Genomic DNA, 144,179 nt, shown 5'->3' with positions numbered 1-144,179 from the left:
CCATTACAGACGACAATACGTCAACACACGGAAATTACCGAATGCCATTACAGACGACAATACGTCAACACACGGAAATTACCGCTATTACAGACGACAATACGTCAACACATGGAATTACGGGTACACTAACATAATCCTAAGCCTTTCACGATTACAGCGAATATGTATTGGTTAGATTTGTTATATTTTGATATTTAAGCCAATTGGAAGATGGAGAGCTGGTTCCGTATCTTTCAATGGCTAAATTTTGAATGATACTGTGTACTTGATTTGATTTTTTGTTGTATATGTATACTGTAATAACTAATAAGCCCTACAAACTTACCTTAGAATAACCATGACGTCTATACCACACAGAACATTCTCCATCTGACTCTTAAATAGGGAAAGGAATATTTTTTAAAGGTTCTGGCTTCAGCTTTTACATTATTGTACCATTATTCATGCAAATATCTTACACATTTCCATTCACTATATTTATTAAGCCGATCTGCTATGAAAATTAATGAAACTTTCTAATGACATTTTTAGCAAAGATACTATGGTATTGAATATTGAATAGGCAATCAAAACATTATCATTAATGATTTTTCTGAATGCCTAGCCTGTAATTGGCACATAAGCCGTGTCTTATATTACTTTTATATAATACAAAATTTAAAACTGAATTTTGGCATATTCATAAAGAATACTAGCGAAGGCATTAATCACTCTCAAGGTCATATACAAAGGCTCAGGTCATTGTATTACTTTTATGTTATACCTATTTTAATATCGAATTTTGGCATATTCAGAAAGAATGCTACCGAACGTTATTAATAACTCTCAATGTCATATACAAAGGCTCAGTTCATTGTATTACTTTTATGTTATACATATTTTAAAACCGAATTTTGGCATATTCATAAAGAATACTAGCGAACGCATTAATCACTCTCAAGGTCATCTACATCGGCGGAGGCAAGTTATATTCTTCTAGCTACATTATATTTGCGTTACATTTCATCAAATAGTTGAGGACAAATAGACATTTGTAGAAAATTGATTAAACACGCCATAAATCAAGGTATATTTTGATTACCTACCTTCTGAGGATGTATTTATTTAACAAAATAAGCATCATATATCTTAAGCTTTCTATGTTTTTGTATGAAAAGATTCAGTTTTGTTATAACAGAATTCCGCTTTAGCCGGTGCTAGTGGGGGAGTGAGGGGTGCTTGCACATTCCATTACATGTCACGGACAGACTCAAACCGGCTCTGTTATCATTTAGCTTTGTTGCATTCTATGGGATGTTAAATTTTATTAATTTATTTCTAAACAAGAGCTGGCATAAGATGGCTGCTAAATTAAAATTTTCGTACGATTTGGATAAATCTCTCAGTATGGATAATGTACATATATGACCCCTTAAAATGCCTGCTCAGCAGTTCGACTTAATATTATATTGCCAATATAATGAGAAAGCAGTTTGACCTCTGAGCTCATATTCTGCGTTCGTAATTATGTGTTGTCAATAATTGGAGTAATATAATTTTAATGTTTTGATTTTGTGTTTATCTTTTGTGATTCGACCTGAAGTTGTAAATGATATGATCAATTCGTCATTGATTTTGTAAATTCATAATTCAGACGTTTTAGCTCATACATGTCCGTGCATAAACAGCTTAGTATGATGCGGTCTCTTTACTCTTTTGTGCTATTAATCCGTTGAATAGTGAATACCCTGTCTTTAGATTTTAAGTCATAAATATGCTGTTGAGCGACTTTATTTATTTCTTAAACAGTGTTGCGATTATGTGGCTGCAAAAATAAGATAGGATTTCATAAAATATGGACGAATAATTTAAATAAATACCGCCTTAAAATGCATGCTCTGCAGTTATGCTGAATATCATATTGAAGTCTAAAATTCCAAAATGTCCGCACTCTGGGCGAATATTTTGCGTTCGTACTACTCTGAACATGTAATATTAGACGTAATATGATTTTAACGGTATTAAAGGCTTGCTGTTTTACTTTGTGTTTATTTTTTTATATATACATCTATATTAGTTTTATCACCGGAGCCTTGTAAAAGCGAATTGATTGATAAAACTGTTCAATTGCTGTGACATTCGAAGTATGCAAATGATCTAATTTTATTTTTCTTCCCAGACACGATCCGCCATCTGCTTTTTTACATTCTGCTTTGTCACAGTAGCCAATTTCCCATAGGACTTGTTTTGGTTATAACTTAAGTATGCAACCCAACAAAAGGCAGCCATAAAGGCTTGATAAAGTATGAAGTTCTGCGAGTCATATTATTGGCTGTAGCAAATTAATTTTTTCTCAAACACGACATATTTATGAAACCTCTGCTTGCTGTTTGTCACGTATTTCTCTCCTAGATATTCACTGGCCTGTTAATATTTGGACGAGATACTACATTGGCTGTGTATTTATGATTTAAAGCCGTTCAATGCACATTTGAAATGAACCAGTTTCATCGGCATTAGGAAGTCATTTGACATAGCTCCTGATTGCGATATCGTTTTCATTTCGTTACAGCGGTCTTGACTTTGTTTTTGTCAAAAGGTGTCGGTATATGTCCCTTTGAGGTTCATAATATAATTTTAAGTGCCGTTTGGCGGCTGTAAAATGTGTGTCCGTACTTGGATTCAGTGTGGTTATAATTTCTGATCCTTAGGGTCATGGAGTCATTAAAATCATATTGAAAATTTATATTTACAAAGTGTATTTAGCTGTTTCCAATCAAATGAGCTCGTTTTTTGTTTGTTTTTTGGTAACAAATTCGATGTTTCTTTTTTCCCTACTGTTTCAGTTTAACCTTAGATATTTAAATGGCATGTTCTACGTTGATGCCGCTGAATGTGACGGTAGAGGACATGCCATGCAGACAGGCAGAAACACTTGCTGCCAGCAGGATAAAGGTTAAAACTATTGCTTGAAAATTTCAGCTCAATCTATACAGTCTGAAAAGAACCTTAGCATCGTAACCGATTAATAATGTTTGATTAGGTCGTATATTCCTCTTCTGCGATATATTTTGTCATACAACGAGATAACTTCCAAGATGAAATTTGTTTGAAACTCTATTAACAATTATGTAAGTGGGGCGTTGTAATGGAAATACATGCTATCTTCAATCGATAGGTATGTTCATTATCAAATTGTTAAATAACTATACACCAAAGTATGGTATTCGTAAATAAAAAAAAATCCAACAGACAACTTCCTCTAATCTCAGATATCTAAAGTATACTATTTCAGCAAAACGGGTTTCAACATTTACAACTGATATTTTTGTGAATTAAATTATTAACATTTTAACAAGGCTTATGTTTAAATCCAAGGAATCCATTTGCAAGAATTAAAGGCAAGCATAATTAGATTGCAAAATAATGGAATAAAATCTAAAGTCTATTTTGACATTGATAAAATCTATTAGTACGAGACACACTTCACAGTTATCAAATGTCGTTGTCTCATAAACAGGTTTTGAACATTTGTTTGTAAGTTAACACTGATCACAGAATAAAATATGGCAAGAATTAACATAAATAATTCAAAGAAAACAATTTTCCCCCGCACTACGAAATAATATTTGTATTGTCTTTGAGAAATCAGCTTTCATTTTACCACTTGGACTTCTGGTAGAGTATTTGTTCTCTCAGTGTTCGAGCTACATACATGAAATACATCTGAAAATAAAGGGATAATAGAATACTACAAATGAAATAAAATTTCACTAGGATTTGTCTAATAAAGTAATAAGTTAATCCAAATTAACTGTTGTTACTCTCAATGTATATACGGTTATATTGGTGTAGGCGCTTTTTTCACTACGATACAAAATAAAATCTATAACAACAACTGAAGCCTCTAAGGCGGATTAATTGTATTTCGAAAAGTTTAATTAGGAACGACAATATTTGGTGTATGGGTCAAGCAACAGTTTAATCTCATTCAAATACGTATTTTCACACAATAATGTGTTATAATTTGACATTTCGGAGCAAAATGATTATCTTTTTCATGTATCTAGGTCACTCAACATGATATTATAATATAGAAGTGTACATTCCCTTAAGCATAGAACTGCTCCTCTCATCGTGTTGTGAAATCAAAACTTACCTGTGGGAGTAATATGCCAAGCAGTACTCCACCTATAGTCATCGCATGATCATTTATGAATGATCCTACAGCTTTCATACAACCTATTTTGTATATAGGATCATGCTTTGTGGATTCTTCTAACTGTCCAGTCTGCAAAAATTTACTTTTCAGTAATTATCAAATGAACAATTTAACCAATAAACCATTGTATTAAGACAGATAACCCGTAATGACAGTCGAGAAATAACATATTCTGCGTAGGCGATTTCGGCATTCTTTAGTTCTTATGGGAAGTTATGTGCGTGTTTAGCTACTTTACACCCGAAGAATTCCGAAATGCCTAACGACAATACGTCAACACACGACATGGAAATATTACCACCGAATGTCATTACCTTTAGCCTGAGCTCATTTTTACGAGAATGGCGAATATATTTTATATATGTTAGCTTTCCTAGATTTTAATATTTAAGCCGATTGGAAGATAGATCATAACAGTTCAGCATCTTTTCAATTACTCAATTGTGCATGATACTGTGTATTTCATTTGACTTTATACACATTTCATTGTTAACGGAATGGCTATCATGAAAAAAAATCTGAATTAAGAACTGTCAAACACTGCGTTTAACCTAACAAAATCCAAACAAATCTATTATCGTAATACAAATCTGAGCTTCACAAGCATTCTTTATAATGTTTACAACATGTATGGAAAACAATAACAATTATAACTTTTCCACATAGTGTTTCATTGATTTTTGTTGATTTGCGTACTTGAAGACTGTAATATCAAAACGGTTACGCACTACAAACTTACCTTAGACATGATCATAACGTCTCTCCCACACAGAACATTCTTCATCTGACCCTTAAATTATGAAAATAATATTTTGGAAAGGTTCTGGCTTCAGCTTTTACATTATTGTTACCTTAATTAATGCTATGTCTTGCACATTTCCATTCAATATAATGAAACTCTCTAATGATAAAGATAGCAAAAGTACTAAGTACTGACTAGGCAGTCAAAACAAGAAAAAAATAAGTGTTTTTTTTTCTGAATGCCCAGTATGTAAATTGCACATGAGCCGAAGTATATTATACCGAATTTAAAACCGAATTTTGGTATACTAGTATTCATAAAGAATACTAGCGAATGCATTAATCACTCTCCAGATCATATACAAAGGCTTAGGTCATTATACTGTTTTACGGACCGGTCTATGTCAAATGGAATAAATAAGAAAATAATGATAATGGGATATAAAATTCAGATACATTCATGGTCATTATTCTTCGTTATATTTCAATAAGTCGTCAATAAAAAAAACCCTAATCAATATGAGTTCGAGCCTCACTCGGGCGTTGAATTCTTCATGTGAAGAAGCCATCCGGCTGGGTTACGGAAGGTCAGTTGTTCTATCTAGGTATCGTAATGAAATATGCACGGAAGGGCACCTACGGTCTTCATTCACCATTAACGCTGGAAAGTCGCCATATGACCTATGATTGTGGCGGTGTAACGTTACACACAAAAAATCAATAAGAGCCTTTTCCAAAATCACTTGTTTACAGAAATGAATCCTATATGGCAATTGTAATAATTTTGTAAATGGAAAATACGACAGTCTTAGCAAATAGTAAGTAGTGAATGATATGGACTAGCTCTTAACATCGAATTCCTTAACTAATATGATTCGACATAAGCAATTTGGAACATCTTTAGCTAATTAGGCCACAAAGACAGGTATACCGAAATAAACAATACTTACCGGGCTGAGTTTGCAACAAGATGGGGGTACAGAGCATGCTTCTGGGTTCTGGGTGTGACTCACTGAGTCAGTGTAATTGCATTTAAAATATTCGTTTTCATTCCAGTCCAAGAATCCATTATCGGTGTCACTGAACCCACAGCATTCCAACTGCAATATAGTGTACATTATTTAAGACTTTTTTCTTTAATAATTTATTTTCGAGTTGAGATGCAAAAGAACAATTTTACGAAGGCGAAGCCCGAGAGGTACTAATACGCATCTGAACGACAATAAATAATTTATTTATCAAGAAAAAAGTCACTGTTTAAAAAGTTATTTCAATTCTAACAACGTATCAACATCCCTGTCGATATTCACCACACCTTTGCCTGCTTTATGTGGTTTTCATTTCCAGGATGCCGCTTTGATGTTTGACACAATAACTTAATAATTGTGACGTATAGTCAGTGATATATTGCATAATTACTCACAGTCTGAGCATTCTTTGTTTAAGAAATAACATAATAATCAGAAACAGTAATTTATTGTTGAATAAAATCATTGTTTGAAGTTTATAGGGCGCTGGCCAAGTGGTATTATTATACGCATCTGAACGAAAAACAATGGTTTTATACGTACAGTGATTTGTTGCACAATAATACACAATTTTCAGTCTTTTTTGTTTGATATGTACACCAATCGGGTTGTGTTAAAATTAATACCAAAAATAAATCGTGTCGTCTTAGAAGACTTCATTTAACTTTTAGATAAGTAAGTCTCATTAATCATTAGTAAATGTAGTTGATTGTCTTCCATTTCAAAGTTTTTTTGTAGTTAAAGATTGTGGGAACCACCGCATCGCATACTTAGCTTAGAAACAACCTCACCCAAAGTAAAATTGTTTGCATCTGGTATAATATCGAATCCTGCTTGTCAATTTTATTTGACAAAGACAACGGAACAAGTGAAACAACAACCCACAAATTGTACGTGCATTTTCCATCAGTATTTTCTTACTAGAACGGTATTACAGTATAAATATGACAGCTATGTTACGTTATGCAGAGTAACAATCAGAGGGCAGTTTCAAAGGTTGCATTCAGCGGAACACCTGAAAAGCAAATTGTTGCCCGAAACGGACACTAGCATTAGTCTGGAATATTCTCCATCTATTGAACACTGAAAACCTATATATAGTGAACTTTTCCTGTTTTGTTTAATTTCATTTTGGACAAGCTAATATTTCAAATTGTAACGTATAAATCAGTTTAATTTGCGCTCATCAATGATATACGTGCAAAGTGGTTCCACTTGTAAAAAGATGTATTTTTGGATTATTTTTTTCATCTGACAAAATACGTAATCAATTTATACTATATAGATATTTTAATTGTAAATGATTATCGTGAGAATTTAATTAATACATTATTTCCGAGGAAATTATTTGCCAAGAATGGTACTTTCAATTGTTCACTTTTAAACAAACCATTGATTCTATTGTTCACAATGCTTATTTAGAGATTTCTAAATTTGCTTTCAAATGTTTTTGAATGCGTTGTACTTTTGAACGGTATCTTTCTATTTGAACGTACTGTTTGTGTCATAACAGAACACTTAGCAATATCAATATTTCAAACAATGGATGAATGTACCAACCGCTCGAAGTTATAATTAAATTTATTATTTCTATGTATATTTGCATTTTGAAATAAGCATTTCAGGCAAATACAAGTTTTGATAAATTTTGCAATGAAAATTCAGAATTGCGGGACCTAGTTCATCATTGCACAAACAGTTCCTGTAAAGTTTATCATTCAGTTACACTGGTAACAAAGAGGTAAAATTGGTTGATTAAAGAATCACTATATGGTTCGATCAAATTGGCATTTATGATACTTAATCTGATCATTCTAACCCCGATTTTTTATTTTAAAAAGTCACTGTATGCTGAGAAGTTTTAGTGAATAGAAGGACATGTCCGCGCCCTGGAGTGATATGAAAATGTGCGCGTCAAGCAAGTTTTTACAGCAGGACATGAGAAATTATACGTTTGCGTAAAGAAAATATTCTAAATTGTAGATTTTCATGACGTTTCAAGCAAATGTCAATTTGAGAAAACCAACATAGTGCGTTTGCGACCAGCATGGATCCAGACCAGCCTGCACATTTGCCAGTCTGGTCAGGATCCATGCTGTTCGCTAACGGTTTCTCTAATTGCAATAGGCTTTGAAAGCGAACAGCATGGATCCTGACCAGACTGCGCGGATGCGCAGGCTGGTCTGGATCCATGCTGGTCGCAAACGCACTATGTTGGTTTTCTCATGGCGCTGCTCATTTATCTATTAATGATCAAACAAAATATATAAGCATTTAGAAGCATTTAGAATATTTTTTTGTTATTATTGCAAAGAACCCCTAATTTCAGATTGAAATCTGATATATTTGATGGAATTGTTTGAAATGTCAACATTTCTGTATTAGACTATATCTTTTCTTTAGATATAGAGTGAAATTACTAGTTTTACAAAGTTATAATATAAAGATTGCCGTAGATCAAGAACATTTGTTTAACGTTCAGGTATCCGTAAAAACTGAAACCTCACCTCCCATAAATTAAACATGCATAACAAAATCTGAATTTGCTCACACAATTATCGACACAACTACAGCAACAGCTATTTTGAAATACTGCTCTGCATTGACGCTGAAAGTTGTGCACGCTTACAGTTATTAGAGTGCCAATGTTGTCGAAATAAGATATTTAGGTGTATCAAGAGTTACCTCTGGCAACGTTTGCAAAAAACGAAAATTCCTACAAGACTTACGGATGACTGCATATTGTCAATTAGGTTCTTCATATCCTCGTCCTCTACGATGCCATATTTCTTGACGGCTTCCTTGAATGTTTTAGATGGGAACAATCCTAATTCCTCTTTTGCATTTGGTACAAAGTAGAAGACGAACACAAATACAACAAGTACTATTTCTCCAAGAAGAAACACGACTAGGATCCAGTTATACTGCAGAACAAATATAGAAAGTTGTTTTAAAATATGTTCCTGGATCGTCTACTAAAACCGTTGTCCTTTTTGTTATTAATTGAATAAGATTTGATTGTAGAATAAGATTAATTGACTGTCTTTGAATTTACTGCCCCAATGGTATATGTTAATGTGGAAATTCACTCTGTTAATATTATCGAATGTCTCAGCCTTTTCATCGGTTCTCTAACAGTAATATGTCGTCGAATTAAATTGTACCAGCGAAACAGGCAGTTCCTAAAAGTGGAATGTCAGAACTGGACCGAAATCGACCCAAATTATAGTCACGAACTATGGAATAAGCAGGGACAAAACGTGTTTTCGGATTTTAGAGTGCATTCCTTACAAAATATAACTAAGCAGTGTCTTTATGGCACATTACAATTATCTCCAAATTGCATCCGCATATTCTTTACGGCAAAAATAGTTCAAAACAAAATTGCATTTTTTAAAAATCTTGAAATACCATTTTGTACACCTTCTTATTACCGCAAACATTAAGCTAATGGCCAAATAACGTCCTTCATAGATAAATGCAGTTTCAGTTAAATATACCGTTAACCCGTTCTTCTGCTCTTAGAAATTGTTTTAGAAAATAAGAAGCCCGAGTTCGGCTGAAAAATATCAAAACTGAGACTAAAGTCCAACAGGGAAAGCCAATTCAAAGAACTCAGCCGCCCATATAGCACTTCATAAATGAGCCGCGCCATAGGAAAACCAATATAGTGGGTTTGCGACCAGCATGGATCCAGACCAGCCTGCGCATCCGCGCAGTCTGGTCAGGATCCATGCTGTTCGCTAACAGTTTCTCTAATTGCAGTAGAGCAACTGTTTGCGAACAGCATGGATCATGACCAGACTGCGCGGATGCGCAGGCTGGTCTGGATCCATGCTGGTCGCAAACCCACTATGTTTGTTTTCTCATGGCGCGGCTCATATATGAACATTTTTTTAAAATCTGCAGTGTAAAGTCTTTTAATTCTCTGATATTCATATTTACAGAGCCTGTGCATTTTTGGCCATTTAGTAAATGATTTTCGCCATTTAGGTATCTTACGACTTACGTTTATACATTCCTATTACTGTATATTTTTACTTTCATTTTTAGAAATACAAAGTAACAAAAGCTATAAAATATGAACAGGATTATTACACGAAGTTACAACACCTATAGATTATTTACAGGATTAACCATTGCATAACACTCTCTCCCAAATTGTAACAACACTGTTATTACATATTACATAACAGTAATGTTTTGTAATACATCAATTTAACTTCAGACAATCCGATATGCCTGACATGTATCTTAAAAGTAAGTGTCAATACATACTAAACGAAGGCACCATGTGTATTCCCTCAGCGCACCGAGCCACCCAAATAAGGTAACAACCACGGTTATAGAGCCAGCTGTACACATCAACGTTGAAGGATCAAAGAAAAAGTCAATGGCATCATGAACCTGTTTGTCCTTTATCACCAGGATATAAGCACCCAATGATGTAACCGCTAATCCCAATAGCTGGAAGAAAAATGCAATCTCTGAAAACCATACTGTGAGAGATACATTCTGCTATTAACATTGTGTAAACAATTAATTTTAAGGAGTTTTGCCACAATAAAGATTCTATATATTGCTTTATGCCTATTGTACATGTATAATCACGATGCTGCAGTTAGGATCGTATCTATCAACCTTCTTTTTGGATGTAGATTTACTAGGATAACACTAGTCATGACGATGCCTATAGTTATTAATGATGCTCGCCTACTAAACGGATGGCATTTTCCACCAAGTTTGGTATAGTATGTACATATCACAACGGATACTGGAAAATGATAAAGTGGGTGAAAATTAAAGTTAGATATTTGGTAAAAATGCAAGGGGAATGTAAAATTTCTGCATCATTTCAAAAGCGTGGCAACGGTTTACTACCTTCAGCACAATACTGTGAAATCATTAATATTCGTGGGGTTCTCATTTTCGTGGATTTCGTGGTTGAGTCAATCCATGAAATTTAACCCCAACAAAAAGTAAAGTTCCCATTCATTTTATGTTCAAAAGTTGAAATCCACGAATTCATATCCCCACAAAATTACCGTTTTGACCAAAACCACGAAATTTTATACCCACGAAATTAAATGATTTTACAGTATTTTTGGTTATTTTTAAGACTATCTTGCAAAAATCTTATGTCAATAAGTTTGTACCACTAGTCACTCTCAGAGTATTTACTTTTTATGAATGTTTTAGAGAAATTCATTTTAGTCTAAAATGTGCGGGTTAGTCCATTTAACATTTACGGTCAGCATGTGATCAAACTGTTTAAGTGACCTTTAAAGACAAAAGTTGTTATTATGAGTGGTAATAAGCAATGAACATAAGTTTATAGATGCTTAAACGTTCTTCTTTTCATATTTACAGTTTAATATGATTGGCATGTCACAGCTTGTTCCGTTTTGTTGCAAAAGCCCTAATATGTAAATCATTTTGAACAAAAGTGTTCTGCAATTTATTCAAGGAGAAGTTTTTAAGATAGATCAAAATATTCATAACCTGTGGCAAAACAAAAATCATTATTCATAGATTTTTCTTTCTTCACTGTAAAATGACCAGACATAGCGCTTTTATATTGTTCAAAAACATTCCATATAAAATATCTCAGGTACCTACAACAAACGCTAACAAAAATCGAATAAATATCACTTACCCATTTGATAAAGTTTTCAAAGAACAGGGTGTACTTCATACATAAACTAACAGCAGAACTTTCCCTCGCCATTTTAAAAACCTAGCTGTGTTCTAGAAACAACAAAGTTATTTTTTTACATTTCAAATATTTAAATATCCGGGATAAGAATAAGTGCCGATAAAAACCTGATCGTTTAAACGTCCGATATTGTATTTGAATCGCAAATAAAAGCATGTAAGTTTGGTGTTATCTTTTGTTTGTAAAACTGTCAAATGTAAAATGTTGACACTTTATCGCCTGGTCTGATAAGATAAAAATTCAATGCACATTTAAAGCTACTTATTTATAATATTTAAGGTCAATAGTCAATATTTAAATTTACTCAAATTTTCTCATTTTCTCATTATTTAATGTTTTATTCGGCTCTGTTGGATTTGATTGCGCAACGTGTGTGATTCGGCGTGGTAAAACACATTAGAGCTATATACACCACCCCAGATAATTTTATTTTTATAATGACGCAATTTAATTTTGCATTAATCGTAGCCACATGTAACTGTAAACTAACAATTTATTTACCAAGTAAGTGATATTAATGAAAAAATTCAAGGCACAGACATTTACACGTAGTGCACTATGTTCTTTTATCCATCAATTCGCGTGAAAATAGTCCAGGCACAGACATTTACACGTAGTGCAATATGTTCTTTTATCCATCATTTCGCGTGAAAATAGTCCAGGCACAGACATTTACACGTAGTGCACTATGTTCTTTTATCCATCAATTCGCGTGAAAATAGTCCAGGCACAGACATTTACACGTAGTGCAATATGTTCTTTTATCCATCAATTCGCGTGAAAAAAGTCCAGGCACAGACATTTTCAACCTAGTGCAGTACGTCTTTTTTCCGCCAGTTTGCATAAAATAGTTCGGGCACAGAGAGTTACCACCAAGTGCAATACGGCTTATTCTGTCAATTCACGCACAGACAATTTAGTACTAGGCTTATTCTGTCAATTCACGCACAGACAATTTAGTACTATGCCAGTTTGCATAAAATAGTTCGGGCACAGAGAGTTACCACCAAGTGCAATACGGCTTATTCTGTCAATTCACGCACAGACAATTTAGTACTATACGACTTTTTCAGTGAGTTCGCATGAAAGTAGTCTATGCATGGATAGTTACCACAGTTACCACCTAGTGCAATACTTTTATTTCTGTCATTTCGTATGGAAATTCTGAAATACAAAGCGTATATCTTTCAAAACGTTTACAGGTTTGTAAAAAAAAATCTATTAGAAGTAACAAAATAACATTGAACCAGAATTGTTCGTACGTTAGAATCATTCAGACTACTAAGCTAGGATAATTAAAGAAGTAAACAATATATTTGATAGCAAAGGTAATTTTGATAAATTTTAATAACATCATATATGTAAAAAGTTTTCAATTCAATTCATTTTACCCAAAGTACTTGAGCAAGCCGCTTTAAATGCATGACTACGCAGTAAAAAGGTTTTTAAGATGACAAAGCTTATACCTTTATCATTTATTAACAATGTACGGTATAAGACTAAATAAATATACATGTTTTCAAATAAATCTTATCATATAGATATACATTTATTACAGATTAAATTTATTTCAGTAAGTAAAACTTGACATATGGCTAATTAAAACAGTATATGATATAATTTTAAAAACGGTACAGTAAAAGCACAACAACCACGATAATCGAATCAGCATTCAAGCATTAAGGGAACTCAAAAAGAAGTAAACACTAATTTTGATATTAAACGTTGTGCTGAGAACATTACATAGAGTGATAATTTAGCATTCTTGAGCATAAAGTATAATACATGGTAATAGTTTATCAGAAAAGAACGTCACTTATCAGCCCTGAAAATAATAGGAATGTACGTACCAGTTATAATTGTCATACAAGAAGCATGAAAATCTACAAGTCTATCACATACTTTAGTACACCTTGGCTTACAAAACGTGATTTAAGTAAGGTAGATCGATGATCTAGTGGTAACACGCTTGACTGTCAATCCAGAGTTTCGGGGTTCGAATCCCAGTCCAGGCACTGGAAATTTCTGTGATGCTCTTGAGTGTCTCCCGCCTAACTTATACCCCAGTCACACATACGGCGCGGGTAGCTACGTCTAGCCACGGATAGAAACGTAGTAATCCGTATCGATCCGTACCTATGCCGTACCTTAACGTAGTTATCCGTATCAATCCGTACCAATCCGTACGGCTTAGGTACGGATCGATACGGATTACTACGTTGCTATCCGTGGCTAAACGTAGCAACCCGCGCCGTATGTGTGACTGTGGTATAAGAGGCTTGTACTGGTTCTTTCTAAGAAAGACGTATTTGTGTGTATCGGTGCTATACATCGGACACATTACAGAACTAGACAGTTAGCCGGACATGTCTGTGTATCTAAAAAGGATTTCTCTCTATCTGTTCTCGGGGCTTTATCTCACACTCTCCTTCTGGTCAGATCGCTCGTGTCTGTACTAGTAGAGGATGAATTTCGCGTCCTGTGTGGCTGCGTTTGCTATATGTAAAGCGCTTTTGAACGTGTTTATCTTGAAAAGAGCGCTATATTAATCTGATTATAATAATAATGATAATAATAATAATGATAACTTCAGAAAAGTTATAATATAAATGTTCGTACATCAAGACAATAACATGTTAAATAACCATTTAATCGAAGCATGAAAATGATAGTTATAACACATATATTTACATGAAAAAGAAACCCATGCACATTTCCGTTATAACACGGAACTCTGACGTCACGACGTCGTACTGTTTGGTTCCATACAAGTGCCGAGAAAGAGTACTGCTATATTTCATCTACTATAGTAGATAAAAGACGTTTCAGAATCGGACTGATATAATGGAATGGTGTTAAACTTAATTCGCACACACTCTTTAGGTATTGGGCATGAAAAATAACTCATTAGCTTTCTACGCGCTCCTAACTTATTCTACGGGACGTGTTACTTCCCGTATTTTAACTGTTAAAAGACAGTTACGCGTTGACGTGACGTCTTACCACTATATAAATGTTGGTGCTATACATGCGCCATGAAATCGTGCTTGCCATATTTCATTTACTTATGCACATATACAATAGAAGATATATTATAATCGAAATAATGTTTAGCAAAACCATGTTTTAAAATATCTCAGCAATTATGGGTCGCGTGTATAATTCACCTGGGCTACACCTACGTAGTAATAACAAGCAAAATATACAATTTCATTAGCCGAAAAAAAACATGTTGAAATTCTTCAAACTGTAATTGAAGTAAATACATATGAGTAAGGGATTTTATACTTGCAAAGTACAGAGTATATGAACGTATCTTTGACATGTTTGAATTTCGCTTTACATGTATTATACTCTTTATACTTTCAGCGTATATGATGCATTTTTGAAAAAAAAAGTTAGTTTTTACTTTGCTTTTTATGAGTTTAAATGGTATGGATGTTGTTTTTTTTTTTTTTTTTCAATTTAAAAACTATATATTTTATCATTAAATACCAAAAAACTAGATTATATTCTTTCGTGTCAAAACAAAGAATGTGAAGTGCGATTGGTTTTATGAAAAAAGTAAACAAGATCAAATATATACAGAGTGACTTCTGGTGTCCGTTACTTATTTTTTGACATGTTTTTTTTTCACAGAAGACATAAGATATGATTAAATATTTCAAATTTTAGTCACTCTAAGTTAACGCATCTGTTAGAATTATCAGCAGGATTCCATAATTAAACGCTCGCATTTATCTTTATATTAGATGATATATGCCCTTAAGTGGAATCATAATGTATGAAATATGTACCATTATAGCATAAGTTTGGAATTGTAGCTGTAGTAGGTATGCACAATGGCTTTTGTTATCAGCATTTGCATTCAATAAAATGTTACATAGTTAGATTTTCATGAACAGCAATATGAAAATGAGACGCTACAATTCATACAACATTGATCCCAGTAATGGTGTGGTCAAAGGCGCCTTTATTCCAATTTTACATTCGAATCCGGTGCCTAACGGCACTACAGTAAAAGAAAAACACAGTGTTTCATTATCACAGTATTTCGCACATGCAACTACGGTGTGCACTGTGGTAGTTCGGATAACATCCAGAATATTTCCAAATGTGACATCCTTTTCCGTCCTTGTGTAGCGGTAGCATCTGTCTGATACTTCATACAGCGGACTATATTCAGCAGCTGCAAAATAAAAAGATAAACACTTATTATAATTAGTCTGACAAATTGCACGATTCTAAATGTTAATTGAATGTTGGCGGGTGATATTAGGTTGTATTAATATTTAGAACAAAAAGTTTTGTCGAAACTAAAAACCAAATTGCAGAAAAGCCAAATAAGGCAATGTTTTCGTTAAGAAAAATAACTAGAGCACTAAATTTATCCTATGATTTGCAAATTGATTTATTTAATAAAGCTATTAAACCCATTTTGTTATACGGATGTGAAATATGGGGATTTTCCAATAATAATGATATGGAGAAGGTACAACTAACTAAAACTTATAGTTAACTTGTAACGGCAACACCATCACATATGGTGAACAAGGAGTTAAACCCCTCCAATTATATATTGATTCCAGAATGGTTAGTTATTAGAGTAAACTTACTGATTTTACAAGTTACAAACTATCCAATGATATGTATATAATCTTAAATGGACTCCAGGAACTTGGGAAATTAAGATCAAAGTGGCTGATGTATATCAAAAAATAAGGTAATGAAAAATGGATTTGGAAATATATGGGAAAATCAATCTGAAATGAACAGAAAATGGTTTCCTCTGGCTTTTAAACAAAAGATTCATGATCAATTACAGTTACAAGAATGGAATGATTTAATATAAAAAACAACTAGTAGTTATAACTACATTATTTAAAGGCAGATTTGAAATGAACAGGTATCTTTACTCCCTTCCTGATTATGTTTTGTAAAATTATAACAGCCTTTAGAACAAAATCATAGACTCCCTGTTGAAACAGAAAGATGGACAGGTGTCTCATTAGCTGAACGGAAATATAAATATTTTCTTTGTGGACTTAACGAACTTGGAGATGAATTTCATTATTTACCTTAATGTTATTTTTTTTTCTGTTTGTAAGAAAACAGTTTAAACAATACCATTAAAGAAATCCAAATGTCATAAAATTGTCACAGCTGTTGAACACTGAACAAAAATGTAAATTAATTAGCTATAGACTATGCAATTTTTGGATACTATTATGAAAACTGTAAGAAATAACCCTTAAGGTATTAGGCCCATAATAGGGTACCTCCTTTTTGAAGAGTATTCAATTCCTACCATAAACCTACTTTCACAGCAATTTTCAGGGGGGGCGTAGGTTCAAGCCCTACTGGGATCAATTTTTTTTCCTTATTTTCCTTTTTTTTTTAAGTAAGTTTTTACTTCTTTCAAGACTTGTTATTGATTTATTGTACAAAAAAATCATTTGATATGCGATTTCTTGCTGTTCAAAGTGAATTTACCTCTAAAACAGAGGGGGTAGAGTTAGATATCTTTAAAAATACTGAGTTACATGCGGTAAAAGTTCTCTATTTTGCCTTCGTTCTTTAGATTACATATTGTGGAAGAAATATAGGTAGGTTTTACTTCTGCCCCAAGTTTATTTTTGAATGAAGTGAGCAAAATTCAAAACAGACCCGCAGGATTCGACCATATTTTTTCAATATTGGAGTTGGAATTCTTGCTGATTAAATCCGTTTACTTGAGGCACCCTAGAAAAAATGATACTGAAAGTTTTTATTTTAAGTTTTTATGATTGTTTACCAATAGTTTGATGTTTTTTTCATAAAAAATAATGGAATAACGAATTCTCTGAAAACATTTTGGATAAAGGCCACCACTTTGAAATTTGTCTCTACTTGAGCTTTAGGAAATACCATAAATTACACAAAATTTATAAAAAACGGCACGGTAAAAGTTTTAAAAAAATTGCACTGTAAGAATATACCAAGCAAATGCCATTTTTTTTAGACATTACTATTAGGGGCCTAATACCTTAACAATGTCCAAATACAACTTTTTAATTTCATTAAATGTATGAAAAATTATAATGCTGTTTTACAGTTATACTTCTCGTCACTTAAACTTTAATCATTATTATGCTATGTTACTTTATTGTGTTAATACTTGGTCCATTTTTATGCTGTGTTCATTCACTGTGCTTGAATTATTCTTATGCTATGTTTGCTTACTATATTTATGCTAGAATCAGTGCTATGCTATGTTTGTTTATCATTTACTATGCTTGAATCACTATTATACAATGTTTGTCTACCACATTTATGCTAGAATCATTACTATGCTATGTTTGTCTATCACATTTATGCTAGAATCATTACTATGCTATGTTTGTGTATCACTCTTATCCCAGAATCATTATACATATGCTATATTTGAGGGCTGTTGAACATTTCATTGCGTCTCATGAACAGACTCACTCATACCGAGTATTCTATCATTTTACTTCGTTGTCTTCTGTAGAGGATATTCTTTTTACGTTTTATCATTTAACGTGCCGTGTAACGGCCGTAAATAGTCCCCCTGTACTTTTTACTCAATGTTTCTGGTCCTTTGAAAACATGGAGACATATTAATGTGCCTGGATAAAAGGATGCTGCTTACGTCGAGTAAAGGGCGTGGGGGATAATGAAAATTTCATTTACACTCATAAATAGACCCATTCAAACCGAGGACGTTATCTTTCCGCTATGAAATGAAAAGGATTTTGATTTTATGTTTAATTTACTGTGCTTGATTGTGAGATAATATATGGTGTAGAAGTTGACTGATGATAAATAGCAATGAAATTTACACGAACTAACGTTTTTGTAATACAATTTCATAATTCAAAGAAGTTTATCTCTTCACTTTTAATCAGTCAATTGTGTTTCATTATGCTGTATACTGTAAACAAATCCTCATAAAGGCGTATATACCCACACATGGAATTCCAAATGTCAGCGTTTAACTATAGACTTTGTTAAGACTTTATTTATTTTAGGCCTTTATAGAAACAGTTCATCGTAGCAAAAATGAAACTTCTCTTTTGAACTTCAATGCAAAATCATTATCAGACTTTATGAAAATCGAGAGTAAAAGAAGTTCAAAAGTTACAATGAAATACCTGAAAAAGGCACTGTAATGGGTGGTAGCGCTGATGTTGTTGTCAGTCGCTCCGTGGTCGTTGTAGTCGTTGGTTGTTCCGTGGTCGTTGTAGTCGTTGGCTGCTCCGTTGTCGTTGTAGTAGTTGGTTGCTCCGTGGTCGTTGTAGTCGTTGGCTGCTCCGTTGTCGTTGTAGTAGTTGGTTGCTCCATGGTCGTTGTAGTAGTTGGTTGCTCCGTGGTTGTTGTAGTAGTTGGTTGCTCCGTTGCCGTTGTGGTAGTCGGTTGCTCCGTGGTCGTTGTAGTCGTTGGCTCCGTTGTCGTTGTAGTAGTTTGTCTCTCCGTGGTCGTCGTGGAAGTTGTAGTTGTTGGCTGTGTTGCGCAATGATTATCATAAGTTGTACCGATGGCCTCTCTGCATGGAACAATTTGAAGGCAAGCTAGTCTGCCAGAAAATGGATTGGTTCCGTCAAAATCAGCACCTATACGTATAGTACCTGGAAAAATTGTTAGTTTGTCTTTCACAATAGTGCCGATAGCTTTATAATTTCCAGTAATATTAAGGTACAATGCTGGTCCATCTTTGTTTAAGTCTTTCTCATAACTAACGCTGTACCATTCCGAAGCAAGGATGGGTGTATCTTCGAACGCTACTGACCCAAAATCCGTGTAATGTATTTTAATAAATCCACTTGAAACAGTAATTTTCAGTTCTCTGATCTCGTCCGTTGTTGGCATTCCGTTATATGTATCGCTTCTGTAATGTAATATTGTTCCAGACTGGATGTTGTCGAAGTATGCATAAAAAATAATTGAGTAATCGCCATTAATGTTGGTTATACTAGCATGATTGGGCACATTTATTTCCACAAATGAGTCTGCCACCCCTGAAAAGTTCATAGCTGAATTCATTCCAATAGCTGTGTAGCCGGTGCTATATGAGACAGTTCCAAGAACTCCTGAATTGGCGTTTGTCATCACTTCTTCATACCCATTGCCTGTACCCAGCGGCCATACTAGAGTAGGTGGATCCGTGCAAGGCGGAGCAGTACATCCTGTTCACAAAAAATGTATCAACTCTTTCCACAATGTTCAAGATAATGACTAACATTTATTGTGCATTGTACATGGTATTAAGAAATGTAGAAGTAGTGTGAAAAGGCTTAGTGTAAAAAATGTTTATAGTTAATACAGCAATTAAATCAGTCTCAGTTAAACCGAGTCTGCTATTATGATGCCTGATTGCGTTCTTTTCACACATTTTATTAACTGTCATAACAGCAGTCATTAAGTGTTGTGTGGCGGCTGTAAAAGGTATCCTGTATTTGAACTCAGTGATATATTTTCTGGTCCTTTGGGATCATGGAGTACATTCATTTTACTCAAATAGAATTCAGATTAAGCCGATGCTAGAGGCGTGAGGAATATTGCATATTTGAGCCGTGTCATGACAAAACCAACATAGTGGCTTTGCGACCAGCACGGATCCAGACCAGCCTGCGCATCCGCGCAGTCTGGTCAGGATCCATGCTGTTCGCTAACAGTTTCTCTAATTGCAATAGGCTTTGAAAGCGAACAGCATGGATCCTGACCAGACTGCGCGGATGCGCAGGCTGGTCTGGATCCATGCTGGTCGCAAAGCCACTATGTTGGTTTTCTCATGGCACGGCTCATTTCATTTCCTCTCATGAACAGACTCAATAAAACCGAGTCTGCTATTGTTGCTAAGCTGCGTTCTATGCTTCCAAAGGATCTTTTCACAGATTTTATTAATCAAATTGAGCATATCTGAACGATTCGTATATCCATATATCACTCCAAATGTTGTTATTTGTTTGAATGAAAACTGAACGGAAGAGGTACTAAAATGTGCTATTGCCTCCTTAGTTCTTATGAAATGACTATATGTCCTATTGACCATATATCCGGGTGAATACGGATGTAACTTGAAAACGAGTCAATAGTCCATTTTTCCGTTGTCATGCCAACTAGTCCATTGCGAGACAATATGTAGATGGAGTATATTTAAGCGTCTCATTAAAAGTCATATACCAAATGATACGTATTCATATTAATTCAACTTATAGTTTTATCAACATTCACCTGGTGCACAAAACAGTAATAGAAATGAGCCGCGCCATGAGAAAACCAACATAGTGGCTTTGCGACCAGCATGGATCCAGACAAGCCTGCGCATCCGCGATCCATGCTGTTCGCTAATGGCTTCTCTAATTGCAATAGGCTTTGAAAGCGAACAGCATGGATCCTGACCAGACTGCGCGGGTGCGCAGGCTGGTCTGGATCCATGCTGGTCGCAGAGTCACTATGTTGGTTTTCTCATGGCTCGGCTCAAATGACATAACGTCCGCGCGCAAAAGCGCTGCATCTTCATCTAATGTCTATTCGTTGAAAGATATTTTTATACGGAAACAAACACATATTCTCAGTCAATTTCACCATGTGACAAACATTATATAGTTTCAAGAGAAATAACGTTACGTCTTTACAAAAGAAATAGGTTTTCATCTTTCATGAAACACATTCAAATTGAGCACATTATCACTACTGCGCCCTCCTGATCCATTCGCATCTCAACTCCAAACGAAGACTTTATTCAACGACAAATAGCTGTTTAGGATATATCATTTTTTCAAATATAATCTATTTGAGTTTGTATCAATTCCAAGAAGGCAAACAAGCAGGTGGAAAATGGACAATGGAAAATATAGGAGCAAAAATCCATAAAATAAATTATAAAAATACCTGTTACGGCGATCGAGAACAGAAGAAGCCGAATGCTCATCATCCTGAAACTCGGTCTGAAACATACAGTCTTATTTAAAAGTAGGCAATGTAGAATGCACCAATTTATCAACCGCTTATAAAATTACATATATTAACTACTTCTTCGAAAATAATCTGTTTCATTCATGGATATTTCGGTCAAATAATTAAAGAAAAATAAAATTCTTTTAATTTTAAAAGAAAAGAAAATGCCCATTATGAAAAAAACAACAACAGAAATTCATTATGAGAAATTGACAACATCAGAATTACTAAACGTGTCCTCGGGCTTTACAAGTATTTTTAACTGATCTATGTATGACATGTAAGTAACAGTCTAAAAGCAGTTGTAGAAAATATATTCCATATCATTTTTTTTGTACTTTTGTCGTACAAACACTGAGCAAAAATTGCATGGTTTGCCACGTATTTTCACGACTAAATATGCTAGTTAGGGGTTTTAAAGATGCATTTTAAAAAGAAACCTTTTGCTTTTATAATCTAACGCTATTTTTAAAGTACTTAAATTATGACTTTATTTCAAAAGTAACGAATTTAACTTTAACAATAGCGACAGGTCCGGTAAATATTCCATACATCGTCTTGTATACGAGTTTATTTCTCTGAAAAACACAAACACTAGTAGAAACGTAATAAATTGTTGATACAAAGTAAAATATTACTCAATACTGAATACAACTTATCATCCTTTATATTTACCTTAAAAAATGTATCACTTCAAAACTAGCTTTTACTGTTTGAATGTCTAGCAGCTACCTGAAGCTGACTGGCAACACAATCTAACAACCAATAAAGTTAAATAACATTGTTCCTAACAGCATGGAAAACAAGGAGTTTCCTGCCCTAAGTGAAAGCATACAAAGCACTAAAACAGATAACAAACGAACAAAAAGCGTAGCCGGATATAGTTTTAAAGGAAAGAAATCAGAATCCATTATGATTAAAGCGAAGATTGGTAAGGTATTATACACTGGCACAAAAAAAATCCTTGTAGGAGCATTTGTATATTTAAATACGCAAAACGGAGAACAGATTATATTGAAATAAATTTCCTTTGGTTATCAAAGGAAAAAATTAGGTTAACAGACGGTCTATTATTTTGTAAACGCGTTCGGTTACGCAATTTCTCAGTCATATAAACGACGATGTCTACATGTAGTAGCGAGCACAATGCCCAACGTTATACATGTAGTGCTGCCCCATTGAAATATCAAGCCCTAGGCAAGTGACATAATGCCCAACCCAATTACATTATACTTGCATCATGATTACTACTCCTAGTACTATTATCTTAATGCTGAGCGCCAAGTATCTTTCTTCACGTCTTTAGTATGACGCAGTCAGGAGGCGAACCCACGACCTCCCGCCCTCGAAGCGGGCGCTCTACCACTAGGCTACCGAGACGGTGGTCGACCATCATATAGAACTTCAAGTGATTAGGATCATGGATAAAGTTACACAAACTTCGCGTTTAGCCAACCGCATATCGTAGATCCTGAAATTTGCTATCATATGAATTATAGTGAATCATTATCATTTTGATGATGATGAGGCAGCGATTACTCAAGACCAGCACTAAAAATATTTTCCTCATACTATCTTCGTACGCATTATAGTGTGTATGTTTACACACTGTTAAGATACTCGGCCCTAAACGACAAACGGACATTTCCGTTCAGTTACATATTCCCTGTATCCGATTTCGGTACTGTGCGTTATAAACAGAAAGCCAGCTGCTCGTATGAACTACATTATCGGGAAAAGAATGCCTAACCCCTATATAAGAATATGTAATTCGGTGGGAAACTATCGAATTTCCAAGACCTTAATGCGTTTCTATACAACTGATAACAGATCAGAAAAGCCACTGTGCATGTCATACCCTACCCCTACACATGCTATACCCTACCTCTATACAGGCTTTACCCTACCCCTAGGTATACTATAAGAACCTTGGTTATGAACGGGAAAATATACTAGCCCATTTCAATCGCATATTTTTCATCTAAAACGTGCAGTGCGGTAAATGGGTACTATGTATATTGAACAAGTGGTAATATATCTTCCATCGTGCATTGGTCACATTGCCTTTATATTTCGTATCGTAGAGACACTCCACATAGTTTATGTTTTCATCAATCTTACAGAAAACAAAACTTTGATGAACTCCCCTTATGTAGTTGTAAATAGTATGTCCATTGCATTTAAGTGTTCGCCTTTCACCTATCGGCCTCAAAAAAGTACTTGTATACTTAAACGATTAAGACACGTACATCTGTAGGCTGTTCCAACAAGACCCCTAACATTTACCTATCGCACACAGAGTCCTGAAACTTTGTTGAAAAGAGTTCAATTGTTAAGCCACATCATGTAAAAACTGTTCATGTTTTTTTTCTATAATTATGTCAATTTTATGACAATAATGTTTTTTTCTCCGTGTGTAAAAATCGGGCATATTCACAATTTTTGGAGAAAAAAAAAAGAAATTCAAAATCTACATTTTTTAAAAGGATTTACACTTGGCGAAGTCCTGAGCAACGGAAGTAAAATTTCGCGCATGCGCACTCTACGTTGGACAAAAAGACATGCCTGCACAATATAAACTACGTTAAAGTTATGCCACATTTCAGTCTTTTCGATCAATATGAGTCTGTATAATAATAATAAATTACCACTGTAGGACAAAGGAAAATATATGTAAATCTTTGCACATCCACATCTGCCTTGCTCAAAATGAGAAACTTTAACTAATGAGAAGTTAAAGTATAGATTTTAAAAATTCAAAAAAATAAAATTTTACGACGGGGTTACAGATTTATTCCAACTGATGTACCCGTCCCCCATCCCCGCACTCACACCTATAAAGTCCCATACAGTCCCCCTTGCTAACTTTAACAAAAACGGACACAATCCCTCCTTTGAATTTATATCCAATTATACCCAATTTTTAAAAGGAAAACTAGCCTTATGTCTTAAGGATTCGATGGATATTTGACGTTTTGAAATTTGAACATCACCAAATCACAGAAGGAAAGAGGGTCCTCCATGGCCGAGTGGTTAAGGTCGCTGACTTCAAATCACTTGCCCCTCATCGATGTGGGTTCGAGCCTCACTCGGGGCGGTGAATTCTTCATGTGAGGAAGCCATCCAGCTGGCTTACGGAAGGTCGGTGGTTCTACCCAGGTGCCCGCTCGTGATGCAATAATGCACGAAGGAGCATATGGGGTCTTCCTCCACCATCAAAGCTGGAAAAGTCGCCATATGACCTAAAATGCGTCGGTGCGACGTTAACCTCGCCCCCCCCCCCCCCCCCCCAAAAAAAAAAAAAAAAACAGAAGGAAAGAGGTGTTTTACCAGAAAATTGCACAGCATTTAAAATAAGTACAATATTCTAAAAAACAATTGTCAATTTACTGTTGGATTGTTGAATTCCAGAAAAGGGACCACATCTAGGGGTCACTCTTCTGGACAGTGTAGCGCCTTTAAAGTCTCACCATTTGCAAAGAAATGTTTGATGCATTGGCAACAATGTACGAGTGCTCAAATTTCGAATGACTTGGTTAAACATCGTTTTCACACGTTTTGCAAATTGTTTATTTTATTTCTTTACAAATGGAATTCTTTTTCAAAGGGGGACAACTTCTTGAAAATATTTGATGTTCAGGACACTACCAAAATATAGTATAAGTATAGATCCACAATGAAATAAAAACAGAAACTGGCTTACATAAAACATGAAAATTGCACTTTAGAGGATTTATTTCTATCTATCTGTCATTATCTGACTAGCCCAGAAGTACTGCTTGATTACCTATTTAGTACTATTATATCTATAAATACTCAATGAAACGTGAAGGAAAGATAGAACTCAAGGCTAACATTAAACCCCGATTTTTGTGGGTATCATCAAAAGAGGCATTTTCTGATTTGAGTTGTATCTGTGGTAGTTCTATAGTAAGAACAGTCTTTCGTTAGGTTAAAAATTTCAAGTGGGTCAAAAAAGTCTTCAAGACAGTAACCGTCCAGGTAGTCTCGTTGTAGCAGCAACAAAAGAAAAACATTGTTGCCGTGATGGGTATGGTAGAAGAAATGGCCGATTTACTATTTCCAGTATAGCTCACACCAGATCTATAGGCATTTCAGTCGGCCTGTCCGTCATATTCTGACTGACCGTTTGAAATCAAAGAAGGTTTGAGCTAGATGGGTCCCCCATTTGTAGACATCGGACCATGCGTCCATGCGTTTAGACTGCGCCGAAAAACTGATAAAAACATAAAAATTGTGAACTTAAAGACAATTTCCGAGTTGCTCACTGGGATGGGATGGATGAAACTTTGATTCATCATTTTAAGCTCCAGCGATGCATATATAAAACATAACAAAAATATACGTATCTCATCATACACCACGTGTATTAATACATACTCCTTTCTTTCACACCGGACTGGCGTTTCCGGTGATTTTACCCATGCCGCCAAAACCCATCTGGCACCCCCCATTCCAGATGACTCTCGTGCTGTTAATGACAACTAGTGGTCCATGCACTGATAAAATATTGTTTATGTAAAAATACGAAAAAAGCAGGTACCTTGATAATTTCTCTTTGTTCCTTACAGTATATTTCTCGATTCAAAATACGTTAGATTACCATTAAAACTTAACGTTACGCTACAAAAGACAAAACTAAAGTGGAACTTTGTTATTGTGCGTAACGCAAAACATCATGACGACACTTCTGCTTACGGACGTTAATTTCCCGCGCTTTGTGTTCATTCTCCTCTATAAGAAAGAGTGCTAAAAGAAACTATGTCTACCTTTTGTAAAATAGGGTCTGCAAGAAAAAAGTCTGCCAGAATAAAATGCAAACATGTATACGATATGCAAGAAAAAATATCAGTCATGTGTTTACGAATCAGATGGAAATATCCGTCCCTCGGCCACCTGCGCATGGGCGGTAATTCGGCAAGCCTCATTACCGCCCAATGCGCAGGTGCCCTCGGGACGGATATTTCTATCCGATTCGTAAACATATGACAGATATTATTATTCTACTCCCCGTTAAGTTACAATGGAACCGGAAACGTCAATATTTTTTCCAAACACTGATGCCTGAATTACATATCGGGTGCGTGAAGTAATTTGTTGTGTGTCATTGCATTAATTCTTTTGTCAATCTTATTTGGGCTATTGAACAATTTCATAATGTTTACATTACATTTATACGTGTACATACGTATGTAACAAAAAGGTCAGCATCTTTACATCCTCATAAAGTCGCGCAATATTTCCGTTGCAGAAGTCGTGCATAACTAATAATAATAATATAAAACTACTAACCTATAATCATTAATCCGGGCTAGGCCTTTTGAAATTATTTCGAATTGTACTTTTTCGATATGCTTTAAATTATTTCTTAAATGAAAGAAAAAGCAATATAAGGGCAAATATTTGTGCAACTTATTTTACAGCAATTGCGTATTTGTTTTATAGAAATGGTTTTAGAATCTTTGTTATTTATTTATTCGCACCAGCATTTTTACTTGTTTCCAATTTAATGATAAGAACAGACGTTCCTATAAATGGTAAGAAGCATGTTATAGTCGTTCAGAAAGACTGACACTAATTGTGTTTGCTCATTAATTTTACAATTTAGTCATTGGCAGAGCTGAGTTTTTTACCATCTACAAATATAAGCTCTAGATATAAAAGAGACAGCAGCAGGAAATCGCCAACCAATGCCTGCCTGGAACCTAAGGTAATAGAAATTTCTTACAGTTTACTTTTTAACGCATTTACACATTTTTTAATTCGTAGAATTACACGGAAATGACAAAAATATTTAATAAGACATATGTTACTGTTTGAATACGCTTTAATTTGTAATTAACCTTTAGCATGCTAGATAAATTGTCATCTGCTGGAAATGTCGTCTGCTAAAATTGTAAAGTTCATTCAATTTGCTCCAGAATTGGAAGAAATATTGTCAGAGTAGCAAACAGCTTGGAACCTGATCAGACGCCGATTTAATCGGCGTCTGATCTGGTTCCAAGCTGTTTGCAAAGGCTGTTAAATTCGCCTGCAGCAGGCTAAGGGTTAAGACAGTGCGCGTGATTATAATGATAATTAAGATATCCTCTTTGGTAGGGGTTGGTGCTGAGTTGTAACATGCTTTTTCGATCTTATTTATGTCACGAAAATTTATTTGTTTCATTAGTGAAGCCTGATTATGTAAATTCAAACTCATAGCGTAACTGTCCTGTCGTACTGTGTAAAAAATAACAAAATCCTTCCGAGAGTATTTTAATTATTGTCTAGTTTTGCAAGGAAGTCAATTAAGAAATAATAAGTTCCCAAACGTGGTTTATCGTAGAATAACCCGAGTTTTGAGTTCTTATGCGTAAGAATATATCACGAAGGCCGTAGACCTGAGTGATATATTGTTTCGCATAAGAATGAAAAACTTGGGTTATTCTACGATAAATCACACTTGGGAACTTATTATTTCGATTCTAACACGACATACTAGTATCAACAGTGTTAGAAAAAATGGTAACTACATTTTACGACCGTGCTACGCACCTGGATCGGACGAAGTCATTGCACGCGAGTGGTTTATTGCAGAATAACCCGAGATAGATTTTGTATGTAGGTTATTTGCTGGTCATGTTAGAATTAGAAATGTAAGCTAGTTAAAGTTGTGTCTTGTACTTGTACAGTCCAGCTTCCCTTTGCACCCTGCACTCTTGTGTAGTGTGCATTTTGAATAAATTTCATTCAGTACTGTTAGCATCATGACACGGACAATCTAAGTGAAATTATTAAAGGTAAGCATGATAAAGTTATGGTCCTGGCACACTGCACTTTCTCCCGATGTCATCTACCATTTTGCAGAAGTTCGACAAATTCCACTGAGAATGTTGGAGTTATTCTCTGGGAAAAACGATACGAGTAAAATTTATAAAGGAACATAATCTTAAAAAGTAAGCATTGCAGAGTTATGATTCTTGTTCATTATATTTTAAATCCCATCAAAAACGTTTAGAGTGATGTCCCAAATAAGTTAATTAAATAAAGGCTGATAATTCAAAGTTAGTAAGGTGGTGATTAGTCATTCCTATAGGTCTGTAAGCAGAACAAAAAATGTTACATAATAAAAAAAAATACAATTAGGAATCAGGATCCAGTCACTACATTTAATTGCCATACTAACTATTATATTATTTGCTAGGAATAGTATCTACATATACTTGTAATAAAATTGTAGGAAGTGAACACAGTAATTGTTATCGTTGGTTTGAGATTTTTTATTCACCTGTGACATGTCTAATGTTTTAGTTCCGTTTATTATCAAAGGTAAGAAATAAAAGAAATTCCGTGAGTGAAATAACTGCTCGAGCGAGAGCATGCTACCTTGTGTGGTAAAACAACAATTTTGCATGTCCGATCAAAATAGTCTGAGTCTGTACAACAGACACGCACATACAGACAGTTGTTTCAAATATTTGTCATGAATATTGCAACAATGAAATACTAAACTATGAAACATGAAACTAAACGCTTTTATTCATTTATATTACAGGATGATGAAAGCTACATTGTTGATACTGTTGTTCTCAATAAATGGTAAATCTTACTACATAACTGAGCCGCGCCATGAGAAAACCAGCATAAAGCATTTGCGACCAGCATGGATTCAGACCAGCGCAGGATCCATGCTGTTCGCTAACGGTTTCTCTGATTGCAATAGGCTTTAAAAGCGAACAGCATGGATCCTGACCAGACTGCGCGCAGGCTGGTCTGAGTCCATGCTGGTCGCAAATGCACTTTGTTGGTTTTCTCATGGTGCGGCTCATATGTATTTAATAATAAGATACGTTTTAATCAGATAATGAGTTTTAATTGCTTCATTAATAAACAACCACATTGTAATCGATTACCTAACTGTTCTCACATTGTCGAAATTAAACGTTTATTTGCAAATTCATTGAATGTTACTGAATTAAGGTCCTTGACAAGAAAACATATGGTAAAAGGGTCGCCTTTTCTGTCCCCAATTATGCGTTATTAATAAATGGTAGACATTGCTTCTGTTTCTAAAAGGATATCAGGCAAAGAAAATATATGAATGCTCGCCAGATGATCCTGTATATGTTTGGCCACTTAGTTTTGGTACCGACATAACCGAAATCATGACAAATACATCAGACGGCGAGATTGGAACAATTACATATGAAATCGGTGCCATTGATCATGGAATAAAGTCTGCAATTGGGTTCACCGGCGAAACAAGTTCTTCTGTAACATTAGTCGTTCCAGAACATGATGTCTTTCTTGACGACTACACCATACTCTTTTATCTATATGTTACGGATACTTCAACGGGCACCCTACTACAATATAAAAGTGATTTGAACAGTCAACTAGACGATATTGAACAGTTCAAAGTTTCAATACTTAATGGTAACATTTTAGTAGATATCGTAGATTATGGGTCTGTTACTTTTCTAACAAATATCAGAGCTGGAGTTTGGAACAACATAATGCTCGGACGCGACTTTAGCAAGGACAGTATTAAACTGTATATGAACAGAACTGAGTTCGTAGAACTTACTGTCAATGATCAACTGTATGACAAACCGACAAATTCTCCAGGAACTTTATTTCTTGGCAGTGATATTTATGGCACAAACCGATTTACTGGTAGTATTTCTTGCCTCCAAATAATACCATGTAAAATTGCAATCGATTTGAAATATGACAGTTACTGTAGAACTGACAACATAACGAGATCGTCGAACACAGTCCCGACTTCGACAGAATCAACAAATCTCACCACTGGTTTCACATTTACAACGACTGCAACATCTTTTACTTCTATTCCGCCATCAACGCCAGGAAGCACCACTGCAACATCAGGTATATGTCGTTTTCTGTTTCATTTTACATTTGTCTTAAAGGAACAATCATCTTCGGTAAGTGTTTAGAAGTTAAGAAAGACGTTTAAAGACTCATTGTTATTAAAAAACCAAGTATTTTACATTTACAACGGCTGCAACAACAGTTACTTCTATTCTGCCATCGACGTCAGGAAGCACCATTGCAACCTCAGTCTATTCGTTGACAAGTAAGTAAATGTCGTTTTCGAATTCATTTTGTATTTGTCTTATAGCAACAATCATTTTAGGTAAGAGTTTAGAAATTAAAAAAGACGTTTAAAGACTCATTATTATTAAAAAAACAAAGTATTTTAATGTGTGCAAATTATTATAAAGTATGCACTCAGTAATGACATACATTTTGTTTCTGAAACAACCAGTCAGAAAATGATCTGAAAACCGTATTCAAATTCGGGATGAAGTTCCCTTATCTACAGACGACCTACATAAGCACTAAGGGAATATAGAAACGATATTTTTAGTAAAATGTATTTTACACTGACGAGAAAAAGAAACGCCTCAATCAAACTCACCGTATTTTTGTTAACCGTGTTTCAAAATTAGAAAAGAACAGTTTCATTCGCAAATCGGACTATTTAAAAAGGTTGAGGCTTATTAGACAGCATTTCATGGTCGCATTATGCTTCAAATCTCGATTTTCAAAAGGCTGGTCAGAGGAATTACACTGACACAATCCGTAACGCGTAGGCCACCTGAACTGGTAACCACAGCAGCAAGACGTCGTCCCATGGACCGTTGACGTTGACGTAATCGCCGTCAAAGGTAATCTTTGACGTGTTCAATCAGATTGCAGTTCAAGGCTAAACATCAATGTTGCTCGTCTGTAAAATGTTCCTTGTGACACGTGCAACGTGAGGACGCGCCTTGTCATGCTGAAAGACCAAGACTTGACTTTGACGGAATATAGGGACAATTACAGGAGGTAATATCTGGTCGATGTAACGTCTGGTTGTGAGATTATCTTGGCAAACGACGAGATGGGACTTAAAACTATAGTTGATGGCTGCCCAGACCATAACTCCACCCCACAGTAAGGATTGTGTTTCACAACCTATTTGTTAGCGAAGCATTCATGATGTCGTTTATAGACACGAATACGTCCGTCGTTGAAACGAGACTCATCACTAAAAGCTACGTCCGCTATGGTTGCGTGTCCATATTAGACGTTTGTGATAGTGACTTAGCGTAAGAACTAGGCCGCGGCAGGGCATGCAGCAGAGAATTTCCCGTTCACTAAGCCGATTTCTTATATCGACTTATAGACCGTCGTCGGTTACCTACCTGGTATCAGTCGTCACAAATCTGCCAGGCAAATTGCGTTCACGTATTTAACTGTCCTGTTGTACTGACGTTCACATGGTCTGTCCAAACGGGGGGCCTATTGACAAGCGTTCCTTTGTCTCGGACACGTCTACCTAGATGCAGCATTGTCGAACGAGAGACATCTAAATGAGCCCACCCGCTTAGCTCAATGGAATAGCACAGATCTACGGATCGCAGGGTCGTGAGTTCGAGCTCTAGGCGAGGCGTATGTTCTCCGTGACAATTTTATAAAAGACTTTGTGTCTGATACCTTTGTCCTCTAACTCTGATTCATGTGGGAAAGTAGGCAGTTACTTGCGGAGAGCAGGTTTGTAAGAACTGATTAATTGTCAGAAAGTCTCTGTGAATATGGTCGTATGTCGGCTAACACATGTACCTGTGTACAATTCGCTAATTAAAACCACATGGTTGACACATACGCGCTGCACGAGGAAATCATGAGCAGATACATGAATTTAAGAATGGGCTGAATAAAACCGTACGAGTTGCGTTTGGCTACGTTTGTAAGTCCGATTACATGTACATTTCTGACATTGCCCTAAACTATGTAACGAAAGTAACGCCAACTTTCGATGAGGCGTTCTTTTCTCTCGTCAGTATGGTTTGATACACACAATATAAATGAATGTACATATTTGTTTTCAAAAATGCACCAAAACGAATCGAATAATACATTACTATGTGTCCAACCTTATACCCCAGTCACACATACGGCGCGGAAAGCTACGTCTAGCCACGGATAAAAACGTAGTAATCCGTATCGACCCGTATTGAAACGTACCTGAGACGTACCTTAATCACTCCAGGAGAACTACGTTCCAACGTAAGTCAAGTCTCATCGATATCATGTGACATACCTCAACGATGAAGCTACGGTATCGCTTCGAATGACCTTGTTGATTCACTTATTATGTGTAATTAAGCATATATTTTACGTTTTCAAAACTGAAAAGATAAGTTTGATTTGTAGAAGATATATTAGCTATTTGCAGCATTTTGCAAGATACAACGAACTAGTTACAAATACACTTATGTAAGCTACATAAATGTTGCAAGGCCGCAACGATAACATACATTATGTGACAACGTCTCACATACAGTGTTGCAAAGTCTCAGCATCATAATTACCATTTGAACTTGTAGAAAATTACACTTATTAGAAAGTACGTACATGCGTACGCCGGTAATCAATACTGTATAGATAATCAGGATCGTAAAGCATTACTTCAACAACTTTCCACATAAATTAGCTATTTCGTAACAAATGTTTTCGACACCATGTGCAGACGTATTGCTCATTTTGTCCGCATATAATAATTATTATTACGCCGTGCAAATGTATTAGGAACCTGAGACGTCATAACTCGTAACCATACAAGGTGCAAGTGCCTTCAGGACGGATATTTCTGTCGAGTTCGTAAACACATAACTGATTTTTTTTTTGCATATCGTATAAAAATTAGCGTTTCATTCTGACAGATCATTTTTGTTGCATGCCGTATTTTACAAATAACAACGGAAATTTAAAAGCAATTAGAAACACTTCATTTGCAGTACTCATTCTTATGGCAGAGCATGCACCCACAGCACGGGAAATGAACGTCCGTAAGCCGAAGTGACGTCATTACATTCAAGTGAAGCACAATAACAAAGTTCCACTTTAGTTTTATCGTTTAAAGCGTTACGGTATGTTCTTTCCGTAAAATAACGTATTTCAGACCGACAAAAATACTACATGTAAATAGGACGATGAGAAGGTCTCAAGGTACATGATATTGTCTAAGTTCACATATACAATACCATATAATATCAAAGCAGCACAAGTTGTCATAACCAGCACGAGAGCCATCGCATGGGGTGCCAGATTTTTTGGGTTTTGGGTTTTGCAGGCATTGGTAAAGTCGACGGAAAGGCCAGTCCGGTGTATTTTTCCTTATTACGTTTCTAAAATTATTTCAATTGTGTTTCATTGGACTGCGATCGTGCAATATTTTTCCTTATTATATACGTTACTATAAATAGTAACAAAAAGCCGTTTAAAACGGTCATTACGGCTTCTGTTTATGTATCCATAATGGCGCAGTACGCCTCTGGCGCCATAACCATAACGGCCCCGGGTAACCAGAACGTCAGCGCGTTTTGATGTTGACGTCATGAAGCAACATTATTTATGGCGATTGAAAGGTCGCTGAATCAGATCGATTGTCAAATATTGATGGCATTGTTGATAAAAAAGCAAAACAAATAATTCTTTGAGGTGTTTGGAAAATATATAAAATGAAAATACCAAAATAAATATGAAGTGAACGTATATGATAAAAAGTCAATAAACGGCTGGCTGTGCCTTCTAGCCGCAATGGCAACCTAGTTTCATAATGGTCCTCGGAATAAAGCCCTTGGGCGATTATAACACTAGACGTGCCATTATGGCAAGAAAGCACAACCCAGTCGTATATTAACTTCGTAGCAATTCTTCATGAAATGATTTTCTTTTCAACCCTAAATTATGCTTTATGTAAGAAAGTACAACTATCAAGGCATTTGATTTTATACAACATTTAGCCTCTTATCCAAATGGTATAGAAATTGAAAAGCCCCAGTAAATGCTTGAACAAATGAAAAATGCACTTTAAACTTTTCTTACACGATTATAGGTACACGTGTGATAAACAGGTAATTAGATGGTAAAACGGTGTCTTTTAGTGATAATGGCCATAAAAGAAAATAATAGCCCTCGGGCTATTATCACCTTGGCAGGGCCATTATTACTCAAAGGCACCACTCTCCCATATATTAAACTGTACATATTGCGGACAAAGCTTTCATGTCGGAGAGTAATGTTTTCTAAACGTTTAAATGGAAAGAATCGCGTGATGTCCATGACGTCCACGCGCACGTTGCGACATCTATTTGACGTTTCAACTTGCGGAAAATATGAATGCGCGTCAGCTTGATTTGTTTATCAGATTTTCGGAGAAATTCTTCTCGTATTTCTCCTGTTTTTCGTACCAGAAAGAAAATTTAGACATAAAGTAATTACTTGATAGTAGGTATGTAATAAAAACGTTATCAACTGTGTATGTGGATATATGCACTCGTTCTTTCGCGGATAATATTGCTTCTAAAGTCGCGCAATATTACTGCTGCAGAACAAGTGCATTATATCCACATACAAAGTCAATAACCTATAAATATTGACGTTTTAGTTTTATTTCGGATGCGTTTCGTCAGTTGTGACGTCAGTTTCATGGATATCGTCATGTTTTAAAATCCTTTAACTAGGACATTTTCAGTTCCACTTGGGTTAAAGAACAATTTTTTTATCATTGATATAATGAATAATACACGTAGTAATTATAAAAAGATTTTTAGATTTGCATCGATAAATAAGCATTCATTCTTCATAAAGTCGCGCAATATTTCTCTATTTCCGCTGCAGAACGCGTGCATATACCTAGATACAAATCTAATAACCTACGATTACATGCTTACTTCAGGTTTCTTAGTTGCGTCCTGTGCTTCAAAAGAATCTTTTTACAGACTTAATAATAATTAAGGTGTGTGCATGCAATAGTATAAGTCAACTCCACGCTACCCCGTACATATTGCTAGTAAGATATCTTGGGGAAACCGTCAAATGATAATAAAAGAAACGGATAAAAAAATACTAGTACATATGTACATACTTTGAACAAAATCTGATTTTCAGTCACAGACTTGCTGGTACATTTCACTCGAATATAAATAATGTTTAGCTGCATGACTTCGATGAGTGTCAGTAACGCTTACCTATGTCGCGTTTAGAGTTAGTAACATCATCTGTTAGAATGAGGAACATCATATTAAATAAATATTGCCTGTTTATGATAAAGCAGTTGCAGTAATATATTTCTAAGATTATAACTGGCATTGCCTTTAATCGATCATTGACTGTCAGTAAGTATTGCTGTTGAAAAATGTAGTATATTTGTTTTATTCTGGAAAATAGCAAAATGCTTCTATTTTCTAAATAACAGACAACTGTTTTTAAAATTTAAATGTTTTGATAAATTTATTCGATTACTTTTAGAATCTGAATACATGTTCAAGTCAAGACATAAGTAAATATCATAAAAGTAATTGCTATATATGAAAATAATATAAGCCGTGTCATATTGAGCGTTACTGTAACCAGAAGTCGTTGAGATATGTCACATGATATCGTTGAGACATGACTTACGTTGGAACGTAGTTCTCCCGGAGTGTTAATGTAGTAAGCCGTATCAATTCGTACCAATTCGTACGGCTCAGGTACGGATCGATACGGGTTACTACGTTTCTATCCGTAGCTCGACGTAGCTATTTGCGCCGTATGTGTGACTGTGGTATAACATAATGTAACTTAATCATTATGTAAAAGCTTCAATCGATGATGCCTAAAGCATATCATTTAGAACTATAGAAGCGTTTTGACATCATTTGCTATTTTCATGCATAGAAACATTGTATTTCATAAACATGAAAATCAATATTAAGAATTACATTTACTGTTTGATTATAACTAATGTAGCTGTAATGTTTGAAATATGGTCTCCCCAAAAAACGTCAAGACAGCCATGATGATAAATAAAGAGCAAGCCAAATTGTGGGACCTCACTGTATTACTTCAGTTGTTCGTTTTGTTCTCATTGCGTGTGTGTGTGCACGCGTGTCGCTCGTGTTCAAGTCCGTGCATGCACTGCTGTTGATTGCGGTTTAGAGAGGCTGCGTTCTTGGAGCATGTCTTATCTTTGTGTGTGGGATTTTTTCCGGCCACAGGCCGGAATTTATTTCATCTTTGTTTCCTGCTTATATCTGGGGTAAATGTCATTTAACAGCTGATCAAAACTGTACATTTTGACTGGTGGATGAAAACTTCCACATCTTTCCGAATGGAATAGATGATATTTTCTTAAAGGCATTGCAGGTGTTCTGATCTTTATTGTTAGACAGTAAAATCCGTTGCAAAGCTCCTGTTGAAATAGCTTGTAAAACTATATACTTAGTACTTCTTGTTTTTCATTAAAAAGATATACTTTTATCTAAAAGCAATATGCTCAAATGGGGTTAATAATATGAATGAAAAACATATTAAGTACAAGACTTGTTTATAAAATGTTTATCTCTTATGTTTCATTTTCAGTTCAAAATTTCACTATAGAAGAACATTGCACACACTTCACTTTGATGAGCGAGAACGCCACATTCGGAAATCCTTTGGATGTCATCGCTTCCACAGTGGTTTCAGATATTGGTGCCTGTGCCCGGATCTGTAATATTTACAGCGCCTGTTTCTCGTTTTCAATTCTTCCGATTGCCGAAGGATATCAATGCAAAATCGGTCCACGTTTACCGAGTGTTTCAATTCTCGCAGAATCGAAGCTCTACAAGCGCAGCTAACTGATATAGTGATGGATGAAAATTTCTGGGCGTCCGGTATTTTGTACATACCTTTTCGAATAAAGACTATGCGATATGGCAATTATCCATGCACTTTACAATTAACCAAGCAAGGTTAGATTACTTTAGGGCTTAAATTAAGAGAGTATGCATTTGTAAAGGAACTCGTCTGTATCCTTACTGGAAAACGTGAAGTATGTTAAATCTTTATTTAAGTTTTTAACGTAGGTTTTGGCTTTCTCTTTGCTCTATCTCTTGAAAAGGCTTTGAGTACATTTATACATGGTTTATTAGCTGTGCATTTTACACATGATCATTTCTGTGTTTAACATACTGTACGTTTTATTATCAATACGATTTCAACGGTTTAGCTAGACTTGGACTACTTTATTACACTTTCCTGTATTTGGAACTTTTGGAAACTCCCAGTGGTGTATCTGACTGTTCCAAGGCAGTGCCTAACAACATTCATTTTTGTTTGTTTGTTTGTCTCATCTTCGTTATCTGTATTTAACTTTGATGTGTTTTGGTTTATATAGTTACACTGCAAACATAAAATAGTCACTGCTATAGTGTTTCGGTTTGGTACGGCTGCATTCTTAGAACGTGGCATTTCCTATTCAATACATGTCTTTACCATTTCTTAATGACATTTTTCTAAGTGTTTTGTTCAGTACAATAAAATGATTCAAAAGAAGTTAACATCCGTCCTAATCGCATCTTAAAAGACGAAAGAAATTGACTATGTAGCGGTTTTACAATAATAAAACAACAGTCACACTTCGTATGAATGCATTTTTATTGCATACTTTACTACCGTCAATGATGTGTTTTATTCCAATTGTATAACACCTCTCTAACGTAAATAATCATAATAATATTCGATCTAGTCATTATGAAGAACAAGAGTCACCTATTAACCATTATCATGCTGGACACGATTGATTTTTCCTTTGCGACCAGTGTAGATCATCCGCGTGTGCCATCCAGTAAAGTCGCAGCTGTTATTTATGGAGTCATATGAATGATTAATTAAACTTTATTTACACTAACCTATACACGTGGAGTATGACCGATATTATGAAAAAGGGTTTGTGCTCAATAAGTCAGTTTAACCTTCTCAGAAATATTGACCGTACCAAGGATGTGTCCATTTGTGTGCTGTATTGGTTTGTTTTAAAAACATTTTGTACCTGACTATGCCATTTGCCTTTTGTGTGAAATGTATAAACATACACTTCCGAGAGGATTTTATTTGACCGATTGCCTCTTCGAAACATGGCTATTCCTACTGGACAATTGCCACGGTTACAAATCATTTTCGTTTTCATTTACATGTATAATATACACTGGAAAAATGCTAAATACGGCCGATTCTCGCCTGTTCCGGTTACGGAAACCAGTTTGAACTGAGTACTCGATCGAAAAAAAATCGGCGAGTTCTCGAGTACCAAAATCGGTACTCGTTTCCATCCCTATTTCATAAAGCATTTAAGCTGTTGGTATACAAAGGTATGAAATCAATTGTCTGTAAAAATGTTTCTAATGTAAATATTTGCAGTTCTCTTCAAACAGTAACGACTGAAATGTTTGTTCGCTCGTGTGAATAAATAGAAACAAAAAATGACAGACAGTTGTACTTGATTCCGTGAAAAATGTATATGCTGCTTCTATTATTGTACTTGGAAAGCATTAAATTGATTAATAGCAACGTAGAGCACCTGGTGCATGCGTCGGCAAAATTTATTGCAAATTCAACACAGAAATATACAAATGCATGTGAATAAATATGTTCACTCACTTGTAAAATTACATTTTAATGGAAGTTTATGAGACCTCTTTGATTTTTTCGGCGACGCCGTCTTAATTCGTTTTCGTTACCTATGCCACGTGACTTCAGTTTGCAAATCAAACTACTTGATAACGCATTATAGATAATTTATCAATTTGAAAATGAAAGATTTATGCAACACTCTGCCTGATTGGACGAGAGTGTCAATTTCTTTCACCCTGTTGATTGTGCTACGCTGAGTGAAATGTAAACAAAGCGTTTATCCTAAACGACGCTGTCCACAGTTTTAAAGCTAACTTTGGCTCAGTATGTTTAGCAAAAATATTGATATATCTCAAAATGATAAGTAAGTTTAATAAATATGATAAAAACCTGTTCAAATACCAACATATATCAAATTAAAGAAAGAGCTGAATACGGTCTGCGTATCACATGAATAAGGGTGTGATAAGAGTCTTTTATGTAGAGAAGTGCTTTTTAAAAGATTTTCCTTGTTACAATTGTCGTCTGTATATGAGAAGGTTTCTTGCTTTTGTGACTTATTCAGATTGCATATTAAAATGAGTACTTGTTTGCTTTGATATATTTTTTTATGAATTATTTAACTGATTTATTATATATGAATATTTTTCTTTAGTATTGTATGCAAATATTGAACTCAGTTGAAATCTGTTTTATTATATATATGCTATATAATGACTGAATCTCATTTCACTGGAATGAAGGTGCACTGCATACAGTTTATCTATGTGACATGACTACGGTCAAACTTTGCTTATGAAACAGAAATATTGAAATAATTACAATTGTATGTTTTGCTTGACCTTCACTTTTTTATAGGTGTGACGTCATTGTCCAAAGATTCATGAATAGCGAATATGCATTTGTTAAAGCGGGATCAGTCGGCCTGTTTTAGAAATAAATAAAAATAATAAATAAAAAAATCCTTTAATTGATTTTTTCTCATGTATTCTAATCAAACTTGATTTTTAGCATCTTTATTAGGCCCGCAGCCAACTTTGTTCAGCTGGGACATTTAACCCCTTTTAGGGTCTGCTAGAGCTAAAACTAGAAATGCCTTTATACAGCGTCTCATGAACAGCTTGGTGGATCTTTGTCATACTTGGTCTTGGAGCATCATTATATGGTCCTCTTCCAAATTTATTTATATAGGAACTTGGGCCCTATTAGGGACCACTTTAGCTAAAAGTAGATATGCGTTTCTTCGCATTAACCACTAAAATGTAATGGATTTTTATCAAACTCGATGTGTAACAATATCGTAAGGTCTCCTGCTATTTTGTTACAAATGGGGATAGGGACCAATTTAGCTAAAAATATAAACACGTTTAATGACCTCTTCTCATGAACCGCTTCATGAATCTTCATCAAACTACTGCTGTAATTATTCGTCTAAGGATAAACGAAACCCTACGAAACCTTTGCGAAAAATTAAAAGAGAACCATTTAAATGGTTAAAGTGCGGTGTTTAGTTTTGCAATTTGAAAAATGTTAGATGAAAGATGAATGTTAGATTAAAAATTCATAAACTTCTTTCCTTATTACAATTCGCCGACAATCATTTTTAAAGATATTTCTTGTTTGAAGCTGATGTATAGTTTGAAAACTTATCATATCGTTCTGCGTTAATCCCCACACATCCAGTAGTACTGCGGAGCAAAGTAGAATAATATAGAACTATGTTGAGATAAACATTACATATTGCTTTCAAATAAATCCATATCGCTGTCAAAGACATATATCTATTGATGGAAAGAAGTTACTCATGAAATGACTGAATGCAACGGGCTTTGATGTTTACTAATGGATTTAGCTATGTCCTTAACGGAATTCATGGTATGCATTATGAATTGATAAATTAATCTAGTTTAAATTCTCAAATTCTTGTTTAAAAGAAATATCTCCCTTATACGTTAGAACTCCTACGGTAAGTGACTACCTGTCCAGTAAATGGACACGGGGTCCTGTAACCAGACATCTTACCAATCATTTGACTGTAGTACAGGTGCCCAAGACTTGTTTTTCATAGATAATCGTCATATGTACTGCTTCAATAAATGATAAATAACAAACTGCTCATTTGTATAGGAAACTGTAAGAACGTAGTATACCAGCCTTTATGACAAGAGGGATGATTTTAATTTAAGTATAATTGCAAATTTCCCCCATTTGGATGGAGATGTACCCAAGGCTACATCATTTGAGATATATATTTCTCAGATAATTCGGTTTGCCGTCGGTTTGTAGTCATGTTGATGATTTCAGTGAATGTGATATTATCAGGGGTTAGGACGTAAAAATTGTGTCTATTGGGTAAATATGGCGGATTTTGTTGACAAATCGTCACCCTAAGGTGGATATAGTTTTTCCTTTACTTTGGAAATATTGCATGCGTGCATTATGTGACCACGCTATTTATCTCCTCCCAACAATTTACCCTGAGTCTGTACCTTATTCCGTAAAAAAGTTATTGAACGCTTTATACGGAGATAAATAGTTCAAGTCCACTTCTACAACGATTTTTATTAAAACAATAGTACAAGTTCGACCAAATTTACGATAGCCAAGGCTTTAGAATTATAAATTCTTACACACTACTGCACAGCACAAGTGCAAGAACCTTTTATTGACGACTTTTTCTTGTTCAAGCTGATTTCAGTATCTTACGGGGAACTTTAAAACAATTGTGTATTAGATTTAATTTCGATGTGACAACTGTATGCACAGACACTTGGGGTTCGGACCCCCACATACACCATTCTCCTCCGCCCCTGGTTAAGTTTAACCAATATTTTTTAGCATTTTACCATGTATTGAGCATAGGTGACGATCATAATACGCATTTTGTAACATTTCAGCGTGTTTTTTAAAGAAAAGTATTTTACCATCAATGCTCTCAGTATTACAAGATATGAAACATCACAGGAACACTAGGGAAACAATAGCCAGTTAAACTTTTAAATGAACTCCTACCAATGATTCACTGTTATCTATCGTCAGATCTGTTACCATTCTGTCAAATGACACCGGTCCCGACAACAGTCATTTGTATTCCGACGAGAAATCAATAAATAATATAAAACAATCAATCTAAATTCTATGGAACACTTCCTTGCGAATTGATCCCTGCTTTGAACCTGCGCATATTGTTGCCGGGTACCAAAATTGATACCGTTTTGACTACATAATACCGGATTATCGCTTCAGCACGTGTTACACGAGGTTTGTTTACATAAAAAAGTGATGATCTGGTTAAAATAGCCGTAAGGGTATCAATTTTGGTACCCGGTTTATGACATGCGCTACGAAAAGCGAGGGTCCAGCGCAAGCAAGTGTTCCCATTGTTCGTGCGATGTTTCATATCTTGTTATATTGAGAGCATTGATGGTAAAAATACATTTTTTAAAAACACGCTGAAATGTTACAAAATGTGTTTTATGATCGTCACCTATGCTCAATACATGGCAAAATGCTAAAATATATTGGCTAAACCTAACCAGGGGCGGAGGAGAATGGGGTATGTGGAGGTCTGAACCTCAAGTGTCTGTGACTGTATGTGAAATAGAATGACCAGATTTGAACGAAATGGAGGAATTCTATTGGCAGAGCAACTTAGGCGAACTGTAAAACGTACGTTTTATTAAAAGAGGTTATAACCCGGCAGTTTTGAGATACACCGCATGTGTTTTTATACAGTTAGACGCTACGCTTACATCTTTGATTGTGTCTTGACAGAATAGGGAGAAGACTCTATGATAAGACAGTTTTCAAATCCTATCGGGACTGAACTGTTTTGATTTTTGACTTTTGACCTTTTCATCGGACCCTTAAGGATATTTCTCTTGATGCGCTATCTTCTGCAAAGAAACTGAGTACATGCGTTCTTGGTTCTTAAGGTTTGCTTTTAATATAAATTTACAAGGGTATTTTGTGTTATACATGCCATGCCTTCTGTTGTCATTGCGTGCGTTATGGATTTACCTGGCCGGAAATACTTTTATTTACTCTGTCCCGCGTACATTGTGGGGGTAAGAGTTCCCTGTTTGATATTTATCCTTGTTTTGCTTTGATAGTGCTGCCTAATGTGGGGTTACCTTGTATTTACAAGAACTGTATCCTCCCTCTCTTATATAATATGATCGTCTTAACAATGGGTGCTTAGGTGCTTCTACATGTATTGTCGAACTTTAATCAGATTTTGTCGCATGAAAGGCTAACACTTTTGATACTAATTTTAACAATGACTTGTAGATATTCGTGTTAAAGGGGTTAAGTGAGAGGCATGGCCTTTCCATAATTATTCAGATTAAGTGTGAACAGACTATTTTATATGGACTAGTATGTAGTTATAAAGTATAAATTAATACACTTACTTTATGCAGAGAACAAAATAGCAAAAATCATTGTGATCTAAGTGATCGAAATAACTTTGAGTGTTTGAATAACTTTTACTTTTTATTTTTATAGAAAATTAATTTGGTTCTATTTTAATCGCAGTAGTAATGTTTATCTGTTCACAAATTAATACACTATTTGTGTTCAGATAATAAATAAACTATTGATAATAATTGAAAATGAGCTATTAACAGTGTTTGTTTGGGTAATGCTGTAGACATTTTATTAAAGCCATATGTTACCTATTGCAAGGTCATTGCAAAGTAATTCACAACTACTAATGTAAATTCATGTTGCCCTGAACCTATCATTTCTAAAACCGGTATCCCAATTTATGACACTGTCATATTACATTTGCAGCAAACTTCCTGTAATAGTTTTTAGAAAAGCTATACAGTAGCTCTTACATGTTAAGAGTGCTCTAGTTGGTGTGATGAAAGGAAATTTCAGGTATCACCTCTAATCTCCATATTCGTGTTTTCTTTCATTGTAATAGGTATTTCATTGCAGCATGGACTTTTGCTTCGCCTTGTCACTCATAATTTATAAATACATAGTCATTAAATAGTTGATACTAGTTCGTAGTTCAGATGAATATATTTGAATACATACTTTTCTGCAGGTCAGATACCACCAATTCAAAAACGTGCAGGTAAGTGTATACCTGGGAATAAGGTAATGTCTGTCCGTTCTGACTGGTCAGTCATGTAAACAAAACCTAAGAAGTGATTTTTTTTTTTCAAAAAAAAAAAAAAAATTTTTTTACTCGATTTACAGTATTTTGTTATACATTTGACAAAATTTGATACATTTTATGTGTGTTGAAAAAAAGTTTTATCAGACGAATTTCTCCCGCCATGCCAACGATGTGAAGAGGAGGTAATTTCATTTACACGAAACTTATTTAAATAAAGTATCACTATCTATATGTCCAATATTTTGGTGGAACTAAGATAGTTCTTGGGAAAACGTGATTCGATATACACGTTTCGATTTGTGGAAGATCGTACACGCCAGAATGTTATAATGGAAGTCCATTGGAAAACACATGGTGGTCTCTAACCTTTAAAGGAATGGCCACATTTCACTATTTAAGAATTGAATGTATAAAGCAAAAAGATTTACTACCTAAATTTGCATTTGAAAATTATGTTTTTCATGTATAAAAAAATCAATATTTAACTAAATATTCATAAACATTATAGATTTATCTAAATACAACCATTACCATTTAGAAATGTAAATTTATGTGACTTGAATTCTTAATAGAAGACACATAAGCTTTCAAATACTAGTAAACATAACTTTTCAAATTATAGGAAAAAATCCACAGTATTACAATTCGCCGCAGACTATTATAAATAAAACAAATTAATCAAATGCATTCAAACGAAATTACGAACATGTCTACAATATACAATATTCAGTTACCACCTTGGTAGCCTAGTTGTAGAGCGCCCGCTTCGAGTGCGAAAGGCCGTCGGTTCGATCCCTGGCCGCTTCATACCAAAGACGTAAAAAATGGTACTAGAAGCTTCGGTCCTTGGCGCTCAGCCAGAGGATAGCACTAGGACTGTTCAGCCCGGTGTCAGTATAATGTGACGGGGTGGGGTAGCATGTCACGTTTCTACGGCGTGATATTCCAGTGAGGCACACTATGAAGTTGGGCATTGTGCCCACTGCTACAAGTAGACACCGTCGTTTATATAACTGAAAAAAATGTTCAAAAAGACGTTAAACCCGAACACACACATTCTACAATATTCATTCCTTACGTTCAGTTTTGTTTCTACTTAAATGAACAACAATAAAAATCAAGGTTATATCTTACTAGCATTTATACTATATCTATCTCTTAAATTAGTGAGGTATTTGTCTACATGTTAATCGAGCTTTGGCTAATATTACAATTGACTATTGTCAAAAACCCTTCATGCGCCATTTAGAATATCAGTTGTGTTTATATATCTACTGTTTATTTCAAGTGATACGTTAAAACTGTGTGGTGCAATCAGATTTGAAAGAAATCAGGTATTAAAATGTCACAATTAACTCCGGAGCAAGAGATTGAACTTAAAACAATATTTGATGATTTCGACGAAGACAACAGCGGGACTTTAAAAGTTGAGGAACTGCGCAAAGCTGCGCAATATTTTGGTCTGAATCCGTCAGAAGCGGAAGTGGATGAGAAATTATCTGAACATGACATAAATAAGGACGGTGCTCTTGATTTTGAAGAACTAAAAGCGTTAATTGCTGATATGTATAAAGACCCAGAGGTAAGCATTTCATCTGTTAATAATTAAAAGGCAAGAAAAGCCTGACAATTATAATTTTATATATTTAAAAGCCATATTCAAGCCTTTTATAACGCTAAAAAGTTTTTTAAAATGGACCATTATTATTGTAAAAGATATGGCAATTTGAAATTTCAGAAAATTGCTAAACATAGAGGCAGCCTATTTTAGTGTGTTTGTAATAGTAATGCCATATGTTTCTTGAGTGTAAGATGTAAAACTTGATAATCCCTTTCATTATAGCTTGAAAAAGTACAACAAAAACAAAAATGTTTTACAGAAATAAGTCAATACAGTTTAAATATGCATCTATAACTGTAAGAAATCCGCCATGTTGTTTTTTGTTGCCATGGAAAGCCATTTTGATCAAATATTACATAGCTGATAATTTTCTCATTTTTTCAACCGATTTTGATAATTATTTCATCTTTTTAAATGAAATAAAAATCCTATCAGACGGAATTAACATAAGAAGAACATTGCCTTTCCCTTTAATAGGTTATTACTGAGTGTATCTATGATCTGCAATGAGGATCATAGTGGACCCGTAATGACAATCGGCAATTTCCGTGCGATTACGTATTCTCCGTATGCGACTTCGGCATCCTTCGGTGACAGCAGAACGTTATTTTTAGTAACAACCGGAGAATGCCGAAATCACATTCAGGAAATACGTAATCAAACGAAAATACCGATTGTCACCAAAGTACCACTCCCTAAGACTGACTTTAGTATTCGTATATGTCTTATTAATTTAAATATGCTTGTCCTTTTAAACAATGTGTACGCTTTAAGTTTGTATTTTTGTTTCATTCTCACTATGAATTTCTTAATAAAGATATCTTATTTCATTCGCTCTTTAAGCAAATATGCACAGAGATGAGGGAGGCATGGAAAACGGTATTGCAAGACGTAGAATTGGAAGATGGTGAAAAACTAACAAAAGATCAATTATACAATATATTGAAGGTGACCAAACGTGGTTTTGTTCGTTTTTCTTTCGATCAAATATATATCCGGTTTTTCATTTTCAGTTTCAGAGATTTGTCAGTTGTTCAGCGAATTATAAGATAATTGAGGTTGATTTCAAACTTATGATATTCAGTCCGACATATGTACACAATTTCTATATTTCCGTAACTTATCATTTTCCGGTTTCCGTAGCCTGAATGTTTACCATGACGTGTTTAATTTTGTATTCATGTCAATTTCAGGACAGGGGAGATGATCCACTGACAATGGAAGATGTGAATGACATATTTGCAGATCTTGACAGAGACGGTGATACAGAAACAATTACCACGGAGGAACTTAATGCTCTCTTTAGTAGCTGAAGAGAATAAACTGACACTATTAATTTGAGCCGTGCCATGAGAAAGCCAGCAGAGTGGGTTTGCAACCAGCATGGATCCAGACCAACCTGCGCAGTCTAGTCAGGATCCATGCTGTTCGCTAACGTGTAGGCTTTAAAAGCGAACAGCGTGGATACTGACCAGACTGCGCGGATGCGCAGGCTGGTCTGGATCCATGCTGGTCGCAAATCCACTGTGTTGGTTTTCTCATGGCACGGCTCATCTATCAATTGCTAGATTATGCAAATAATGCATTGATATTCTAACAACACAAGAATTCATTTGGTCAGTGCTGTAATCGATGGTATTACATTGATGTGAATGATCTATGATATTTTGCTTCTCTTCTTTAAATCCAAAGGTCATATTTAAAAGCATGAACAAGTATTTCATATAGTGCATGCAAACATAGAATTAACAAGTTTACGTGTGCATTAGGTTTGAAATAGTACACACTGCACTACCACCAAAAACTGGCTGTTTTTATCAATCACTTGTGACATTTAATTATGAATGCAGTTATGTATGAAAACTTAATTTAAATATTTAGTAATGTTTATTACATTTAATAAGGTTTTTACACATTTTAAGTAAATTTCTACACAGATAAAATATTTTAATGAAAGATGGCCATTGACTATCTTTAAAGCGGATTAGTATGGAGATCAACTTTGATATATTAAATATCATAAAATCTTACGTATTATGTTTCATTTTTGTCATTTTACATATTGATATTTATATGTATCATGTTCATCTAAATTTATTTTTCCATTGTGTACATGTATAACGGAATGTTCGGACGTTTAATTAAAAAGAGATTTTAAGCCTGTTCAATCTGATTTGATCTCATATTAATTAGAGATAATAACTAAATAAAGTCTTACAAATACTGTAATTAAAACATAATAGATAAACATGTGATATGTGGAACAAAAAAAGAGTCAGTTACTTAAATGAACGATTGTATACTTACTTATTAATTTGGATATTCTCATTCCGAACAAAACGAGCGTGAGCTACAGTATCAAAAAACAAGACCAGGTGCATTTTAGCATTTGTAAACGCAGATATATGAGCCGCGCCATGAGAAAACCAACATAGTGGATTTGCGACCAGCATGGATCCAGACCAGCCTGCGCATCCGCGCAGTCTGGTCAGGATCCATGCTGTTCGCTAATGGTTTCGCTAATTACAATAGTCTTTGAAAGCGAACAGCATGGATCCGCAGACTGCGCAGTCTGGTCTGGATCCATGCTAGTCGCAAACCCACTATGTTGGTTTTCTCATGGCGCGGCTCATATGACGCTTAAAACATTGTTTAACATATCCTACCAGGGAGATGATCCGCTGACAATGGAAGATGAGGCTGATACGTTTACAGGTCTTGACAAAGACGGTGATAGAGAAACAGTTACAACAGAGATACTAACCACCCTCTTTAGTAGCGGAAGTGAATAAAATGACATTATAAGTCACTATCAGCGTGAATTACAGAAGAAGAAAAACAGCCCCATTTAGATTTTTGAAGTAATTTAAGGTGTCCCGTTTGGACCATCGCCGCATACTGTGAGTTCGAAACAACGAAACAACGATACTGCGATGTTGAAAAGTCGAAATAGCGAAACTACGATGGTGAAAATTCGAAATCACGATGATGAAAACACGAAACTAAGATGGTGAAAAGTCGAAGTTGTTTCGTACTTCACCTTCGTGCTTTCGACTTTTCAAGATTGCAGTTTTGTTGTTTCGACTCGTTTGGCATTGTCGTCCGTTTTGTCGCTCTTAGTTTCCCATGTCGTAGGTCGGCGCACGACACACGATGCGTCGAGCGACAATACGAAACGACGCTCGACACATGATACGACGTGTGACAATACGACATAAAATGATGTCGCAGGTTTTGTCGTGTTTTCGTGCATCGTATAGTATTGCCATGTGTCGTATCACACACGTAGTGCGTCGACCTGAAAGAGTTTTCAACACGACAATGCGGAACTACGCACGATGTCGTGTCGCCCTTCTTATCGTGTGTCGTGCGGCGTGTCGCATTGTTGTGCTTCGTGTTGGTGTTTACCGATTACGATGTTGAATATCATGGTACTCAGACAGACAGATACCTTAACATCTAGAACGTTCTTCAGTACATAAAACAAATACTCACTACTATAACAACCTTCAGTTGTTATTTATCTATGTGTGTTTTTATTATACAATAAGACCTGAAATTCTATTATTATAAACTTTTTAAAGCCTCAAGAAAGCTAGATCCTAATATCTGAAGTTGAAAGAACTGATAGACATTTCGATAGACATTTGGATAGACATTTGATAGAACTGAAAGACTTTGTCAATCTTCTTGAAATCAAGTTCCATTTGAAAAACAGCTTAGTTCAATAGTCACATTATCATTATGTGACAATTTAGTCACTTTTAGTTTGATGTTAGACTGATATATGTATGATTTCTTCAGATTTTCTCAATAATATTTTGAGATTTAACGCGGAATCTTTCACTTCCGGTTGTCTGTAATGCTAAGTTTTCCAGCAATTTTTACAGTATACTACAGTAAATCTGAAGTAATCATTATTTCAAGGTTTTTAAGTAAGGTTTTTACCATCATTTTGTCAATTTAACTTTTACTGTAACATATACTATAGGCTGTTTTCAGATCGATTCTGCTCAAAAGTTGAGTGAGCGCCATATTTTGAAATGTCTTTCGCTCACTTCATTCGTGAAAGACATATGTCTTTCACCCACTACCTGATAAAATAAGTAGTTCTACGAACCTTAACTTGCATGGATAAATTCCATATTATTCCAAAGCATCCATTTGTTTCATTATAGATAACTTTCAACTAGTTACATTTATGTATTCTATAATTTAAGATATTTCAACTGGGAGATGTCTTTCGAGATGGCGGCATTCTGACAGATTTGTCATGGATGCTGGCTGTAACGGCTCATTTCATTGGTCGACATTTTTAGACCGCGTTTTTTCATTGGTGTTAGACTTTTCTTGCCAGACTTTTTCTCTATAAATATAAGTGTGTCACTGGAAAAACCTTAACCTTCACTCCTAGGTAAAAAGTATATATTGAAACTAGACTACTCTTTGTAAACTGCTACGCGACTAGTAAAACTTAGTCGTCCCTTATTGTATGCCTGATAACTTAATACACCTATTCTAATGAGATGTACAGTTAATTATCATGGTTCAAAGCTGTTTAAGTGGTAATGAACATCTGATTATAGATATTTTGAGCTGTTTACATCAAAATTACCAATTTGTAATGTATTGCTAAGGACTACTGAATCAGTTATAAAGTTTAGTAAAAACTTCTAGCAATCTATATTGCTCATTACAACCATGAACTTAAAACTGTGTTGACTTTAATTTCTTCCGCCTGCCATTACTGACTTAGCACCTACGGGTGTTACACTACTAACATACTTCTGACGTTGCTTGATTTTGCAACGGAACACAAAATATAAATATATTAGTTACTTTTAGCATTTCAAATCAAAAATAAACTTAAAGCTTTAAGATAAGACTAAGAAAGCTTTGGCTTCCAAATTTAAACTATAGTAAATGCCTGAGTACTTACTAACCCACTTACACAAATTGTTGTCTTTCTTTCCAAACCTACATGTGCTTAGAAGGGTTGGGAAGAATCCCAAAGCAGCAATGACACTTCGTATTCTGTAACTTACAGAAATTTCACAGTGAGGGTATTAACCACATTAGACGCTTTAGATCATGTGCCTGTATATTGTCCAGGCAGTTTAAAACATTTTTATTCCCAGTAATACATATACAACTTAAATACATACATCATAGTTTGATCAAGATAAGTAGGAAAGGATAAGAATGAAAGACACATAGTCTTATAGAATTCTTCTCCTTTGCGGACAAAATAATTTGTGCAAATACTTGAGGTCTTAGTTATACCGGGATAAAGAATGTAGTCTAAAGAAACAATTTAATTGAATATACAGTGAAACCTGTTTTAAGAGACCACTTAAGGGAGAGCAAAAAGTGGTCTCACAAGACAGGTGGTCTTTAATACAGGTTCAACCTATATGAAATGCACTATAAAGGGACCTAAAATCAATGGTCTTATAACACAGGTTTTTGCTTAATACAGGTGGTCCCTTAAGCAGGTTTGACTGTAATTGTAAAGACAAGTATGATGGATACTTTACGATTCATGTGATTTGACAATAAGACAAAAAAAAAGTAGAAGAAAGGATAGAAAGAAGGACTAAGAAAATGTCTCAGTGGAGCTGTCTTTTAAAGGAATCTCTTGCTATCGGAAATGTAGGTTAGTACATATGAAAATATGGTAGTATTCTCCTGATCAGAAATGTAAGGGCTACCAAATAAAATCGTGTTCAAGTCAATGTCAGATCCCTGCAGACTATTTAATAGATGGTTACGACTGGCAGAAAGAAGTGGACATTCAAAGAAGTAGTAAAAGTTTGATTCGATACTTCCACATCGGCATAATGGAGTAAGAGAAATGTTTTTAGGAAAAGGTGATAATTGAGTGAACTACATTTAGTGCGAAGTCTTGAATGAAGCACTTGGAGTTTCCTGTCGCCAAAATAATAATATGACGGAGTGTGTTTTTTATTTTCATTTAGGTTGTTTTTAAACGATGATAACGTTTTGGAGTTGCGTACTGCCGGTGTCAGTAGGTTCCACTCTCGGACAGCGGTGGGTAGAAAGGAATTATAATATAAAGTTGTTCTAGCAGGAACGACATGAATATCTTCAGAATTTCTTAAATTATAACGTGAATCACCCTGCTCAGGGACAAGAGAAGATAGGTAAGCTGGTGTAAGATTAGACTTCATTTTAAAGAACATAATTAGTCTTTGTTTGTATCGTCTGTCTGAGAGGGTTTCCCAAGCTACTTCTCGATATAAATTTTCCAAGGAAACAAGTCTGGTAGTACCTGAGGCGGTGCATGCACATTCATTTTGTATTTTGTCTAGTTGGTCAGACTCCATACGACGTTATCATATTCCAGGATAGGTCTTATAAAGGAGGTATATATTGTTTCAAGAGATCCACGGTCCAAAGAAAAATTTAGTTTGCGCGTGATATTGACCCTCTTCTATGCTTTTTCTACAACAAAACCGATATGAGAGTGCCAACAGCAGTCGTTTGACAGGAAAATGCCAAGGTGTTTATGTTGGAGTACCTAAGGTATATATACTGATTGAACATTTGGAGGGAGGGTGAGGTTGACAGTTCTTTTTTTCTTGAGACTAGCAGAGATTCGGATTTGGAGGGATTGAAGTCACTAGCCACTTATCAGCCCATGAAGAAATTGTTTGAATGTCAGACTGTAGAAGTTCCATACCTCATGTGTTTATTTCAATGTAAATGAGATGTGGAACCAATATTTGTAGTCCTGTTTGGTGCCATATAACCTATAATGTGTTGGTGCGCCGTAAAACCCAAATAAATAAATAAATACAGACTGTAGAAGATCCGCCGCTGTGTCGGACTGCTCAACAATTACATAAAGACTTGTGTCGTTCACAAACAGATTAATACAAGATCTGATTTCTTCAACGATGTCATTTATAAAGACAAGAAAGAGTAAGGGGCCCAGGATTAATCCCTGGGGAACACCAGCCCGTAGGAAAGCCCATGAAGATTTAGCTCCTGGAAGAACAACACGTTGACGTCTGTTTGAAAGGTAATTTTGAAACCAGTTGAAAAGAGATCCGGTTATTCCAGAGTATTTAAGTTTAGAAAGTAGACCTTTGTGCCAGACCTTATCAAATGCCTTGCTAATATAAAATAAGACAACTCGCACTTCTATGCCTTTATGAAGTGCCCTACAGAGGGTGTCGTATATATAAACAAGTTGATTAACTGTAAAGTCACCTGGAATGAAGCCAGACTGGACAGGAGTAAGGAAACGCGAGTCATGAAGATGGTTAAAAACGTGTTTGAAAATAAGGCGTTCAAAGACCTTTTCAATGGTATTTAGGAGTGAAATGGGTCTGTAATTGTTCGGTAGGGAGGCATCGCCTTTCTTATACACTGCGGTAACATGTGCTTCTTTCCACATACTTGGCAACGTGGATAGTTGTAAAGAAGCATTAAACAGGTCACAAAGAGGAAAAGTTCATGTGAAGCTTCACGAAGAATTTTGTTTCTTATACCATCGGGACCTGCGGCTTTATGAACCTGTAATGATTTTAAGACGTCTTCGGTCTCTGCCGGGCTAAGATAGATTTCACATAAGAAACTTGTAGAGTTGGATGGTCCCATATCAGGTACTTCTCTATTGTCATCATCAATATTTGCTTGGCCTGAAAATAGTTGTTTAGAAGGTTAGAATTTTCAAGATCAGAGAAAGTGATCTGATGTGCGTTTGGATTATTTAGTTTAGGGATAGAGTTATTGGTTGAATTAGAGATGAAAAATTTAAGCGTTGGCCACCAATCTTTGGAGGAAAGAGAGCCGTTTGTAAGTTGTTCAGTTGCCATAATTAAGCTTCTAGTTTTTAATTTTCTTGAAATATACAAGTTCATGTTCAGTTCATAGGCATTCGGCACATTTGTTTGGTCAATAATAATGCTATATATGATATAAAAAACACCAAAGACAGTCCAGGACCCAAAAATAAATCCAGCACTCATTTACTATAATTATATTGATTAATTGAAGGTAAACAAGTCTGCATTGCTGCATTTCAAGATACCTTCGTTTTACGCACTGTCATTTTTTAACTGAAAAAGATATGGCCAAATATCCGCATACCAACAAGACCCATTGAATATACCTTTGAGTTCACGGCTAGCTCATTTACATGTCGTCGTTAATTTCTAAGAAATGAGTTTTTAAAAATTGGCAAAAAGAAGTTTTTAAATGGCTGTTAAATCGTGGCATTCGTATACGATTAACGCAGTTGTTAAATTTTGTAAATTTTTACCGTGAAACGCAGCACTGTCGATTTGTTTACCTTCAATTTATCAATATATAGTAAATGGGTGCTGGGTTTATTTTTGGATCCCGGACTGTCTATTAGTGTTTTTATCATAGATAGCATCATTATTGACCATGCCTATGGCTCAGTTCAGAAAAAATTGACACAAGGCAGTTAATTTGCTAGCTTTATATTCAAGAAATGGTGCGCGCGGTGTCCTCCCTTCCCTTTTGAGAATTCACTTTTTATCGACATGATCTTTTACATACATTTAAAGTTGTCGTTTGTCGATATAGCTCCAAAATGGCACTATTTAAAGATATACAGATATACGATGGCCATCTTTCACGAAAATATTTTATCTTTAGATATTTACATCAAATGTTTAAACTTCTTATCAATTGTATCCAACTTTACTAAATATATAGATTAAGAGCCCGCATGCAGAATATATTCATAATTCTAACACCACCAGCAAATAACCCACATACATGTAGAGTAAAATCTATCTCAGATTATTCTGCGATAAACCAATCGCGTGCAATGACGTCATCCGATCCAGGTGGGTAGCACGGTCGTAAAAAGTAGTTACCATTTCTTTTAACACTGTTGATACTAGTATGTCGTGTTAGAATCGAAATAATACGTTCCCAAGTGTGATTTATCGTAGAATAACCCGAATTTTTCGTTCTTATGCGAAACAATATAACACTCAGGCCTACGGCTTTCGTGATATATTCTTACGCATAAGAACTCAAAACTCGGGTTATTCTACGATAAACCACGATTGGGAACTTATTATTTCTTAATTAAATGTCATGCAGTAACAGTTGATTATTAAAAAGTGGAAAAACATATTAATTCATACTGTGTGTACTATTTTATACCTTATGCATAATGCTGTTAATACACATAAACTTGTTTATTTTATTTTTTACATAAACTTTATGAAGTACTTGTTCACTGTTTTTTTTTTGTTGTTTTTTTTTGTTGTTTTTTGGTTCTTTTTTTTAATTATGAACTTTGGATCTTATATGCCTTTAAACTTGATTGTATGTAGTCAACAAAGATACATATGAGTGTAGAGCATTTCGTTCCACTTGTGAATACACAAAAAAAAGGAAGTCAAACAACCTGGTTTAAAAAGTCTATTTTCTAATTTTGTTCGTTGTTTACACCGCTATCGAGATGAATGTAAACATTTGAATATTTTATTGTAATCCAAGAACGGGGGGAGGTGGGGGGCGGGATTTATAAGAAGGCGGTTTAACTGAGGTCACTGTATGTTCTCCAGAATAATTTAAGCAGATATACTCCAAAAATATACACTGACTTACTTCATAACATACTGCAATCTTATGTTTTCACATACCATACATTTGTTTCCATGGAGGCTTATCGTTACACTAGTAAATTATTTTAATATACAGTATAACATAGCTACACAAAAAAAGGGCAAGGAATGCCTGACAGTAAGTTAATTTTATACGAAAGCCATCTTCAAGCCTTTCATGACGCTGAAAAAATTCAAATCGGACCACTAGTGAAAAAGATATTGCAGTTTGAAATTTAATAAAATGGCTGATCATGGAAGCAGCAATTTTAGTGTGTTTATGACGTCATTTACACACTGCTGAATTCTTTATTTAGCAACTAACCTTTAAATTAGATTAATTTCATATGTTTCTTGAGTGTAAGATGTAAAACATAGTAATTTCTTTCATTATAGCTGGAAAAAGTTACAGAAATAAGTTAATAAGTAAATACAGATCAAATATGTATTCAGAAATTTAATAAATCCACCACTTTTTTTGTTGCCATGGAAACAAAATGACCACCATTTTGATAAAATATTTAAATGCTCATAACTATCTTATTCTTAAACCGATTTTTAAAATGCTTTCAATTCTTTAAATGATTTAAGAAATCCAAGCAGATGGACTTAACTTGAGAACAACATTGCCTTTGCCTTTAAGATAGTTATCAAATTATTTATATTACAGTAAACAAGTGGTTCAAGTATCATCTTCAAAATGACTTAACTTTTTTTGTATAAAGCACAATATATGTCTGAAGCCCGCTCGCTTAGCTCAATAGGGAGAGTGCAGATCTACGGATCGCGGGATCGCGAGTTCGAGCCCTGGGCGAGGCGTATGCTCCCCGTGACGATTTGATAAAAGACATTGTGTCTGGTATCATTCGTCCTCCACCTCTGATTCATGTGGAGAAGTTGGCAGTTACTTGCGGCGAACAGGTTTGCACTGGTACAGAATCCAGGAACACTGGTTAGGTTAACTGCCCGCCGTTACATAACTGAAATACTGTTGAAAAACAGCGTTAAACCCAAAACAATCAGACAATATATGTCTGAAATATTTTTTATACTGATGCAAATGCATACCTCGTGACGGTTAAGTGAGTAAGGTAGGTGTGTGTAGATAGTGTACTGATGCAAGCAAAACTTTTTAAACTAGTTAGTGTATCCTAGATCTCACGACCGCGATGTTGGTAAAAACAAAATCTGTTTTTTGCATTTTCGCTCTAGGAATTATTGTATACTTTGTTTGGATTGTGAAATACTTGATTGAAGAATTTGGATTACGTACGCATACACATACAGATATTACGTGTCCAAAAGAAAGAATTAACCTGAAAATACCAGGTTATATTCACCAGGTATTCTTTTCAATAACTTCACAAAACTTAGAAGAGCACCATCTAAAGAGAATTAACTCTTGGAAAAAAAATAACGTAAATTACACGCACGTGTTATGGAATGAATCCGCCGTCATAGACCTAATCAAAAATAATCATCCCAATCTGCTACGGGTTTACCACTCTTACAGTCACTGGATACAGAGAACAGACATGGCCAGATACGTGATATTATATAACTACGGTGGATGGTATATTGATTTGGATATAGCATGCAAACGAAGGTAAAATGCGTAATTTAATAATGTGATTTTTTCTCATATAATCAGTGGTTCGAAATTGAACATTGTATTAGCATATTGGATATAAACTATGTTCTGTATTGGACGATGAAACTTTTTTGATACGAATTCCCTTGTAAACGATAAAAGGATTAAAGAAATATAAGAATTCAGACAGATATGCACATTCGTATAAAGTTATTTTAGCATTATTATTTAAACCCTGATTTCCTCATTTCATCTAATAAAGCAGATATGTTTGTGTTTAAGTAAATGTGACTGATTTTACAGATACCGTGATGCCTCAATTCAACCAGCTGTAACGGGAACTTACTGTATTTATTTTCCTTAATAATGTTGCGAGTAATTTAATTTTGAGCTATGAAAGAAACTGGTTTTCATGTGCAGACTGCAGGTATCGAGACACAAAATTGAACACATATGTCTTGATCAAGTTAATACAAACGACCAAGCACACAAAATACATCCCATACTCCGTTTTATTCTTATCCGAAATTGTTACAGCTGACATCTTGAATAATCTTTTTCCTAGCATGTGACGACAGAATCGTAGTCATAGCTGTTTATCTCGTACATGTATCAGTTTATAGATAATATTTTCGCGCGATATGTGAAATATGTTGCAAATGTATACTTTTATGTTAAAGAAAATGGCGTCATTTGAAAACTTCTCTGTATTGACCCTCTCGCTAGAGCCAATCGAAATGCTTGAATCTCGTTTAATTGGCTCTGTTTTTTCCCTTCTGACCCAGTTTTCCTTATATTGGCTCAGTTGAGTTTGGTATTAGCTCTATCTGTTTCATATGACATGTATTATATACCTAATATCGTGTCCAACATTTCATTGTTGAATAATAATATTCAATATTGGACACAATATTAGAAACAGGTAAAGTAGCATAGCATATTTAATAGATTCCTAGCTGAGCCAATATAAGAAAAATATGAGACAATACGAAAATATCAGGGCTAATACGAGAAATGCGGGCCTAATGTGGGTTTTGGCCTTTTTTTTATTGTTAAACTGATGGGGGGGGGGGGGGGGGGGGGGGGGCAATACGGAGTAAACTGATGAAAATATATAAATTATATTCACATTGGTCTTATTATATGTCCCTGGTACTTGGATAGGCCATCAGCATTTGATTGTGGGCCAATACCATGCCTTCGGACAGAGAACAAGGTCAATATGAAATCATTTTATCATTAACTTGAAGTAATAATCAGATATTTCGAACATACGGACGCGGTCAACAGCAACAATGGTGCAGGTTTATCTTAAAGTTTGGAGCATAACAAAATTGTTTCAAGAAAACAATGACTGGTCGAATAATCGCATGTTTTATCATATTTTTGACACAGATACGCATGTAGGCAAACTTATAACTTTCTAGCTGTTGATGGTATATGTAGCCCATGTTCTTCTACGGGCATTATTTCAGCCACTGCGGGTATTCGTATATAACCAATGTGTCATAAGAGAGCATGTGACCAGCTTTCAAACTTTGGTGGAACTTGGTAATTGTTGCTACTGGCAAACCACTTATAAACTATTGTTAATTGCCTTTTGTGTTGAAATGGGGCTAAATTTTGTATACCATTTTATGCAAATTGCACTGTCAGTTGCATTATTTGGATCTGAAAGGAATTGGATATTTGACAGAACAGTAAGAACTTAATTTTGATTTTGATAAAACGGACAACAGCAAATTTTGAAACATATGACCATGTAGCTTTTCTAGCGTCTGCATCAAAAGCATTCGTGTGACCGTTCAATTTCTCAACCTTTACCCTGCAAAATTTCTAAAACGGATTGGTCCATCATTCAACTTAGGCTGTAACAAGTGTTCACTGAAAATTTATTACAGAGCAGACCATGATCATCCTGCACGGATATGCAGGCTGATCTCTGTCTGGCAGAATCACGTGCCGCTAGCCAGCTAAATGTTAATTACACCATTTACTTTGACCATCGCCTTCACCAAAAGTTTTCAGGGGAAAACGTTGTTTACGAAAAGTTTGGCATCGAGAGTCAAAATATTTATGCTTGATCAAACAGGTTCAGTTTTACAATATTTACTAGTTTTGTTTGCAATTGAGTTTCCTTGCATTTATACGATTTCCCCCCAAAGTTGCATCACCTCCTGTTTTATCTATTTAGATATATGTGTAAATAACAAAAGTAATTTCTGACGCTTTTAAATGAAGTTTAAAAATTTCTAATGTATTAAATTTGTTTCCTGCGATTTCATCTTGTACATTTATTTTCTCTTGAACAAAAACTAATGTAGCCTTCTGTCTAAATTAACCCTTGGCCTGCTAAATTTCTAAAATGGACTAGTTCATCTTCCAATTTGGGCAGTACCATTTATTATTCGAAGGGGTGATCACTGAAAAATTACTGACTGAAGTGCAGGCTGATCTTGGTTTTTATTGGTGGCAAAGGCAAAATCATTTGCCACCAGCAGGCTAAAGGTTAATGTCTAGACTCTTCCACGCGTTTGTACTACATATTATTCTATATCTGTTTTATCTATCCAATCGTGAACGTGTATTTGCAACACGTGACCGTACAATATATTACCTTATTGGACGCACGTGCGGACAAAAAACCTGTATTTTACCGTATTTGGACGGTTCAAAAAGTCCCATGTTAAACATACGGTAAAGCCCGAAACGCGTGAAAATGTTCCGAATGTAAATCGGGTGAAGTAGGCGCTCTATGTACAGAGTTAGATTATGCGTCTTGAAATGAGAAAGGCAGAAATACAATATTCAGTGAATCATTTTTAATTTAAACTAAAACAAGTTGAAGCATAGCAAAAGTTCCTTCTAGGGCACATCTATATAAATATATAATGATCATCTTGTAGAATTTTGATTGCAATGTCTGTTTTATACTGCCAAAAATGTCAAGTAAGTATTTACGCTAGTTATTTAACATAAATTGTTAAATCCAACAACAAATTAAATATGTTACCACTTTCAGTTGAGTAAATACGGCAATAAGACAATGACCCGGTCAGTCCATTACGATTCGATGCGTGAATTTGTTGCGCATAATTAGAGGGTCGCAATGGGGATTGTTTTCACATATTAACCATGCATTTGTGAAGGTAACGATAATATTTAATTGTTTACATGTAAATTTGCTGATATATATCTATCTGTTAGTACATATGTTATGTTCTTCAAGAATGGAGGAAGTAAAAGAATTAATCAACCATCCTCGGGTTTAGTAAATTATGTAATCCACGAAACGCGTTCAGTCTGAGAGTCGCCTCAATAAGGAAAGAATAGTTTAACGTCAGAGGTTATTTTTAAGCTCACGGAGTTTGATTTGCCATGTTGTAATGACAGCAGCTTTCGATTTCAGTAGCTCAGTTAAGTGTGACTTACCGAATCATAATTCTCAAGAGAAGGAACAATAAAATAGATATAGAATAAAAAGATTAATTAACACTGAACTGTATAATACGAGGTATATTTGGACGAGTACCCAGCTGGGAAAACCATACTGGACTCGCCTTGTGGCTCGTCCAATATGGTTTTCTCAGCTGAGTACTCGTCCAAATATATCTCCGTATTGTACAGAACAATGTTAAATAACCTAATATTATTGTACACTGTATTGCTAAGACAAATCAGTGGAACATCTTTTTCAGTTTGGATGAATTAGCTGATAGAATGTTAAAATCAAATAAAAGTGTTGTTCTCCATCTGGAAAAAACTGCAGGACCTTCGAACGATTTTATGGGTATAACAGCGCACCATCCCTTCATGAAGACTGCCATAGACTGGTTACCATTCTCAAACAAATGGTTTTTTATCAAACATACCACCATCATGTTATCAACAGGTAGAGTTATAAAGTTGCTTATTTTTCGTAACACATATGTAGAGTCCTACAAGACTCATTGGGCCGTTTTACAATAACATTACGCTATTGAACTCACCTTTTCTACAACAGATGTGTCACAATGTATATATTTATATATTGTTTAGTACATAATGAGTGCTGTTCGCAAAAGATAAATGATTACTCTCTCAGTAGATATAACGTAAAATATATGTGGTTTATTTTCTCTAATTCTCGAACATTTCCTCAGGGTAAAGGTTAGTGTTCAGATCCGCTTACGTGCTTATGTATCAACTATATGGAGAGCTGATCTTTTATTATCTATTTCAGGGCCAACCTTTTTATGGGGACGATATCTGAATTACCCTTGCCCTGATGATGTTCTAATATTATCGTTACAAAGTTTTGCAAAGTATGTCGATCGATTTAATGACGGATCTTGGTATGGAAAAGACAGTCAATTGATCTACTATGCTTTAGGTCATAGAAAGACTTTTATAACTATCGTTTTGTTTATATTATTAGTAATGATCACATTTTGTGCAGCCAAGCGTTATCATGACGTTAATGTGCAAAACTGCGTAAACTGACTGCGTGGCAAGGGCAGGTAATTGAGAAATACCTTGACTGTTACATAAAATTGCTAAATTCTTCAAATCATCTCACGGATCTAGTAAATTATATTGTTAATGTTTTGTATAGTTACATCAATCATAAATGATATCTAGATATATTGTTATACCCGTAACCGCAAAGAACAACAACTCTTGCATCCAATAGTTATAAATTTAGCAACTACTTTGTAGAGCATCACTATTGTACATTTTCATTTAATTTAGAAACAATGATAAGTTAATTTCAATACGCAATTCTGTGTGTTTCCAACTATGATTAAATGTAGAATTCTTTTTACTATGAATTTCTTTTGCACGATTGTCTCGTGTGTTTCTGTGAAATTATTTACTGAAAGAAACTTTTACAGTGAATTATCAAGATAATGTAAATAGTTTTACTTTGAACAAAATGGCACACGTATAGTCCGTTACATTTTATTTCTAAAACTATCACATCGGTTGTAGTAGGTAACATCATGAATTGCTGGACGACGTGCAAAGCAAATGCAGTTTGTCTAACGAGGTAAATGCCTCGATCAGTTGTGTGTGTTGTGTAACGGTTGAAGTCTCTCAAATCATTTTATTAGAAGAAATAAAATCCGTTTCTCAAATCGAGTCTGCTATTTGTTTTCCAAAAAATATATTGACAAGAATATCTCCACGTACTTGAACCAGTGTTGTTATATTTTCTAGTCCTTTGGGGTCAGATCAAGGAGAACACTCAATTTTACACTTAAAGAAGTGTTAGCTTGGTTGGCTTGAGGTGTGATGCACATTTCTATCTGACGATGTTAACCACAGACTGAATCAAACCGTGTCTGCTATTTTGTTGCTTGGTTGCGTTCTATGCATCCAGTGTATCCTTTCACAGAATTTATTTTCATTATGTAGGTCGAATTCCAAGACGGTGTTCTCATAAAATTCAATTGCTATACGGACCATTTGTTATATTTGATTGCAGATTAGTTAAAGTTATAATACCGGCCAGCGAAGATTACGTAGCGAATTATTTTGGAAGGTCATTTTTCTACAGCAACGCATAAAACATCCGTTCTCGAAGACATTGACTGGATAAATTTACCTGTAAATTGACAGATTCCACCGATAGAGGCGGATATAAAAAATGTTACTTTCGGTTTCAGTGACACAACCGCCATCATTCGGATACGTCCGTGACTACGCTAAAGGAAGTGGGGTAATCGTACGGTCCCGTATGAATAGTGAAATAAACCGCAGGTGGTTATTCGTACGGCAGTTTTGTATTACATTGTACTGAAGTCATTCAACTGATATGTTTTCAACCGATTTCTTTACTTTTCTTTAATTTTCAGTCGCACATAAACAGGAAATGATTTCGAATATAGAAAAAGGCTAATTTTATGTCTGCATGCAATGTTGTTGTCATCGTATGACACATATGCAGTAAGTGTGAAAAATAAAAATGACATCTATAGAAGTTCACATCATCGTTTGAGTATTATGAAATATGCTTACTTTTTCTTTCATATTTCGGTTGATAAGACTAGAACTAATTATTGACAATAATAAGTCTTCACACACACACACACACACACACACACACACACACACACACACACTGAAAGACGCTGCTAAATATCTGAGCGTAAAACTAAGTTAATAAATGTACACAATGTATCTCATTTGGTCAGAATATGTTGATAACATCACATCAAAAGCAAAGAATTCACTTAGATTCATCAGAAGGGGAATAAACGAAAAACAAAAACAAAAAACAGCTTACAACACAACGTCCGCCCACACCTTAAACACCTTAAACACTGCTCCTATTTAAAAATGAGACTAACATTTACATGTCTTCACTTGGTATCAGCAGTGTTCCACAAGATTGGAGGACGGCTATCGTTGTCCCTGTATACATAAAGGGCCCACGAAGCAAAGCCAGCAATCACAAACCTATTCTCTTACTTGCAATTGCTTAATTCCAACTGATGGGGCATGTTTTAGTATCAAATATTATTAATCATCTAGATAATAAAATTTGCTTAATTCCTTCCAACATAGCTTCCGCTCAAAACACAGTTGTGAATCTCAATTTTTATTAAATTTTAGTCAAGAATTTTTTATTACCTTGAAGCTAGTAAATAGACAGACCTAACAGTAATGGACTTTATCAAATCGTTTGTCAAAGTCGATCACAATCGTCTGGTCTATTGTTATTATTATTATACCAGATTTATGTAGCGCCCTTTTCATGATCAATTTCACGTTCAAAGGCGCTTTACATAGTTCAAATGCAGCCACACAGGGCACATAATTCATCCTCTATTAGTACAGACACAGAGCGATCTGACCAGAGGGACAGAGTAAGACAAAGCCCCCCTGACAGAGAGAGCAGAAATCAGATTACTTTAAATACAATAGGAACACAAAAGGTCTTCAATCAGATATGCCACATCTGGTATCAAGGGTACCGCAAGGGTATATCTTTAGGCCTTGCCTTTTCTTAACATGTCCGTCACCTGCAAGGCTCACTTAAAAGCACCGTAAGACTCATTGTTGATGATACAGTAGTTTATCGCACTATAAATATCATTCATGATTGTGAAACTTTCTAGCAGTACCTCCATAAATTAGAGCTTTGGAAAAAGACCCGGTCAAAGGAGTTGAATTCCGATAATGCGAAGTGATTAGGGTATATAAAAAGAAATAAAAAACATTGCTTTTCGCTATAAGCTACATATCCATGAATTTAAAACTATAAAAATGCTTAATATTTAGGCGAACCAGCAGTGTTAGATCACAAAAAAAGACAAACAAGACCCTAAAATACATGAAAATGATCAAATAAATGATAAATGTACAAATTTAAGAAACTCCGTATAAAACATGTTCAACCATAATTGGAATATTGCTCAACGGTTTGGCATTCAACAATCTCTAACACATGGAATTGAAAAATTAAGAAAGGCTGCCGCCAGATATGTTCAAATCAAGTATGTCTGTAGATGAAGCATCACAGAAATGTTAACTGTACTGGTAAATGTTAAAACAAAGAGAAATTTCACATCCTTGCATCCCTGATTCTTTTATATAAAATCCGTCATTCGTCCATTGTTTTTTTTGCATATCAGTACCGGCTAGACTCTCAGGACCTTCACTTTTATATTCCCTTCTCTCGCACCCATTATCAAGAGAACTCATTTTTCCCCCAAGAACCATTAGACTCTGAAACAACCTACCACATCATGTTAAATCTAGTGCTACTCTTAAAGAGTTCAGGAGTGTTGTATATTGAATGAATTATATGTGAATATATTTAGAATGTTATAATGCACATGCTCAGTATCATATAGCCAGTAGTCAGTAAAATTTAGAACTATCAACACGTGTTTGTGTTCTCTTTATAGCACACAATCTGTGGCTATATTAGATCTATAACATAATAAACACCAAAAACAACAAGGAGTGGCCTAGATTGTTCAAACCTGAAATATCTGTTTTATCATCTTTTAACCTGTAACTTGTAATATAATAGTGCTGATTTTAATATTGCACACTTATTTGTGTTTTCAATGAAGGCTGGATCTAGGTGCTAGGAGGCGTGGGCAGTGTTCCATTTTCCATTACTGCTGATGAACAGACTCAATCAAACCGAGTCTGCAATTTTTCACTGTTTGTATTGTTCTCGGTGCTTCCGAGGGATCTACTTTTCAGATTATATTAATCATCGGTGTCGACCAGACAGTCGCCTCCCAGTCACAGTCAGTCATTGACATTGGGGACTATCTAGTTCTGGCTAACATAACTTAACTGACACTGTTTTTATTTTCTGATGGTCGCATTCATTTAGTTATGGCGAAACCCCATTTTTTAACTAACCAGTATCAAACCGCAACATCTCGCACAGTCTCTTGTGAGAAACTCATGATGTCATGCAACAGTTCAGAGCACGTGGTTATTCTTGAAAATCAGTATCAAAATTTTACCTATTTATGAATTTATATAATCACATAAAATCTATAAAACAACATACAATTTCTCAGAAAATGTCAATAAATAACGATTCCCTACAGCCTATTGGTTTTTCAAAATGAAGAGTACCCTGAACAGGCGACAACTGAATGACGGACAAAATATTGCAGACAGGGGTACCAATTTGAAACTTGTGTTCAAATTATCTTGCATGTATTTATTATGCCAGATCAAAAGGAAAATTGATTAGAAATATTGTATATAAAAAGGTGAGTCCATCGCATTTGATAAAATTATAGCACGACAGACTTCTGGAACGAAGGTGTTAGGTGTCAGTACGGGATTCATTTTAGCTCAGAGATCCGTAACAGCATATTATATAAACATCTTTGAGCTGAACTTTTAGCTAGGGACTACTGTGCAGATGTAGACAAATTGATTGTGAAACGTACGGGACCGTAATACGAGCCACGCTAAATGATTGTTCGTACGGGGCCGTACAAAGAGCCACGCTAATCTTTTTAAGAAACAGAACAACAACATGTCCAGCACATCCGTATCGCATTTTCTGGTAAACTGCCTTTCCTTTTATTTAACAACAGGCTAAATTTTATAACATTAATGCATTTTTTGTAGAAATGGCATCGAAAAGCAAAATATTTGTAAATTTCTGCATTTATCCGCCGTTTTACACAAAATCCTATCACGGCCGAGCAGCCATTGTTGTTTTCGACGTATTTAAATTTTTGTCACGTGACACTGTCTTCGTTGGTTTACGGAATTCGGCGAAGCCTAGCGAGTGAATTAGTGTAAAGCTGGTCACTAAATATTTCATGGTTTTATATCCATTCGTATCTCAACAATGTTTGGCCATCCAAGTCTAACTAACGGGCGAATTTGTTCATTAGACTGTCTTCTACAAATCTACAAAGTTATTTGCTTTATTTTAACGGTGATTTTTACCGGTATTATAACTTTAATTTCCTTGTACTGAATGTTTAAAAGATAAAGCAAGGCTATATGAATATTATATGAAAGTTTGACACATTATCAAGTAGAATGTAACAGACTTAGTTTGATTGCTTGTATTCATGGGAATAGAAGTGATAAAAGATGCATCACCGGTTACATCCCATATGGTTTTTGATTTCTGTCTTCTGGCCTGTTCCGTCGGGCCCTTAACTCCCTGGGGCCGAAATGCGACTGTAGGCGTTATATTTTCTACCCATGTAGCGTCGATATGCGACTATACGCGCGTTATCAGGACTCCCCAGGACGGCTATTGACGAGTATAGTCGCGGCACCGACATCATGATGATTGCGATAAGTACTTGTTAATTTTAGATAATGTTGACAAAAGCAAAATTACTTTGCATACTGGCTATTATTTCTTTGATGTAATAATTGCTAGTTGTGCTAATAATTAGTTCCTATTGTTAAAATAAATGTCTGTAACTATGCGGTAATGTAAATGAAATAAAAAGACGATCTCCGCTGTGTTTCGTTCATACTGTATTTCAAAAGAGTAAAATAATGTCGTCGGCCAGAGATCTTTCTTAAAATGAAGAAAATATTTATTTATTATAATGCTGATTCTGGAATATCAGTTCCGTCGGATGATGATTCCAACAATGCGATTCCATTATCAGACAAATGAATGGTTGAAGGCTGAAATATTGGTACACTTACATTACATACGATACAAATGGACAAAAAATAACACAACAAAACATGTTTCATAAAATATAAAGAAGTATATGTAAAAAACGCAGTTTGTAAATTTAATAATTATTCAAAGATGGGTGTAAATATTACAACTTAACTGTCTCAGCGTGTGACATACAACATTTGTGTACATGTTTAGAAATAGATTATACATCAAAATAAACCACTGATATTCACACAAAAACGGGTGTAAGTTTAAGTAATGTTGATGTAAATATTCAGTGTTTATGATGCATTTCTATTTATGGGAATTAAATGTTCAAGTATCTATTAAACGCAGTAGGTGTGTTAAAATTATGAATATTTCGAAGTGAAAATTTTGTTCTATTTGAATATACGAAATTGGATATAAAAAATATTTGTTCAGACTTCGAATATTTTGTAAGTTTTTTTTTAAATTTACACCCAAGTTAATTTCCCTGCATGATTTCAACAGTGTGATTATGATCAGGTTAGATAATGTTCTTCGACGTCAGGTGGTAATTCTTATCCCGCCGCAGCAGGTATGTTACGATATCGGCCTCAGGGAGTTAAGGGTGCTTCCCTTGTTGCTCTGTCTTCTGCAAAGGCACTGAGTACATTCGTTTTAGGTTCAAAATAATTGTGTTTGATATAGATTTACAAGAGCATTTACGTGTTTTGTACAACCTGTCTTCTGTTGCCATTGCGTATGTTAGGGTTTCATCTGGCGGGGATATTTTTTGTTTACACTGTCCTGGGACTTTGGAACCTGGTGGTGGTAAGAGTGACGTTATGTTCACCATAAACCGGTTTAAGCGCCCCAGTTGTGGTTTTGCCACTGACCGTTCCAAGGCGGTGCCCCAGTGTGTTCCTATATTCGTTTGTTTTTTTTTGTGTGTGTGTGTGTGTGTGTGTGTGTGTGTGTCTGTGTGGTCGTGCTGGGTTGGCGTTTAGTGAGGCTGAGTTTTTGGAAAGTGGCTTTTCCGGTTGGATATTTATCCTTCTTTTTAGTAGGTATTGAAATGAATCTGCAAAGCATACTTTGCAGCTTGCCCTAGTTCGTAACATTAATCTTCCTTTGGTCCTTAGATTTTCTATATGATACATTCCTGTTGTCCTAAATCTAGTTAAATATAACGTTAAATTGTTTTAACTGTAGGATACACATTACTTCTGAGTAATTCGTTTTGTGCCGACTTTACCGGAATTACATGTATAATGCGTAGGAACCAGCTATTGGTGTTTGCTTGTGATGTAAAGATGAAACACAATAACTTGATTTTGTCTCATTATTCCGGCCCGACTCAATGCGGTAACAGTATTATGATAGAAATTTTGTTTAACAACAACGAACAAGACCAAAGTCATCGAATTAAGGCAGCTTTTTACTTTGCTTTTTTGCGAGCAGTTATAATTTGACTTAAATTTCTTTGACAAGCTTATCAGTGTCGTTTTAGGTTACTGGGAGGAATTTCGTCTTTGCGACTTTCGAATCCTTTGTCGTTGATTTTTATAACTATTTTTACAGTCTGTCGACTTGATTTTTTGGTTGCGGGTTTACCGCGCTACCAAAGTTACAAGTGTATTTCTGACAATCATATAGCATCTTTATTTTATTCCAAATCACATCCAAAGGATGTTCATATGCTACACAAAATAGTCCCATTCATGGACAAATTGGATGAATTATCAATGATCAATCAGTTCTGATTCAACCTGTATCCGTTCACACTGACCATTTAGATTATATAAGATCTATCAATAATATTATATAAGGTTTTCCAGACCATTGTTACATCACATCCTAGGTCAGGCAGAGCTCATCTTAGATATGAGGCACATTTGTATTTGTTTCTCATTCATGTATATTTATAGACTGGCATTTAAACAGAAAATTAATCTACCAAAACCCCCAACCACAAGACGTCTCAAGGCTTTGATTTATTTTCTGATGAAAACATCATTTTTAACATCTTTTTAACAATAATACAAAACTTTAAAGTTCTGTAAGAGCATTTCAGTGATTTGAAAACCATAGTATAACTTGTCTTCTTACCAAAAAAAAAAAAAATATTGAGATGGTCTTTACATTATAAGAAACATAATTTATTCTGAAAAACAACACCCTCTGAAAATGCTCCCATGAAATCTGCTGTTTAGCAATTATGCGTATGATAGAGGGTCGTGGTTTTGGGTCCAGCTAGCGACCATGACTGTTTGTGTGAAAAACTTGACAGTTTCTTACTGTGGATAAGGATCTAGGTAATAGTCCGTCTTTGCCAATTACACATTATATCAGTGCTTGGAATTATGTTTCACGTTGTATAAACTTTAGTTTTCAGAAAATGATGCACTTTAAATTCAACATTGTGTTGTACTTGTTGTGCAAAGAAATAATGTTTCATTTGTTCCCTTATTTCTTTGAGTAAAATCTATGAAAGTGAAAGGGAAACAATCCAACCAGAGGGAAGCGATAATCAAAGGGAGAAAACGCTGAGTCTCGATATTTCTCATGGATTCACACAACACGACAAGTTGTTAAAATCGTTATATCTTTCCTCGATAATAAAAAACGAATTAATATTTAATGACGAGACGTTTATTTTTATGAAACAGATCGATACTTAAACTCTCTTATTTCGTCTAATTAAAATCAATGGTGCACACGGGTTCATTAGTTATAGAACCACGTAACCAAAGGGAAAAACATACTTGTCAACAAAACATCGATCAAGCAAGATAATTACTTTGCTGTGTATCATGATGTTGTTCTTAGGTTTAAGGTCAGTAGGATTCAAATCCTTCTTTGTTTCATATAAAAACGACAAATGTAGGTCGTCTTTACGTATCTATATAGAATATCACATTTTCCAACATCTATTTTTCATGAATGTTCTATCACAAATTAAGGAAAAAATGAAAGGAAAATAGGGGTGTGAAATGCCTGTCAGTTGTGATCTGCTACCCTAAAATGGCGTATATGTACTCTTGTCCGCACACAAGTTACTTCCCCTTATCGTTACAGATTGTTTGAGACCTAATTATAGTGAAGGAACCAACGTGGAAGCCATCTGGTCTAGTCGCGTAATGACGGACAGGTTTTTGAACACTAATTGTTCACTTGGCATGGCCAAAAAGGTCTAAATTAAAGCTGTTTTCTGTTTTAATTTCATTGTAGATGTATTTTCGACATTTTGGTAGAAAAGTATGGAAGAGGAGGTTGTATTTTTAGTATGAGTAGTACTTCCAGGTCACAGCAGTGTTATTTTGATGTGATTTTACAGTAAGCAAATGTGGCAAGAGAAATCTCTCTTAGAAGATATATGACTCCTGAGGGGCAGCATTTTGTAACCTCGCAGGAAGGAACGCATTCACCCCGATGCTGCTTTGTTTTGCTTGATTGGCTTCTAAGTCATAACCTTTAGAGTCTTTAAGCACTGTGCTGTTGAAAATATTTTGTACTTGGCTTCAATATATTAACAGGAATGCCGTAACAAATATATATTTCTGACTGTTTTTGTACAATTAATATGTATTTAACAATTATCATGATGTACATGACTGATTCTGCCTTTGCGACCAGTGTAGCACCCCTTTTAACAGTTAATGCCGTACTGTCCAAATTGAAAGATGGACAAGTTCATTATAGAAATTTAGCTTGGTAAGGGTTAACCAAAGTTGACCCGTGTACTATGACAATGCTTAATCTACATTTAAATTTTGTGGTTTTGTATCAAATATCAACTGTAACTGTGTATCACATTTACCTCAAATACCTGCTTTTAACAAAACGAAGGAACGGGTTATGTGTAAATTTATTGCATGGCTAGCATAATACATCCGTTGTTTGAAGCGCAACCAGTATTTAAAGACGTTTGGCATGGTAAAATGCCCAAGTCCACACTACTAAACGTCCTTGTAACGGCTGTATTTGTATTTATGTATTCTCGTTTACTGGAACTGATTATCTCAATACAGGTAAATTTAGAACTTTAATTTTGCAAAAAATAAAAAAAATACTAACCATTTACATTTATATGTAGTTATATCAAAAAATAAATCGGATCTGACACTGAACTGTCTTGGAAAACGATGTTGAATATCATGGTGAGTACTTGACCACCCATAAATACAAAACGTAATATTTCTTTCCCTATCTTTATTTTTAGCGTTACATGTGCTTAGAATGGTTGGAAAGCATCCCAAAGCAGCATTCATGTTAGAACAATGACATTTCGTATTATTTAAATTACAGAAATTTCACAGTGAGGACATTAACCACTTTAGACGCTTTAGACCATAGCCTGCTACATTTCTATAATAAACTATTCCATCTTTCAATTTGGACAGTACCATAAACTATTAAAAGGGGTGTTTACCAAAACGATACTAAATGGCAAACAGTGCAGATCTTGATCATGATCTACACTGGTCGCAAAGGCAGAGCATGATAAGAGTTAGATCATGTCCTTGTATATTGTTCAATTGCCTAAATTAAGCTTCTAGATTTTCATTTTCTGTTCAGATCAGTTCATAGGCATACGGCATATTTGTTTTGTCAATAATAACGTTATTTATGTTAAAAAAAACACATGTTTGGGAATTCAGCCGGAGCAACCAGAACAGCCAGAGTAGCCAGAAACCAACCCTAACCCTAATCTTATACTTTGGCTGCTCTGGCCAAGTTATGCAAGTAAAAAACACACCAATAGACAGTCCAGGACCCAAAAATAAATGCAGCATTCATTTACTATATATTGATTAATTAAAGGTATACAAGTCGGTAGTGCTGGTTTTCACGGTGACCTTTATTTCACGCACTGTTATTTTCAACTGAAAAAGATATGGCCAAATATCCCCATGCCAACAAGACCCATTGAATATATCTTTCAGTTCCCGGATAGCTTATTTACATGTCGTTGTTCATTTCTGAGAGATAAGTTTATAAAACTTGACAAATAGAAGCATCTAAATGGCTGTTTAATCATGGCATTCGCTAGCCACAACGCGGTCGTTAAATTTTGTCCTTTTTTTACCGCGAAATGCAGCACTGTTGACTTGTTTACCTTCAATTAAGGATGAGAATTAGGCCTTGAGAAACAAAACTCAAACAACACCAAATCATAGAAAGAAAGAGTTGTTTGACATGAAAATTGAACAGCATGTAAAACATGTATATTACTTTACGAAACTAGTATCAGTATACTGATAAAAACATTGAATTCCGGAAAAGGACTGCCTAAAGGGGCTCCACTTCCGGACAGTTAAACGCCTTTAAAAACTCACCATTTTTTAAAGAATAGTTACACATGTTCGCTTTGATGCATTTGCAATAGCGTGCGAGCGGTGGAATTTGGCATAACAAGGTGGAACACAGTTTTCAACAATTGTTTATCTTTATTTCTTTACAAATGGTATTCATTTTCAAAGGGAAACAACTTTTTCGGAATACTTTAAGTACAAATGGCATTCTTTTCCAAAGGGAGACAACTTTTTCCGATTATTTTAAGTAATCGTCGAATAAAAGTTGTTTCCGTTTGAAAATGAATGCCATTTGTAAAGGAATAAAGATAAACAATTGCTGAAAACTGTGTTCCACCTTGTTATGTGAAATTTCACCACTCGCACGCTATTGCAAATGCATCAAAACGAACATGTGTAACAGTTCTTTGAAAATGGTGAGTCTTTAAAGGCGTCTGACTGTCCGGAAGTGGGGCCCCTTTATCAGTATACTGACACTTGTTTCTTAAAGTAATATACATCTTTTACATGCTGTTTAATTTTCATGTCAAACAAATCTTTCTTTCTATAATTTGGTCTACGTCGTAACCTTAAATATATAGTAGATAGGTGCCGGATTTATTTTTGGGTCCTGGACTGTCTATTTGTGTTCTTATCATATATAGCATCATTAATGACAAATTCAGAAACGTTTGACACAAGGGAGTTTATCTGCTAGCTTTATATTCATTTTTAACTGGTGTCGTTCCCCCACCAAAATTAAATATTTCTGGAACCAGGTCTGTTATACATACGCTTCATATTCTTAAAACGATAACTGACATCTGACATAATATTGTACTGTTTTATAATCTCAGATCTCCTAATGCAGCTTTTGTGGATATAAATAAATTCTGAATTGATGGTTCGTTCAAATAGAAAGAAAATTGCTTCTAAAATTCTTTTCCACTGTCTTTAAATAGATGTACGTTTTACAAGAGATATTTGAAAAGTATTTGTTTGTGTTTTCGTGACGGCGGGGCAAAAACTCGAAAACACGACAAATAGGATATTTGTCGTGTTTTCGTGTTAGCGGGGCGAAAACACGAAAATTGGATAAATGAGGTATTTGTCGTGTTTTCCTCTAAACACGACAAAAAAGGTCGACAACACGACATATTTATATCCGCCAACATGAAAACTCGACAGATAGATTTGTCGTGCCGGTGCCCTCTAAACGTCGAGTTTTCGCGTAAAATGTATCGTGTTTTCGAGTTTTGCCCCGCCGTCACGACAAGACGAGTACTCGACAAATTAGGTTTTTGTCGAGTTTTCGTGTTGTCGTGTTTTTGCCCCGCCAACACGAAATGACAGAAATCAGCCACCATAATTTAAATCTAATTAATGGCTCAATGGACAATCTTGTTCATACTATGAAATGCTAATGGTGGTAGGAAAACGTCAGTAAATATCTAGGCAAAAAGATCCAGAAATATTTAATCACTGGGTCGACTTAATGCAGAAGCGTTTTTTATTTTATTTTATTTTTTTTTGTTGTTGTTGTTGGTTTTTTTTTTTTTGTTTTTTTTTTTTGCACTAGATACTAACATTTTCGTGTTCATAATGCTTGTTTAAAACACGTTATCTACCTCTCTTTTTTTTCTTATTATTTTGTAAAAAAAAAAAACGCGTTCTCTTCTATCAAAACTTAATTTAAATTATCCTACTTTGCGTACACCGAATACTGCCATATTTTGATAGGTGGTTGACTTTTGTCAACAAGGTAAATGAAAATCTAATTTACTACTCTATTTTACTACAGTAACTATGGGAAAAAAAGGATTTTTAGTTTTAGAAACCGGCTACTGTGAATGTGCTCTCACAAGCGTAAAATGAGTCAATTTTATGAATTTGTGATAAAATGAGAACTATCGTTTGATAAATGCAGACCGGGGACATATTTCTCCCAGTATCGTTACCTATTGTCTTGTGACGAAAATTCTGAATCGTACGATTTATTTAGTTACATACGGAGACAATAGGATCATGATGGCCCTATATCGCTCACCGAGTTAAGTTGTTTGCTTGAACAAATTTCTTTGCTAAAGCTTCAGAAACTAAAAAATAGGTGAGTAGATCATGGTAAAGGTAATTACTGAAATCTTTAAAAATAATACAGGTGGTCTAAATCTCTTTGCTCTAACTTTAAAAACAAAAAAGTATACCAGTAGGTCAGGATTAACAATATTTTAGATGAGTATTGAAATCTGTATCAAAAGTTATACATGTAGTCAAAATTTCTATGTTGTACCCTACAAAACAAGAAAGTAGGTCAGTAGGTCACGACTAAGACTATTCAAGATGAGTATTGAAATCTGTATCAAAAATTATATAGGTGGTCCAAATTTATACCCTGTAACTTCAACAAGATTTTTTAAAGATAATTTTCCTATATAAGTCTATTTAAACAATGTGCCTACCCCCTCCCCCCACCGCGCCCAAGGGTTGGACCAGTTTTAACCCCTAAGGGATAATTTGAGCAATCTTGGTAAAAGATTACTACACAATGATACATAACAACAAACATCAAAGCTCTTGACCATGTGGTTTTCAAAGCTCTTGGCCATGTGGTTTTGTACAAGAATATTTTCAAAGTTATTCTGTAATTATAAGTCTATAGAAAGCATGTGACCCAAAGGGCGGGGCCATATTTGACCCCAGGGGTATAATTTGTACAATCTTCGTACAGGATCACAAGATGATGCTACATAACAAATATCAAAGCCCTAGGCCCTGTGTTTTTGGACAAAAAGATTTTCAAAGTTATCCCTAAATAGATCTATGTAAACCATGTGACCCCCATGGTGGGGCCATATTTGACCCTAGGGGAATAATTTGAACAATCTTCGTAGAGGACAACTAGATGATGCTACATACCCTAGACCCTGTGGTTTTGGACAATGAGATTTTCAAAGTTTTCCCTATATAAGTCTATGTTAATCATGTGAACCCTGGGGTAGGCCATATTTGACCCTAGGGGAATAGTTTGAATAATCTTGGTAGAGGGATTCTAGGTGATGCTACATAACAAATATCAAAACCCAAGGATATGTGCTTTTGAACAAGAAGGCATTTTTAAGTTTTTCCTTTCGGTTGCAATGGCAACCAGAGTTCTGTATGGAATTCATTTTACAGAAGACCATCCAGTGAACATCCCTGTGAAGTTTCATCAAAGTTGGCCTTGTGGTTGAGGAGGAGTTGTTTAAATAAAAGTACGGACGGACGGACGGCGCCGGACGGTGAGCGATCACAATAGCTTGCCCCGAGCACTTCATGCTCAGGTGAGCTAAAAACATGTGCGAAATTTCAGCTCTGTAAATGTTCAAATGACGGAGAAATCGGTCATAAATGAGCGTCGATGGTGTACTTTGTATTCTTAAACGACCATACACATAGGAGAAAATAAATCTATGGTTGTTTTGCGATAACCCATGCGCGTGCAAAGTAGTGGCGTCATCCTCTATGTATAGAATGATCCAGGTGCGTAGCACGAAGTGAAGTACATGACCTAAAAATGTCTAACACTGTTGATTCTTGTTAAAACAAGTTCCCAAGTGTGATTAATTGTAGAATAACCCGAGCTTTCTTCCTAATGCGAAACAATACACCACTCAGGCCTACGACCTTCGTGATGTATTCTTACGCATAAGAACTCAAAACAAATATTTGTCTGATTTCTGTTAATTTCTTTTCAAGCGCGCCGCTATGCCGTTTAAAGCTATGGCGTAATAATTATGACGTCAGAAAAAAGAATTGTTGAATAATAACACAGTTTCAGCCTTCTTTGTTTCATAGGAAAAAAATCGGGTTGTGTTAGAATGTAATTTATGTGAAATGTACAAAGCTCTAATTCGTAATTCACAATCACAATAGTGCAACAGTGGGCAATAGTTTTTGTTATGTTTTCCAGTTGTAAATGGATATTCTATTCTTACCCTACGTGATATTGAGCATTGTTTTAGTTGATATTGCATGAATTATCTAAAACAAACCGTAAAGGATTCTTTTTTTTAAATTTGGCTTTGGTATATCACTGAAGTCTTACTCTCCATATCTGCCAGAAAGCCGGGTCCTACTAATAAATTATATATATTGTGTTTTTTTTTTTTTTTTGTTTTTTTTTTTTTTTTTTTTTTATTATTGCAGGTTCAACTTGTATGTGTGTGTACACCTGGAGGGAATTACTTTTATTTACACTGTCCCGTGTCTTTGGAACATGGTGGGGGGTAAGAGTGAGGTTGGGTGGTGTTTTTGCCACTGACCGTTCCAAGGCGGTGCCCCACTGTGTTCCTTAGTTTGTTCGTTTTGTCCTCTTGTGTAGGCTTTGTGTGTGTATGTGTGTGTATTCCTTTGTTCGTTTTGTCCTCGTGTGTTGGCTTTGTGTGTGTGTGTGTGTGTGTGTGTGGTGTGCGCGTTTGCGTGCTGTGGGTTTCGTTTTTGGGAGGATGCGATTTTGGTGCGTGGCATTCCCTGTTTGATATTTGTCTTTGTTTTTATAGCTCGACGAACGGGTTTAAGGCCATTGTATGTCATTTTGTTGAACACCACCCAAATGACGAAAATAATATAGTAAGAAAAGTAAATACATAAATTCGGAATGTTCTTCAAGTCAGTTCTTGACCGTTTGGGTAATTGTTATTGTTATTGTTAAAATTTGACCTTGACAAGTAATATATTATTTTGACAACAGGGAAGTTGATCACATAAAAGTAATAACGAACTGTATGCATAGAAATGGCATATATCTTGTTACTGAAGTGTGCAAATTATATTTCAAGAATAACACATGGCACTGTTTCCCCCTACTTTTAAAACAAATTGCTCAATGCATATGGCACCTACTTTGTTTCGTATGAAGCAAGTGGTGATCTGATTACCTTTCAGAACAATACATTTAAAACAATAGAAATAGCTTTGACTGTATTATTTGTAAGAAATTTTCAGGTGAAACTTAAAGTTCGAAGGTTCATTGTCAAATGAGTCTAAGGTTTTTGGGGAGAAACCACTTTAAAGGTTCACAGCCCCTACGACCCTGATCTTTAAACTATTGACACCAAAATCAATAGGGATCATCTATTGACCAAGGTGTATGTCTTTTGAAGTTTAAAGGTAACAGGATTATATATTTTCATGTTTGCTCTTCTTATAACGGGAAACCTTTTCCAAACATATCGTTATCATATCCTGTGTTACATTATTATAAAACTAATAAAGCCTGTACTTGGCAATGACTAGTCTTTAAACAGTTTCTTTAGACAGTTTCTCGGAGCGACTACTGGCATGCCTCTGTAATTGTAAGTTGTAATTTCAATGTTCAAACTGGTGCTTGTTATTTTCGCTGTGAAGTCTAATGCCATCTGCAAACAGAAAAAGACATTCCATCATTTGGGCCAATGTCAATACATGTCTTGTCTATTTAATGACCATCGATATTGAAAATATGCACGATTTTCAATATCAATACTCAGTACACGAAACTGCAATACACAGTTCAAATGTATCTTTGAAAACTCAATACACAGTAAACCATCGACACTCATTTATGACCGATTTCTCCGCCTTTTGAACATTCATGTTATTATTTCTCATTGATGTGTTAAATATCTAAAATGGCATTCGTGGTTCAGCATTGGAATGGGTGACTCGTACCTGCGACAGCGGAGCTGTTGTGTGAGAGTGAATCAAACATTGTCATCTCAACGTGAGCTGGAATGTAGTGTTCCACAAGGAAGTTGTTTGGGCCCCCGGTTCTATCTGACCTATGTCTGACCTTTTTGACATTGTGCCACCATTTAACTCCGTCTTTAGATTTACGTATGATCACATGGCCAATACGCGTTTCAGACCAATAGCAATCGCAGAAGAGGCTGCAATTCACGAGCTCAAAGATTGTGCTATTGTTATCGGAGATTGGATGAACAAAAATAAACTAAAAATGGATGCATCTAAAACAGAGTTTAACATGTTTGGCAGTCGCCCACAACTGAATAAGTGTAGCACCAGAGAAATTAATATATAAGGTGATAAAATTGAATTACAGAATTGTATCAGATATTTAGGAGCTTTTATCGATGACACTATAACTTTCAAGGAGAATGTGAAAAGAAAGTGCCAAACTGCAATGTTGAATTTTAAGATCAAAAGTATTCCGGATATATTTAACTAAAGAAGCCACAGAGGGTTTAGTTCTGTCATTAGGGATTTCCCACTTAGAATATTGCAACGTTGTTCTCTATGGAATCACTCAGAACGAATTAGGTAAATTACAACTTATCCAGAATATACATGTGTGCTAAACTTGTTCTTGGTCGCAGTTGGTACGAAAGTTCAAAACAGGCATTGTATAATCTGCACTGGTTACCCATCAAGGAAAGAATTAACTTAAAGATTCTTACTTATATGTACAATTGTTCTGTTGGAAATGCCTCTCAATACCTGATTGATCTGTTGGTTAGTAAAATCCTAAAACGCACACTGCGATCTTCAGAGTCATTAGCAAGTTGCTATGTTTTTCCTCACAACAAGAGAAAGACCATCAGTGACAGAAGTTTCAGCATCGTCGGACCTACGCTCTGGAATGAACTGCCTTTGAACTTATGACAAAGTGCATCAGTGAACATATTCGAGAAACATTAGAAAACGTATTTCTTCAGAGATTACTTTACACTATCTTTAAATTGTAGTTATATTAGAGCAATGACATTGACATGAATTCATAACGTTCTTTTTCTTTGGTCGATAAATTTGATTAGAAATCTGTCACTGGAATAAGGATAATGAGTTTCTGTAAATAATGTACTATAATATTATGTTGTGTATTTTACCTTTGACGACTGACTATTTGAGGCTTGCATGTGTTTTAATGTAATAAGTGTTTGCTTTATTATCATTTAACTGTTTATTATTGTACAACTCCGCTGAATATGATTTTATATGAAGAAGTAGGCGTTTAAGTAAAAAAAAAAAACAAGTTTCAAGTTACATTTAAAAAGCTGAAATTTTGCACATTTTTCTTTCTATGTAACTATATAAACCTATGATTCAAATTTGTGCAAATAATTGATGATATCGGGAGAAATGTGTTCACGCCTGATAAATTGTCATTTTATCTTAAATTTTAGCAGTCATTTTACGCTTGAGAGAACATATGCACAGTATCTGGTTGCACTTTTCTTCTATAGTAGTAAAATATTATCGTAAATAAGGGTTTTACTTACATTACTGACGAAAAATAAACACGTTTTAGGAAAAAAAATTATCACTTAGGCCAGCATTTTTTAATTTTCTGGTTTACGGGAGCGCCGGCTCTATTTTTTGACAAAACAAAGTACTTTTATTTTCATTTTTCCCGCCGACCATTCAAAATTGCTACTGCCAAAATAAAAGTTGAACTGTATGGTAGAGGTTTGTTTGATCAAGATCACCAGACACATGAAAAAGGCGGCCTGCATGAATGTAAATTGTGTGAAATTAAATAGGAAAAATATAGAAGTTAACAGACAATAATCTTTGGAAAAATTGGTAGAGATAGCAAGTATTGTAATGAAATTGGGTCTGAGTAGAAATTACAGCAGCTAAAGCTCAATATTAGGAATAATAAGGACTATCTCTGTAGGATAGTCTCCGTTATTTGGGCTACAACTTATCCGCCACCCTGTACCTGTGACGTCACTTGTAATCCTATACGTCACTTTCTTTCTCGCGGTCTCGCGCAGATTGAGAGCCGCAAAAGTACAAGGGAAAATAAAAAAAAATGGAATTGGAAATGGTTTTTTTTTTTTTTTTTTTTTGGACAGATTACATGTTTATTTTATTAGATCTACATCTACAATTTGAACTGATAAAGGTCTACATCGTACCAGTTAGACATCCAGTTAGACATTTATGCAACGGAGGCAACGTTTATAAAAAAGGCGAAAGAGCTTGACTTGTGTATCCCTGGAGAGAAGCGGCCTTAGACATATTTATGCAGCGGAGGCAACGTTTAGAAAAAAGGGCGAAAGAGCTTGACTTGTGTATCCCTGCAGAGCAGCGGCCTTTGAGAATGGTGGAAATGATGGCACGGACAACACTGGAAGAAACGTACTTACGTAGGGCAAATCAGCACATGATGGAAAAGCCGATGGGGTCCAAGTGTGGCAAAGGCAATGGGAAGAGTGATGTTGGTCAAAATATTGGTTCTGATAAAGGTGATCTCGATTTTTTTATGTTCTGCAGGGGCGGCGAAATCTGATTTTGTCTTGCTTGTCCGTTTTTGTCAATTGCTATTTTGTACTTGTCCGTACTGCAGTACAATAGTTATATAGAATCTAGTTAATTCTGGTCAAAATTCACTTTTCCGTACAAGCTTTGGGACAACCTGGGCAATATGGACAATTGAATTTGCCGCCCCTGGAGTTCTTATTACATACTTATTTAGGTTTGAAATCTCAGAGGCTGTAAATCTATTAAGATTGTGGTAGGAATTGGATCTAAATAGACTTAGCTAATTTATTAGATCTGGTGCCAGTTCGAGAGTCAGGTTGTCTGGCAAGCTCATGTTTAGACCAAAATTAAAGTCACAAAAATAAGGTCTACAGAAACATGGAACAATGCCTTTATAGATCTAGTTTAGCATGTCATCAATGAAATATAAAGGAGGTTATTAGTTATTACATATAGATGTATATAAACACAGAGCTAATATGGTCCGGTGCAAAGCGTATAAGAATCTTGAAGCAGGTTTGGTTGGTAAGAATATGTCGATTAACGTCGTTATAGAATTTCATTTATTTTTTGTTAAGACTGACTACGTAACGAACTTTGCAAGTGGCTCATGTACATGAACATACCACAACAGCTGCGCACAATGCTTGTGTTTAAAACAATTAAAACTTAAAAGTAATGTTTTTACTTCAGTTTCAGACAGTGTTACTGTATACTTCAAACTTAGCTGTCCGTATACACATGTATGTTTGTCTTGTAAAGGAAATATATCTAGTCCCAAAGATTTAAACGGTCTAATCAATAAAACAGAATTAAGCAGTTGGTTATTTACCCTAATAAGACGGATAAAACATTTTACTGGATGGTTTCAGTTTTGGCTTTAAATTGAACTACATGTATATAATTAGTGTTCCAGGAACACTTACGAAGCAAAACACAAGGGAAAAGTAGCCGACAGGGTCTCTAGGCTTGGCAATTCAGTTCTTTTTTCCAAAACGAGACATCAAATATGCATTTAAAGCTGCTTCCCGCCTTTTTCGGGAATCTTTACTTGCTAGGCTCTCAAGTGGGTAAAATATTATTTTGTTTAGTGTCTGGCAATGGGCCTAAGTATTTATTGTGCTATGTTGAGCTCTTTGGGTTACTTCAGTCATTTTTGTGTTAAAGCACGGTTACCCTTCATGAATTACAATTTTGGTTAGGTTCACTTTCATAATTAGTGTCATGAGGTCTAGTAGGACTTTTATCAGACGGTTGTTTGACGCAATGATGGGGTTATTACAAATATTCTACCATGGTCGGTTGTTCATTGAAAGGAAGGCATACTTGCATATTTTGGTCCAATTTTCATGAAATGTTAAAATGGGTAGAACATATTCAGAGCAAATATAGTTATCTATAATATTTTATGCTAACCGATGGAATACTGGATTCTGTCAGTGAGATATAATCCGTATCACTCACTGTTTATGTGCCGGTCTACTTGTACATTGTGTATGAATTTTAAGTTATTTGCTTAAAACAGGATGAAAATTGTAGTCGCACTTTGTTCTTTACAGTATATTTCTCGATTCAAATTATTTACACTTAACATTTACACTTTCATAACATTTATAAAACAGGAAATATATTAGTAAGATGGAACTTAATGTCGTGTGCGTCTTTCTAACGTCACAACACGTCTGAGTGACGTAATGGTCGTTTACGCGCGTTTGTTTCCCGTGTGAATATGGAATATATCTCACCTCGAATATGGTTATACAGTTAAACTGATATAATATTTTTCATACGGAAATTGCTGATGGTGCTGAATTCGGGGCGGCTTGTTACTTCAACTGGAAGTGGTGTTCCTTTCAGTGGCCTTGTACTTTGGTCACAACCCCGATAATGAAAGACATGACTGTTCTGCAAATGGTGCCAGTGTAACTGTGTTGTTGGCAAACTGTCTTTGGGGTATATTTCGGCCAACAGAAATGTAATTTTGTAGATGATAGATGTAATAGGGCATTCGTTGAGGACTTAAAATAAAGTCTGAGGTCGTAAGGCCATTGCTCATTTATTTTAATAACAAACCAGTATTAGGAACTAGTTCTCTGCGTTTAAAAAAAAAAAAAAAAAAAAAACCGTAACAACTGCTGCGGGACTAGGTTTGACCGAAGAAGTTATTAAAATGAAGTGGCCGTTAAGGTGGAAATCTGTAGCTTTTAAAAGTTACGTTCAAAGTCCCGTTCTTCTGTCAAAGTTCATAAGTTAATACTGTCTGTGTGTATGAAATATTTGTTTCTGATTCGTTAAGATTCGAATAACTCGTTAATGGTTAGTAACTTTGGTTTAGTGACAATAATTTGGTTAAAGTGGAAATATGAGCATTTTTTCAAGTAAAAATCAGCTGAAATAGATGTGTGTAAAAAGGAGACAATTATAGCTTTTAACCCAGTAAACCAAACTCGTCCTGTTACCAGTACGAAATAATAACTTTCCAAATATGACTTTTCTTATTTTGACTGGGGCAGTCTTTTTTTGAAAAGTCAAACTGCACGCAGTAGTTGCTTCCCTTCAACTATAGAAATCTCTACCTTTAGGTAAGGGAAATCACTGCGTAGAAGATTGCAGAAAAGAACTATAATTTCATTTGTCCGATAACCTTATTTCTAAAGCATCAACTTCAATTACTTATGCGGCATTATCGTTAATTTAACAAATTTAAATGTACAGCAACCGAAAATTGCTTTTATAAAACATTCTCCAAAAACACAGTATGTGCAGTAAGATGCGCATAATGCCACTTTAATAGTACATCTACTCATAATGTACTAGCATTATATGACAGCACCAACAGTAAAATGGGCGGTTTGTTCATTCATAATACGTAATGGATTCTTTCCTGCGTGCAAACAGCCTGAAGGTCCGAATTTTGGGTTGAAAGGCAGAGAAACCTGGTACTCGTGACGCAATTATCACTTTCATTTCATTTCAGTCTGATATTTACATCTAAAACGTCTGAAAACAGGCGTCATCAATAATAATTAAATCATGAGAATATAAATCATAAGCTTATCAGTACAAAAAAAAAAAAAATATATATTTTGTTTGTTTTTGGTATTACTTTTATCTCGTGAACAGAAACGTTATGTTGAAATATTCTGCTTTAAAAACTGTAAAAAAAAACAATTATTAAATACATTTACATGCATAAACGTAGCACAGGTGTTCAGAAGGCGTAATCGATTTGTTCGTCTAACTTTATTCCGGGTGTTCATGAAGGAACCAGCACAAGAAAATATAATATGAATTGATATCTCTAAAGATCTGTTTTGTTTTCAATTTTCGCCATTTAACTTTAAATCGTGGTAAATATACAAACAGTACTGCGTTAATACACTAAGAATTAGCCTAAGACGCTCTTCCGATTATCTGCTATCCATTACCAGTACCTGACTATGATAGTGATGTAATAAAGCTGTGACGAATGTGACCAATGACGAAAAACGAATCGATAATGTAAATCGGTGGGTGACTTTCTTCAGACATTACATATCGTAGATCTATATTTCACAAGACAAGCACAGTAATAAATTTGCTATTCCGAAATATTTTCATTTCGCCATTGAATCCTCATTATGCTTGTAATCATGTCTGAAAGACTGAAATAACAAAATTTTGCCGATTTTATATAGTGGCTGATGGTGATTCTATGAAAGGTAACTCTGTGCAGAGTTTGGGACTCTGTCTGCAATGGAATACGCGTGTTAACTGCAAGCGCATAAATTCATGTTCTTTAATCGGGGGAATATTACGTTTTACACTCTTATATCGATCTCAATACGAAGTTCCAAAGCGAGTTTAATGCAGATATGGTTCATTTGTCGTCCACGGGCAATGATTTATTTTGAGCAAATTGATCAGCATTGAAAAACTGTATAAGCAGGGAACACCACTGCTAGACACACAATTTAAGGCTGGGCACGGCATTTTTTTTTTCTCAGTAGGGAGATTCGCCTTAGCCAATCTGAAATTGGCGGTGGCCTCCTACTTAAGCTTGGGGACTTCTCCCCAGCCTTCAGTAGGAGGCCTGTGGCGGCCGGCGAATCGTTTTAAACCGATGCCGGTGATAATGCCCCTGTTTCCCAGGGCCTTATCGCATAAAGCATCAGTGTGATTTGTATGAACTCGTTTGGAGTTTGCCAAAATTTGTGACGAATGACATTTGTTGACTATTTGCTGTACACTATTGGTGGATTTTATAATACATTTGTGTTTGTTTATGGGATGTGTTAAATGACATTTGCTTACTATTTGCTGAACTATATTAGTGATTTTATATATATTTGTTATGCTTAAGGGATGCCCAAACGGGATTTTGAAGTATTGCCCGGTATCCCGATTTAAAAGATTAATTGGAGCCGTGCCCATTATAAGCCATTCGTTAAAACATTAATTTGATGAACAAGACATTCATAGATACATCAAAAAGCTCGCATTGTTTTTTTTTATAGTTTGTGTATATTGAATTTGAAAGTAAAATTGATGAAATTTACATTTTGTTTTGTCATTGTAGTCCCAAATAATAAGGACTATCTCTGTAGGATAGTCTCCGTTATTTGGGCTACAACTTATCCGCCACCCTGTACCTGTGACGTCACTTGTAATCCTATACGTCACTTTCTTTCTCGCGGTCTCGCGCAGATTGAGAGCCGCAAAAGTACAAGGGAAAATAAAAAAAACCCGCCCGCCCTCCTCGGGCTTCATTATAAAAATGAATTACTATCAGACCTTATGATGTAACATTGATCTATTTCAGTTGTTATTCACAATCAGCTTATTAATGCTAATGTTATGTTGTTGCTGCCCAAGGTTTAATGTGTTTCAGGTGCACCAGTATTTATGGTCCAGACGACAGTCCTTATGCTACGGTGTTTATGGTCCAGACGACAGTCCCTATGCTACGGCGTTTATGGTCCAGACGACAGTCCTTATGGTACGGCTCCTCTTGGTAACATATCCCAGTGCTGACGGAAATTCTTATGCTGGTTTTAGCGTGGTACAATTATTTCTAGGAAAGCGGCCGGCGAATCGTTTTAAACCGATGCCGGTGATAATGCCCCTGTTTCCCAGGGCCTTATCGCATAAAGCATCAGTGTGATTTGTATGAACTCGTTTGGAGTTTGCCAAAATTTGTGACGAATGACATTTGTTGACTATTTGCTGTACACTATTGGTGGATTTTATAATACATTTGTGTTTGTTTATGGGATGTGTTAAATGACATTTGCTTACTATTTGCTGAACTATATTAGTGATTTTATATATATTTGTTATGCTTAAGGGATGCCCAAACGGGATTTTGAAGTATTGCCCGGTATCCCGATTTAAAAGATTAATTGGAGCCGTGCCCATTATAAGCCATTCGTTAAAACATTAATTTGATGAACAAGACATTCATAGATACATCAAAAAGCTCGCATTGTTTTTTTTTATAGTTTGTGTATATTGAATTTGAAAGTAAAATTGATGAAATTTACATTTTGTTTTGTGATTGTAGTCCCAAATAATCACGTAAAACGACGAAAAATGACCTTCCCTATCATTATCAACAGATGTTGAAAAATTTGGGTATCACATGTACGAGATTTATTGTCTGTATATTTTAATTGGACAACGATCAAATTCATGTGTGACTGTCAGAAAAATAACACAAATGATAAAAAGGAAAGAAACCAAAGAACTGGCAGAATGGAAGAGCGAAAGTGAGTATCAACTTGCAAACACATTTTTTTTTTTACTTTGAAGTCTTAAGGGTCAGAGAAGAAAAAATAACTAATACCATAATTTTTAGTAGGTCTGTTCAAAACATAGTGCAATTTCAATGTATAATGACACATGTCCCCTGCAAATTTGTGCTTGACAATGATACATGTGATAAAAAAAAATCAATTTAGACTTCAAGACAAAATAATTGGGGCTGTTAATATCAAACGATATAAAAAGATAATTATTAAACATGACACCCCCAGCAATATTCTCATGTCCACTTGAAGTATACCAACAAAATCTGTAAGAAGACCCTTTGAAAGTATGTATGGGACAAACATTCAGACACTATATGCCACATGTTCCTTTGACACTGAGGAACATTAATTATGCAGTAATAAATGTGTTGTTTTTTTCGGACTCATTACTTACTAAGTCCCATCTCAGTGAAGAGTCTTCTCTCCGAAACTGTTGTTTGAACATCAGCTGATAAGGTTGTTATTTTGTACACAGTTTAGCTGAACCAAAATTCAAATTGTTTCGGCTTGGCGTACAATATAGGTGGCACTGACAGTCAGCAAAATATAAAACAATATTCAAGCCACTGAAACTTAAAAAAAGATACAATAATATTGATATTGTTGGTTAAATTACTGCATATTATGAATCAGATTCCAAAAGCCAGTGTGCATAATATTTATCTATTCGTAATTTTTGCTTTCTAGTATGACAATGCTTATCGTTTAAGACTTTGCATCTCAAGCCAATTGCATGTATGCAGGATGCCGACCTAAAGTAGTGATTGCATATCCCTATTTTAATAGCAGTTTTTTTTTCATGTTTATATGATAAACATTATGCAATGTTCTTATGATATGCCAACTGTGGTATCTGTATAGTTTATTATTAAAAATGTTTCCACAAGTCTATTTTACTACAAAATAGATACATACAAAAACACTAGATAATACATATCCTTGGTGATTTTGAAAATGTCATAATGCATACAAGCTACACAGAAAGAAAACAACAGTATACTGAGATGATGAGATATATACCAGTTCAGAATAGTTCATTTGTGAGTGTTTGTGCAATTTAAGCTTGTAAGCCTTTGTTTTCTATAGTGTCAAAAACATTTAAAAAATTGTATCATTTTGGACGTTTTATCTTTATTTATTTGGTCGACTGCTCAAATTTGGGATTTTTATTTTTATTTGTATAGTCAATACCTTATATTTTTCAGTTCTCATGACCGAGATGAGGGTAAAAATAAAACATGTTCTTCGCTTTTTCGCTCTGGGAATTATTGTTTACTTTGTCTGGATTGTGAAATATTTGATAGAAGAATTTGGATTACGTACGCATACACATACCGGTATAACGTGTCCTAAAGAAAGAATTAACTTGAAAATACCAGGTTATATTCACCAGGTATTCTTTTCAATAACATCAAAAAACTTAGAATCACACCATGTAAAGAGAATTAACTCTTGGAAAAAAAACAACATAAATTACACGCACGTGTTATGGAACGAATCCGCCGTCTTAGACCTTATCAAAACTAATCATCCCAATCTGCTACGGGTTTACCACTCTTACAGTCACTGGATACAGAGAACAGACATGGCCAGATACGTGATATTATATAACTACGGTGGATGGTATATTGATTTGGATATAGCATGCAAACAAAGGTAAAATGCGTAATTTAAAAATGTGATTTTTTCTCATATAATCAATGGTTCGAAATTGTACATTGTATCAGCATATTGGATACAAACTATGTTCTGTATTGGACGATGAAACTTTTTTGATACGAATTCCCTTGTAAACGATTAAAGGATTAAAGATATATATAAATATATATAAGAATTTAGGCAGTTATACACATTCGTATTAAGTTATTTTAGCATTATTAATTAAACCCTGATTTTTTAAAACATCCTCATTTAATCTAGTAAATCAGATAGATGTATATAAGATATTTCTGCACGTTTGGGTCGAAATTTTTTCTACAATCTAGATTTTGATTAAAGCCTGCTTTTTGGAAACTTCAGAATATACTAAGAAAATTCAGCAAATAAAAAAGGTATGGTCGTGTACTTCATTTTTTGTTAGACTGATTTGAAAAATTGGGACCTCACACAGTTTTTCATAATGGGAGTCTATGGGAAAGTCACAACTTTCATAACATTTTTGCGAATTGAAATTTTTCCACTGTGTAATGAAACTTCTCAAAGTCGTAAGTAAACATATGGCCTACAATATAGTGAAATAAAATGTACAGGTCCGTGCGCTTATGTTTCTTTCTTTTTTTTTTTTTAGATATTTGACCATAATTAAAGCACACCGACCATTTCAAGCTAATTCTAAGACATTACTGTGAATTATTTACTACCCATTAAGAAAATCTTTCCCGTTTGACGCTTCGCCCGCATTTCACTTTGAACAACTTCAAACAAAAAACCGATAGTTTAATATTGTCGCAATATATACGTCACAGTCACCAGCTGTCGTTTACTCTAACATCGACAAGCGTGTAGGCCAATCAAAAATTAGTTGTGTGCTTTAATTTATGTGTTGGTTTCTAATTGAAGATAAATGTTCAACATTTTTATTTACACGAAAATATAAGGTCAACATAAAACCGTATGTGCGTATACACAGACTATATAAACTGTATAAACTCAATTTTGCTAGTATACTTCTGTTGGTACATTTAATCATCATGGAACAATACGGTTGAATGAAACCGACTTGATTTTAAACTGCATGTATTCATTTATAAACATTCCGAATGTTACTATCTTTTTCTTTTTGGTACTTTGTTTCTTGTTTTTTGTTAAATTTGGTTTGAATTTAAACACGAAGATATCATGAATTAGCGCGGGTTTACTACACAAAGCGATAACATGCAGGTTCGCCAAATTCTGGCATAGTATTTGCAGAAATATGAGGAGATGGTCTTAATGTCATTTATTCTGTAAAAAAAAAAACCTGATTGAAATTGTTTTTGTAGGACATTGTTTTGTACATCGATTTATAATTCGATGACAGCTCATGAACATTACTCAGTTTTTCGTGTTGTTTTTGTTCTGTTTGGCACATTTATTTTATCTACTAGAAACATTGATGATAGTAAATACTCGTAAAGCAGGGGGTGGAGAGAGCCTTTTCGCTGGTCAGAGCCTCGGATTCTCCCTACCTCCCCCCTCTTATATAAAAATATCATAAAAAATAGAAAAGAGTTAGGGTTGGGGCAGCCGGCTCACAGCATACGATTAACCTGTCTTTCTGGGTAGTTTTTTAGATGAAATTAAAACAATAATAATAATAATAATAATAATAATAATAATGCGTAAAGATTAAGATAACATGACAAGTATTGTCATATTACATATGAATTGTCCATTCTGAATTCTGTCTTACTGCATATGTTCATATATAGTCCGGTATATTTTATGTTTCTTTCGGCATATTGATTGCTTAAGTACATACTTGGAAAGAATTATGGTATTTCTGTCTATGTAAATTTTGAAGGCGTTCTATTGATGCATTGTGTTATTGGGATATTAATTTGTTATATGAAGGGTAGTTAGCCACCATCTTTGAAACCAGTTTAAGTTGTTCGTTTGGTATTAGTTATATAGTAAAGAAAAGAAAGGTAATTTATTTTCGGACGAACGAAGTGAGGCCGAAAATAAGGCGTGTATGCGTATATAAACTTGATTTTATTAGTAACCATACATTACTTGCATTGATCTGATTTTATCAATTTAGAATTGTTTTATTGTCGTGATTTAAATGGCGCTTACAAATTGTAATCTTTATTCGGGGTACAGTAAAGAAAGTCTTCTTTATTAAAATTTTTGGCTTGTTGGTGTTTGAAGTGATTCACAAGTAAACGACTGTAAACTGGCAAACGGGAAACGTCTTCTTAATGGGTAGTAATGGTTCAGATCGTATGTTTTAATATCATATTTTAACTTAAGAAAGATTGTACAGTGCCATTGTAATAAATTTACTCACATGTTGCCATTAATTCATGAAATGATTTTCATATCCGTATGCCGAATCCAGGCTTTATTCTACGTTTTCCGGATAAATGACGTTACGTCATCACTTCCGGTTTATCAAACGCGCAGAACTACCTTAAGTAAGTGTGACTACTTTTACAGATACCTTGATGCCTCAATTCAACCAGCTCTAACAGGAATTTACCGTATTTATTTTCCTTAATGATGCTGCGAGTCAGTTAATTTTGAGCTGTGATAGAAACTGCTTTTCATGTCATTTTCTTGCAATCTGCAGGTAACGAGATACAAAATTTAACATTTATCAAGTTAATGCAAACGACCAAGCACATATTATACACCCGAGTGCCTCGTTTTATTTTTATCCGAAAATCTTGTTCGATTTTCCATGTATAATCCTTTTTCTAGCATGTGAATCGCAATTGCCGTTGCACAAATAATCCAAACCATACACACATTTACGTCCGCTAAGTAACAGCTGGTTATTACATGTATCGGTTTATAATATTTTGCGCGATATGTGAAATCTGTTGCAAATGTACACTTTTATGTAAAACAAAATGGCGCCATTTAAAATCTCTCGTATTAACTTTGTTTTTGTGGGCAGCGAAGTATGCGCACGGATTTACCATACCACAAATTCACGGACGATATGTCTTATCAGAAACCGAACCACAAGTAGTTTCATATTCTCCATAACTTTTTACGTAAATCAAGTCTGTTTAACTTTAAGAAACGCTTCTGAGATTCAGTTTTATCAAAAAATACATTTCTTTAGTACATATTTGTCGTAATCTATATTTCATAACAAAAACAAAGCGTATGAAAATGAGCACGCTTGCTTTGATCACATGACCAAAACCAGCCTTGATGACGTGACCAAAAATAAACCTAATAAAGGCTTAATAGTACTTCAACACCATCAGCGTAGATCTATAATCGGTATTAAAACCAAGGTGCGTGTTTTGTTAACATTTTAAATTAAAACTCTGTTCCTGCTAGAAATGTTAATAGAAACTTTTATAACTTGTTTTTGTCACATGATCAGAAAACATTTTGTAACGTAACCAATTTTTTTTTCTCGTGACCAAAATAAACTCACTAGTTTTGTGGAAAATCAATTTGTTTAGGGATTGAAGAAATAGTGTTCGGTTGGAATAGTTATTCGACAACTTAGAGAGGTCGCCGTCTAACTATCACGGGAATATAGTGACACCGATGTTAATGCGCGATGTCACCGGCGAAGTTTGTAGCATAGAAATGGGTTTATGAAAACATATATTGCATTAAATCAATAGTAGAGGTATTATTTTATTTATTTTTCATAGGCAATAATACGATCCTTTCATAATATTATTTACGTAAATAATTGTCATTTGCAAGACTTAGGAAAATAATTGCGGCCGTAGAGGAGGGTTTGAAAAAAATCGCACCCGTTTCCCGAAAATACGATCATACGCATTACAATTTAATGTAAGTTTACGTTCTAGCTGGTAAGTGTTACTGACACATCATTAAAGGGTATAATCAATTCGAAAGAAACAGTTCACCTTTTAATCGCCGGTAGATTCGCGGTGTTTTCGTTCCCAAATATTCACGTACCGGCGTACGATTTCTTCCCGAATAATTATGCAAAAGCGGGCTTCGGAAGACTTAAATGAAATCATTTAAGACCATTTAAATTAAGTTTGAAAATTTCCATTTTTCAATATTTGCATTTTTAACAAAACATTGTTGTACTATGAGGCATATTACATCAATCTACAGCTGAGAACATGACTGAATGCAACCTGAAGATCATAATGTATGCTGATATTGGAGACACTAGCAGTTGTTTTGATTGTTTTGAAAACTGAGCTTAACACTTTAATTTCATTGTAAATATTCTTTTATGGTTGCTTTTAGTTTAAGAACTATTCAGATCAGAACTGTCTTTTATCTGATATGTAATTTATATATAATATATTCATAGCCTGCTTTTACCAAGATGAGATCTCATTTGAAAAACAATCACCTGTCAAGGTCACAGGGGCATGAACATGGAAACCCGTTTCTGATAAATTACTTGAGAACCGCTTGACGCAGAATTTTGAAACTTCATAGAATGATTGGACATGAAGAGTAGATGACCCAAATTGATTTTTTAATGATCAGAACATGGAAAACAGTTTCCGACCAATAACTTTAGAATCATTTGACCCAGACCCTTCAAACTTCATACGATGATAGGATACGATTACAGAGTAGATGACCCTTACCAGTATTCTTTGAAACATACTAATCAAGGTCACAGAGGCTGAACATGGAAAACCTTTTCTGATAAATTACTTGAAAACCACTTGACCAGAATTTTGAAACTCATAGGATGATTGGATATGCAAAGTAGATGACCCCTATCGATTTTGTGGTCAGTCACTCGATCAAATGTCAAGGTCACAGTGGCCTGAAAATGGAAAACGGCTTACTTGAGAACCACTTGACCAAGAATGTTGAAACCTCAAAGGGTGATTGGACATGCCAAGTAGATGATTCCCTATTACAGCCAGCCATTAGTGTCTCTTTGACCTTTCTCCTATCCCCTATTGATTTCTTGCCTATTTCGACTATGCATTGGGAGAGACATGGGCTTTTCTACAAAAGCATTTTCTAGTTTGAAATTAATTGCGTATTATAACTCAAGAACGCTAGTGAGCCTAGGATCACAAATGTTGATCGGGAGGTTTGTCATGACCAGCAGATGGCCCCTTTTGATTTTGAGATCAGTAGGTCAAAGAACAATAGAACTTTTTTTACCGTAAATGACCCATAATTATTGATTTGAGGTCAGTACGTTAAATGTCCAATGCACAGCGACCAAATAATTTCTGTTCCTTGTGCAGTTACTGAATGCATGAAGGGGTCATTTTGTGTTCTACGAGCTCTTGTTATAACGAGAATCTCCAAACATCACATAATTATCAATTAGGACATGGCCTTCGCTCACATTAACTGTTATTCCTTGTTCCAGTAAAAGCAGTGTTTTTCCATTGATTTGTTTTAAAAAAGGAAAATGCTTATAATTCATAAAAGATTTTGAGCGAGAATAACCAAATCCCACAAAATTATCAATAAGCACATGAGCTTTGCTCATATATTATTTCATCCCGTTTGACCGAGTATAAGCAGAGTTCCACCCATATATAATAAATAAAAAATATAATTTCTTCAACCATACTCAAGTTTTTGATATTACCTATATGTAATAAAACTAAAATAGGATGCGAATATTAATACTTCACAAATAGTTTAAATCTATGTTATGCAGCAGTTTTCATACCTTTTTGAGAACTGGCACTTGTCAAACTAGAAAATGTTCAGTTGCAAAGTCCTGTCACTCTGGTAAAATTTAGTTGTAAGAACATACAAATTGAACATTCTGTTTGTTTTTGGCAATAATATATATAGGTATTAAAAGTAGTCAAAACTACAAAAACGTTTTATAAAACAAGTTATTTTATTTTTCACCAACGTTTCGGCTACACAAGCCTTCATCAGAGTTCAAAATAAACATAACAAAGGAAGTGGCGTCAACGTCAAACGACGTCGATGACGACAACGTCAAAAATTTAACAAAGAGTTTGGCGGGAAAAATCATAAATAAATTTAGGATCATAGTATGATACATAAACTCTAGTGAAAAAAAATGCGTATAAGTGCAATGGTTAAGGGAAGTCACCAGTAAAACTGATTGTGGAACATACACCACAACTTTTTTTTTAAATAAGTATATAACAGGCATTTTTGAATCAGTTTCTTGTGGAAACACATCTCCCAAACGATACATCCAGGAAGTCTCTTTTAAAAGCATTTTCCAAGGATAGGATAGGTTACTTTATCAATTGATATAAAAGAGAAACTGCTTTTGGCAACAAGGAACAAAGGGAACAAGAGCTGTCCGTAAGACAGCACGCTACAGTATTCGTATTCGGCGATTTGACAGTGAAATGAATTTATGTCTTAATAAGAGAACACTACTTTTAAAGGAAGATACACTCAGATATAAAAAGACCCTACCACTCAGAGGGGTTAAAGGTCAATTATGGAAGGGGTACTGATGATGATGGTAAAGATATACATTTTAAGTTTCAAGTCATTATCTCACATTGTACTAAAGTTATATCCAGAAAAGCGAAGATTGCCAAAAATCTTTAAGTATAAAAAGGACATAATTCTGTCAAAAATACAATTAGAGTTATGGGGATTGTAACCACACATGCAGATGATGATTATAAAGAAATATTTTTAATTTCAAGTCATTATCCTTTAAAGTACCAAAAGATATGTCTAAAAACGAAGCTTTCGGAAAAAATAACATGAAAATAATTCCAAGTATAACAACTTGGTGACCTTGATCTTGGGTATTATGGGCCCAGCCCCTGCACATACTTTGTTTGTATGCTGGATAATGTTTATATGAACTTACAGTAAGATATAAGCAATAGTAACAAAGATACGAACATTTTATCAATTTTATTCAACTAGTTTAATCAATTCAATGAGGAAAGTCACAAATGTAATATTCTTTTTATCACATGGTAGATTTTCCTGTCGAAACATAACAAGATCTACTTTCCTTTACTATATAAAAAGTCAATTTGACCAACGTCTCATACACTATAAATGACGTCGACGTCAAAGCTTTATTACACTAGTGTATTATCAATTTTATGTAATGGCTTTATTACACTCCCGCATCGTCAAACATGTGATAAAACATTTTATTAATGATTTGCTTCCTTCTTAAAGTGCCACCTGTAAATAGTCATGCAGTCCCTAGCAGGAGAGACCCTGATTGGTCTTAAAGTGGTGAATATTTTACAATTTGTATTTCTCGTAATTTATAATGGTCTGACAATAGTTGTTTCCCCTCTCACGCCATATGATACCATAGGTTTGGTTTGGTTTGGTAGGTAGATAGGTACATTTAGGGAAATATTTCTTCTCATAATTCCTGTCTGTTTAATCCAATTCTAATGAACAAATATTCAAACATGCCATGCGTATTATAATGTTTCGCTCAAGTCTTTGTTTCCTGCATATCAATATAAACTGCACATTTACAGGACAGCGAGAAATACAAAATCAATTTGTATAATACCTTCATATCAATCCATTTGTGTTAATAAGGCAAGAAGTCAATGACAGTACAGTCAATTGGCGGTATCGTATACACATCTCATCTTTGCTGTTCATTATGTAATACAGTATAAAACTATGTATTGAAAATAAAAGTAGAAAGTTTAAAGTAAAATGAAAAATTTACCAATTAGGAAAAAGTAAAAAAAAAATTAAAAAAAAATCAGAATTTCACACACATTATAAAGCATGCTATACATGTAGGACAATGTCAAAACGTTTTTTACTTTTTAATTTAGTTGTTCATACACCATTTCATCATTTGATAGTGCGATTGCAACCTAAAAGTATTGCTTGAATGATTTTAGGTAGTACTGAGATGATAGTTGTTCAGACTATGTGAAATATAAAGTTTATTCCTCTGACAACAGTGAACTAATATTATGTGCTAAGTATGTGTACAATATGTCCCATATGCATGTGTGCATTCAAATACATGTATTTATTATCAATCAGTTATTTGATGTTTCCTCATATCAAACAGCCATATCATTTGAACAGTAATTCTAACTTTTTTTTCTTTCTTGCACGTACAAGAGTATTATGAGGACAAAAATTACTGGGAAATACATTTATGTAATTCCTGCCCCTGCAGGGATGGTGAAATCTGTTTTTATATATATATATTTTGTCTGTTTTCTCAAAGATTTTCAACTAGTCCGTATAATGGTTTGTCCCTATTGGCTCTGGTTAAAGCTGCGCAAGTCAGATTTTGCCTCAACTGCTCTGGCTAATACCGGCTAACTCTGAAAAGAAACAAGATTCTTACACATTGCTTACAGATATATATATATATATATATATATATCACAAAATACTTGATAACGTACGGGCAATTTTTGTATTCAGGTTTAGGGAGTAGATCTACTCAAAATAATTTGACGGTCAGATTGTTTTATTTTTGTGACATGCAATTTTTAGCTCGACTATACGAAGTATAAGGAGAGCTATCCTACCCGCCCCGGCGTCGGCGTCGGCGTCTTTCCGCGTCCCCACCTTGGTTAAAGTTTTGGTGCACTTTCTCTTTTTTCAACTTATCTCTGTAATTACTTGAAATACTTATTCCTCATCATCATCCACATCATCTGACTTAAGGGCCATAACTCTGGCACCAATATTTCATGAATTATCCCCCCTTATCACATAGATTTTCAGGTTAAAGTTTCGATGCACTTTCACCCTATCTCTGTTATTACTGAATGGATTTGATTCAAACTTAAGATAGTTGTTCAACATCATCACCCACATCATATGACACATGGTGCATAACTCTGGCACCATTTTTTCATGAATTATTCCCTCTTTTTACTTAGAATTTCAGGTTAAAGTTTTATGCACTTTCACTCTATCTCTGTTATTGTTGAATGGATCTGATTCAAACTTAAACAGTTGTTCAACATCATACCCTTACACATTGACACAAGGTGCATAACTCTGGACCAATTTTTATGAATTTTCCCCTTTTTACTTAGAAATTTTTGTTAAGTTTTGATGCATTTTCATCTTGTCTCTGTTATTACTGAATGATTTTGATTCAAACTTAAGTAGTTGTTCAACATCATCACCCACACCATATGACACAAGTGCATAATCTGGCACCATATTTAATGAATTGTGCCCCTTTTTGCTTAGGATATACTTATATAGTGTTTTGATACATTTTAGCTTTACCTCTCTTATTACTTTAAGTTGATATTTTTGACATAGACTCAGGCTATTGTGCAATATCTTCATCCACAATTGGAGTCATTAAATACTCCAGTGACAGCTCTAGTTTCCTCAGATATGCCCAGTTTGACTATCCAGCATCGAAATAGTCGAGCGCGCTGTCTCCTGTGACAGCTCTTGTTATATTGCCAATAAGAAAAATATTTCAATATTTCCGTCAAATTTGTCGGACTAGTAGTGTGCGGGAAATTAAACAATATTTCAGTTTAATAAATAAACAACCAGGTCTACAAATGTCATCCCAGCCACAATTAAATTATAACTGCTGCTTCACTTACAACCGCCAGCAGTAATGTGTAAAGATGCAGAAACCAATTGTTTCTTTTATATTTTTGATAAATCTGGAATATACAAAACATTTTCACAAAGTTTACTGGACCTAGTACTAGCCTTAAATCTGAAAGAAATGTCCCTGAAATGCCTCGCATTCAATATTCTGACATTATCAAAGTAAGAGAAAGAAATAACAAAGATGAACTGTCATCGGTACGAAAATATTAAAATTTGGGACGAGCTGACTGGGCCGAAATTACTCCAGAATTTTGCATAAATACCTTTATAAATAAATTAGAGTTTATAACGCTAATGACCAAATAAGCACGTCTGTCGTATGCTGGTATAGACTAGTATAGTTATGATCAGTGGTTATAATCTGACTTGTCTAAATTGGTAAAATTAGATATTTACCTCTTTTTGTTCGAAGAAAGACATCGTATTTCGGACGTAAAAGAAACAAAGGGGGTATCTATTTTAAGACTAATCAGGGCTGCATCGTTGTATCCAGTTCCTACTAATGCTTTACTGTATTGTTGATAGTTAATAATCCAGCATAATTTTTTAATACTAGAAAACGATCAATCCACATACTTACCTTCAGTAGCAACAGAAAGTCAAATTTAAATTCCAAAACGATAAACAGTGCAGTGGCATATAAACACTGGTTCCCCCTTTTTACCTTGATACAATACGTAATGCTGATAATTTTATAAAGAAATAGATCTAGTACCAGCAAACGAAAACAATTGAACATATGAAAAGAATATATCATTATTTGATATCGTTCATATATATTCGTGAACGAGTATTCGTCTAGATAACATCGTCATCAGCCGGGTACTGTCGTTTAAACACACATTACCGAGCCAAAATGATAGGCAACTTTTTTATATGCTTTGAACTACAACCACTTCTTGTAGCAAACATATAAACCACAAATGCAAAAAACTCTCAGATAAATACACGTCCACTTCCTCCGCCTGACCGACGCGCTCAATCCAGGTCACGTGACAATTTACCCGCGTAATTTCTATGCTCTGGACAAAAAATAAATACGACAGACAGATTTGTGACCTTGCTATGAAATTTGCCTTTGTCCTACTGACCACATTCATGTGCTCTTTGTATTATCTTATAGCCATCTACTAGTACCTATATGCCAAATATGACATTTAAAATATAAATTTGGACCTTATAATGACGCTACAGATCAAGTTTGTCAAGTTTCATCAAGCAATTCGAAGTTATTACTCGAACTATTCATTGAAATATGAAATTGCTGCAAAGATACGAAAGCGTCAATTTATGCGGATTCATTGAAAATTACAATAATTTTGATTTAAAAGAATTTGTGACATATTCTTTTTCGTTGTATTTGCTTCACTTTGATAAGTATAACTTAATTTAAAAATGTCAAATGAAAATTATATAGATTCTAACTTCCGCACTTCTAACTTCTAACTTCCTGACTTTTGACTTCTGATTTCCAACTTCCACACTTCTTACTTCCGACTTCTTGACTTCTTTCTTCCTTCTTCTAACTTCCGCACTTCTGTCTTCTAACTTCCACACTTCTCACTTCCAACGTCTTGACTTCCTACTTCTAACTTCCGCACTTCTGACTTCTAACTTCCACATTTCTGACTTCTAACTTCCTGACTTCCGACTTCTGATTTCCAACTTCCACACTTCTTACTTCCGACTTCTTGACTTCTTACTTCTAACTTCCGCACTTCTAACTTCCAACTTCCTGACTTTCGACTTCTGATTTCCAACTTCCATACTTCTTACTTCCGACTTTTTGACTTCTTACTTCCCTCTTCTGACTTCCGCACTTCTGATTTCTAACTTCCTGACTTTCGACTTCTGATTTCCAACTTCCACACTTCTTACTTCCGACTTCTTGACTTCTTACTTCTAACTTCCGCACTTCTGACTTCGAACTTCCGCACTTCTAACTTCCAACTTCCTGACTTTTGACTTCTGATTTCCAACTTCCATACTTCTTACTTCCGACTTTTTGACTTCTTACTTCCCTCTTCTAACTTCCGCACTTCTGAGTTCTAACTTCCTGACTTTCGACTTCTGATTTCCAACTTCGACACTTCTTACTTCCGACTTCTTGACTTCTTACTTCTAACTTCCGCACTTCTGACTTCGAACTTCCGCACTTCTAACTACCAACTTCCTGACTTTTGACTTCTGATTTCCAACTTCCATACTTCTTACTTCCGACCATTGACTTCTTACTTCCCTCTTCTAACTTCCGCACTTCTGAGTTCTAACTTCCTGACTTTCGACTTCTGATTTCCAACTTCCACTCTTCTTACTTCCGACTTCTTGACTTCTTACTTCCTTCTTCTAACTTCCGCACTTCTGACTTCTAACTTCCACACTTCCGATTTCCAACTTCCTGACTTCTAACTTCCAACTTCCGCACTTCTGACATCCAACTTTCCCTCTTTGGAAGTCGGAAGTAAGAAGTGTGGAAGTTGGAAGTCAGAAGTAAGAAGTCAGGAAGTTGGAAGTCAGAAGTGCAGAAGTAAGAAGAAGTAAGTAAAAAGTCAAGAAGTCGGAAGTCAGAAGTACGGAAGTTAGAAGTAGGAAGTAGGAAGTCAAAAGCTGGAAGTGAGAAGTGTGGAAGTTAGAAGTCAGAAGTGCGGAAGTTAGAAGTAGGAAGTTGGAAGTGAGAAGTGCAAAAGTTAGAAGTCAGAAGTGGGAAGTACGGAAATCAATTGTCCCTCCAGGGCTTCCATAGTTTTATGCAACGCTTTCCATTCGTGGGGAGGTTTTTAATAGCATATAGCCAACCGATGACGTATCGAGCTAAAATGTATTGCTGTAAAATGCGAAGAAATTTCGTCGTTAGAATCGAAGTAATAAATATGTTCCAAAAATTTTATCAATTAATAAAATATGGGCAGTTGTTCGGATGCGAATATTAAATGCTCGTGCTACGCACTCGTGGTTTAATTATTACGCTTCTGAACTCCTGCCCATATTTCATTAACTGATAAAATATAGGGACATATTTATTATTTCTTAAGTAAAATAGTTCTAATGTATTAAATCTGTTCATATGTTTCCTGCGATTTCATTTCGTACTTTTATTTCTCTTGCCCAGAATCTAATGTAAACGACTGTCTAAGTTTTTTTGTTGTTTTTGTTTTTTTTGGTCTTTTTCAGATTGGATGAACTAGCTGATAGAATGTTAGAATCAAATAAAAGTGTTGTTCTTCATCTGGAAAAAACTGCAGGACCTTCGAACGATTTCATGGGTATAACAGCACACCATCCTTTCATGAAGACTGCAATAGACTGGTTACCATTCTCAAACAAATGGTTTTTTATCAAACATACCACCATCATGTTATCAACAGGTAGAGTAATAGATTCGTACAACATCTGTAGAGTCCTACGAGATAGGTTGGGCCGTTCTGCATTAACATAACGCCATTGAACTCACCTTTTCTAAAACATATATGTAATAATATAATCTTTCTGCTAACAAAGTTTCCTTTTCTTGTAACCCTTATCCTGCTAAATGTCTATAATGAACTTGTCCATCTTTCAATTTGGACAGTACCATTAACTGTTAAAAGGGGTGCTTACCAAAATGATAATGACTGAATGGCGAACAGTGCAGATCATGATCAGACTGCACGGATAGCAGTCTGATCTTGGTCTGCAATGGTTGCAGAGGCCGAATCTCTTGCCACCTGCAGGCTAAATGTTAAATTGGTAAAAGTAACCAGTTGATGGATTGGTTTAGTAAATAATGAGTGCTGTTCTCAAAAGATAAATAGTTACTATCGCAGCAGTACTAACGTGAATGTTTTTAAATTTGACTTTGATCTTGGGTCATGATAATTTTCCAACTGTATTTGGTAGAATTATAAAACGTTTTATTAAAAAAGGTTACGACCCAACTGTTTTGAGACATACCACATGTTTAGTGTTCAACCCGCTTACAGTTGGACACTACGCTTCCCTCTTTGAGTGTGTCTGACGGAAGAGTGGGAGGACTCTATGATAAGCAGTTTTTAAATCCTATCAGAACTGAACTGTTTTGATATCTGTCTTCTGGCCTGTTTCGTCGGGCCCTTAAGGGTGTTTCTCTTGTTGCTCTGTATTCTGAAAAGGCATTGAGTACATATGTTTTTAGTTCTTAGGATTTGCTTTTTATATATTTATACACGAGCATTTTTGTGTTTTACATGTCATGCCTTTTTGTTTCCATTACGTGTGTTAGAGATTCACCTGGAGCGGATTACTTATATTTACACTGTCCCGTATCTTAGGAACATGGTGGGGGTAAGAGTGAGGTTGGGTGCGCACCATAAACCGGTTTAAGCTCCCCAGTGGTGTTTTTGCCACTGACCGTTCCAAGGCGGTGCCCCACTGTGTTCCTTTGTTTGTTCGTTTTGTCCTGTGTACAAGTTTGCGCGCGCGCGCGCGCGTGTGTGTGTGTATGTGTGTGTGTTTGTGGTGTGCACGTCTGCGTGCTGTGGGTTTCGTTTCGGGGAGGCTGCGTTTTTGGTACGTGGCATTCCCTGTTTGATAGTTGTCTTTGTTTTTTGAAGAAGTTTGGCTAATCTGTGCTAGTCTATCCACATTAATAATTTAATTGTTCTTAATTCAAATGCAAATGTTATTTAAGCTTCCTTTCTTTTTTTTATTTCACTTATTGTGGTTTATTCCAGTTCTCGAACACTTTTACAGGATTTTCTGGTATAGGTAAATGTTGAATGCTTATGTAACTATATGGAGAGCAGATCTTTTATTATCAATTTCAGGGCCAACCTTTCTATTCGGACGATATCTGAATTACCCATGCAGTGATGATATACTAATATTATCGTTAGAAAGTTTTGCAAAGTATGTCTATCGATTTAATGACGGATCTTGGTATGGAATAGACAGTCAACTGATCTACTACATTCTGGGCCACAGAAAGTCTTCTATAACTATCGCTTTGTTTATAGTATTGATAATGATAACATTTTGTGTAGCCAAGCTACAAAGGCGTTGGAGAGTACACCGTCGAAGTCGTAGTCGGCTGTATAAAACTGTGTGGTCGTGAAAATACCTTACATCTGACTAAAAGCACTGCATGAATTGTGGGGTTTAATACAAAATTAAATGTAATTCAAATTACGTGTAAATTTTGAATGCAATTGCATTAAAGTGAATTCAATGTAAATTAAATTTCAAACTTTACTTTCAATTTACTTTGCGTTTAATTTTCATGAAATTCCTAAATTTCCTTTGCATTTAAAATTGCTCTTAAATATTATGAAATTTCTGATTTAATTGTAAGTTTAGGAAACTAAATCTATTTATTGATTTATCTGAATTTAGCGGATCTTCATGCAAGTAAATTTTGAACACTACTGATCGAATATCATACAATGCCTATATAAACAGAAATTTAATTTACCAAAATTACATACAATCCCTAATTTAATGAAATTTTAGGACAACAAATCTGATGATTTATATGAATTTAGTGGATATTCATGCAAGTAAATTTTGAATGTAATTTACCTAATTTAACAAAATGTCTGTATGAAAAGAAATTTAATTAACCAAAATTTCATATAATCCCAAATTTAATGAAATGATAGGAACATAAATCTGATGATTTATATGAATTTAGAGAGTCTTCACATGAGTTAATGTGTAGGTTATTTAATTAAATTTTACGCAATATGTTTATATCGTAAAATTTAATGCCACGAAGTTAAGGAAAAAGGGATGGGTGTGAATGGTTCAGAATGCTTCCAAGTCTCTTATCTGTGTTTTATACGGAATCCTGTTAGTGCCATGAGAAATGTCGTCCGTCGCCCCTCAAAGGCGACGCATGACATTGCGATACGACATTGCGACAATGCGATACGACGCGCGACAATGCGATACGACACACGACAATGCGCGACAACGACAATGCGATATGACATTTGTCAAAATGTCGCGATGTCGCTTCGCAATGTCGTGCGTCGAGTTGTTAATTTAGGCACGATATGTCGCGATGTCGCATCGCATTGTCGTCCGTCGTATCGCATTGTCGCGATGTCGTATCGCGATGTCGTTTTGCCTTGTCGCGCGTCGTGTCCTGCTTTTTAGCGACGCGCGACACTGCGATACGACATACGATATTCTCAAACGACATTGTCGCGATGTTGTGTCGCATTGTTGTGTGTCGCCTATGCGCCAATAGCACGAAGCGCGACATCGCGATACGACACACGACAATGCGATGCGACATCGCGACAATGCGAAACTTGTTTTGAAAGAAAATGGCAAAATCTGAATGTTTGTGACAAAAAACACAACATCTGTTCGTCCGTCTGTACGTAATTACGATAGAACAGAAGCCATCAAATCCCAATGAGGCAGTGTTTACCTTGATTTCCGTGAGAGCAATAATAATGAAATTGCGATTGCTTTGGCAAGCTGAGAACCAGTGTCGTTTTGAACTGCCGAAAGGTACTTCATCGTTGACTTGTTTATAAGTATGTTTTACAGTCTGTCGACTTGAATATTATATTTTCTGATGAAAGCACAATGAATTTTATACATCTATTTAACAATAATGCGAAATCTTAAAGTAACTGAACACGTCCAATATGTCTCCGAAAATTCATGATTTCAGTGGACTATAAATACAGAATGTAATTTGAACAAAACTCTGTATTAAGGGTACTTCTTTATTTCATATCTAGACAATCTGTATAGAGCATTTCAATGATATGAAAACCATATCTAGCCAGTTAGTATAACTTGTCTTCTTACCAAAAAAAATACTGAGATGTTATTGACAGTATAAGAAACATAATTTAATCTATTCTGAAAAAAAAAAAAACAAAAAAAAAAAACACCCTCTGAAAATGCTCCCATGAAATTTGCTGTTTAACAATTATGCGTATGTAGACTTTTGCTCATAAAAGTAAAACCTGACCAATTCAATGAAAATGGTCTAGATCTTTTCTCAATACAAAAAACAATAAAACAACTGACACATCCTTACATGCCCCATACAATAACATACAGTTCGTTTTTGTAAACATCATGTTTCCAAACATTAAAGATTGCGTTTTGTAACCTTAACTCCGGCTTCCATATTTTAGTGTTTCTAGTATAAGAAAAACGTGAGCTCAAGCTAAAGCAAAACATAATCAACAAGAGCTGTCTCCATAGGATGACACATGCCCCCGATGGCACTTTGAATGAATAGTTATGGCCGATGTTAGAGTTTAGGACCTTTGACCTACGGAGCTGGGTCTTGCGTGCGACACGTCGTCTTACTGTGTCACACATTCATGCGTAGTTATTTTAAAATCCATGCATGAATGTCAAAGATAGGGACCGGACACGCCCATCAATGCACTATCATGAAAAATGACATTTAACGTCTAAGTGTGACCTTGACCTTTGAGCTACGGACCTGGGTCTTGCGCATAACAAGTCATCTTACTGTGGTACACATTCATGCCAAGTTATTTGAAAATCCATCCATGGATGACAAAGATATAGACCGGACACGCCCATCAATGCACTATCCTTTAACGTCTAAGTGTGACATTGACCTTTGAGCTACGGACCTGGGTCTTGCACACGACACGTCGTCTTACTGTGGTACACATTCATGCCAAGTTATTTGAAAATCCATCCATGGATGACAAAGATATGGGCCGGACACGCCCAACAATGCACTATCCTTTAAAGTCTAAGTGTGACCTTGGCCTTTGAGCTACGGACCTGGGTCTTGCGCATGACACGTCGTCTTACTGTGGTTCACATTCATGCCAAGGTATTTGAAAATCCATCCATCGATGACAAAGACATGGACCGGACACGCCCATCAATCCACTATCCTTTAATGTCTAAGTGTGACCTTGACCTTTGAGCTACGGACCTGGGTCTTGCGCGCGACACGTCGTCTTACAATGTGGTACACATTCATGCCAAGTTATTTGAAAATCCATCCATCGATGACAAAGATATGGACCGTACACGAAAATTGCGGATAGACTGACAGACCGACAGACTGACAGACGGACAGACGGTTCAAAAACTATATGCCTCCCTTCGGGGGCATAAAAAGTAGAAATGTCATTTTGTAAGTAGAGAAATTTGGTCTGGAAACGTGTAAACACCTATGACCTAGTAATCGAACTGTACTAAATATTTCATCAACTACATCGACCGATGGAGCCGCATCATTGATCAAGGGAATTTTCATCATATGACTTTATCTTGCTCTAAACACTCTCGCACGATAATTTAAACGACAGCATGTTTATATTACGGTTCTCAAGCATCGTTGAACTCAAAAATGTTGTCAAAGATAGAAGTTAAGTGCATACTGTAATGTATTACAAAAATATTTTCAGTGTTGAAACGTTTTAATGAAAAAAAAAAACACCATAATTACCAAACATGTTATCGTTTGAGTTATCGTGCGGGATTTATAAAATAGTACAAATTTACATTTTCAAATATTACTATTGTATTATAGCTACGTATTTGTTGTTTTTAAATATTTTTAATAAGATACTTATGGATTAGCAAAACTAGCTCGGTTGTATTGTTTTATTGTTTGGTAAAAGCATTGATGTAGATATGACTGCAATATTAAATTATCTCATAGTTCCAACATGGAACAGCGTAGTACATTTATAGTTGTAAATATATGTAACTGTTTATTTATTGTATGTGTTACGATGATAAAAAAGAAAAATATATTCATGTCATATTTTCCTTACACATGTGTAATGACACTTTAAAGTTGTCTCTGTTTTAAGTATAGAAGAAGTTCGAGTGGATTTTGTTTTTCTGTAATAGGTAAAGAAAGCAGAGAGTTCGACGTTTTAACGAAAAAAAAACTAACATATAATAAGAAAATCTCACATCTGTCGTGTGTGTCTTCACGCTGAATTTATTTGACTCGTTTGGTAAAAATGAATAACCGCTAAAAGCCGCTTTATTCGACTCGTTAAGTACATTTAATTCACATCTGTCGTGTGTGTCTTCACGCTGAATTTATTTGACTCTTTTAGTAAAAATGAATAACCGCTAAAAACCGCTTATTCGACTCGTTAAGTACATTTAATTCGATGACACATACATAATATTCTCTCTTAACAAGTGCCAATTTCTACAGTGTATTTATAAGACGATTTTACACGTACTTTCCCATGTTTCGTAATGTAAGCTTCTCCTGTAATATGTAAAATACAGCTCATTAATAAAATATTTCAAATAAATTAAAAGATGTTTATATCTGGACTGCTGAAACATGCATTGATTGGAGTAAATTCTTTTGCAGTCAATTTATTTGTACAAAAATATCAAATCGATAGTCATCACAATCAGGTTTTATGTCTAATTACCTGTCAAATCATTAAAACTGTATTGGTTTTTTTTTTAATCGACCCACGTATTTTCGCATAAACTATATCATTTATAGTGACAAGCATAATATACACATCAGTAACAATAAAGTACAGGGGTGTGAGTCTCTTGGATAGACCTAATTCATTTCTCAGTAAATATATGGTAACTGTTGTTATATATCATTTCTTATCAGTTTAAACAAAAGAAGTACAAAAGAATTACTGTGGTATCGTTTAGCCCGCGACGGTCCCAACCTCGCTCGTGTTGTAATATAATGGGTGTGCTAACATACATCATCGCATGGAAGTTGTACTCTTTACCAAACAATGCCCGAAAGCTAGCCCTAACTGACGCGAAAAAATAATACCGCAGCACTTTAATCTACAATGAACTCCTTTAAAGACGAGAGATATAAACATATAAAGTTCTGACATTTCTGGACGACAACAGTTGTGTAAATTTAAACATACTTGGTTTCTTTCTGTAACAATTCGTAATATACTTTAATCTTATTTCTTGGTAGGGATGGCATTTAAATACAAAATGGAATTCGTCCTCTATTTCATTACTATCACATACTTGACAAATTCTCAAATTTCTAGTTTGTCTCTTCCAAATCTGCCAGTTTGTAATTACAATGCGTAGGTTGCAAAATATAATGTTCTTTTTCCAGTGTTTCTTTAACACTTTTGTACAAAGTCAAAACTTCCATACTGTTGACATCAGTTCGCCATACTTATATCAATTCGTCCATCAAATGTTGTTAAAATTGACAAATTCTTGATCATTATAATGAACTAAAGTTCTACTGTTTACAACTTCATTCCATTTATACAAAAAAACTATATTTCGATAAAAGATTTTTCACATGTGTAAACCAGTTGGATTAATCATTCAAACAATCTACTAGGTCTAACTCTACAATATACGATGACTGTCTAACCCCTAATAGTGTTTTACAAAATTTAACATGTAAATTTTTTAATTGCTTTGATTTGGAAAATCCCCATATTTTTACAACTGTAGTTTGAGGTAGACAGAACAAATGAATCAAAGAGCTGCACGACTATCTCATGTTTCTTTTGATATGCAACAAGTGTATTCAAGGCCTTTTCCATATAGAGTCTGGGTATTAAGAACAAAGGTTCCAGTATAATTCAAAGTGACATTTAAATAAGAGGGTCATAAGAGAGCCTAGTTTTTTAGCCCATATGACCCAGTTTTAAACTTGGCCTAGGAGTCATCATGATGAATATTCTGACGAAGTTTCTTGAAGATAGGGTCAAAAATGTGGCCTCTAGGTTGTTAACATATGACCTGATGACCTAGTTTTTGACCCAGTTTCGATCCAGGCCTAGAGATAATCAGGATAAACATTCTGTGCAAGTTTGTATCAAATTAAAGCATAAATGAAACCTCTATATGGCTGAAAAGGCAACAATAGAAAATTTTGCCACTTTCAGCGGCAGTAACTCTAGAACGCATGATGGAATCTAGCCGGTTTTTGACACGAACCGAGGTTTTATTGTGACATAAGTTGTGTGTAACTTTGATTAAAATATAAAGTGTCACTTCTTTCGTGTTCACAAGGTAAACACTTTCAGGGGTCAATCAGGGGCCGTAACTCAGGAACATATGAATGGATCTGACAGATTCATCATGGAATCCAAGAGTTATTGTTGTTAAAATATTTTGCAAGTTTTTATTAAATCAAACCATAAATGAAATCTCTATGTGGCTGCAAAAGCAAAAATATTACATTTTGACTCTTTAAGGAGCCATAACTCTAGAACCCATGATGGGATCTGGTCATTTTTGAAAGAAAGCGAGATATTACGCCAATACAAGTTGTGTGCAAGTTTAAATCAATTGCAAAATGTGGTATCTATCGCGTCCACAAGCCAAAAATAACAAATTTTTGCCCTTTAAGGGGCCATAACTCTGGAACCCATGATGGAATCTGGCCAGCTTTCGAAAGGAACCGAGATATTACGCCAATACAAGTTGTGTGCAAGTTTGAGTAAAGTTGGTTGCAAAAAGTGGTCCCTATCGTGTTAACAAGCCAAAAACAGCAAATTTTGGCCGTGTAAGGGATCATAACTCTGGAACACATGCTGCAGTGTAGCTGATTTTCGAGAGGAACCGAGATATTATGCCAATACAAGTTATGTGCAAGTTTGATTAAAATTGATTGAAAAATGTGGTCTGTATCGTGTTCACAATCCAAAAATAGCAAATTTTGGCCCTTCAAGGGGCCACAACTCTGGAACTCACGATGGAATCTGGTCAGTTTTCGAAAGGAACCGAGATTTCCATAAAACCAGGTTTCTCCGTTGCTTAAACCTCCTCGTTTCTAAAAACGAGTAACATTTACTTGGGGGCCCCATGATTGCAATAATCGTGCAATTTATCAAGAGATATATTTGTATATCAGCTGGGTATGTAGAGCTCTAAAATTACCGTATCGTCTGCGAATAATAATAAAATAATATATAGTTCATCTAAACTAGGACTACAGTCTATTCTGCCATTTAAATCAATATTGAAATGTATCGTCAATTATCGGCAGACGTATATAAAGGTATCAAGTTACAACTGGATATTGTGTAACCCTTTCACGCGCCATAGAGACTAATTGTTTACATTACCAGCGTGCACTGAAAGTGCTTATTACAAATAGTTTTAGTGCGAGTAGGTTTGTTTTGATAAATCAGATTTCAAAATGGCACAGTTAACCGAGGATCAGGAAAAGAAACTCAAATTATTATTTGATAATTTCGATGAAGACAAAAGCGGAAGTTTAAATGCTAGGGAGCTGCGTAAACTTGCACAATTATTTGATCTGAATCTTACAGAACAACAAGTAGCTGCCGCATTAGATGCGCGTGATATTGATAGGGACGGCGTTCTTGATTTTGACGAACTGAAAACAATATTTGCTGCTTTCATCAGAAGTACAGAGGTAGGAATTTTATCTATTTATACCTAGCGTGGCAATATTATTCCGTATATTAGTTCATAATACAGTGTATAGTTCTTCTAAATCAGCACTATATACAATGTTTTGCGTTCAGTTTGCAATTAATATTTCCATTACAGCTATAATTGTTTAATTGGATTCTCTTATTTTTAAGGACAACCAATCAGAGATGATTAAAGCCTTTGAAACGCTTCTGAAAAAAGCAGGCTTGGGAGAAGACGAGCCACTAACGAAAAAAACACTTTTCAAAATTCAGAAGGTGAGAACTAAACTTGATTTTCTTGCTTTTAATCTAAGAACTTGTACACAATGTGTCGCGTCATCCATTTCAATTTTCAGCGATTATTCTGTTATTATATTTATCGTAAAGAATAATAAATTTGAGTTTAAATTGATCTAAAAATATTTCACCCTATATACACGTCTTCTACAGTATCCATAAGCACCATTCCAGACTCCTCATTGATTGAATCACACTCGTGACAAAGCTATGTCCTTAATTTATGAAATAAACTGTTTTTCTTTTTTCTTCTTCTTCTCTTCTTCTTCTTCTTCTTATTCTATGTCTATAAACCTCTTAACCTCTATTGCAGGGTAAAGGAGAAGATCCAATGACAAAGGAAGATGTGGCTTGGTTATTTTCAGAGTTTGGTAGAGAAACAACTAGCAAAGAGGAATTAGCCGCCCTTTTTTGCTGCTAAATGTGTGTGATTAACCTTTACTCTGCTATATTTCTAAAATGGACTTTTTCATCATTCAGTTTGGACAGTACCACTTATTATTCAAAGAGGTGTTCACTGAACATTTACTGACTGAATAGCGAACAGTGCAGACCATGATCAGCCTGCACGGATATGGATAAAACATCGCTGTCTTCCAACTGCTAAGATATGAACCGCACCATGAGAAAACCAACACAGTGCGTTTGCGACCAGCAAACCCAGATTCAGGATCCATGCTGTTCGCCAACGGTTTCTCTAATTGCAATAGGTTTTGAAAGCGAACAGCATGGATCCTGTCCAGACTGCGCTGATGCGTAGGCTGGTCTGGATCCATGCTAGTCGCGAATGCACTATGTTGGTTTTCTCATGGCGCGGCTCAGTTATATGCTTAGGCTCTAGTTTATCAAAACAAGGATAAATTGCGATAGTTCTTGCAGATTCTAGTGTCATCCCACTTTTATCTGTTAAAGACAACAAAAATATTGTGATTGTTTTAACTATAATAAACGTCCCCAATGAAAGGACGTAGATAATGGATACGTTTGAGGGCAGATACAAAAAGTTCGATAACGTAAAAACATTTTGAAAAGGTGGTTTCTTAAGTAAATGCATGGGAAAAAAGTAAATGGAGTTTAAAATCAGTCATACGAGGACTACTTTACTGCCACTTCTGTTATTTTGCATCTAAAACGTACACAAAAACAAATGTTGTAGAAAGTAAGAATAACCTGCAACATGCCTAAGTTTTTACTTGTAAAATCAACGTGAAAGGAGTTACTTTCGCTCGCTTGGATTCAAAGTTGTTATTATTTCTGTTATTCTGGGATCGTGGTGTTTATTTAATGTTCTTTTAGAGTTCTTCTAAAGCCGCTTTTAGTGGTTAAGCTTATTGCATCTCATGAACAGACCTGAAGACACTCAGTCTGCTATTATTTCGCTTGGTGCAAATGATCTTAATGATTTATTTATAAAAATGGTTAATCACATACAATGAGTATGCTTGGTCGAGAGAAAGGTTGACCAGAGAATATCTATTCGATGTTCCTCTTCTTTCCCTAAGAACATTAATTAAAAAGTGGCACGCAATATTTTTAGGCGTCATTGAGTATCATGTTTGTGACGTTACATATATTTCTATGAGAGTTGTTTATTTTTCTGATATTCAAATGTATCACTATCCTTTTATATCTGTTTTTCAATGTTATACATGTATATCAAAATGCTCACACGCTTATTGCATAAATATAATTTTTTTTTAATCTTATTTACCCTCCGAATAAATTAGACTGGCTAAATCCACATCGACTTACTGCCACTGAACGGTCATACAAGTTTCAAGTATCTTCTTGGTAAAGTACACTAAGCAAACTTTCACAGAACGTTAGGATGTCCGTCATGGGTGGGGAGGTAAGGATATACTACAAAACAACATCAAGAAACACAAGATAAAAGAAACTAGGGAAGTAAACAATATGTGCGCGCGTGCTTTCATACCATTCATTTTGTGATTTTCTGTTATTTGCGTTTCCGGACAATTTTGTATATGAAGTGTTCCGTTTTGGACAACTTTCTTTTTCTGAACCTTACATAACAAAAGTCGTAATCAAGAAAAGGCTAAAATAACGATGGTGAAAACTCAAAACTACGACGGCAAAAGTCGAAATCGTGAAACTACCATAATGGACTCATGTTTCCATAATCGTAATTTTAACTTTACCGTCCTACTTTCTATTATTACCATCATTATTTCGACTTCCGACTTGCTGTTGCTCGAAAGCCGACATTAAACATCTTTTTATTTGCTAATGATGCACGTGTTGTTGTATCATCGTATGTCCAACAAATACATGCGTTACCATTTGTGCATGTTTTAATTATTAATGATAATTGAGCTGCACCATGAGAAAACCAACATAGTGCATTTGCGACCAGCATGGATCCAGACCAGCCTGCGCATCCGCGCAGTCTGGTCAGGATCCATGCTGTTCGCTTTCAAAACCTATTGCGATTAGAGATACCGTCAGCAAACAGCATGGATCCTGACCAGACTGCGCGGATGCGCAAGCAGGTCTGGATCCATGCTGGTCGCAAATGCACTATGTTGTTTTTCTCTTGGTGCGGCTCATATGTGCTCATAGAGTCTAGTTGCTTGCTTGAACTAATTTCTTTGCTAAAGCTTTAAATACAAAAACCTAGGTGAGTAGGTCAAGGTAAAGATTATTCAAGATAACGATTGAAATCTGTTAAGAATGATAAAAGTGGTCCAAATCTCTTTGCTGTAGCTTCAAAAACCAAGTAAATTGTTTTGCGCATGCTTGACAGGAAGGCGACAGTACGATGGTGAAGCGTGAAGTTGCGATGGCGAAGCGCGACAATACGATGATGACACTTCGACGGTGAAGCGCGACATTACGATGGCGAAGCGCGACAGTAAGACTGACTGTTGCCATCATACTGTCGCGCTTCGCCATCGTACTGTCGTGTTATCATAATCGTACTGTCGCGCTTCGCCATCGTACCATCGTAGCTTTGCGCTTCGGGTTCCAAGGGAGCAGGCGCTGGCCCTAACAGAACATCGCACATTAGCGACATTCGGTTAAATACAGATTTTTTATTAAAAGAATATTTCACATGCTCAACTGGCAGGCTAAATCCGAAGCCACGACGGTGAAGGTTAAGTGTAAGTTGACGAAAGTAGAAACTATGGTAGTGAAAAAGTCCCGAAACCAATACTGCGAGGGGTATTATAATTTCGCATTTTCAATATCATAGTTCCGAGTTTCAAAAGCGTGGTTTCGACTTTAGACTTCATGTTTTCACTAAGGTTGTTTCGAGTTTTAACCATCATAGTTTTGACTTTCACCAAGTTGTGAACGCAGTATTGTCTTTCACAATCGTAGTTGCTAATGACTTTCACTACTATAATTTCGCCTTTCATTATCATGGCATCGACTGTAACAATGCATTGTACTTTCGTCTTTCATCATCGTGGTTTCGTGTCTTGATCATCATCGTATTTTAGATTATTTTTCAATTTCGGTGACATTTGAACACGTTATTTCAAGCGTATTATTCTTACATGTTAGAATTTTCATAAAAGTACTATTTGTACAATGAAATATTTTGCAAAAATACAGCGGGGTGTTAGAAGTTTTGTATATGGTATGGTATGTACATGGTTGGTATGTTGGTATGTATGACTAGTCCTGCATAAAAGCGCGATTATATAGAACTAAAGTCTTATGTAACAACCTAATTGCACTTATCCCAGCACAACCCTCTAGCTGAAATGAAAACGTATCTTCACGGAGAACTTAAATTCCAAGCACTTGGAAACGGAACACTTTTTATGATATAATACAATCTTCATAATTTTATATTAAATAAATGTCAATTAGATCATTGAGCTCCAATTGTGACCTTGAACCCACCGACCCGGTTTATATGCGCTCTGTACATCGCCTCATAGCCACCTCACTATATGTCAAGTTCAAAATCAATACTTTAATTGATCATTATGTTATGTCCGGCCTCGAAACATAACGCACGGACTGACGGACGTATAGACAGAAGAACAGACAGACGCTAGCGCCATCACAAAATATATCCGTTTTTCCTAGATGGACGTATAATTATATGGACAAAGGTAATGAAATTTAGTAATTATGAAATTTAGTTAACAATTATATCATTTCCGAGTACAATACTCGTACAGAAAGCATCATTGGGGAAAAGAAACACAAGATAAAATGGTTGGCCGAAATATAGAGCTCATCATTCTTTTTAAAGATATATTGATCTAAATTTCATATTTAAAAACATGAACAATTTTTCCAAATAGTTTATATAAAATATAAAATTAACAAGTGAATGAAGTATTGCCATGCAATACAAAGTCCCCTGCTGGAAGGCACCTAATTTTCTCTACTGCAGTATAACATAATGAACTGATATCTGTCAATGATGTATAAACAATATTGTACTATATATACAATATGTTAATTTTAACAGAACACATTGATTAAAATTTGCATATATTAAAACCTACAGTTGTTACCATATGGAATTATTTGGCCGATTATAAAAAAGTTATCATATGTTATTTAAAGTAACAACAAGGGAAATTAATCCGAAAAAAATACACCTAATAATTGGATGTAACATGCATGTTGTACCACAGAAAAGTGGTCTCGATTTCTCCCTACTGCCAGTAATAAAAAAGTTACAATATAATCTATTTATAGTAACAACAAAGGGACATAATTTAAAAAAAACGGTGCCACATGGTGGTGAACATTTGTGCCACGAGTTACATCTAAATCTTTCAATGCATGAAGAAGAAATGCTCCAGACAAAGTCATTCTTAAACGTATCTGACCTTTGGCCTCTAAGAGTGACCTTGACCTTAGACCTAGGACCCGGGTTTTGCGCATGACATGTTGTCTCATCCAGAGGAATATTTGTGCAAACTGATATTTAAATCCTGTTTTGCATGACAAAGTTATAGACCGGACAGGAAAAAAATCCTACTGACCTTGACCTTTAAGCTAGAGTCCTGGGTGTTGCGCAAGACATGTCGCCTCATCATGAGAAACATTTATGCCAAGAAATATTGTAATCCCTTGATGGATGACAGAGCTCTGGACCGGAGAGGAAAAAAGCCCTATTGACCTTTGACCTCCAATTGTGACCTTGACCTTTGAGCTAGGGATCCGGGTTTTGCGCTTGACACGTTATCTTATCATGGGGAACATTTGAGCCAAGTAATATTAAAATCCCTTCATAGATGGCATAGTTATGGACCGGACAGAAAAAAAGCCCCGCTGACCTTTGACCTCCAATTGTGACCTTGACCTTTGAGCTAGGGGTCCGGGTTTTGCGCATGACACGTCGTCTCACCATGGGGAACATTTATGCCAAGTAATTTCAAAATCCCTTCAAGGATGACGAAGTTATGGACCGGACACGAAATTGCGGGCGGACAGAATGACAGAGTGACGGAAAAGCGCATTCCTATAGTCCCCGAAACTGATTTTCAACCAGTAGGGGACTAACAAGCTTATGTGTATTAACAGTTCTATGCATTAGGTTTAAAATAGATCATACTGCATACATGTATAGATAAACACAGTATAAATGTGTACTAACACTAAATAACTCACTGTATTTTAACAATAAACTGTTACTGCATGATATATAATTATGAATGTAGCTCTATATGCAAACTTAATTTATACATTTAGTAAACTTAAATACATTTGATGAGGATTTTATACATTTCAAATAAATATCTAACGATATAATGATTTAGTAAAAGATAACCATTGGATATCTTTAATGAATTCTACTTTCGTAAACATTACGTCTTGTGTTCTCTAATCCTCTGATGGGGTGTTTTGGTAATGTAAAAAACACAAAAAACAAAACCTTCATAATTGAAATATATTACACAACTTCAGAAGCATATATATTCACCAAGTGATAATGCGAAAATGTATCAATAGGATATGTAAAGATATACAAATACATGACAAAATGAATGCAATAACAATTACATGTAAAGGCACAAAAACAAAACTTCAGGCAGAATATATTTTACGAAGTACGCATGCGTGCAGTAACATCCGGGGTGGGGGATTAAAAAATTTGAGGCCCGTCGTGCAAATCTTGTTACTGCCTTCAGTAAACTGGTAATATGATAGAAAAATGATGAATGAAATTAATAATGATAATTGAGCCGCACCGTAAGAAACCAACATAGTGCATTTGCGACCAGCATGGATCCAGACCAGCTTGCGCATCCGCACAGTCTGGTCAGGATCCATACTGTTCGCTAAAGGGTTCTCTAATTGCAATAGGCTTTGAAAGCGAACAACTAAACTAAATACAAATATAAAACTTTGATGTTGCACAAAATTGTTTACTGGATTACAATTTTCAAACACTCTTTAGTTTTAGATTTTTAACAGTCAAAAAACATGTGGAGCATTATATTTTACATGCATGTAAAACACTGCCCTTGGTGAATAATCAAGAAGAAAAAAAAACAAGAGATCTGAAGAATTCGCTAAATATTCGAAAACAAGAGGACCATGATAGTCCTGAATCGCTCACCTGTTCCCACATGACCCAGTTTTGAGTATGACGTCAATTTTTTCTATTATTTGACATAGTGAGCAAGTTTTTGAGCTCATGTGACCCAGTTTTGAACTAGACCTAGATATCACCAAGATAAAAATTCTGACCAATTTTCATGAAGATCCATTGAAAAATATGGCCTCTAGAGAGGTCACAAGGTTTTTCTATTATTTGACCTATTGACCTAGTTTTAGAAGTTACGTGACCCTGTTTTGAACTTGACCTAGATCTCGTCAAGGTGAACATTCTCACTAATTTTCATGAAGATCTCATGAAAAATATGGCCTCTAGAGAGGTCACAAGGTTTTTCTATTGTTATACCTACTGGCCTAGTTTTTGACCGCATGTGACCCAGTTTCAAAACTGACCTAGATATCATCAAGGTGAACATTCAGACCAATTTTCATGAAGATCCATTGAAAAATATGGCCTCTAGAGAGGTCAAAAGATTTTTCTAATTTTAGACCTAATGACCTAGTTTCTGACCATAGTTGACCCAGTTTTGAACTTGACCTAGATATCATCAAGGTGAATATTCAGACCAACTTTCATACAGATCCCATGAAAAGTATGGCCTCTAGAGAGGTCACAAAGTTTTTTATTATTTGACCTACTGACCTAGTTATTGATGGCACATGACCCAGTTTCAAATTTGACCTAGATATCATCAAGGTGAACATTCTGACCAATTTTCATGAAGATCCATTTAAGGGTATGGCCTCCAGAGAGGTAACAAGGTTTTTCTATTTTTAGATCTACTGACCTAGTTTTTGACCGCAGTTGACCAAGTTTCGAACTTGACCTAGACATCATCAAGATTATATAATAATCAACTTGTAAAAAGCTAATATAAGATGAAACAAGCTTTAGGAAAATTGTTATGAATTGTGTAAAAACAATAACAGTAAATGTCAAAGACAGATATCTTAATAAACACGCATAAGGAATAATCTTAAATTAACAAAATAGCAATAATTAAAGTAACTTTGAAAGCAAGAATAGCAACTTAATTAAGACAACAGATTGTTTTAGAGGCAGATTATCACTTTTTGCTCAGCTTGACAACCATTACCTAATTAAGAGTATTCACATCTGAGTTTATTCGAATGGCTAACAATGTTACCTATCAAAGTGTTAAATAGACATTCGTGTTTTAACATGAATGCATAAACTCATATGCTGACCATACAAACATGAACAAGAATTCATGTTTTTGAAAAAAAAAAACTTCAAAATGCATGGTCCAATTAAGCAAAACCCATTCTGATTTTAAAAACAAAAGGCATATGTCAACAATGTTATGCAGAATATTAAATAATAAAAAGATCATATTGTTACGTAATTTTGCAGGTTTTAATACAACAATAAAACAATTATCGAATCTAGATGTTAACTGTTGTAAGGAACAGAACGAGTTTCTGGTAAATACTACATGCCTCTACTCGGTTTTAAGGAACGTTTGTTCCATAAGTTCGGCATTGACTTGTTCAGAAAATTTGGAGGCATCTGCATGCGTGGCGGCTGTAATGTGACAGAAAAAGCGACATGGCCACGGCACTCTGTCCGTCAGGATCTTCTCTGTTTTCATACCCTCTAACTTCTGTAGACAAATACTTCTGCAATCTTCAAATGCCTGAAAGTAAACAAAAAAACAATAAGTAAGTAAACCAAGAATGTTATAAAGACCCACCTGACATAGATTATACCCCGGATGACCCAGTATCAAAAGTGACAAACAATCTAACCCGGATCCATATATACCAGGAAGAAATATCGCCACCCTGAAGTGTTAGTTTAATCTAATTAATTTAAGCCTGATTGTGATAAAAGCATTATGCTTATTTAAATCACACGCAAGGCCGCTTCTTTTAAAATAACTACTGGTGTCATATGAGAAGGTGTGATCATATTCCCAGTAGGGCTCGAGCCAACGACTTATGAATTTAGCAGCCGACACCTTAACCACTTGACCGCCGCTCCAACCTGGAATGTCAACAAAGTTTCTCTGCGATTTTAAATAGAACCTAGTTTCTAGCTCAACATACATTTGTTATTAATACAAACATTCTGACCAGATTTGTTTAAGATCGGGCGGGCCTCTATAGTGTTAACAAATATTTTCCGTGATTTTCCATAAAGTTTTCTACCATTTGTCATAATGATCCAGTTTTAAATTCATTCCGAGTTGGCTTTTACCAAGACCGATATTTCTTACCAAATTTCATGAAGATCAGGTAGTAAATTTAGCATCTTTAGTGTTAAAATGTGATTCTGATTCCACCTATTAACCTAGTTTTCAACCTAGAAAATTTAGTTTCACAAAATAATGCAAATAATCTGATCATGTTTTAGGTAGAGAATAATCTTCTGTAAGACTTAATGTAGACCAGGTGACGCCAGAGAATACGTTATCAAAGGCAAAATGTATATGTGCAAAAACAACGGTGTTTAATTGCCAAAAATGAAAATTCACTTTAGGAAAGATAATACAGTGACTTGCATGCTTGTCAAGTTGTATTGTATTACACATTTTCATTCAGTAATGTATTGATAAATTATTACATGCATGCTAAACGTAATAGAATTTCATACTTTTTTCTTGTTGTTGTCTCCCTCTAAGAAAATAATAACAACTTCCTTCAGTGAAGGCAGTTCATTCTGACAGCAGTATGCGGTAATGGAATTCAGCATGGTTTCTGCTACTGTCTTGATTGGGTATCCGTGAACACCAGTACAGAGCGCTGGAAAAACTATGCTCACAAAGCCACGCGTTGTTGCCGTAGCAAGACATGAAGTGACAACCTTCCTAAGGTTCTGAAATAGATTTAGATCAGCTCTGCATTGTGATATCCCTTTACTCAAATCATATTAATGCAAGAAGAAAAACTTTATTACGAGGCATGCAATAATTGTTGCAGGCAGGATTGTGCACACAATGTCATTAAATATATTGCAATAATAACCTCTCTTAAATATTAAGAAGGAAGAAACATCGTAAAAGATCCACCTTTTCCGAAATAAATTTAGTGTAAAGGGGATAAACTCTGTAAAAGGTAAACAAAATCAACGTAAAAGGAATAAAGTAGATGTAATAGGGAATAAAATTGATGAAGAGAACAAAATGCAACCAAGCAAAATAACAGCACACGTGGTCAAACTGAGTCTGTTCATGTGTTCATGCGAGGTTGTGAAAGTGTGCAGCTACCTCTAGCAACGATTTAAAAGAAACTCTTTATACAAATAATTTGAATGAACTCGTGATACAAAGAGGTACAATTTCGTCAACTTTTTTGCTGAAAACAAATTTTAAAATCGCCTAAGAAATACCATCCTGCATCAGATCTTTAATAAGCTTACTAGTAATCATTTTCAAGCTGTAGAGTTTGGGGTCTGTAGCAAAAAACTTGCAATGATTGATTTTAATTTGTTATAAGTTTTCAAATTCTTACCTCTATGCTCGAATTGTCTATCGGATTGAACTTATCTAAAACTGCATGAAATATAGCCTTGCATTTCATATTACCAGCGTCCCCAGCTATCACCGTACCAGCTGGAACCGGTCTTTTGAAACGCTCTAAACACTTCTGTGCTTGTTCACCAGCGGCATTGCTTATAGAATGGGTGACGGTATTGTCTCCTGTACTAAGGTTTAAATCCTGCGCTGCTGAGTTTACGATTACATCCGCCTGAAATAGCATTCCAGTCAATTTTTTGTATGTAATGCAACCTTTAAATAAAACCACGAGAACTACCATAGTACTTTTGAAGATTCGAAGACAAATGAAGATTAAGTCGGTGCAACATTTATCATTTTTAGGACGGAATCATGGAGTGAAAATATGTTAACAAATGAAACTGTTTGCGTTCAAGGAACAAAATAAATCTTATTTTTGACTTAAGAATGTATGGATATGGGCTTTTAGGAAAAGATGCAAAATAGAAGACAGCTGTAAATCTTACCTGTTCGTCCTCTATTCTCCCATTCTTAAAAATAACCCGAGTGTGGTTCTCGAATACATGAACCGTTCCAGCCGGTCTGGATTCCTTTTCCTCTGGCAACGTCCTCAGTCTGTCCACAGCCTTCTCATCACAGACCCAGAACTTTAGTGTGGATATTTCTTTAAACTTGGATTCAATCTTTTGTTGAGCAACTTCTGTACCTTCGACAATTAGTTCTGTTTTATTACTTCCTTGTTGCAGTTTAAGATAATCTCGTTCTTTCATGTTTTCCTCGTCCTCCTGAAGGTACTTTAAGGCAAAACCACATTTCGCCTCCGACAGCGTTTTTCTGGTCTTAACTCGAGTACATTCTTTCTTCAGATCTTCTGTCGTCTCAGCAAAAATTTTACATACCTCTGCTGTGCCTTTTATAACGACGACATGTCGATCTGTTTTATCGTCAACAAACAATCGCCTTTGATTCTTTAGAAAAGCAAGTGTTTTGGTCCTCTCCCACTTTGGCGAATCAAGAAGATAATCCGGTATTTCAACGCTATACGTGGAAAAGAACGCGGAAATAAGCTCTGCAGCTTTGATAACCTGTTTTTCATTTTTTCCAACAACGTTGAGAAAATTGCCTGACACTTCCCACCAAACCTTCAGATTGTTCTTTGTCAGTAAATGCCGAATTTCTGTAACAATACCTTCATCTTTCAGTTGATCTATTGCAAATGCGTCCATCCTTTTTGTAACGAAGTGAGAAGTATGTAATACCCTATTTACAGCGCACACCGTAGTATTTAAATCTTCTATGAAGCCTTCAATAACCACGCGATTTTCATCAATGGTGATCATAGCACTCTGATTATCTAAAACTGATCTGTAGGCCTTTACCTTGTAATAATCTTTCATTTGCAATGGTTTCTCTTGTCTAATAATAGCTTGATCTTTGACAATTGCAATATGAATGTCGACAAGATTTTTGTCATGTTTCGTTTGATAGGCGACGAAGAATGAAAATTCGTCATCTGCTCTAAACATTTTGATTGTGTGGTTACTATGGAGAAGGGGCAGAAAGTGTTTTAACGCAAGATCAAATCTTTCAGCATCTGATTCATGCAGCTGAACAGCTACAATTCCTTCAAATGACTTCAAAGTAGCCATCACGGCTTTCTGGAAATCCTGTACGTTGTTAATTGTTTCAACTTTTCCAATTAGTGTCACAATAATATTGAATGCCTCTGTCTTGATATCGACTTCTCCATCGAACTGCGTACGAAGTGTTTCTTGAAGTAAGGTTTGCGGCTTATTTGGTGTTTTCCTAAGGGACTCATGCGTGGCTTTGTCAGCTGAACAAGTGGTTGCAGCGTAACTGACAATTACTGGCGACACGTCTGTCTCACATAGTTTAATTACACACTGCAATAGGACAATATAATCAGAAAATAATACATGTTGCAAAATTATTTGATCGATCTTTTCTTGACCTGAGTTCAAGGTCCAGAAAGCAGATTTATTATTCAGCGTTTTCAATGGTCTTTTTTTTTTCAAGATGGTATCCAAACCGTGCGTTATAACAATGGACCCTTATTTTGCTTCAACAGATAAAATACAGTTTCCAAAAGTAAAATGATATTTTGAAACTGCCAAGGATTTGAGCACTCTAAAGTAAAGCGCTAATATACTCAAAAGAGACCTGAACATTTGCGAATAAAAAGGTCAGATGTTAAACATCACTAGGGATTCAGTGTTTTTTTCTTTGTCAATGAATACTTTAACACTAGGAGAATGTCTTATATTCCATTAATTACAATGGCATATCTCTTACTCCCCAGCTTCAGTTTTTTGTGTGTTTTTTAGTTTTGTTTTTTGTACTCTCGTGGCAATGCAATGGCGGTCTCTGGTCTGTTATAGACCTGAAGATTTCACAGACATTTTTATAAAAACTACCTTTTTTCACAGGTATTATCGGGGAGAAAATCGTGTAATAAACGAGTAAAGGCGATTCACGTGCTGTTAATACACGACTTTTATTTCTGAAATGCTTTTCCAGGGACTGACATATATTATTGCGCTGACGGAAGTCTGGTACATGTGACTTGTTTCTTCCATAATAACCTCTTTCTTGTAGCATAAAAGATGCAATCTAATCCATAGTGTTTTTCTGTATACGTTACCACCAAAAACGCACTGCTTCCAACAATGTACTTACTCGCTTCACCCTCTGTTTACCCTCTGTTTTTGGACTTGAGCGTTGGTTCAAGTCTGGTAGATGACCGTGAATGTATTGAATTGCGTGTAACTTGTGCGATTGTTTATTATTTTAAGGAATCATATTAATGATTTTTTAAGTATCAGTCGGTATGTTTTTATCTTATTGGAGAGGTACCTCTCCACTGTGCTTACGATGAAAGCAAGGCTTTTTTTAAAAACCAATATTACGACAGTATCTTTTTAGCATAAATAACAGTAACACAGTCTAAAATTGTCTGGATGGGTACAAAATTAGAAATCAATTATGAACCATTGTTAAACTTTTGCGTATTAAAATGAACTGCAATAATTACGCACATAATGAACTGAAATGATATCAACACATATTCTCCATATGCACAAATGAAAAAAAGCTTTTAATACAACTGAACATGTATTTAACAGCTTTGAAAAAAAAATACAAGAGCTATATCCCCCGCCGCTGTTATGGAAAGTGAAAGGATTGAACGTATTGTGTGAAACCATTAAACATTCGAGTTGTGACCTTGACCTTAGGCTGGCAGGGGTGAATTTTGAATTTTGCATATTATCTTGATAAGGGGAATATTACAGCCAAGTAATATTAAAATACTTCGACGGGTTTAGGAAATACAGAGCAAACATAAAATAGAAGGCTCAAACTTTTGACTTTGAGTTGTGACCTTGACCTTGAGCCAACATGGCTGCCTCATGGGTTCTATACATCGTCTTGATGAGGTGATCAATTTCAATTGACCCAAGTTTCATGAAAATCCTTCAAGGGGTTTAGGAGATAAAGAGCTGACATAAAATGAAAGGCTCAAACATTTGACCCTGAATTGTGACCTTGACCTTAAGCCGACATGGCTGACTCGTGAGTTCTGCACATCGTCTTGATGAGATTATCATTTGACCAAAGTATCTTGAAATTCCTTCTCGGAGTTTAGGAGATACAGAGCAGACAAGAAAATGGAAGGCTCAAACATTTGACCCAGAGTTACAACCTTGACCTTTAGCCGACATGACTGACTCATAAGTTCTGCACATTGTCTTGATGAGGTGATCATTTGACCTAAGTTTCATAAAAGAACCTTCAAGGGGTTTAGGAGATATAGAGCGGACACAAAATTGAAGGCTCAAACCATTGACCTCGAGTTGTGACCTTGACCTTGAGCCAACATGGCTGACTTGTAAGTTCTGCACATTGTCTTGATGAGGTGATCGTTTGACCCAAGTTTCATGATTATCTTTCACGGAGTTTAGGAGATACAGAGCAGACAAGAAAAGGAAGGCCCAAACCTTTGACCTTGAGTTGTGACCTTGACCTTGAGCCGGCACGGCTGACTCATGGGTTCTGCACATTGTCTTGATAAGGTAATCATTTGACCCAAGTTTAATGATTATCCTTCAAGGGGTTGAGGAGATACAGAGCGGACACGAAATGTTAAGGACGGACAGACGGACGGACGGACGAAGACCATTCCTATAGTAAGGACGGATGGACAGTTCAATCGAGAATAAAAGTAATCGAGCAGAGTAAACTAGCTTTGTAGACGGTTTCATGGATTCTGAACCATTACCGACTTTCTCCAGCATGTAACTGAACTGTCAACTTTTCTACATGGTATTTAAATGGGAGAGGGAGCGAAATGAAAATGAAACTAATAATTACGTCAGAGTTGGACTATAGGAGAACACATACCGTGCACCTCTTTTCTATATTTACCTGGATGTTTAATCGTTTGCGCTTGCATTATTTTTGTATTGGTCAAAAGCTCTTTTCTACTTGTACATGAAAATATGAAATATAAGCAACCACAATTCATAAAGATTCAGCATGTACGTCATAATTATGTTTGTATTTATAGAACTGATTTATTTAGACCTGTTTTACTCCTGCGTGATACAACCTCAGACGGCCCTTCTACATTATACATGCTTGATTTTCCAGTAGCTTTCCTCAGTTTTACTTATGAATGTATACAATGATACAGTTCCCGACCATACAGTAGCCTCAGTGTCAGTATGCATCGCCATACTAACCTCAGCGCGTACAAAGAGTAAATAACTAACGTACCTTTTCTCGGCCAGGTTGATGGTAGACCAGGTGTAGTTCCTCAAATACTTTACTGAAGTTTTGATACCTGCTTTCCCCTGAACCAAACAGTTCGCTACTGTCAACACTTGCAATACTGTTCAGAGACAACAAACTGGACTAAAGAAAGAAATCACACATTGAATACAGACACTTTTGTCTCGATTTCATTCATGAATAGCCACACGTTCAAGTATCAGTTTACAAAATTCTTTGCCGTTCTGATAAAACGACGCAAGCGGCATCAAATGTACTAAAACAGACAGTAGGTGTGATGGAAGTAAGCACCGCTGAAACAACATTAAATGTTGGTGTTAGCACTAAAATAAACCTACTATTGCCGTCGCTGACCCATTATAGGTGCAATTAATTTACTCGAAGACAACAAAGGGGTCTATGAAATGCCCTGTATACCATTTTTGTGCTCCGGGTATTACGGAAAGTTATGTGTGCGTTGAGCTTCATTTTCAACCTGGTTAACGTAAATATACGTAAAAGCACGGGAGTTGCCGATTGTCATTATTGGTCCGACTACGTTTAGTAGCAAGCTATTAAAATACCTGCATGCTGCTATAGTGGCTGTCTCTACTGGTGTTTGTTTGACTTCTGTCACACACAACAACAAAAGAGCCTCCATCTACGGTATCACTGTAAGATTTCAATGGTTTTATTGTTAACTCTTTCTTTCCCAACACACAGGGTTTCTTGACATGTCTCTGTAAAATTTGATCAACATCTGAAAGAAAAAGAAGGACCACAACAGTGTATGACGTGAGACAACTGCAAATCCGCAATTTTGCGAAAAGCCTGGTTGATCTGTTCCGTTCTGTAAAATTCGGAAAACGTTTTCAAGGCGAATGCCAATCAAAAATGTTTACTTGTCTTTAAAACTGAGACATATTTGAGCCGCGCCATAAGAAAACCAACATAGTGCATTTGCGACCAGCATCCGCGCAGTCTGGTCAGGATCCATGCTGTTCGCTAACGGTTTCTCTAATTGCAATAGGCTTTGAAAGCGAACAGCATGGATCATGAACAGACTTCGCGGATGCTCAAGCTGGTCTGGATCCATGCTGGTCGCAAATGCATTATGTTGGTTTTCTCATGGCGCGGCTCATTTATCTGTTCGTTATATATCTGTTTGTTATATTAAACCTTTTTTTAATCTTTGAGGACAAAGCACACGCTGTTACGTTCGTTTAAAAAAAAAGGTTTTAGTTTGTGTTTTAGAATAATATTTGTACTTTTCCTCAATGACAATGTGTTTCCTGCGAGAACGCAAGGACGCGTCCATTTCATAATAATTGATAAAATAAAAACTCACATGGTTACTAGAGTGGTGGAACCTATTCTCGCGGTATTCCTATGCTCGCGGTATTTCGGCGAATACGCTCTCTGCAGAAGCACAGATAAAAATATTTCATCATGCTATGTTCAACACCGACCAGTGGTGAAATGCCTTTACAACAAACGTAGCGATAGCCGCGCGTGCCGCTCACGTGACGTATTCAGCAGCCGATACATTTTACGCAATCTGTATCCGTCGCACAAATCTCAGACAAATATGTCAAAATAACCCAACTAAATTTAGTTTTTTAGAAATCATGCATTACAGTCAGATGTAAGATACATTTAAAAGCAAGATGTGATGAATGTGACGCCTGGCTACACTACGAGTGCCTGTCGAACCATGAAAAGATCGATGTTGATCTTAGTATTTTGACAAAGTCCAAATGGCTTTTTCTGAGATGTAGGGAGGAGTAATTTTCCTACACACAAAAGAAGTGTCGGAAACATTAGTGAGTTATTCACGGTCGTTGTTTGAATCATTAATACTTGAACATTCTGTTTTTATATAACATTACTATACGTTTATAAGCTTTTTCCTAATAGTGACTCCATTTCTGTAAGAGAAATATACACATAGAGGTACATACTAAATTTTATCCTCATTTCTTTTGTTTTTCACATAATAAATGAGTAATGTTCTAAATATTATATTCGCATATGCTTGTTTGTTCATTTTTAGCCTGCTGAATGTTTTTTTTTTTTCGCCCTTAGTTTAATAGATATAACATACCGCCAGCATAGGTTCCCTTCAGGGCGAATTTTCACTTTTTCACTTATGCCGTGTCGATACAGATCAGCTCACGCGGAAACCCCTTTCTACTCGATCCTCGGAGGATGGCCAAAACGAGTACCAAGGCTCCGACTCGAAGTTTCATCGAGTCAGCCATTTTCCGTCAATGAATTTCGCTATCTGACTCCGAGGATTTATGCGAAGTCACTCGAAGGAAATCCTAGAAGTGACTCGAGATGAAATCCAATTAACGGAATACGCACCTATATTGGTTTCTTTTGTTTCCGAGTCACTTGACGGAATTCCTTCAAGTGACTCCGAGACGAATAATAAATTACCTATACAAATTTAAATGGGCCTTCGAGTAACTTCGAGGTCAGATTTCAGATTACTCGGAGCAGTGTGATTATTTTTTACATAGTGATAAGCGAAATAACACAGTATTTGTAAATAAAAATGATACTGTAGTATTTTTATCTTCCTTTAAAATAAACCATTTTTGTCTGTTTACTTATGATATTTTGTCACTTTTTGAGTGGATACGGCAGTAGTATTTTTTATCCTATTTATAATTCCGTCCAAATGAATAAATTGAAGAAAGACCATTTTCATAATAAAAATTAATCATTTCTCGTATAATTTTCCTTAATTAATAAAGGTCACTTTTCTTTCACGGCCATTATCTTAACGTTTATCTAGTCTTATATAGTTCTATGTTAGTCCATTTTACATCAATTTATTTCTAAATCTAATTTGCACTGTCAGAAACTATTTCAATATATTATTTACCAAATCACTATTTTTTAACGGCAGTTATTTGAAATTGTGTTTAGTTTTATATAATTCTTAATACTTAACAATTTACTTTTCTGCGGGCGTATTTTCAAAGTTTATCTAGTTGTAAATTATTCATAATTTAGTGCATTTTCATGACTTTATTTCAAAATTAAATTCGTAAAGTCAGAAATTATTTCTATATCAAAATTTAACAAAGCAGTTGCCTTTAACGGGGCTCATTTGGAAATTTGTTTAATTATATATGATTAATAATTTAGTCCGTTATACATAAATTTACTTCTAAATCTAATTCGCATGTTTTTCAATATCATACCAAACAATTTACTTTTAGCGAGTGTTATCTTAAAGTTTGTCTATTTATAAATTATTCTTAATTTAGTGCCTAAATTATTACACGACTTTTTCCTAAATTTAATTCGCAAAGTCAGAAATTATTTAAATATCAAAATTTATCAAATCACTTGCCTTTAACGGCGGTGATTTGAAAGTTTGTTTAATTTCGTATTATTAATAATTTAGTTTATTATACATAAATATATTTCTTAATCTAATTCGCATGGTCAGAAACTATAATTTCAATATCAAAATTTTACAATTTTCATACATTCAGTTAAAAGAACAAGCTAGTTATATAAAAACAATCCGTCCAACTAAGGAAATACTGCCTCGAAGTTTCGTCAAATCATCTCGCGGCACTCGAAATGACCGATTTATTGTTTATTACAGACTCGGAGTCGCGCGGAGTGGCCATAAAATACCGGAAATCATTAGTGTTACCTGTATAATTTCGACTCGGAGTTCCGTCAAGTAATTTCTCGGAGTGACTCGATGAAATTCCGCTAAAGTAATAAAACTATAACAGTCGGTACTCCGAGTCAGAATTAGGCAGTACTCGGAGGAATTCCTCGCTATGCAAGATTTTTCCTTCGAGGAAAAACGGAAAGTGGGTTTTCCGCGTGAGCTGATCTGTAGCTCACGAGACGACTAAGTCACGTGATGACGCACATCAACAATATGTTTCGATAATAGGAGGATAACTTTATGTTTTTGTATAGGCAAATCGAAATAATAATTTTTTCTTGTTTCTTAAAAAGATAATATATGTACAAAATACCGCGAGCATAGGTTCCACCACTCTAGTACATTATTTGGCAAGTAGATATCAGTATTTCTTTCACTTTAATTGCCCAGTATGTATCTGTATGTATATGGCAGAATATCCCAGTCACGTAAAATTATCAACAGCATTTGTACCAGTTCGATTCAATATTTTTCATATTGATTATTCGCTTACTGGAAAAAAATCAAGCCGTGCCGCCGAAGGGACGTTACGTTTAATATGGCGGACGTCACTCCTTTTTTTACGTCCACTAAAGATTGTGAGTAATTTTTAGAAGTTGAGATTAGGGAAACTTTGGATCATATTCGTAAAGGCCGTAAGCTATGGCAATACATAGATAGAGGTCGGATAAGGTCCAAAAACCACCAAGTGTTTGTATCATATATTGGATTGCTACTTCCTATTAATTTATTTAAACTGATTCTAGTCGGCATTTTCCGAAAGAAGATGCGAATACGTTCCATGAAAGGGCTAAAAATACAATTGCACTTCCAAAACTTAAGTTCTTGGTTTGTCTCTCAGCATAATATTATTCCTTTGCAAGAAGTGATGCTTTAAAATATTTTCATTTGTGAATCCACATTTATATGTTTACCTATTTGATTTGAAACCAATTTTTACTCATCCGAATTTTTTATTCCGTTGAGAAAGTGATCAAACGGATTTAAATATTTTTATGCAAAAATTAAAAAGAAAATAAACAATCGTTGCTTAGTTTCTAACCCTCAGTTGAGCATACATCTGAACTTATTTGTTACTGTTAGGGAAATAAGATATATTTCGATTTTGTTAGGTTACAAAAAATCTTCATTTCCTATGCTCCATTTACATCTATGTTTTGTTATGTTTGTAAACATTTCATTTTTAGATATGCATAACTTTACAACTAAACCGGCTCGGTATATAACAGTTGACTACTTATAATTTTGTCCTGCCATGAATAAAATATTTCATTTACCTGTAGCCTGTTCGAAGGTAATTATGGCTTCATCATTTTCAAAATCAATACTTTCAACAGTTATTCCATCTCCAAACTGTTTACGACTTTCAAAGAAATTCTCTAAAAATTCCTTTTCGCAGTTTGTGGGTAGATTCCCAACCACAATCCGCCTGTCATCATCTGTAATGAGATGAAGAAAACAAATAAATATAATACTAGTATAATGTATAATGAAAGATATAATACCTTATAACACTCGAAAACATGTAGCGTGTTTGAAACGAAAATATGTTGGCACTTTCACGCTTCCGTAAAAACAGCATTTTTTTTTGTTGTCAGTCATTGCAACAGGGTCGGACCAGACTATATATCATTGGCATGAATATAAATCTGGGAACAAATGAAAACGAAACAGAAGTCAGAAATGAGGCGAAGTCTGGATTGTCATTAACTTCCGAGGGTATTTCTTACTTTCATTTTCGGTATTGGGTAGGCCTACTCGTAATATTGTATAAAATCAAATTCAGTTTTGTGTCCAAAGGGCATAGCCCAATACAAAGATGGTCTGCCTATGAAAATGGATGTAAGATGATTACATGCTTTTATTCATTTACGTCTGTCCTTTGAAGTCACATTTGCCATATTATAAGTATACGTCTAGATCTACTAATACTTAACCGGTATCTTGAATTGTTCCGACCGACGACGATGATGAAGAAAAAGACGACGAGTTGACTATGATGCTGACGACGACGTCAACGATGATGATGATGATGATGATGATGATAACTGATTGTGTTTGATTAAAACTGTATGTATGGAGATATAATACTCACCTGATTCTGTGTATTCCTGTTTCTCAGTCATGTTAATTCTACCATACAAGTTCAACGTTTATTGATAAGCTTCAAGTTTATTGATAAAGTCATGGCCCTTTAAGGGCATCTGACAACAACAACATAAACAGTAACAAAATAATGAAAATGGCAAAAACGACAATGATGGCATGATATTCAAGTGCATTCACAATTAGATTTCTAAATCCATTTTCGGTTTCTCCCAAATCCTACTTTCGTTTTTAAGTACTTCCTGTTTTTAAATTGCGTCGTGCAGTCTTTATCGCAAACTACACGCAGCGATTACATTTATCGCTTATTTATTACATTTGTTCAACCAGATTTGGTCAACAAAACAGAACAGAACATTTTTTAATTGAATTATTCGCATCTAGGTGGTAATATTTGCTCACATAATTGTTCAAATAACAATTAGAAGTGATTTTTGTCAAAAAGATTAAATAAATAAATCATTTGCTGATAAGTGAACTCCGCCATTTTGCAGTGTCATGTGACTTTCTCATCGTCATGTGGTATCTTGTGAATAAAGGGGTGAAGCTTGTCGTTATCAGTCAATAGTTCAAACCGTGACGTAATATTTTATCTCAGATATAAGTGAAAAACAATTACGTTTCAATAGAATTGTAACTACATAGTATGTTCCTATGAAATTGTGTGTGACTTAAGGGTATTTAAATGTGATATAAACCTAGGTAATGGTAGATCAGAACGACTTTTTTCTTTATAGGCAAGGAAGAAAGAAACAGAACGGTATTCACTTGAATGCGTTGCGTAGTGACACACTCGGAACTGCGTTGCGTTATGTTTCCGGCCGATCATCAAGTTTTCAGAAACAAACCCGGATAGTTCTGTGCTAGTCCAGTCCGTTTCAATAATTAAATTATCCCTATAAGTCTGTGAACAAATAACAACTGCCTATGGATTCGTTTGGCTACCCAGTACATGGGCATCTGTCTTGCGACGTAGGCTAAACTCTCATTCTCGTGACAAATATTTGGAAACGTGGTTAACACCAATAAGAATATTTCACAGACTTATTTGGAACAGGTCACAATAGAAAACCATTTGTTATTTTTACCTGCAGGTCACTTGGCCGGGGTATAACAGATCAATCGTTTATTCCAAAACCGGCGAGATAGTTTTCTCGCCGCTTAAGTGACGGGCGTATCCCGGGTTGTGTTTTCCTACTTAAATGTTGATGAATACAGGCCCGGGGAGAAAGCATCGACACACGAGGGTTGTACCGAAACTAGTGAAACTCCTCACCGCAGACTTGGTAGGACGACAATCAGGTCATTCAAAAAGTTGAACCTGCAAGGCAAGTTGTATACCAAAATGTTATTAAAGGTCTGAAGTTTATCAGGCTGCCGGTGTAATGAAGTATTTCGACCCCCATAGAATAACGACCCCCCGGTCATTATTCTATAGAAAATGTGACTCCTTTCCTGTAAAATATTCACTCCTCTTATAAAAAACTGACTCCCTTTGAAAACTCTATAGAATAACGACCCCCGGTCATTAATCTGTAGAAAAACTGACCCCTCCAAGTAAAATACTGACTCCCTAAAGATGACTCCCTTCGAATCTCATAGAATAACGACTCCGGTTATTATTCTATAGAAAAAGTGACTCCTTCCATGTAAAATACTCACTGCCGAAATTACTACATTCGAACTCTCATACAATATCGATTCCCGGACATTATTCTATTTAAAAAGTTACTCTTTCCGTGTAAAACATCGGCTCCTAAAAAGACTTTTGACGATAATATCTATTAAAAAGTGATCCCCACCAAACCTAACGGACAATTTTACTAGATCTAGAACTCTAATATCCTCCATTGCCAATAGTTAACATTTTGATTGTACTACTACTACTGGTGCCGCTACGTCTATTGCTATTACTTCTTCTACTATACTACTACTTCTACTACTACTACTACAACTGCTACTACTGATACTACTATACCTGCTTCCACTAATACGTCTTGTATATCTACCTCTTCTTCTCCTGCTGCTGTTGTTGCTGTCACTTATTCCTCTGCTGCTGCTGCTGCTGCTGCTGCTGCAACTGCCACTACTTCTACTACTACTACTACTACTACTACTAGTACTACTACTTTCTATTGTTGCCGCTACCGTACTTTACTGGCACTGCTAAGTATTGCAACTTCTATTAATACTAAGTTCTATGCTAGCAGTTTCTTGTGCAGCTTTCTTCTGAAGAATTACTTCATACCGAAGTTTGCAGGGATTATTGACACTGGTGTGTTTTGTGAACGTATTGTGAATTGTTATTTTCCTGAAAAAAATGTATACACCAAGATACAGCGTCTAGAAATAGAATCCTTTTTCCCGTTGCGGAATGCTCTGATTTCTGTGTCAAGTGATGGTATCAGGGCTAATGGTCAAACGGAAGGACGGACGGACGGACGGACAAGGGCAAATCTATATGCCCCCTCCCCCATGTGGGAGCATAAAATGCAGCAATTAGGCCTTAGATACATGAGTTATCACTAAATTTGACCAAATGACCGGGGGTCGTTTTTTTATGGGAGTCAATATTCTTCGTGAGGTTCAGTTTACTTCACGTGGGGGAGTCATAGTACTATGATCTGGAGGTCATAATACTATGACCGGGGGGTCACTTTTTCTATAGAATAATGACCGGGGGGTCATTATTCTATGGGGGTCGAAATACTTCATTACACCGGCACAAATTGGCATAAATGGTGGCGATCTGAGAAATCCAAGATGGCCGACACAAAAGTAATGATGACTACAATGTTTAAACACACCATCATGTCTACATTTTCATATAGATTTTAAATTTTTTTCGGTTTAATATTTTACTACGATATGTCAGATTTTATGAGTATCTATTTAACATAAATTGTCTAAAATTAGTATGCAGATTAAAGGTCAAATGGTTAATTAATCATACAACTCAAATATCGGATAGATAAAAGTATATGTTTAGCATATGATTTCGGAACAATTTTCAGATTTATGCAAAAACATGTCCTTAAGTTTTTCTCGGTGAACAGTTCTCACAGAACCGTAAACACTACTCAGTGAGCAGTACTGACAGTATCGTGAATACAAATCCGTGAACAATACTCACGGTAATGTGAACACTACTCAGTGAGCAATGCTGACAGTACCGTGAATACTACTCAGTGAGCAGTACTCACGGAAAGGTAAATATTACTCAGTGAGCAGTACTCATAGTACCGTGAATACTACGCAGTGAGCAATACTCACAGTCCTGTGATCACTATTCAGTGAGCAGTACTCACGGCGCCGTGAACACTACTTACAGTACGGTGAACACTAAATCAGTGAGCAGTACTCACGGTAATGTGAACACTACTCAGTGAGTAGTACTCACATGGCCGTGAACACTACTCACTGAGCAGTACTCACGGTAATGTGAACACTACTTAGTGAGCAGTACTCATCGTACCGTGAATATTTCTCAGTGATCATTTCTCGCGGTAATGTGAACACTTCTCAGTGATCAGTAATCACGGTGCCGTGAACACTACACTACTCAGTGAGCAGCACTCACAGTACCGCGAATACTATTCACTGAGCAGTACTTACGGTAATGTGAACATTACTCAATGAGCAGTACTCACAGTGCCGTGAACACTACTCAATGAGTAGAACCCATGGTGCCGTGAACACTACTCAGTTAGTAGTACTCACAGTACCGTGAATACTACTCAGTGAGCAGTATCCGCGGTGCCGTGGTCACTACTCCGTGATCAGTACTCAGTGAGCAGTACTCGCGGTAATGTGAACACTACTCAGTGAGCAGTACTCACAGTACCGTGAATACTACTCCATGAGCAGTACTCACAGTAATGTGAACACTACTCAGTGATCAGTACTCAGTGAGCAGTACTCACAGTACCGTGAATACTACTCCATGAGCAGTACTCATAGTAATGTGAACACTACTCAGTGATCAGTACTCAGTGAGCAGTACTCACAGTACCGTGAATACTACTCCATGAGCAGTACTCACGGTAATGTGAACACTACTCAGTGATCAGTACTCACAATGCCGTAAACACTACTCAGTGCACACTATCTAGTGAGCAATACTCAGAGTACAGTACCGTGAACATTTCCCAGTAAGTAGTATTCACAGTGCCGTGAACATTACTAGATGGTCAATGTCCTATGAAAAGTACTCAGAGCTGTTATCACTCCACACTGATCATTAGCAATGATCACTGAGAAATTGTAACCTTAGAACACTAAGAGTCCTTTCCACTGAAAATTTCTCACCAGACTAAAAAGGGGCACCGTTGTAAAAACAAATGTGACCGTGCGACCACATACACGCATTAAATGATCGATGCCCCTTTTTCTAACGAGAAAGGAGCGGCACTTTTGTCAACTTACCATATCCCCTTCTGGGATAGGCTATCAGTCAACTTTTCTGTTTAAGCAGGGTAATAGTGTCAATTTGTTTTCAGTTTTGACATTTAAAACCGAATATGATTATATAATGTTTTGGAAAATATGACCAAGTTCAGCTTTCCCTTAATAATTGACTTCCTTCAAATTGGATTGTTTCCCTTACATTAGCTAAAGTCGTGTCATTCATGGTTTGGACGATGAACGAAATGTTGTTGAAATCGTTGATTCCGTGTTAGTTAATACAGTGAAGCGACCAGTAAGCATATTTTTTAGTTGCCTTTAGATAATTACGCCATCCGAGAACACTCGCACTGCTTACTTTGAAATTTTCTTGTTTTCTCGTGGTGGATGGGGAGTGAATGTGTTTCATTCCTGTAGTTTTTTATTATATAGGTCTTTTTTCATATACAGACCTTTCGTGATTTTTGGATAGAATTTCAGGCTCCTATGGTAGGGCATATGAAATAATGCAGGTTATTTGTATAAATTCAGTTTTACTCAAATACCGGATTTACTAAGATTTAAGGTAGAACGCGAGACTTTGCGAATTTTGCATGTGTAAAATTGACCATATTTCAAACAAGATGCATTTTTTTATACCAATAGAGCCGACCAGTTTTTATACACGAGACGTCAAAGTTGACCACCAAAGCCCGTTTTTGAAACTGACGTTGCCGCGTATCCTTGGCAACTGTTACGGGTACTGCAACGGCACCAGCCAACAAATTTTCTTAAATTATACATTATTCGACGGGAATTAGTTTTTCCTTTATGGTGATGTAAAAATCATTGTTTTACACCGACAAATATTTGAAAAATGGAAAGAAAATTGCCGTTTTTGACTACAAATTGACGTTGAGTTTCGCAGCATTTTTCGGCTTTAAATCAGCATATTACAAAATCCCTGAATTAAATTTTTGATTTTTTCAATAAACGGTGTTTAAAATATATACCGAATCGAAATGACAAATAAAACTGGAGGGTCACCGACTTAGTTTTTTCGGTACATGTGATTTTATTTCCCCCACCCCCATGCGTAAATTTTGTCCCATAATTCGACGTCTCAGGTACGTTTGAGACATCATGATTTGGCCATTGTATTTAGCTTATCAGCTGCACCATTTAGTGTTTACTGGTTCTCAAAGAACTTTATACAAAACAAAAACAAACATTTTGTTTCATGGCAAGACGTTTATATATTAACAATGATGAAAACGTATTAAAAAGTGAAATCTTAGTACATTTCAATATGTTATATAACGTGCCACTGGTGCAAAAAAATTAAAAAAATGAAGAAAATCCGAAGCGTTTGGTATCTTTAAATGCGTCAAGTGGACACAATTTGCTATAAGTAAGGAGGAATGTGTCTAAAAAAAAAATGAAGAAAATCCGAAGCGTTTGGTATCTTTAAATGCGTCAAGTGGACACAATTTGCTATAAGTAAGGAGGAATGTGTCTAATAAATTCAGAAGTTACTGGGTTCCGTTTCGACATTTTGTTTAATTTAAAATCCAGCATAGTCCTCATATAATGCGTATTTTACATTTTTGATATTTCTGTAACTTTTTTCTCCGCAAACCTTAGACGTCCATTTTTGATGAACCGTGATTTCTCGTCCGTCGGACTGTTTTCATAAATCGTTCTGTTCAGTCAACAAATATCTGCATTTAAAATGGTATATAATTTGTGGTGATCACTTAACCTTAGACCCGATATTTACGTTAAAGTTACGTCAGAGCGACAAATATGACGTTGAGTTTTGAATAAAAAATATATGCTTTAATCTTGTCTAATGTAAAACCCAAACAATATAATTTGACTGAAAAGTAATATGGTGATGAAAACTTTATTTAATTGCAATGAGTATTTGTTTCTGTAAATCTTCATTTTAAGGTAAACTCTACTTTTAGATCAAAATAGCCTTTAAAACTCGGTTACCGTTGGCGAAATCATTGTGCTGAATTATATTACTCTACCCTTACCCCAGGTACAAATACGTAATTAAACGGGTTCTCGTATGTCTTGTGATCAATTTTTAACCTAATTTAAGAAGAATTTAGTCAACAGAGTCCTTTACAACTTTGCAAGAATTTCTTGAATTTCCTCTTAAGTTCATGATTATACATAATTGATACACACGTCATTGCAAACATTTACAAAAATAATAAGAAAAAATAAAAGCCCTAATATCGTTGGAATAAACATCACAAATTTATTTAACTTTATTATAAATTTTACGTTTTGAAAATATTTCGATTGTTTTGAGAGTATTTAGACACCCCGATTTCAAATAAAGTGCAGCCACGGGGAAACAAAATTTATATTCATTGTACGGAGGCTGTTGTTCTGAAAAGGTTAATTTATTAACAACGCTAGACAGAAACACTATCCTTTACAAAGAGGTTTTAGCTCTCCGGAGATGTGTTTAAAGAAAGGTTATCCTTGTATTCATAGACACATAATAGAAACATATTCCATATATAATATTTTTCCTAATATTAGAGACCTATCAGACATAACAAGTACGAGTACATACTCTGCTAAAAATGATAAATATTCCATAAAATAAAAAAATGAGGAAACTGTTTGTTTTAGGTTTAGCGCTGTTTTCTGTTACGATAGGCGGCTAACCTAACCAGTGTTCCTCAACAAGTAACTTTCAACTTCACCACATAAAATCGGAGGTGGAGGACAAATGATTTCGGACAAATACCTTCTACCAAATTGTCACGCCCTACCCAGGAATCGGAAAAGCGATTCATAGAACTGAGCTAAGCGGATGGGGTAAAAGAAAGAAACACAGAAAACAGTGGTTGTGATGGAAACTCGCTGTAACTCATCAGCGGTTAAACATGTATAATTCTGTGTTGTAATTATCTATATGAGCGACTCAAGAATCGTTACATTGTACATAGGACCGACGGCTCAAACTTGCTGGTCTTGGTTTCGTATTTACGAGATATTAGGATTTGTACCATTATATGTATATGTGTGAGATTTTATAATTTATTTATTTTTATTTTAATAAGCGTCTGAGATTTCAACATTCAGAATGTAACAATTTTCGAACAATTTAGCAGTTCACTCATCAGAATTTTATAAAGCTACGCTTATGCGTTAATGTAACTTTAGGATAGTATTCAAAGCGATACCTCTTATTGAGCCGTGCCATGAGAAAACCAACATAGTGCATTTACGACCAGCATATATGACATTGGGATGTGCGGGCGTGCGTGCGTGTGTGCTTATGGAGGAAAAGGGATAATATCAAGAAAAACTTTACTCTCGTGGAGGGCAAACTTAAAACTATATGAAACTGCTGTACAATTCTGATCTATGATATTTTACAATAATTATGCTTTAACTTTTGTTTCAAATGTGAAATCTCCGAACTATCTACACAATTGCATATGTATTAATTCTTCATTTTAGCAGTGTATTACAACGGAAAACTTGTTAATTTGGTACTTTGAATAAGAAAAAAGATTTTAAAAAATCATTATTATATAGAAAATATATTAAAAGCGATTTTCAAAATGACTGAATTATGATGTCTCGAACGTATCTGCAGACGTCGAATTATGGTACAAAATTTATGCATGGGGTGGGGGAAATAAAATCACATGCACCGAAAAAATCTAAGTCGGTGACCCTCCAGTTTTATTTGTTATTTGGACTTGGTATACATTTTAAACACCATTTATTAAAAAAAATCAAAAATTTAATTCAGGGATTTTGTAATACGCTGATTTAAAGCCGAAACATGCTGCGAAACTGAACGTCAATTTTTAGTCAAAAACGGCGATTTTCTTTTCATTTTTCAAATATTTGTCGGTGTAAAACAATGATTATTACATCACCATAAAGGAAAAACCAATTCCCGTCGAATAATGTATAATTTAAGAAAATTTGTTGGCTGGTGCAGTTGCAGTACCCGTAAAAGTTGCCAAGCATACGCGGCAACGTCAGTTTCAAAAACGGGCTTTGGTGGTCAACTTTGACGTCTCGTGTACAAAAACTGGTCGGCTCTATTGGTATAAAATAAACTGCATCTTGTTTGAAATATGGTCAACTTTACACATGCAAAATTTCAAGACGCTACTCGAAAGTTTGCAAAGTCTCGCGTTCTACCTTAACGTTCATTAACACTTTGAGTCCTTTGCAATCAAAATGCTAAACAGTTAAATATGGATTTTTCAAAAATACTCAAAATTGAACTGCATAGTGAACAATTAGTTTTTGTGAGGAGTTTGCATGTTGGCGAAACACGATGACAGATACGTTGATTTAAGAAGACAGCCAGGTTCCGAAACTACAAAAAAAGGCTGACAGCAAATCGGAGGTAAACATGTTGGATAAAAAAAATTGTTGTTTGAAGTAATCTGGTATTTTAAGTATGGACTTGTGCTTACTGGTAATATACATAATCACATACAAATTATCAGATTCTATTAGAAATCACTTTTCAACAATCGGTGTAAAGTGACAAAATAATTATGATTATATTCATTATTTGTTCTTATTTAAACAGAACCCAGTGATGGTGTTTATTTATCTATTTATTTATTTATTTAGTTAGTTAGTTAGATAGTTATTTTTTATTTTGTTTATCAGGATATAGTTAGTGCGTAGATGCTCGTAGGACTACGAACACCTTTTACTATATCGTGCCCTTCTTGTAACAGTGATGTAGTTGTTCTACTTTCTAACAGGGCCAAGTTGTTCGAAACTTTAACGGGCTGTAATGTAGTTTAGTTTAGTTTATACTAATTTGTTTTAGCTCGATTGTGATGAAAGCTTTAAGCTTATTGTAACCATTCTCGAGTCCGTTTCCTATGAAAACCAGTACTGGGGTCATATGAGAAGTCATGGTCGTGACCCCAATGATACTCGAACCCACGGCCACTGCATTAAGCAGTTAAACTAACCGCCTGTTAAATTCCTATTCAAGACTCTAGTCTTGCTGGGTGGGAAACACTAGTATGATGTTTTAATTTTACTGTAAAGATGATTTAGTGTTTATAATCCTTAACAAGTACATTTGATGTTCTAAGTTTTCTAAACTGTCGAAATCTACTGATAAAGTTAATCGACCGTTTCAATCGCCTGTTAAAGTTTCAAACAACTGGATCCAGTTGTTTGCAAATGTAAGGATCGTGCGGACATGTCTATTTTATTACAAGTGAACATAAAAAGTTACAACAGTTACTGTTGGAAACGTTTCAGTGAATGTGTAAATTACGCTTTTACCCAGTTGGTCCTACACTACAAATATGTAGTTTATTCTATGATTTCTATGAGAATTTTTTTTCGAAAGTAGTAAATCACCAAAGTAACACGTTTTATATATGTGAAAATACAGCGAAACTGTCCGATGACTGTATCTACATGTTCATAGTGTGCGACCAAGGCTTAGCTTATACATCGCAAATATACCCACCGAGTATTAGTAAACAAGGTTGAGCGATGGCTTAACTAATGCTAGTGTAGTTTCTTAGTGCTAGAGTTGAAAAACTGGCCAATAGACGGGTACAAGTCTGCTTTGCGATTGGCTATTTACGGATTATCGTGGTCTAAAGGTATTTATCACATTGTACATGTATTTTGCCATCATATATTTAGTAAGAGTATGTATTTGTTCCGTAACACATTCCCTTTTTCGAGACGAAGTTGGGATACCAGCCACGATAAAAAGAGTATCTAGGCTGCAGATGTAAAAGTTGATGTTTGTATAACTTTAAGGTCACTTTCGGAAAACAAATCCTTAATCTGATTTTCAAGATCATTTACCAACAAATAAAAAATCCCATTGATATTGGTATAAAAATACACGTTGTTTCTTAGCTGCAAAATTGTTATTTTTTAACGTGAAAATGCAAATAATGTTTACTAATATTGAAGGATTCAAAGAATTCTGGATTTCATGTTTTAAAGTGACGTTATGAAGTCCCAGATTTCAATACGTTAACCTGTGTGAAATACGTACATGGAATGATAAGTTTCTGCTTTGATTGTCTTTTTATTTTCAAGAATATCGTTAAAATTAAAGAATATTTACGATCGTTACGTTTAAACACATCTCAATTTCATTAAAATTTTGAGTATATTTCAAACTCGTATTGAATATATACGTACCCGTATGCGTAGAATAGAAAATCTCGGTCTCTATAACAGGAAATGTTGTCAATGAAGAAAGTAAAGTATCTATAGTAAGCGACAATCGCTGTAATTTCATATAGATTGTGAAAAGAAAACTGGTTAAAAATAATTGCCGTAAATGTCGCTCGTCTGCAGTGAAGACCTCTCAAAAGATATGCAAAAGTATAATACTCGCGGTTTATGAAGTCCGTACTCTTTAAGAATACTTTGCACGGACTTTACAGACGAAAAGATCATCAGTCGATCTTAATAAACAGTAAGTAGATCGCGTCTACTCGAGTTAGACACAAAATTTAAAGCTCAAGCTGATTGGATTATGTGACTGATAGTTATCTAATTTGATTTTTTTACCGTATAACTGTACATTTATGTCAGTTGAACAGAATATTTTAGTGGTAATATTACTGCACGAGAAATCGAACTATTTGAAATCCTGAGTATAGATGAATGCGCTTGTACAGCGTTTGACAGTCTGACGGACAGCTGTATACAAATGACCTAGTAACGGAGATGGGTAATCGTGCATTACCGTAGTGGAAAGGTCACGGAGTAGGCCTAAGGCGAAAAAATGCGTCTCTATGTTCTTACGAGGAGAGGAAAGAAGATGAGTATTAGTTGATTACTAATCTTCTTTACACTTATTGAATGACTGGTCAGTCAATAATTAAATTTATCATTCAAGGTCCGGAGGATAGCTTTGATTATTGTCTGGCTAGCCATTTAGTAAGTGTTTTATTGCATGACATAAGGAACGATTTTTCAAGGATTTATTTTCTAGTTTTGAGTTGTTAGTCCAGCAATTTTCTTTCCCTTTTTCTTTCACACAGTGCGGAAATCATGCTGTTTTTTTAATTTAAATGTACACATTCTCTCCCCCTCTCACCAGCTTTCACTGACCCTCTTACTTGCAAATTACACTATTTCCTAAGACTGAAATTATTCTTTGACGTCGTTTTTCTCCTGTAGTCGAATGTGACAATATTCCACAGTTGCAATTCCTTAAACAGCTTAGGGAAAAATCAAAGCTCTGTTCTATTCTGTTCTGTTCATTTTTTTTCTAGTTTTGTCTAATGAGACAATTATGAACGTTATTATTTAAAAAATCTATATTGAAGCGTACGTCAGTTGTTGGTTGTTGTCCTATTTTTCGTCTGGCTCCGCCCTATTTCTAAGTAATGGCCCCTGAAATAGTCAAATATGCACATTTTCACCTTTTGACACGCATAGCTCAAAAAGTACTTGATATAGGATCATGAAACCTTTCATGAGTCTTAATCATGATATGAACTTGCGCACCTCCTATTTGTCATCAGCGCCCGCCCCCTATTTTCAGAGTTATGGCCCCTGAAATAGCCAAAATTGCATATTTTCACCTTGTGACGCGCCTAGCCCAAAAAAGTGTTTAATATAAATTTATTAAACCTTGCATAAGTCTTTATCCATAAGTCTTTATCATGATATAAACTTGCGCACCTTCTATTTTTCATCTAGGGCCGTCCCCTATTGCCAGCGTTATATCCCCTGAAATAGTTAAAAATGCACATTTTCACCTTGTGACACACCTAGCTCAAAAAGAATATGATATAAATGGATGAAAATTTGCCGGAGTCTTTATCATAATATAAACAAACACATCTCTTATTTTTTGGCTGGTTTCACCCCCTATTTTTTTTAAAGTTATGGCCCCTGAAATAGTCAAAAATGCACATTTTCACCAAATTATGTGCCTGTCTCAAAAAGTATTTGATGTAAACTCATGAAAACTTGCTTGAGTCTTTATCATGATGTGACCTGGCATATTTGGCATTCTTCTTGAGAATCTTAGCGCTTATTACAGAGTTATGGCCCTTGAAATAGCCAAAATAAAGGATTTTTTGTTTGTGATGCTCATAGCTCAAAAAGTATATGACCTAGAATAACGAATCATTTTCATAAAAATGTTTATTGAGGCTATATCCCCTTAAGACTGCAAACATTTCAATTATTACCCCTTATTTGTGACAAATGTACCAGTTTGTGGCACACCCTGTGTCCTACAGACACATTCTAATTGTTTATTTTAACTAAACTTGCACACAACTTATATATTTATAAAATCACTTCCCACTTTTGACTTCTAATTTTTGCACTTTCTCACTTCCAACTTCTTGACTTCCTACTTCCTACTTCTAACTTCCGCACTTCTGACTTCTAACTTCCACACTTCTGACTGCCAACTTCCTGACTTTCGACTTCTGATTTTCAACTTCCACACTTCTTACTTCCGACTTCTTGACTTCTTACTTCCTTCTTCTTACTTCGGCACTTCTGACTTCTAACTTCCGCACTTCCGACTTCCAACTTCCTGACTTCTTACTTCCGACTTCCACACTTCCGTCTTCCAAAGAGGGAAAGTTGGAAGTTAGAAGTGCGGAAGTTGGAAGTCGAAAGTCAGGAAGTTAGAAGTTAGAAGTGCGGAAGCTAGAAGAGGGAAGTAAGAAGTCAAGAAGTCGGAAGTAAGAAGTGTGGAAGTTGGAAATCAGAAGTCGAAAGTCAGGAAGTTAGAAGTCAGAAGTGCGGAAGTTAGAAGAGGGAAGTAAGAAGTCAAAACGTCGGAAGTAGTAAGTGTGGAAGTTGGAAATCAGAAGTCGAAAGT

General features: G+C 35.3%; 6 protein-coding genes across 8 annotated transcripts; 3 read left to right on the top strand and 3 right to left on the bottom strand.

Annotated features, from left to right (window-relative positions):
* Window positions 1-3,243: 3,243 nt before the first annotated feature.
* On the bottom strand, window positions 3,244-11,873 carry LOC123547191 (tetraspanin-33-like). Its single transcript, XM_045334099.2, has 7 exons — window positions 11,630-11,873; window positions 10,252-10,440; window positions 8,703-8,897; window positions 5,896-6,045; window positions 4,944-4,994; window positions 4,142-4,273; window positions 3,244-3,708 (listed from the first exon to the last, which is right to left on the bottom strand). The coding sequence occupies exons 1-7, from the start codon at window positions 11,699-11,701 to the stop codon at window positions 3,643-3,645; spliced, it is 855 nt and encodes a 284-aa protein (XP_045190034.2). The 5' UTR covers window positions 11,702-11,873; the 3' UTR covers window positions 3,244-3,642.
* Window positions 11,874-15,177: 3,304 nt separating this feature from the next.
* Window positions 15,178-21,643, bottom strand: LOC123548007 (uncharacterized). The gene is made up of 3 exons (XM_045335254.2): window positions 21,584-21,643; window positions 18,844-19,875; window positions 15,178-15,878 (listed from the first exon to the last, which is right to left on the bottom strand). The coding sequence occupies exons 1-3, from the start codon at window positions 21,624-21,626 to the stop codon at window positions 15,613-15,615; spliced, it is 1,341 nt and encodes a 446-aa protein (XP_045191189.2). The 5' UTR covers window positions 21,627-21,643; the 3' UTR covers window positions 15,178-15,612.
* A 23,844-nt stretch (window positions 21,644-45,487) lies between these two features.
* Window positions 45,488-47,879, top strand: LOC123548006 (calmodulin-like). Its single transcript, XM_045335253.2, has 3 exons — window positions 45,488-45,810; window positions 46,693-46,797; window positions 47,043-47,879. Exons 1-3 carry the CDS (start codon window positions 45,571-45,573, stop codon window positions 47,160-47,162), a joined length of 465 nt encoding a protein of 154 aa, XP_045191188.2. The 5' UTR covers window positions 45,488-45,570; the 3' UTR covers window positions 47,163-47,879.
* An 8,732-nt stretch (window positions 47,880-56,611) lies between these two features.
* LOC123547190 (uncharacterized) lies at window positions 56,612-103,581 on the top strand. Of its 3 annotated transcripts, XM_045334098.2 has the most exons (4): window positions 67,334-67,623; window positions 87,683-88,133; window positions 100,839-101,032; window positions 102,449-103,581. In XM_045334098.2, exons 2-4 carry the CDS (start codon window positions 87,688-87,690, stop codon window positions 102,733-102,735), a joined length of 927 nt encoding a protein of 308 aa, XP_045190033.2. In that variant the 5' UTR covers window positions 67,334-67,623; window positions 87,683-87,687; the 3' UTR covers window positions 102,736-103,581. The 3 variants fall into 3 exon arrangements, with proteins under 3 accessions (XP_053407429.1, XP_045191187.1, XP_045190033.2); XM_053551454.1 differs by lacking the exons at window positions 67,334-67,623; window positions 87,683-88,133 and adding an exon at window positions 56,612-57,072; XM_045335252.2 differs by lacking the exons at window positions 67,334-67,623; window positions 87,683-88,133; window positions 100,839-101,032; window positions 102,449-103,581 and adding exons at window positions 56,612-57,072; window positions 60,756-60,949; window positions 61,280-62,178.
* Window positions 103,582-109,641: 6,060 nt separating this feature from the next.
* Window positions 109,642-112,562, top strand: LOC123547187 (uncharacterized). Its single transcript, XM_045334097.2, has 3 exons — window positions 109,642-110,013; window positions 110,186-110,290; window positions 110,625-112,562. The coding sequence occupies exons 1-3, from the start codon at window positions 109,774-109,776 to the stop codon at window positions 110,730-110,732; spliced, it is 453 nt and encodes a 150-aa protein (XP_045190032.1). The 5' UTR covers window positions 109,642-109,773; the 3' UTR covers window positions 110,733-112,562.
* A 5,714-nt stretch (window positions 112,563-118,276) lies between these two features.
* LOC123547186 (uncharacterized) lies at window positions 118,277-131,394 on the bottom strand. The gene is made up of 8 exons (XM_045334096.2): window positions 130,932-131,394; window positions 130,114-130,275; window positions 125,718-125,893; window positions 125,140-125,277; window positions 120,852-122,249; window positions 120,341-120,577; window positions 119,484-119,705; window positions 118,277-118,524 (listed from the first exon to the last, which is right to left on the bottom strand). Exons 1-8 carry the CDS (start codon window positions 130,960-130,962, stop codon window positions 118,330-118,332), a joined length of 2,559 nt encoding a protein of 852 aa, XP_045190031.2. The 5' UTR covers window positions 130,963-131,394; the 3' UTR covers window positions 118,277-118,329.
* Window positions 131,395-144,179: the final 12,785 nt, after the last annotated feature.

This window comes from Mercenaria mercenaria, chromosome 9 (assembly GCF_021730395.1).
Source record: "Mercenaria mercenaria strain notata chromosome 9, MADL_Memer_1, whole genome shotgun sequence".
NCBI classification, from domain to species: Eukaryota; Metazoa; Mollusca; class Bivalvia; order Venerida; family Veneridae; genus Mercenaria; species Mercenaria mercenaria.
The sequence above is the reverse complement of the archived record's forward strand: the minus strand, read 5'-3'. Positions and strand labels throughout refer to the sequence as shown.

Excerpts from the sequence above, each read along its gene's own strand:
- LOC123547191 (XM_045334099.2), bottom strand. The coding sequence starts at position 11,701 with ATGGCGAGGGAAAGTTCTGCTGTTAGTTTATGTATGAAGTACACCCTG. Across the intron at positions 8,898-10,251 it reads ACACATGGTGCCTTCGTTTA|TATAACTGGATCCTAGTCGT; the intron begins GTATGTATTGAC and ends TTTGTTCTGCAG. Across the intron at positions 6,046-8,702 it reads TTGACAATATGCAGTCATCC|TTGGAATGCTGTGGGTTCAG; the intron begins GTAAGTCTTGTA and ends ACTATATTGCAG.
- LOC123548007 (XM_045335254.2), bottom strand. The coding sequence starts at position 21,626 with ATGATGAGCATTCGGCTTCTTCTGTTCTCGATCGCCGTAACAG. Across the intron at positions 19,876-21,583 it reads GTTCTCGATCGCCGTAACAG|GATGTACTGCTCCGCCTTGC; the intron begins GTATTTTTATAA and ends TTTTGTGAACAG. Across the intron at positions 15,879-18,843 it reads CATTACAGTGCCTTTTTCAG|CTGCTGAATATAGTCCGCTG; the intron begins GTATTTCATTGT and ends TTTATTTTGCAG.
- LOC123548006 (XM_045335253.2), top strand. The coding sequence starts at position 45,571 with ATGTCACAATTAACTCCGGAGCAAGAGATTGAACTTAAAACAATATTT. Across the intron at positions 45,811-46,692 it reads ATATGTATAAAGACCCAGAG|CAAATATGCACAGAGATGAG; the intron begins GTAAGCATTTCA and ends TCGCTCTTTAAG. Across the intron at positions 46,798-47,042 it reads AATTATACAATATATTGAAG|GACAGGGGAGATGATCCACT; the intron begins GTGACCAAACGT and ends TGTCAATTTCAG.
- LOC123547190 (XM_045334098.2), top strand. The coding sequence starts at position 87,688 with ATGACCGAGATGAGGGTAAAAATAAAACATGTTCTTCGCTTTTTCGCT. Across the intron at positions 88,134-100,838 it reads GATATAGCATGCAAACAAAG|ATTGGATGAACTAGCTGATA; the intron begins GTAAAATGCGTA and ends GGTCTTTTTCAG. Across the intron at positions 101,033-102,448 it reads CACCATCATGTTATCAACAG|GGCCAACCTTTCTATTCGGA; the intron begins GTAGAGTAATAG and ends TATCAATTTCAG.
- LOC123547187 (XM_045334097.2), top strand. The coding sequence starts at position 109,774 with ATGGCACAGTTAACCGAGGATCAGGAAAAGAAACTCAAATTATTATTT. Across the intron at positions 110,014-110,185 it reads CTTTCATCAGAAGTACAGAG|GACAACCAATCAGAGATGAT; the intron begins GTAGGAATTTTA and ends CTTATTTTTAAG. Across the intron at positions 110,291-110,624 it reads CACTTTTCAAAATTCAGAAG|GGTAAAGGAGAAGATCCAAT; the intron begins GTGAGAACTAAA and ends CCTCTATTGCAG.
- LOC123547186 (XM_045334096.2), bottom strand. The coding sequence starts at position 130,962 with ATGACTGAGAAACAGGAATACACAGAATCAG. Across the intron at positions 130,276-130,931 it reads ACAGGAATACACAGAATCAG|ATGATGACAGGCGGATTGTG; the intron begins GTGAGTATTATA and ends ATCTCATTACAG. Across the intron at positions 118,525-119,483 it reads GAGACAACAACAAGAAAAAA|GCATTTGAAGATTGCAGAAG; the intron begins GTATGAAATTCT and ends GTTTACTTTCAG.